This window comes from Pyrgilauda ruficollis, unplaced genomic scaffold (assembly GCF_017590135.1).
Source record: "Pyrgilauda ruficollis isolate IOZ18807 unplaced genomic scaffold, ASM1759013v1 scaffold50, whole genome shotgun sequence".
Taxonomy (NCBI): Eukaryota; Metazoa; Chordata; class Aves; order Passeriformes; family Passeridae; genus Pyrgilauda; species Pyrgilauda ruficollis.
In genome coordinates, this window is record NW_024526600.1 from 6,750,279 (window position 1) to 6,894,131 (window position 143,853).

Here is a 143,853-nt window from a genome sequence, read left to right on the forward strand (position 1 = left end):
CACGGGCAGACAGCCACGTGTGACACACTGGTGCCACATGTTCCCTGGAAAGGGCCCTGCCTCTTGCTCCAGGCAGAGAAACAACACATCCTATCCAATTTTATGGCCATTTTTGAGTGCCAGCCATGGAGCAGTGGTGCAAGGGAAAGGCTGCAGCAGGGCCAAACTGGTGTCCAACTTCTAGAATTCCTCATGTGTCACCTGCAGGGTTGTGAGGGGGGGAGCTGAGCTGCAGAGAGTCTGCCTGCTACTATTAGTGTTGCTGCTCTCCACCTGCACTTGAGACCAAAAACTCTGGGCTGCTCTGCTGCTTGTTCTGCTCCCGTGCTTTGGGCTTCTCAGGCAGACACAAGATGGGCAAGTCAGTGTGGAGCTGCAGAAGGGAAGCCTCTCAGGCAGCTGTGGCTGGAGCACAGGCAAGGGGAGGCTTTACAAAGCATTAAAAACATGTGTTAAAGCCTGTCGGGTCTGTGGCCATTTGGATCAGCTTGTGACCCGCTGGCATTGTCCTCCAGCTGCTGCAAGCAAAAGCAGGAGGGAGGTGCCAAGCCCTGGAGCGCTGCAGTCCCCTGTGCCAGGAGGCTGAGGTGACAAAAGCCAGCTCAGGACAGAGTCATTAGTTAAATTTCCTGCTGGCATTCCCTGCCACGGGTGGCTCACAGCACAGTCAGCTCTTCCCTGGCTCCCCTCTCCCAGGGGCACACGTCCCAGGGCCATGAGGAGCACAGCCCCTAGCAGTGCTGTGCGTGCAAGAAAAGGGCTTTGCCCTCCCTCTGTCCCTGCAGGGACCACAGCTGCTAAACTCGCAGACAGAATAGGATAAAACCTGCCTGAAATGCTCCCAAACCACACAGACATTCTTTCCTGTCTCTTAGGTTCTACAGTAGCAGCTGTAGCTCCAGATTTCCATACATGGCTCTAGCCAAAGCCAGACCTCCAGACTCTTTCCTTGAATGGTTAGCAAGTAGAGACACTTCTCAGAAACGCATTGCAAGTGTTAAGTTCCTCCACAGTGGACTCTGTCATGTTGGGGACCTCTTTCCCATCAAGGTTTGAGTGATCCTTGTTTTCTCACCCCGGGCAGAGCCTGAGCACAGCAGCAGGGGATCTCTCCTGCCTCTCCCAGGTGCCCCAGAAGGTCTGGGCTCCACCTGCCCCTGGCTGCCAGGGGCTCCCTTGTGTGTCCTTGAACAAAAGATGGCAACTCCCAACCTTGACATCAGCCCAGGGATCTCTCCAATTTTGGTGTGATTCAGGAGGTTGATGCCAGCCAAGGGACTGCCGTGTTGGACGTGCCAGTGCTAGGAAGGCAATGCCTTTCTTTCACTGCCAAATGGATGAGCCTGTTCTAAGGCTGCCACCAGAGAGGCTGGTGCTAGAAAAAAACCTCCTTCAGCCAAATAATCCCACTCCTCTGTCTGTCAGGAGAGGAAAGAAAGCAGCAAAACACTTTGGGATGTCAGCCAGGCAACTGTCATAGAGCAAACAGCTGCCTGGCTCTCCCCCAGTGACAAAAACACAGCAGCCCTGGCACAGGGACTAGGAGGATGCAGTGTGAGCCAAGCAACAAGCAAGCATTGCTTGGCCCTTGGTGTCTGAGGGCAGCACTGTGCTCTTCCAGGCGCTGCTGTACCCCCAGGTCAATGTCCAAGAGCAGAGTCACATCAGTGCCAAGGCAAATCCCTCCCTCCCTTCCTCCCTCCTGCCCTGCCAGGGCTCTGAGGAGCCATGCAGAGAGGAAGGCAGCCTTTGTGAGGCTCCTTGTCTCTCCCAGCCAGGAGAGACAGGCAGCAATCCCAGGGGTCACACCTCCTGAGGAGAGAGCGAGCCTGGCCATCAGCTCCTCTACTGAAAAACAAGAGTGGAAACAGCAGAGCAGCCCCAGTGCTTCCTGCACCAATGCCTCCTCAAGGCTGAGGGCCTCCTGCAGCATCTGCAGGTGCTGAGGAACCAGGAGGCAAGGGGCAAGCACCTCTGAGGCAAGCAAGTCCCAGCAACTTAGAGGATCATGCCCTCTAGGACACGCTGTTGCACAGGGAATGGGGTGGAGGAAAGGTGGCCAACCCAAACCAGCTGCCATCCCTGTGTCTTCCTGGAGGCTGGTTGCCTCCTTTCCATGGGGAAGAGGCAGGAGCAGCCAAGAGTTCTTCACGTGCCTCCCAAGTAAGTGCTTTACTAGAACTCAGAAAACAAAGAATCACTGCTCCTGGAGGCAAGGCAGTAGCAAGGCACTCATCTTTCATCAGCCTCTGATCTCCCACAGCTCTAATTGACCTCAGCAGCAAACACAGATGCTGTGCTCTTTAAAGAAAATAATCGCCTCTGTGCTATCCCAGCTATTCCCAGGAGAGGTTATAGCCACAGAAATGTGGTTTTTCACACATATCCACAGGAGGTTTGCGCCCACAAAGACAATTCTGTTGGGTTTCTGGCTGATACCAAATGCATCCTCTTTGATGCGCACTTTTGGGTCGATGCACACCAACATCCTCCAGGTCCCCTTTCATCCTGCAGGAGCCAGGGAACCACTTCTGATGGGAGAACTCATTTTAAAATGACTCCAGAAAGCTGATGTGTGTCTGCACTCTGCACCCCTGCGAAAATGGGACCCAGCAGACATTCCCAGGAGGTTTGCTGCTGCTCCTGGCTTTTACTCCTTGCTTGGCATTTCTTCCCATTGCCTCAGACCTCCCTGTCACAGAGGAGGTTTGAAGCCCTTCAGCTTTGAGCAATGCCAGCTGAATATTGAGGCTGATTTTCTTTATATAGATGCTGTTTTTCTCTTTCTATTAGTGGTCTCTGGAAGCTCCCAGGCCAATTGTTTGAGAGCAGATTTTATAGCTGCATGTGACAGTAAGGAGAGAAAATATGCTAATACATTCCCAACACGGGAAGAGAAATGCCAGGTTGTGGGAAAGGCAGCAGCCCTGCAAGGAGAAGCAGCTTTGCACAGGCAAGGAGAGCAGGTCACCATCATGTCATGCTGGTGGCACACCTGGCTAGGAAGGGGCCAGGCTTGCTGAGCTTTCAAGAAAAGTGTGGCTTTCCCTGGTGCAAAGAGTGGATTTATGATGGAATGAGTGTGGAGGTGTGAGGGAACAACAACAGATCCTCCTGGTGAGCTTGCTTGGTCTCCATCCCTCGTGGCTGTAGGCACTGGAGGGAGGCACAGCTGGTGATAGTGGTAATGCCTCACGTGCACAGCTGGGGATGGCACCTGACATCATTTCGGACTCAAAGGAGAGAAATGCTTATTCCCTGCACCTCAGAAAGGCAGCACTGAGGTGGAGATTAGCTGCTGGGGGAGGGTGAAAGCAGACAAGAACTTTCTGGACAGCTTTGGGGGTCGGATGGCTGTTGGGAGAAGGAAAATTGTAGGCTGAACTTTTCCCACACCTCCTTGGCTGCATGTAATTCAGAGAAACCTGAATCTTCACAGACTTCCCAATCGGATAATCCACGGGTTACATGCATGGAAGCACACCAACTTCTTCTCTGGTTTCAAGGAATTCAAAAGGTGAAATTGATTCTGCATTTGTTGGGGAGTACTGAGTGCAGGATGTCGTGTTTTCAATCCCTGCTTACGTCTTGTTCACCATTCCAGCCCTGGGAAGCACTCCTCACTGAAAAGCTCTTCTTCCCTCACATCTTCATTCATCAAGCCAGCTGTCGACAGAAGCCTGTAAGCACAAAGCTCAAGCACAGCAGTGGGCTTGGGAGACTGCTTTATTTTTAGAAAAAAAAGACCCTAAAAACTTAAAACAACCATATTCCTCTGGAGAACTGACTCTAGAACCATTACGAGTAAAAGCTGCCTTGAAATAAAACCGTTTCTAATGACGGCATTTAGCAGCAGTTTCAAGAGCCCAGTACTCTCGCAATTTAATCACAGGGGAATGCATTTTTGGGGAAGGCATTCAGGGCCAATGCAGGGCTCCAGGGTAAGCAGCATAACTGGCCTTAGCTTGCCCACAGCAATCTGTGATGCCTTTGCTCACAGGACCCAGCATTTCCCCTCTGGCTCCGCATAATGCACCGAGATCTCCGATTCCTAAGTGGTTTGCAGTGCACAGTTCTTTTTTCTCAGTAACTCTCTCATTATAGGCCAATTTCAACTTATAAATTCATTTATAAGCCAGTCCATTTGTGCAGACCGTCTTGCTGGAGGCAGACTTCTGCCTTTCCCCATCTCCCTCCCTCCCTGCTTCACTGGAGCCTCTAATAAGGACAAGTGTGTGTGTGAATCTGGGACATCTCTTGTCTGCTGAGGCTGGGGCCTCATCCAGCAGATGTGGACAAATTCGGCAAGGGGCAGTGCAGCTGTGACTGGGGGGTGTTCTTGCTGCCCAGCTAGGGTACAGGCAGTAGAGAGGATGGTGGTTTTTGCAAACTCAGCCATGCCCAGCCCCTGCTGCCAAATCACGAGTCAGGGATGTGCTCCTCAATGTGTGCTCACCTTGCTGCTGCTCCTTCCTTCCCAGAGCTCCCTGAGGGAGCAATGCCAACCCCAGGGCACCCCCCCAGCATGGGGGGGCCCATCTGGCAGAGGAAGAACTTGCTTAAGTACACTCCATCATTCCCAGCACTCTCCCTATCCCAGTGGCCCTGGGATGCCTTCCCATTGTTAAGGCAGCTTCAGAGCACAGATCAAGAGTGCTTGGACAGCAAATCAGGGACTGGGAGAGGAGTGGCCACCACCTTTGGGCAAGGAAAGACAAGAGAAAGGGAAAGGATATGAAGGAAACCCAGCAGCAGGAAAGTTGACCTTGCCAGGCCCAAGAAAAAGCAGGCACCTTCTCCAAATGTGAATGTGAATGGCCCAGCCCCTTGGCTAAACCCAGTGAACCAGTGAGGGGTCACCAGGCTGACCCTAGCTGGAAGCTGACTCCAGATCCATAAAAATGGGCCATCATTCACCTTTGCCACTGTGCTACTGATGACACACTGGCTGCAAGGCAGTGACCAGGAGGAGGAGGAGGAGGAGAGGGTGAAGTAACAAGCAACAGGAAAAAAGGAAATGGCCTCACGTTGCATGGGGGGGGGCGGGGGGGCGGGGGGCAGCTTTAATGACAGAATCAGGAAGACTGAAAAGACTTACCTGGGTGGTGAGGAAAAGCTTGGTTAAGAGGGGTGAATTCATTCCATGGACAAAACATGGCGAGTGCCAGGGAAGGCGGCTGTGCCAGGCCAATCTCACAACTGTTGGGAACTTCCCATGTGTGGAGACGCGAGCCTTGACTCCATGTTTCAGAAGGCTGGTTTATTATATTATGATATATATTATATTAAAATACTACATAAAAACTATACTAAAATAACAGAGAGAAAAGATCATCAGAAGGCTTGAAAGAACAAGAATAGAATGCATAACAAAATCTTGTGACTCTCAGAGTCCGATGCAGCTGCATCTGTGATTGGCCATTAATTAGAAATAACCAACATGCACCAAGCACAGATGCACCTGTTGCATTCCACAGCAGCACACAGTTATTGTTTGCATTTCTTTCCTGAGGCACTCAGCTCCTCAGGAGGGGAAAAATCCTAGCAAAGGATTTTTCATAAAATATCATGGTGACACACAACCATCACATGGTGATCATATGGTGATCACGCACTAATCAAGAACTTATCAAGCCCCAATCATCTGAGATCGTGGGTCGATCACGGGATGATCACAATCCAGTCCTGTGCAGAGCAGGTGCCCCCCACGCGCTGATCAGGTGAGATCATTCACCCATCATGTGTCAGCCGTGAGCCACTCACGTGAGGATCACAAGAAGACCATGTGAAATCATGCAAGGATCATGCAGCGATGGTGCGACCATGGCATCGATCATGCATTACTGCCCGATCCTCACACGGCTGTCACCGTCCATCACGCCGTGACCACACACCCATCAAGTGCCCACCAGGCGTTGATCCCGTGCCAGTCGCAGGTGATCCCACGTGTCCTGTCCCATCCCATGACATCCCTGTCACCATGGCTGGGTTTTCCAGTGGCTCTGGGGCCCGTCCCAGAACCGAGCGGGCGGAGCCGGGTCCGGCCCGGAGAGCAGCCCCCGAGCCCCGACAGCGGCAGCGGGGCTGTGCCCGGCCTCCTGCAGCGATCCCACCACGAGTGGGTACCAGGAGAGCCCCTTCCCTGGAAGGTGGTTAGGCACTGGAACGGGCTGTCCCGAGAATCGCCATCCCTGGATGCCGCACCCGGTTTAGCGCTGGTCGGCGGCTGGGCTCCGTGACCTTATCGCTCCTTTCCAGCCGAAAAGACTCCGTGATTTTGGGATCTCCGGCTCCAGCCCGGGCTCTCCGTGTCCCGGGAAGCCCCAGCAGATGGTGCCAGATTGTCAGGAACCCTCCGGGAGCCCGCCCGGCTCTGCCGGGAGCTGCCGTCCCTCCCTGCCGGCGGGGCTGCGAGGGGCAAGGAGGGGAGCCAGGTTTTGGGAGGCCCTGCACCGAGCGGTAGTAATTCCTCTGAGGATGTGAGAAGGGCATCCACCTCCCTCACTTCAGCCAGCACTCCTTGGCCAGCGTCTCGTTGTTTCCAGCGTTTTTATTTTCCACCGCGGTGTTTGCTCCTAGGAATGGCTAGAGCGATGCAATTCCCCCCTCCCTTCTCTTGGCTGACTTTGCTTTGGGCAATTTGTCTCGATCCTCAGTGTAAAATTTTCCTTTGCGCCATTTCATCCTATTATTCCAGAATAAATCAGGATCATTTCCATGTCAAATGCCAGCAGAGGAGGGAGAGTTTCGTTGCTGAGGCACTTCAGAGACTTTCCCCTGTGCTCAGGCATGGGGACAACAGGCCCTTCCTGCTGACCACAGGGCTCCCCAGGCTTTTTAGAGGTACCTTGGACTCCCACAGCAGTGATGCTCTCCCAAACCTCTCTGTGAGCAGGACTGCGCCAGAGGCTGGTGAAGATCAGGAAGCAGTGCCATCTCAAGGACCAGCCGCCTGGGAAGCCACACAGGAGTGTTTCAGGGACAGCCAGGGGACAACCAGCTACCTCAATAGCCAGCACTGGACTGGCAGGACTGCCAGCAGACAGCAAACTCGTGGGCCTCAGACCCCAAAAATCAGGAGGCGTCCCCAGGGAACTGCGCACCAGGGATGGAAAATGCTGACCTCAAGCACCCACATGGGCTTTGGTGCTCCCAGCTGGTGGTGACGCAGTCACAGCTAAACAAAAGTCAGCTTTTAAATTACAGAGCAGAGAGCCCACCCATTCCTCATGTACACCCGACAGCTAAGCTCACCCACGTGTTGTTAAAACCATGACACCATGCTCCAGGCACGCCCCTGTGAGCAGGAGTTTGGCACAGCTGAGTGAGCAGAGCCCCTTGGAAAGCAGGCTTGGGACCAAGAGCCAATGCTCCAGGAGGAGACTTAGTGCTGGAGCCTGAATATGGGAACTGTCAGGCAGAGAGCTGCCTGCCCAGCTTTGCTTTGCCTGGCAAGTGCCCTCACCTTCCCCTCCACTCCAGGTCCTCATGTAGGAATTGTATCACCCAACCCTGCTCTCTGCTCTGAGAGCTTGTCCCAAACCTGCTGGAGCAGCTGCCTTTGCATGCTGAGGAGCTTTCCCAGACTGACAACCAAGCTGCTGCTGCTGGAATGGCCAAGGAGCACAAGACCCCCAGCCCTGTCACACACAGGAGGCTCTCTTCTCTCTGTGCACTCTCCCAAGCATCACCATCCCAACCCTCTCCTCCAGCAGGAATTCAGCTCTGTGTCTCCAGCCCCTCCAGCCTTCACCTCAGGATGCAGCTACCTCACCTCTCCCCTGCCTTGCACTCTTCAGGCACGAGCATCCATAATGCTTTCTTGCTTTTTGGGGCAATGCAGGTGCTTCAGCCTTGCTTTATAAACATCCCTGTCTCTTCACCAGTTGGGCCAGTGTGCCTCTGGCTGCCAGGGTCTCTGCCCCACGCCTGGGGGTCTCTCCCTCCCCTCCAGCCCCTCCTGGCTGACACATCTGGTCAGGTCTCAGCAGCTGCAGCCTGTGCACGTTTGTGTGTCAGTGCAGGCACCAGCCTGGCTGGCAGCAGGCAGGCAGTGCCCCCCCAGCAGTGCTGTGAGGTGTTTGCTGCCAGCCTCAAAAGCAGCCCTGGATGAAGCCTCTCCCAGACAAGGTTTATTTCCAGGCTGGTTTCATCAGTAAGGAGGCCTGAGAGAGCATTTCCCCCCGCCCCCTGCCCCCCTTTGATGTGTTCTCACTGTCCTTTCTTCAAGTTGCAATGAAATTTGATAGAAAGGGTTGCAGTCTCAGCTATATTAAGGTCCCTCTGACTTACATCCTATATTTCCACAAATGTGAGTAAGCAGATCGAGGATTGACACCCCCACCATCACCCTGGCCTTTGCTCAGCTGCCACCAGGCAGCTACAGCTCTCCAGGGCACAGTTAAGCATGTCCTCCCTCCCCACAGGGGCATTTTTAATCAGAGGCTCCAGCTTGTTCATTTCTCTCTGGGTCAGTGCCACCAGTGGGGCCCTCAACCACAAACCATGACCTCCGTGTTGCAGTGAGAAAAGGTGAGACATCACCCAGCAGGAAAACACTCAAGCTTGAACGTTGCCACAGCAGAGGAATGAGGAGCAGAAAAATTGAGGACACCAGTGTGATTTCACATATTTAACCTCCTGATAATTCCCTCTGTCTGTATTACCTCTCAGCTTCCAAATCCTCAGTTTTGTTCAGAGAGAGGGAGATTTCGCTCAAGGCTTTAAATCTTGGGATTAGGTTCCTAAGAAATGCCTGTCCAGGTCACACTGATAGGCTGTCTAGTCTGATCTCCCACTGTAGCCATGGGAAAGAGCACACAGGGTCGACCTCTCCTGGGTTCTGTCCCACCATCCTCTCAAAGCTACAGGTGTGAGAGGGCACTTCCCATCCCCTGCAGTACCCAGTCCTGAGCCTGTTGTTCCCAAATGCCTATCACCCTTCCCAGACCTGCTGGGGCTGCCTGCCTCCAAGGGGCAGAGGGCCAGGTGTCCAGGACCTGCTGCCTGAAGATGTGCTTCCTCTTGTAGCTTCTTCCAAAGAAGTGTGGGAGTTTCTGTGGGTGTCTCACAGTGTCTGTGCTGCAGGGTTGGGTGAACAACTCCCTGTTTGCTGCCTGTGGGCTTAGCAAACCTCATTTGTATTCCTAGACAGCCTCCTCCTCTTCAAAAACTGAAGTATTTTCACATCCTTCAGCTTTCAAAGGACACAGTTAGGGTCACATGAGCCTAAACTGCATCCCTGAAAGTGCCAATATAACCATATCTAATTCCCTACCCTTGCCTTAGTATTCAGGTAGTGGCCCCAGCTTGAAGGCAAAGAACATATCCAAGGTGACCAACGAGAAACATCTGTGGAGATGTGAGAGGACTCAGCCTGAAAATCCCTGTAGAAACTGGTGCAGGTCTGGCATGCACCCATCAGCGTTAACCAGGAGACAGCTCTAGGTCTAGCACATGATCTTTGACTGTGAGGACATAGAAGGTTTTAAAAGAAGTGAGATAAAGCCATTCTGAACACTGCTGCTAGACTGGAAGTGTGGCATGAACAGTCTGTGCTGGTGCAATGTGGTTTCAGCTGCTTGCAGTTTGTGTCAAGGCTTCACATCGCACCGCAGGGCTCTCTCATCACGTGTGGCATGACACTTCTAGAGCAGGCAAAGGCAGCAGTGAGCATTAGTGCATACAGAACATGCTGGAGATATTGTCTGGATCTCCAGATGGGTTGCACAAAGCAATTATGAAACTCTGAGCTGGCTAGACTTCTATGACAATGACAAGCAAGAAAAAAAATTCAGTAGCTTGTTGGCTTTTCCCTGCACCTCAGGCCTTTGAAGGGACAGAGGTCACTTCACAGCGGTTCTTTCCTGGACAATCTTCAAAAGTTTTTGTCCTTCCTTGATGGGTTCAGCCCTGCTGCAGTGATATCCTTGGTAAGGAGAAAACTCTATCACCAGGAAACCTCTTTTTCCAGGCTGATATTTAAACAAAGGTGTTTCATGTGTATGCAGGGTGTGGAAGAGAAGCAGAGGGGTCAAGGAGAGGTGTTTGTGCAGGGCTGGTAAGAGAGATTTACCCTGGCAGTGAAAAGTAAATGTGCATGACGCAGCTGAAGGCAAGCCTGTGTGTTAACAAAGAGGAGCACAAAATGAGATGAAAAGTGAGCTAAGGAATATAAACACCAGGGAGTTGACAGCACTCAAAGTCGTGGTGTGATCCCACAGCAGCCGCTCCGCCATCTGTGGCCACGCTGTGTGCTGCTGTGCCCGGCCTTGCTGGGACAAACCTGCCTTGACAGGGAACACCCTGCATCCCCTTGCTTCTTGCAGTGCTTTATCTGTGTGACATGAAGGTGCTGGGACTCAGCACCAGGCTCCAGGAGTTGTGGCCAGCAGAATCCCCCTACACCTGCTGGCACCGCCCTGGGGGATTCAGGCTTCCCTGGGAATTCATGAGCCCTGAGGATCTGAGTGGCTCCAACAGTGAAAGGTTTTTAAAACACTTGCAGCCAGAACTATGGCCAGAGTCCTGCACTTGGGAAACCTTTGGGAAAAAAACCATCCCAGAGTCATGTCAAAATTATATTAAGAACCCCCAAACTTTTGTAACTTGTCAAGCTCCAAATTAGCCATCTCTCCGGCTCAAAGCATTTGAAATCCTCTCCTGTCCTTGGAAGGGGAGCACCCCAGGGGGAAGCAGATCAAGAAATCCTTAGAAGCACTAAGGAAGCCTCAGCAGGGATCTACCTTCAAGGGTAGGGGATAAACCAGCAGGTCTCAGCCTGGGGGCAGTGGTGAAAATGAGCGATGTGCTCTGAAGCCCAGAAGAGGGACCTGAGCTGTCAGTGTGTGCTGTGCTTGCCTTGACCATCAGCCTGCCCAGGATGAGCCCAGCTCCTCTCAGGTTCCACATGAAGGGCACCACTGAGCTGCTGAGCACCTCATCACTGCTGGCCCAGCTACCAATATCTTCAGTGGAGAGAGGTTTTCTGTACAGACACGCAGCTTTCCCAGTTCACAACCACAGACATTCATCCCTTTCCTTGAAACAGACTTGTGTGCTGAAGCTGAGGAGGTTTGCAAACCAAAACAAGCAGGGCACCTCTGGCCTTGGTGCGGCACATGGCTGATGGCCAGAAGTGTCAGACTGGCAGAGAGGTGAAGGCTGTCATTACCTGATACTCATAATTTAACTTGCTTGTGCTCGCCTGAGTTCAGGCTGCTGCAAATCATAAACCCACAACCTCAGCCAAAATTGAGGGATTTGAAGGAACCTGGGAAACTCAGGAGCAGCAGAAAACCTGGGGCCAGACCAGAAACATTACATAGAGTTCACCCTGCCCACGTGTAAGTCAGCCATAGCCCAAGTGCAGAAGCCCAGGGGTCCCGATGAGCAGCTCAGGGTGGGGAGAACCCCACATCCACATGCTCCCCCCATTCACAAGAGTGACAACACCACCACAGCAGAAATAAGGTGGAAAAAACATTTTTCATGGCCTTGACAGTGACCCAGAGTCCCACCACAAGAGGAATTGCTTTGGAAAGCACTCTCGCTGGGGATTTATGGGCGAACATGACTGTATATTTTACAGTACATTCTTATGGCCTCATCGGTCAATAATCTGCATTTAACTCAGTCCCTTCAGAGCGTGATGGGCCATAACGCTTGTGAAGCAGCTGCTACATGCTGAAATAATAATCAAGGAAGCAGAGGGCAGAGCTGATAATTGACTCTGCTAATGTGCAAGTCGGGACTTTGAGTTATTGATCAGCTGTGCTTCAGTGGCTCAGCAAGAGCCCAGTCCTCTGTGCTTGGAGGTTATCAACTCAGATGTTACCAGGAAGGGGGTACTCTCTCTCCCTACATACTGTTTTTTTGGGTTGTCTCCTCTTCTGGACTTTTTTCAGCGTTTCCCCTGGGACTGGTTTAGCACAGACCCCTGAAATTGCCTGGCAAAGCAGTCTTGTCCCCACATCCAGCCTGCTGGTGTCCTGCACACTCAGATCTTCAGCATCAGGGACATAAACACACAATGCTGAGGAGACAACAACTTTCATCCCTCAACACCTCTTTACAGCACCATCCTGGGCACAGGTGCCCCTTTGAATCCACTGCTCCCTCCTTCAGGTCTTCCACCTCTCCTCTTTCTGGAGTGACCTTCTTGAGCTTCGCCGCAGCTTTGGCATGTTTTATCCCTGTCCCCGGAGGTTGCCATGGCTGATCAAGGCATATCACTGACACCTCATCCCACACCAGCACTGACCACCTGCTCTCCCACGTCCAGGCCAGTGTCAGAGCCACAGTGATGAGATGCTTCCTCTGATGCTGGTGAGATGTCTGCAGCCGCATCTCTAATGTGTACTTGCAAAAGGCCTGCCAAAAAAGGTAACTAAGTCATGTCAGGCAGTTCTTCTTTTCAGCTGGTTCACTGGTTTGTTCAAAGACTTGCATGAATGCTGGAAATGTGGTTTCCTTTTGCAGAATCTCTGCAGGTTGCACCTCCGAGCAGTCTTACCCATGTAAGCCTCATGGCCAATCCTCCTAATTTGCTAGGCATTGCATTCATTTGCATGCATGTCAAAGAGACCTGTAATTCTCCAGGTCAGCCCAAGAGCTGATAAAAATGTGAGTAAAACATTCTCCATCTTTTTTTCCTTACTATTTTTTTTAAGTGTGTGTGGGGCTCTTTTTTAAATTCAATGAGAGAAATATTTCTTTTTGAGATATGGCTCTTTCATCCTCAAGTTCCCCAAGACCTCTTGGCTGTACACCATCATGACCTGAATCTTAGTGATACTTAGTGGTTGCTCCAGCTCCTCTTCTCTCAGTCTCTGATGCTATTTGCTCCTAGTGCAGAAAAGGGCAAGATCTGAGTAAGCACCTCCAGAGCCATCTTCATAGTGGATACAGATGTGAAGGAATTATTCAGCTCTTGAAGAACATATTTAGTTTCCTAAGTTGCTCTATTTTAAGTACAGGTGACTCAATCTTCAAATATTTAAGCAGACTTCCCAATATATGGGTTACTTGGGAAATCAATGTTCTTACACCTCTAGGTTTCTGCATGCTTAAACTCATTTTGATCTTCTAAGACTGGTAAAAAATGTTGTCCAGTGAAGAGCATGAAAAGCTTAGTCTGAGTTGTCCAAAACCAGTTGTGAGATGCTTTGAGCAAGTGCTTTCAGAGCAGTCTAAGGACTGGGTGGAGAAAAGTAAAAGAAGATTCAGTGACTGAAAGTTAGAGTCAGAAAAGCCATGTGCTCTCAGCTGGGGAAGGTAATTATCCACTGTAGTTCACTCCAAGAGGAGGGCTGGAGACTCTCCATCTTAACTTCTCCATCATTACTGAGACCTAACAGGAGGTATCCGAGTGAAAAGCCAAAACATTCTGCAGCTTTGCAAGGCTAACCAAACCCCAAAAGCTGCAGGCTCCCAGTACAAGCTTTTAACAGGTGACCGAGAGAGATGTGACATGTGGCCTGGTAACGGGGTGGGGAAACAACCACGATGCTGAGCTGCCTGTCAGGTGGCAGCTGCGAGTCCCCCCACAAGTGACAGCTGGTGGCGGTGGCAGTCGGTGGCACTGGGTGCGAGTCTGAGCTGCTCTGCAGCTCCTGGCACACACAGCTGCCAAGGCTGCTCAGCCCCAGCTGGGTGACGAGCCCCTGAGCAGCACTGTGGTGCCCAGACATGTCCAGGGGTGAGAGGTGTTGGTCACCAGCCCAGGGGACACAGGACTTCTGCCTGGCAGGGCAATGAACATGTGTGTTGTGAGCCCAGCCACAGTGAGAGCCAGGGGCTGCCCTGCAGGATGGAGACTGTGCCTCACACTGTGCTCCCCCTGACCCAGAGGAACTTTCTCTGAGCTCTGGGTTGAGCAGATGCTCTTCCAGGCCTAGACAGAGCCCTGCTCAAGGCCAACAAAGTACTTCACTCTTGTGATTGCTCATGAGGCTGGAGGTAACACTGATTTTCAGATATGAACCCCTTCAGCCTGTCAGGTTCCTGCTGACAATAATGTTGGTTTTGACCATCAGACCAAAATCACCATTCTTTCAGATGGTGATTTCTTCTACTTCTGCCATGGTTTGGCAATTCTCAGCATCTTGAAGCAACAAACCATGGTTTTAATTTGAGTTTCCTGTAGATTACCCTGCAGCCTTCCTCTCCATTTCTCAATCAGACACCACAAAAAGGCTCTCATTTCCTTGGATGTCTCCTTACTGCTCTGTGGGTCATGGCTCTGGGGCCACTGTCACAGGTCCCCAAGCCACCCTTTTTCACTTCCTCTTGAATAAGATTCAAAAACAGAGGCTCATCCTCTTTCATTTCAAAGGAAAAGATGGAATTCAAGAGCCAATTGAGCTGGTAGCAGCTCTTGGACTTCAGGGGGAAGTCTGCCACTCCTCCCTGCCCACCATCCTACCTCTTTGAGGGGAGGATGGCACAGGTTGCATTCCCCAAAATCTCACTGCAGAGTCCAAGCATTGCTTCCATCAGGTGATAGGTGTCCAGTGGACTCTGCTTCCCCTCTGTCTGCAGAAGAGGAGCAGGACAGCTCCCAGTTCAACCACAGCATATTGGATGCTGTGGGATGTGCCTGTATCCAACAGCATTTCTCACTTTCCATGTTGTCTGTGCAGCCAAATTTATCTCTTGCCAGATGTTGCTTACCTTGCTGATTCTGCAGCTCATGCAGGTGCCAGATTTTCATATGGATTTGTAGCAAAAAGGTGACAAGCCTCTTGCAGGTTTGCTGTCGCTGGCAGGGTGCTGATTTGCAGCAAGGGAAACAGGAAGGCTCTTGTTCCCCTCGCTCCCATGATGCATGAAAATCTAAGAAAAAGCCAGGCAGGCAGGAAAGTGATGGCTCCATATGGAGGTTTAGGATGCCAGGGGTCAGCTCTGCCACTCAGAGACGTAGAAGATGGGGATTTTGGAAAAGAAAAATGGCATTTTACAAGCATCAGGAAAATGCTTTCCAAATGCCCATGCCAGCTGGACAGATCCTTGCCTGGAAGATGTGTAGATACAGGGCCTGCAGCAGCAGGCAGCAGATTTGCAAGGCAGAAGCCACAGCGTGCGTGTTGTTGGCCTGCCCCAGCCCCTCACTTCCCATGGGAAAGGAGAAGCTGCTTCTCTGCAGGGCTGGGAGGTGACACATCATGGTGCCTTGGGTTCCTGTTGCATCAAAATCTTCCTGAGCCGTGCTGCAATTGCTCTGCCCACCTTCAGTGTGCAAACAAGCCCTGGCACCCACGGCCAGCTCCCCTCTCTGCAGGGGGATCTCAAGGCCAGCAGCGTGGCAGTGTCCCTGCAGTGACAAACCCTGCAGTGACACCAATTCTGCAGTGACACCGACCCTGCAGTGACAAACCCTGCAGTGACACCAACCCTGCAGTGACACCGACCCTGCAGTGACAAACCCTGCAGTGACAGAAACCCTGCAGTGACACCGACCCTGCAGTGACACCAAACCTGCAGTGACCAACCCTGCAGTGACACCAACCCTGCAGTGACACCAACCCTGCAGTGACACCAAACCTGCAGTGACACCAACCCTGCAGTGACACCAAACCTACAGTGACACAAACCCTGCAGTGACACCGACCCTGCAGTGACACCGACCCTGCAGTGACACCAGCCAGCTGCTCCCTGGGTGTCTCCTGGCTCTGGCTGCCCAGGGGCACTCAGAGGGCCGGGGGTCCCGGTGGACAGGCTGAACACGAGTTTGGAGTGCAGCGCTGCAGTGACACGGGCAAATTGCACCACGGATGCACCCACGGGGACACTGCCAGCAGAAATACAGGTGTGGTCGTCCCACTCTCCTCAGTGCTTTTTCAGATCACACCTGTCATCCTGTATCCTCTTCTGGTCCCCACGACACAAAAAAAGATATTGATAGAGTGGAAAGGGGCCAAAGGAAGGCCACTAAGATGATCAAAGGGCTGCAGATCCTTCAGTATGAGGAAAAAAGTGAAGTAATTAGGTCTTTTCTTCCTGGAGAAGGCTTGGGGAGGAACCTCATCACAGTTTTCCAGGACCTAAAGGGTGACTACAATTTAGACAGAGGTTCTCTCTTCCCAAGGAGCCACATGGAGAGGGTACAAGTTGGGTACAAGTTGTAGGAGGAGAGATTTCATCTTGATATAACAAACATTTTTTTTTTACAGTGAGAACAATCAATCACTAGAAGGACTCCCCAGGGATGTGGTGGAGCCTCATCACTGGAAGTTTTCAAGATGTGACTGGACAGGGTGCCAGAGAATCTCATCTACACTCTCTCTTTCCCATGAAAGGTTGAACCAGATGATCTTTCGAGGTCTCTTCCAGCCTGGAATGTTCTGTGCTTCTGACACTGGTCCCATCTCCAGACCCCAGCTTCCCTCCAGGTCCTTGCCCCTCCTGATCCCTGTGCAGGTCCCCTCCCAGGCACTTTTCCTGCTACTCAGGGACACTGCCTCCATCCATCCCTCCTGGAATTCTCTCCCTTGCCTCCTACTAGAGGGAATCATGGCTGTGCCCTGACCAGACAGCACATGCCCTTGACAGGAGAAGCATTGCCTCTGCTTGCAGACCTCTTTTCTGCTTCAGAAGAATTTGGTCCTTTGCTTCTCCTTTCACCTCCTCCTGAGAAAGCAGAGAATGAAAGTGGAGACAAACCTGCCACTTTGTTGTCCCTAATCAGAAGAGTGCAGGGAGTGGAAGAGCATGTATTTAAGAATGCACCTGAAGGATTTTAGATATCCCACCCACATCCCCATTCAGCTCTTGGATCCAGAGTGTCCTTTATCCCAATCTGTGCCTTTGCACTTGGCAGCAATCACCCTTCACATGAGATCACACAACTCCTACACCCACAGCAGCACACAAATCACCAGTCCCAGGCCTGTCCCAAATAAATCACAGCTAATCTGCTTATTGTAGAGGAAGGGGCACAAATCACCCATAGACCAAAGGGAACAGGGAAGTGTAAAACATGCCCAACATGGAAACACAGACTCAGGGCAGCTCCCAGGATTGGAGGGACGGTCATGGTGGTTACCAAATGGTTTTCCCATATCTGTGTGTACACATTCCCACTGCCCAAAATGCCCTGCCTGAATTTGGAAACGGCTCTCGTCCAGCTCAGCAAGAAACATTTCTGCACTGGAGCCTCTGGCCTCTGTCATATCAACAGGCACCAGATCCGGGGATATTGTTCCAGATGCTTCATCCCACACTATGGCATCTGCAAATGGGATGGAGACAGAAATGCCTGATCCAAACCTGAGCCAACTGCCTCAATGGTTCAGAACGAGTTTTTGGTCTTAACCCATTACTAAAAGCTGGACAGTCCAGAGTGCCTTACCAGCCTGCTAACAAGTGCACCAAGGAGAGAAACATGAATCCCGTTTCATTGCCAAAAGTGAATTCAATTTTGTAGAGAAACTGCATATTCAGTACAGCACATCCAGTGATCTCTCAGCTCCAGTCTGCTCTTTTCCTTCCCTAACAGGATTTTCCCAGCACTATTTACCTCATCAGCCTTTCATTGGGACTAAGCCAGGAGCAGCCACAGGGCAGCTCCTAGGATTGGAGGGACGGTCATGGTGGTTACCAAATGGTTTTCCCATATCTGTGTGTACACATTCCCACTGCCCAAAATGCCCTGCCTGAATTTGGAAACGGCTCTCGTCCAGCTCAGCAAGAAACATTTCTGCACTGGAGCCTCTGGCCTCTGTCATATCAACAGGCACCAGATCCGGGGATATTGTTCCAGATGCTTCATCCCACACTATGGCATCTGCAAATGGGATGGAGACAGAAATGCCTGATCCAAACCTGAGCCAACTGCCTCAATGGTTCAGAACGAGTTTTTGGTCTTAACCCATTACTAAAAGCTGGACAGTCCAGAGTGCCTTACCAGCCTGCTAACAAGTGCACCAAGGAGAGAAACATGAATCCCGTTTCAGTGCCAAAAGTGAATTCAATTTTGTAGAGAAACTGCATATTCAGTACAGCACATCCAGTGATCTCTCAGCTCCAGTCTGCTCTTTTCCTTCCCTAACAGGATTTTCCCAGCACTATTTACCTCATCAGCCTTTCATTGGGACTAAGCCAGGAATCCCAGACAATCTGTCCTGTTGCCTCCAAACAACTTTCTGTCTGTCACTAACAGGTCTGCAGCATCCATATGTCCTGCAGCCTTCAGTGCTAAAAACAGTCTTAATCTCCTTCCTCAACACCAGTTATCAAAATATCTGAGGCAGAAATAGATGCTAAATTTCAGATCATTAGCAGAAAACAGAACCAATTATGAAAAAAATAGCCAAGAGTAAGAGATCTTGCACTGGTTTAAAAATAGATTGGTTTTATCCATTCTCATTGCTTCAACCGAGCATGCAAACTGCAGGCTTTGCAAGTTCAAAGGGGAGATGTATCTGCCTTGGGGGCCAGCAGAGCTGGTCTGTGTGGGGCTGTACTCACCTGGCTCAGGTCTGAAGCACTGAGGAAGGTGTGTGCAGCTCCACAGTTTGTGTTCTGAGCCTGGGATGCCTGGCAGGGGGCACCTGGGCAAGCCTGGCAGGGCTGGCTTCTGCACTGGCTGCCTGTCTCTGCTGGGCATGTGGGGCCAGAGGTCTGAGGAGGCAGCAAAAAGGGAGCAAAAGGTGCTTTTCCCATGCAAATCTGTTAAACATTTTGGTCGACGGAGGTCATGGCCTCCCCAGGGATTTGAAATCATCTGAGAAGAAGAGCTGTCCATTAGGCTCCCCTCAGTGGTTTTGCTGCAGGAATGTAATATCCTTTGACAGCATCCTTTCCTCACACCTTGAAAAGCTTGGAGCTGAAAACCACCAAACCAAAGGAGAGGCATAACTTCTGCCACCACTGATGTGCCCTTTTGATGGTAGGCTCTGACGAAACAAAAAATCTGTCCCAAAGCAGGGAGGAGGAGGAGGAGGAGGGGAGGATGCCAGCAAAGCAAGCGTGGCTCTCAGCAAGCAGGAGGAACAACCGAGTCTCTGGGAGATAAAGTGTGCCTTCCCTCTCCCTGTCAGGGGAAATTTTGAGAAAGAATACTTTCCAGCTGTGAGGGAACACTGAAGCTCAGTAGTGCTAGGGGACAGTTTCAGCTGCTGCTTTTCCCCATCTAAGGATTTGGGCTCCAGCACCATCTGTGACCATCACCACCCCAGGGCAGGCAAGAACCCCCTGCAGCCACAGCTGGCCTGGTGGGTGACAAGCAGGGGGAAATAGTTCATCTGGACCCAAGCAAGTCAAGAGCTTCCACGTTAAGATGGAACATTGACATGAACATTACATGAAGATGGATTGTTTGAATGCCCTGAGAGTTTATTTTGGCTGGGACGAGCACAAGGGCTCAGAGAAGGGAACAAAAAAAATTAGATACAATTTCCATGAGGATTATTTGTTCTGCATCATCTCAACAGAGTCCCAAAGCACTATTAGCACTAGGCTTCAGTTCATTTTTTGAGCTCTGTAGTGCTGCTGGGAAATGCTTGGAAGGGGGCTACAAATATACGCCTCCCCAAATAAAAAGCTGGAAGATGTGAAATAAAGAGGAATATGTGAAATAAAGAGGGAATAAGAACGTGGAAAGTTTGCATGAAGAAGAGTAGCTGCAGTTTGGCTACGCAACAGCTTCATCTATTCCAAATAGAGTAAATGGAAATAAAACTCTGAGTCAAACCTTATTTGTCCTGTTAATTCAGCTACGAATAAAGTCACAACAGAGAGGGGAGAAAAAAATATACAAAACCGCCTTAAATAGCTTAAACTAAACCAAATCATTTAACAGAACACACTTACAATAAAAGCAATTAGCATGCAAAATATTAAGAACCTATCCTGCCTTTAAAATATCTACGGGCCACAAATAGAGGTGCACAAAAGACAGATTATGAGCAAATCTCAACCTCTTATACCATCACTTCTCAAATTAATTCTCTGATAATCACCATGGCATTCATTTACAGAATAAGTATCCCATTTAAAATTAAACCTGCACATAAATATAAAAAAAAGGTTAATTAAGAAAACAATAAAGTACCCAACAAAGTAAAAACTCTGCTGACTCCACTCCCCAGCAGTGGCAGGAATCTGATGGAACTTTGTGCTGAACTCTCAAATGGAGACACTGGGGCCTACACTTCTGGCAGCAAAGCAACACATGCTGTCATAAAAAATAAGTTGCAACTTTGTCAGTGACAAGAAAGCACAAGAAAACCTGGATCCCACTTCAGTGCTGCTTATCCTTATTTCTACCTCCATCAAATAAAGCACATAAGCCTCCATGGAAATCACACACTTGCATCTTGAACTGAATAGGGATAAGCAAAGAACATGCTTAAATATTTTGCAGAATTAGATCCACAATCTTAATTTCATACTGCAGTAATTCATTCTCTGAAAAATCTGTTTCTATGGAAACTTATTTTGAATCCAGCAGAGAGATTTTTCCCTTTGATTCTCACTATTAGAGTCAGTCTTTTCTCTTGTCTCTTTCTCTAGAGATATTCTAAAAAAACAGATTTCCTATTTCTTTGCCTGTTTCACAGCAAACCACTATCTCTAAGTTCGCTCATTTATTAAGCAGAAAAAATTCTCAACTATCTTATTGTGATAGTGTGAAGTCCTTGAATGCTGTAGAAAAAGAAAGGATAATAGATAATCTAAAAGCTGCATCTTGCCTAGTGGCCTACAGATTAACACGATTTACTCTACTGAAAAGGGAGTCTAATGCTTTTAAAAGAGTATTTAGGAAAAAACCCAAAACTGTTTGCTAGCCCTCCCTGTGCCCTGGCTAGGTGTGCTGTCCTTTGTGGGGAAGGAGGAACAGCCCTTCATTGAAGGTGTGAATGCTGCCCAGGTGTACACAGCAGCAAAATTATGTTTTTGTCTTTATTTCCTGATAACTCACTCCTCTTTTTGCTGTTTTGGCTGCTCTGATCATCGTGCAGCTGTTACATACACCTGGCTATTCTCACATGAAGGTTTTTCTTCTGAATGACAGTGGTCAGCTCCATACGTGAAGCTAAGGCTGGTTAATTTTTGCCACCACGTCTCACTTCACAGCCACCTACACAAAAGTCATCTCCTGTTTCGTTACCCAGCCACTCAGTCTCATAGCACCCTGTGAATTTCATCAGAGTCAGCCCTTGCTGCTAATGCCTTGATTAACTTAATATTATCTTTCTTTGTTTAGCAATCATCCTCTTTTCCAGCCCATTTCTGCGTTTGTTGAGCAGCACAGGTCCCATCGCTGGTGACCTCCCTTTTCTGTCAGAACCACTTACTTTCTTTTCTGCCTGGTATTTTTAACAAATAGCTTAGCCCTGCGAGGAGCTGCCAGTTTTGTCCTATCGTTACTTAGTTTCTGTAATAACCATGGACATTGTGGAGCCTCTTTTGGCTCCACACAGACCACAGCCACGAGATTTTCCCATCCGCATGCTGACTCCTTCAAAGAACCTAAGAGATTTGTGAGCCTTTTTCAATAGCCAGACCATTTCTTTGCTTAGTGCAGAGGTCAATCCTCCCTGCAGGTCCCTCAGATTTCTCATGTCTGCCTGTTCAAGTGCAGCATCTTGCAGAGACATCCAAACCTCTGAATAACCCTAGGAAGCATATAACAAACTCCAGGACCCACATATAACAAAACTCCCATCCCAGGACCCAAAAGCCTTGTGTTAGTGAAGAGTATAATAAATATCCCTTTAGACATTCCTTCTTCAAGACAATTCAGATCTTTCCCCAAAAGAATCTCAAGAGGATGCCATTGTCCAGTATCAGCTCCCAGGCTCCCGGGTCACTGCTTCTGGATTAACAACTCCATCCCCAGGAGCCTCTGGATCTATCCTAGAATATCTTTGTCAGTTGTCTTGCTCGAGTTCAATTAAATGCCCAAATGATAGCACAAAATGAACAACACCTAAGCTCCCAAGCCTTTGCCTCACCTGGAGAACGCCCCAAACTGACATTCATGCTCTGAGACCAAAGAGCAGGATGACCTTGCATTGCCTGCACTGGATGCGTGCCTTAAAACGTGGGCATGTGACACCAGGACAGCCTCCCAGGGACAGAAAGCAGGGGACACTGTGCCACACGGAGTTAGCCTGTGACATCCCCCCTATCCTTGCTCCCTGTCTCTTTAGACCTTCAGTAATTCCCCTGGGAATTGCCTGCCTCTCCTAACACTACCAGGCAGCAGCGTACGTCCCACTTCATTAAGCCTGTAAGCCACTGGCTGGATGATATCTGACTCGCATCCGCTTGCGATTTAGAACGGGCATTTGCTCCAGATCAAAGCAGCAGCGGCAGCAGGAGCAGAAATTAGCATCTCGCAGCCTCTCTCTCCCTGGTTTCATTGCCCCAGTGTGTCTCCCTCATTACCAGGGAAATGAAATGTCTTTACAGTTCAGGCTGCCTCTGCCTTTTTATCCCGCGGCCACCGCGCGAGGCATTGCCGCCACATTTAACATCGATTGGTCATGGCCCTGCTCTTTCAAATGGGACAGTGGACCTCTCCTCCCTATTAGCATCCCACGAGGGGGCTGGGAGGAGTCACAGCCCCTCCTGGTATGCCATGCTGCTTCCAGCATTCACCCATTAATTCCCTCATGCTTAAAATAATGATAAAACCAGCGTTCTCCCCCCAGCAGGTCAATTTTCACACTTAGTCGGCAGCCCTAGAAATGAATGTTCCTCTCACCCCTACAAGGAGTAGGTACAGCACAGGTACACACATTAATCTTGTCAGTCCCACACCACCACAACCAGAATCTTTTCTGGGGGTTGCAGCCGGCTAAAAGGACACTGAGCTGGTTCCTCCTGCCTGCTGTGGCAGCAAACTGAGCCAGATTCCACCCTACCACCTCTCATCCATCCTTCACACCTCGAGCCCGACAGCTCTGCTGCTTCTGCCCTGCGAGGCATCACTCCTTTCCTGCCCTGTGCAACTGCAACTATAACAATAATTACACAATGCCATATTACCCTCTGGAAGAAAAGAGGGAGGAGCGGGTGATTTGAGAAGGACCAAAAAATCCCAAAATCCAGCAGCAGGCAGATCCAGTGCAGCAGTTTCTTAATAGCTAAGGAAGGTTCAGAGTTCTGTGAGTGGTTCTGCTTTGTCTAAGTTGCCAAAGACCAAGGCCAGAGGATACACAAAACAGGCAGGGGCTGCAGGAACCAGCTGGAATGCAAAATGGCCTCAAGTGAGACCAAAGCACATAATAAACTGAATGTCAGATTTCAAAACCAACTCAGAGTTAATAGGAAGTAATGAAGAGACGCTGCTTGAGAGGGGGCATCCCAGGAAAACTCCAGGTCATTTCTTTGCAATAATTTTTCACAAGTTTGGCAATGTTCCTCAGCGGCCTTGCCCTGGCAGTCCAGGACAGCACGATGCTCTTGTGCCCTCTGCTGCAGGGCAGCAGGGCAGGCCAGGAAACCCTGAGCCATCAGCCACAAACTATCTCCTTGCTTGAAAACCACTTCCCTCCACTCCTGCACAGCAACCAGCTCATCACCCACGCTCTCTCTTGCCAAAAAAGGTCCTCAGTGCAGGTGAGTCACTGGTATGATCCTTTGTCCCACTGCATGTTGGATAAATCACTGAGCACGGGCTTTTTCCCTGCCCAAAGGCAAAGCACCATAAGAGCATTCCAGGAAGGACACACAGTGCAGGGGTTATTCCTGTCCATCCCACCCTCACACCATCCATCCAAGCTGCAGGAGTGTGCTGCTCTTCTCTTGCCTTACAGTTTCCATACCTTCCTCTGAAAACCTTCCACACACAGCACAACACTTCTGCTTTTACAGCTCCATGCAACCACTTCTCAGTGGATTAATTCCTCACGGACCAAGCCCTGCATTGCTCTGTAACCCTTTTAAACTGCTTTACTACCTGTGAAAGGACCCAGGATCTCCCTGCCATGTGCTGTCCTCACACGGGACATTCATTCCCTGGGCAAGGGCACATGGGGAGACAGGGTGCAGCACGGGCACTGCTGTGCTGCTGCACTGTTTTCTCCCCTTCAGGTGGGGAATGTAACAGCTAAATATATATTTTATCAGCTGTTCTAATTTATATTACAAGCTGAATTTGAACAAAAGGTGTTGATGGGGGTGGGTGAAGGTGGTCAAGAGCCTTAGCAGCAAAATTGACATCCTCTCCCTGTCCCACCAAGCACACACACCTCTCTCCCTTCTCATGCATTTACCACAAGTGACAGAACTGCTCTCTTTAAAAACAGGACAGTTTTGGAGCTTTTGCTAAGTTACAACTCTAAGTTCACTCATGGAAAAAAACACATCTTAAACATTTAGCTGAAAGGTTTGGCAGCGACCCAGCAAAGCCAGAAGAAAAAATAGGGGAAAAATCCCACTGCTGCAAAAATGCACATTCTCCTTGCAGACCCTTTCATCAAGGCACTAGGCACACTTACAAACTTAAGTTAAGACCTCTACACCTGTATGAATAGAAAGCTGCTACTTGTGGGGCTCTGGTTAACTGAGCAAAAATGGCACAGAAGAAGAAAGTGCCCTGTTGGTGGAGAAGCCTCCCTCTCTCTGCCCACCTTTTCCTCCCAGTCCATCAGACACAAAAATCTCGTGTCACAGCAGCGTGCAGCTTTTTGTGTGCAGATCAGATGGCAGGAAAGATGCCTCCACAGACCTGCCATGGGCTCCTGAGGTGGCTGAGTGAGGGGGATGCACAATTCTGGGGGGTGCACCAAACCCAGGTCATTCAGAGAGCTCACACAGCTTTTGGAGATTGACCCACAAATGTGACTGCTACAGTAGGGTAGGGGCTGTCTCCAGCACTCTGGTAATGAGTAGCAACCTAAATAATTCAGATTTTTGCCTAGAAAGATGGCCTTGATGAGGTTCATCCTAAGGCAAATAAAGAATGGGCTGTCAAGCCACTATTAGTAGTTTGCTGTGGTAATATCTGAGGCGGTGTGAGACACCAAGTGAGGTGAACAGAGCAAAATTATATTTAAAAATAAGTGGAAACTGAGCACCATCTTTTTAACTATAATCCCTAGGGAGATACAGGGACAAAGTACTTAATAGTACAAAAAAGAATGCAGGGGAAAAAACCCAACCCACTACTATTTCTTTGTTTTGAACAAAACCAAAGCAGATCTACCCATCTCCCTTGTAATAAGACTGAAAACCTGGTGGGAAGGGATAAGCAGCAGGCATCATATATTCTTGACTTTACCAAGGTTTGTGGAGTAGGCTCCCAAGGTATTCTTGGGCAAACTAAGGAAACAATCCAAACGAAAACCTGGATAAACAGCACAAAATTAGCAGATAAGCTACGTGCACAGATTTATTGTTAACAGTTGATAGAGAAAAGCAGTTCTGTCTTTCGTTTCCCGTGCCCTTACACATCTACACCTCCTTTCCATATCCCCTAAACACAAACCAGGCACCAAGTGGCCAGCTCACACTGCAGCCTTCCCTCGGTGGCCTGCCTCCTCTTCTTCATCCACCTACCACTTTCCATGAAACCTGTAGGAGTTCAATATCCCAGGAGCATTCTGCTTCTCTGTCAGACAGAAACCAGCTCATGAGTTAAAGCTTTACCGAGACAGGGCGAAGACAGACAGCAGGATCTTCCACAAACTGGTGCCGAAAGCTGCTCAACACCCCCACGAAAATGGGGCCTCAGTTAGATAGGAAAAGTTAACAGCCTGAACACAGAGTGGAGACACAACTTGCTAGACAGCAAATCTGCAGGAGAGGAGCCTGATGGTCAGGAGCCAAGCACAAACAGCGTCGCGCCGTCACACGCAAAGAGGAAATCAAACGTCCTGCTGGGATGTGTAAACGGGACATAACCCACAAGGCAGGGGGGAAAACCTCTGCAGAGAGCCCCACGTGCAGCTCTGAGCACTCACGCTGTGGGAGAGGCAGCTGGGGTCAGGGCAGCAAAGGGAAAAGCTGCACGGGGTCCAGAAAACATCCTGCAGGGAAAGACTGAGCAAGCTGGAACCAGCCAGCGTTCCAGGAACAGGGAAACGGGAGCAGATATGTGCAAAAACTGCATTTTCAAGGGACTGAAGCACCTGCAAGTTCTTCAGGATAAAGGCAGACAGCTTTCCTAACTGCAAAGAAAGTGAAGGAACAGATCATCTAGAGGGGCTGTGGTGTCTCCAGATCTCTCTGTGGTCACAGGAAGCAGGTCTGGGAGTGTCTGCTGTGGTTTCCATAGAGCTACTTTGGTCTGAGGACAGTGCTTAGAGTATTGCCCTGATACCTGACCCCACAGCTCCCTGGGACCACATCCCATTTTGCACAGTTAGGGGTGGAATATCCCTTGGCTTCTCAGGACTGGAGAGAAATCTGCTTTCTTCTATGCATCAGCCAGACACTCTTCAGGTAGCAGAGCTCCTCAGCCTTGAAAACGTGAGCCTGAGCTGGATTCCAGGGTATAGAGAAGCTGCCCCACAAGCACACACATGACTTTTTTTATTACATGGGACAACCTGGATGTGCCTAATACCAGGTCCCAGCTGTGCAGCTTCCTGACCCACAGACAGCCCAGGTACCAGGGGCTGGATGCTGTCTTTTCCTACAGCAGAAGCAAAGGAAGGAGATGGAACTTTGTAGGCTCATCTCCAAGATGGTTTGATGTCCACATCTTCCTTCTGGGATCCAAGACTCCATGCCAGTCCTTCACTGGGTCAACAGGACTTGGTTTTTTGTGGATGGCTGCGATTCCTCTGCTCTGGACTTTCTTCAGGCCCAGCCAGCCCTGCTCAGTCCTCATGTTCCTGTGACAGGTTTTGTGATGAAGACCCGTTTCATTTTGGAGAGGTGATGCTCTTTGGGCACAGGCACTCTCAGGATGTGAAAACAGAGGTGTCCAAGAGCTTCTCCAGCAAAGAGTGGGCAAAGGCAAGGGCAATGACTTAAATGGGACATCAATATTCCCTTTCCAGTTCTACCACTGGTTTTTAGCCTGGATACCACATAGATTTTGTCAAGACACATAAAATTAGTAGAAATATGGTACTTTTTGTGTCACAGCACAGAAATAGCTGGTTTTTTTCCCTTATTCCTGCAGAGGAATAACACCACTTCCATCCACAGTGGGAGATGCATACTGCAAGGACCTCCAAATGTACCACAACAACCAGAGCAGGAAATGGGTGAGTACCTAACCTAAAAGACAGAAACACTTGTTATGAAAACCCTATTTGCTTAGCAATTCCAAAGCCGCTTCATTCCACCAAAAGCAAACCCACAATTTCAAGGATTTATTGCAAGAGCTACTACAAAACAATAAAAAGGCCCTCTGCAAGTACTCAGTCCTCCTCAGCTGTGCAGCTCTGCTCCTCCAAGTTACATCTGCCTCCACAAACCAGCTAAATGTTCTTGGCCTCTTCATTCCCTCCCAGTTCCATCATCCATCCAGTGCTGTTGCTCTTCTTGCTTTTCCTGAATTTGCAGTACCAGCAGAAGACAGCAAGGGCCAGCAGAAGGATGAGAACCAGTGGTAAGTATAAGATGAAGTTCAGCAGTGGTGGGGATGAGCAGATCCTAGACAAAACAGTTGACTCTGAAGGAAAAAAGAAAGAAAAAGTGAGGCCCCAAGCTAGTTTGAGTTTCTCTCTCCTACTGTTATCTCTAAGTGCTATTTTCCTAACACTTTTCCTTCAATCTTCAACAGCTACCAATTTGTAAGAATTCATACAGGCTACCTGAGGAGAAGGGGGGGGAGAAACCAGGTAATTTGCCTCAATTTCTTGTCTGGGGAGGTCAGATAAGGCCCTGTCTTGTTCACCTGAAACATCCCAACAGAAACAGCCCAGTTCTTCTGCTAACCCATTCCAGACTGGGCTCAGTAAGGAAAAGCAACACACCCTACCTGACACCAGTGGGATGAGGCAGAAGTCTGTCAGAGGCTGCACCACTGAGCAAGATGGGATAAGAGGAAAGCAAAGGAAACCAGATCAAGGGGTACCTGTTCCCCTCAGACACCTGCCCCTCCTTGTTACTGCTGATCTGCTACCGTATTTCATCCCCACTGAGCTGCAGGCAGCTGTGAGCACCATCCCCATCCCTGGCAGCTCCTGCAGAACAGCTCCCCAGCTGAGGTGGAGGCTGCTGGAGGCTGCTACTTCAAAGAAACCTGCATCACTGGAGGAACACGTATGCACACACATGGCCACCCCTCCAAAAAAAAAAACAAACCCCAAAAAAATTTCAAAAGAGAGGGAGAAAGAAAAAAAAACGCCTAGCTAATCTTTTGCATCTTGTGAAAACCATGAAAACCACTTGGCAAAAACACTTATTCAAAAATTGGAGGAGAATTTACTACCAGTTACTGAGCAATTTTAGCAATGCTTTTTCCACCAGTAATGGGTAACAAGAGATAGAGGGAGCTGATGAAGAAGAAATCTTGCGTGCTAGAGAGCTGTGATGGATAACAGCAGTAACACAACAGCAGGGGGGATGAAGTGCTGTCAGTCCCTCTCTGTGCAATTAAACCCAGATTAGCTCTGCTGTAGGTGCAAAGTCGTGAGAGCAGGCCCCATGCCCAGCTGTGGGAGCAGCAGGCAGAGGGGAGGGCTCTGCAGGGTCACTCTTTCCATGCTGGTCAGCTCTGGGAATTGCTGCAGAAGCCGTAACTTGTGTAGGCAGCCAGGCTGGCTTCAGGCGTGGCAGCTCCAGAGCTGAAGGCGAGTACAAGGGCAAGATCCTCTCAGCTGGGTGCATCGTGATTGATTTCACAGTTTATATTTTTTCCTCCACTTGGGTCATCTGAGCCTCGTATTTTCCCAAGGCAGCAACAACTCCTGCCTATTACCTTCCTAAAAAACACCGCGTGCACGTGACTAAAACCTTTGCTTTTATCTACTTAAACTTCTGCGAGCAGAATCCAGTCCTACCTTTGCACACAGCGGGCACCTCCACTCATCCCAAAGCGAACAGAGGCTGTTTTTGGAGACCTCAGTCTAGACAGACTTGCTAGAGAAATCACACCAAGAATTTTCCCCCAAAAACATTTAGGTTCTGGAGGGAAAGGCTACGGTGAGAGGAGCCACGCAGGGCGGTCAGCCCCTGGCACCCAGCAGCGTTACCTGGCGGGATGGTGCTGAGCTGGGTGTACCCCGAGCACGCCAAGGCTTGCACAGCCCAGTCCTTCCCCTCGCCCTGCTGCTGCCACTCCTGCAGCTGGCAGTAATACACCCCAGCATCTCCCCTCTCCACGCTGCTCAGCGTCAGGCTGAAGTCGCCGGCGGAGGGACGGCGGAGGAGCAGCCTGGCTGCCCGGCGCTCCTCGGGGTACTCCACGCTGCCATCGTGCCGGAGGGCCAGCAGGGCACTGTCACGGCCACTGCCCGTCACCTGGAACCAGGTGGCCGAGAGGCGTGAGCCGGGCGGGAGGGCGGCCTGCAGCCGGCAGGGCAGCGTGGCCTCCTCGCCCTCCCTCGCGGAGATGCTGCGGTTGGTTTTCTCCATCGGCAGCTCGCGCTCTGCGGGGGAGAGTGCAAGCAGAAAGAGGTGTTGTGGTGGTGTACAGCTGTAAAAACACTTCTGCCTGCACCCACAGGCTGACAGGAACCTTCTGGAGCAAAGTGTGAGGGATTGGAATGGCCTCTCGCAGGCCCCTTGCTCCTGTGAACTCATTCTCCCATCGTGTCCCCACCTTGCCCATCATCTCTGCCCCTTGTGCAGTAATACTTCCTAGCCCCTCCAAATAAGTGATAAAGGCATCTTTTGGACCAAAAGCTATTTAGGAAGCTGGAATTCTCTGACCCACTTTATTTAGGGCTGGAGTGATGCTGAGAGAGGGAAGAACTGAGTCAGGGAGACCCACCACGCACCCCAGAGGTGTAGTGATTAAGGTGAGAGCAGCTGAACCTCCAGCCTTGTTCCTTAGCAGCAAAGTGCTGCAGGGTAAGGAAAACCAAGTGCTTTCCTTTGGGATGCTCACAAGCACAAGGTAAGGGCAGCTTCTCTATTCACAGCGTTGCACAACCACCCAAGTGCACCAGGTGTTGGAGGGAAAAGAAGAAGGCCACAATTCACTTTGTTACGAAGCATTCGACTACATCTGCCAGTAGCAAAAATAGCTGCTCAGTTGGCTTGGGAGGATGTGGTAAATCTTCCTAATTCCCTATTTCCCTTTGAGAGGCACTGACAACTCCTGCATCCCTAAGCCTCTGATCCAACACAGGAGCTGCTGCTTTTCCTAAGCCCTGTCAGCTTAGGAGAGGCCTGGCAGGAGCCTGTCACAAGTTGATCCAGCCTCCTCCAGCAGCACCTATACAAGGGATCACACCTGCTCACCTGTGAGCTTGAACTTCAGCGTGGTCCTTCCCGACGTTCCCTCTCCGAGCTTGTACCAGCCATCCACCAGCCAGAGCCATTCCTCTACCACACAGTAGTAGCTGCCCCGGTCCCCCAGGTTTGCAGACAGAATCTGCAGCTGGAAAATGTTGCTGGACACCCTCTGGCTCAGGAACCGGGACTTTTGTGCAGGAGAGCTGAATTCAGACCCATATTCCGGTATGCTGCTGTAGTTGGCCCTGACGATTTGCAGGGGTTCTGTGTCTGCCAGAGGAGGCAGGAGGTACCAGGTAACAGCAAACTGTGAATTATTCCGGGCAAACACAATCCTGCACTCAATGGCTGCGTTACCGCTGGCAATTTCCACAGAGCTGTCTTTCGTAGCAACCTGAAGCTTGCTTTCTAAAATGGAGAAACAAAACAGTCATGCCAGATGCAGCTGCCACTGCAAGGATACTGACAAGGAGAGGAATAAAGCTGTCCTGAGAGAAACACACTGGAAGAGGAGTAAGGAAGAGAGTGCACGGAGGACAAAGGTTCATTAGGGGATGCTGGAGCAGAGGGTGGAGGGAGGAGGGAAAGAGCAAATCCACACACCCTTGTTCAAACAACAGCAGGGAATCACTGGGTGTCACTGGGCAGGAGAGCAGCAGAGGAGGTGCCTTGGAGACCACGAAGCAGGAATGGGGATGGAGGCTGCCACTGTGCTGGAGCTGGGAGGCAAAGCCTCTGTCTGAAGCAAATGTGTCTGTCTGCCACTGCTCCCATCAGCAGGCTCACACATATGTAACAAACCAGCCCTCGGCTTTGGAGACTGTGAACAAGTGTCTTTTATCACAGAGACACTAGAGAGCCTCTGCGGGTGTCACTAACAGTTGCCATCTCAGGTGTTTGCTGTGGTTATCGATCCAAAACCACAACGGCAGAGTCCTGCACACCCTCTGTGCTCACACCCAGGGACTGCTCAATGCTGTGCAGTTGAGGAGAGCAGAGGGATGGTGCTGCCTGCAGCTCTGCCCTCGGCAGAGGGAATTTCTGATCCTGATGTGTCTGTGCTGCTCCTGCTGTGAGGGAACCTCTTCCCACAGCGCATCACCTGTTGCTGGAACCTCTCCTCCAGCAGTGAAAAGGCTGCAAATCCATATCTTTAAAGATCCTCCAACCACCTGCATTTCCCCTCCACCCTCCCCTCCATGCTCAGCAGTCAGGGGAAGGAATACACACAGGTATTACCCTCAGGTAGGAAGAAATTACTCAGCAGGAGACACCATCAGGGTTTGAAGGGACTGTAGGCTGAGTTTCCATTCTTAGCACTTTCCTTGCATATGAGCTGAGCAGCAGGACACCCTCTGCCACAGAGGCTGAGGACAACTGAGCTCCCTTAAGGCTCAGCCCCTGGGTGCTGGTCTGGGGACAGGCACCAGAGGACACGCTGAGATGGTCCCTCAGAATGTCTCCACCATCTGTGTTCCTGTGACAGGTGAACTGACCACACTGGAAAAAAATAAGACACTTAATCCTTAACTTCATCTGCTCAGCACCAAGGATACCACTCAGTGCAGTGCCAGGAGATGAGGGGGCAGGCAGGGTCTGCTTGAGTATGGCCTAGCCTGACACGTGCTGGGGCAGAGAATGCTCCAGAGAAGGAAAAGCTACTAGATCTCAGAGAGGAGGCACAGGAACCACTGCCTTGAGTGCTTGATTTTGATGGGGAAAATTGCTGTTACACTCTTGCAGATCACCTCAAGAGGAAGCAGAGCACTTGCTGCAAAGCCCTTTGTTTTATTTCAGGTCTCCTCTCTCTCTGCTGCCAAAGATCATTTACCAAAAGGGCAGAGGAGCTGCCTGCCTCTTCCTTTCTCACATGAAGCCATGGTGCTGTTTTCCCTTTCATTTTCAATTTAATTAACGAAGCTGAGCAGCTCACTGCCCATCTCCCTGTGAGCCTTGCCTGCTGACTCTTGGCTTGCTCCTGGCCCGGGAGCAGCGGAGCTGGCAGAGGGACACAGCCCATGTCAGCTGGCCTGAGGGACACGAGGTGAAAGAGCCCACTCCAGAGTGGGGGAAGCAGCTGCACTGAGAGGCTCATGGAATTATGAGATCCCACCTCAAATATTGGAAATGGAAAAGAGCTGTCCTCCTTCCCTGTCTGTTATAATCTTTGATGGATGTCCCTCCCATCTGAAGATGGTCTGTAGACCACAGCAACATGTAAACTCCTAAAGCACCGACTGACATCAAATACTAAACAAAGTGCTGAAGCAAAAAGTCAAGAACTCCAGTATCTCTGCAGGCTCCAGCTATAAGGTCTTATATGAGGAGAAGCAGGCTGGTGATTTTCATGATTTGCAGCTTAATTTTCTGCAGCTTCCCCTCAACCCTGTTGCTGCCTAAGCCAGCTTCCTCCCCAGACTTCCCTACCTTCCCAAATATCCTCCACTGGCTCGTGCTGCCTTTCCAAGAGAGGTGGCACTAGAGCCAGCAGGAACCTCCCATAGTGCACCACCCTCTCCCAGTTCCCATCATCTTTTACCGTGTTGCAGTCTCCAGCAGCAGCTGCAACACGTTTGGAGCCAAATGCTGCAGCCTCATGCTGCTACCATCTCCTCTGTGTAGATGCTCTGCAATTACACCTGCTCATCTTAATGCCATCTGCACTAGAGAAGTGCACTCAAAGATGCTGATTATTGTCACCCCTCGCCTCCCTGCCACCCTGCCCCAGCTGTTTGTGGCCCCAGTGTTCAACAGAGCATCCCAGCAGTCAGCTTCACAGGGGTGAGGAATCACTAGGAGTGGAACAGAGGAGAGCACCAGAGAAAAGAGCCCAGACAAGGTAGGAAATGTATTAGCTTACACCACAGCAAACCCATCAGTTAAAATACATGAAAAATGCATAATTTCAGTTCACTGGGTTGTGATTCTGAAAATCCAAGGATTTTAGAGGAAAGAACACTTAATGCACCAAAAAAAAAAAAAAAAAAAAAAAAAGAAGCAAGAACTCTCCTTTGCTAGCAGAACAGACACGAGGGCAAAAAACCAAACCAGCCCATATTGTCACGCCTGCCTCCAGAGGCTCGGGGCTTTGGCCAGGACAAACCCCGCAGTTCCTGCAGCAGCCCCAGCTGTGAGCAGGGCACGCTGGCACCGCGCTGCTGCCAGGGGTGCCAGCAAGCAGGCTGGCTGGGGGGCTGGGGTCTGCTTCCAACATCTCTCTTCCATAAGAGGATGAAGCTCCCGGCGGGATGCTGGCAGGAGGGATGGCAGCGCAGACCCTGCCTGCAGGGCTGGCCATAAAAGGGAAGCCTGGGCAGGGCTCTGGCTGCTCAGCCCAGCTGTGCCCCGCAGGAGATACCTCCCCACGGAGTTCCTGAGGCTCCGTGCTGGCTCCCAGCCCGGCAGAGAGGCCTGCTGCTTTCCCAGCATACCTTCAATATTCTGGTCAGGGAGCACAGACATAGCCCAGCATCAGCTTCAGGGGCTGCTCTCTCTCCACTGCCCCCCAGAAGCCCACACCATGGCGTGTACCTCTCACCCCAAACATTCTGCTGGGCTTCTTGGGGGGGCACTGCTTCTTTCCAGAAACCAGGCTTAAAATCCTAGTGGCAAGGCTGATCCCTATATGCTTGGTGTGATCTGCAAATAAATAGATACTCCCACTTGCCAACACCAAATTTGCCTCCAAGGTTTTGCCAGGTGCTGAGGAAGCACCAGAACAGGCAGCACCATCTCCTGCAGCCCTGGGAGGCAACCCTGCTGGGGACACCCCAGACACCAGTGGCCCTGATTGCCCCTGGTCACATTTGATGGATTTAAAGTTGCAGGAGAGACCTCTGCTGAAGGCTCTGCTTACCTGGCAGCACCACTTTTATTCCCACGGCATTGGAGCTGGTGCTGGCTGCGGGCTCCCCCAGGGGCAGGACGTTCCTCCTCCAGACCTTCACCTCACACTGGTACATCCCCTCATTGGCAGGCAAGGCACTGTGGATGTGCAGCCTGAAGGAGGTGTCAGTCTTTGCCAGCTGGGCTTTCCCCTGGAAGCGTGGCTGTGCTGTCCCCCAGACCACAGTGCCATTGGGAAGGACCTGGACCAGCTGGTGTAAGGGACCCGTGGGTGGGCTGGGCTGGAAAAGCCACTGCACAGACTGTGGCACCTCCTCCAGGGCGTAGCTGGCATCCACTTGGCAGAAGAGTTCAAAACTCTGCCCGTAAGTGACGGTGGCAATTCGGCTCCTCAGCGTGGCGTGCAGACCCAGACCTGCCCGGGAGGAGAGAGCCCTTGGCGTGGGGACACAAATCCTGTGACAGTGCCACTCTCCACTTAGTTGCACTGTGCTCTGCCAACCCCATGCAGCCCCTGGCCCTCTCCTACCTGCCACTTTCCCACCCCCCATTTCCCAGAAAACTCTGAGTACCCTTTTCCAAGGTCCCCAGACCCACACTAGAGGAGCCAGGGATTCTCTGCTGATGGTGCTGTCCTGTTTGCTGCTTCCCTCCACCCTCCACAAAAGCCTAACAATTCCTGTGGCCTCACTGGTGCTCTCAGGCACCCAGACCAGCAACAAGAAAGGAAAATGACCCTAAATCACAGCCAAAAGCTGCCTCTCCATAAAGGAACCCAAGAAGGAAGGACATGGTCACTGCACACCATGGAGGTGAGCTTCTCTGCTCTCAGAGAAGATGGCAGAAGAAGCAATCAGAGGCCAGCACCCGGGGTGTATCTCTGATAAATACCACCACTACTCAGCAAGCAGCTTTGTGGAACTTAATTGCTGCAAGTAATTATACTGCTAGAATAGATATTTTGTATTCCAGCTTAAGGAGACAGGCCTGCTGAGCAAGATACTGCTCTTCAGGTCTCCGAGCATTTTAGCTGTTGTCTCCCACTGGTCTCTCCCAAAACACACCACGGGGGAATGGAGAAACTGAAGCACTGCAGGGCCAAGCGATCAGCCCTGTGTCACCCTGCAGCAGAGCTCAGAGCACGGCAGGCCTACATCCCACTTCTCCAGCACTGCCTCCAACCCAGAAACAGGGATGGCCGAACTCACCCATGGAGCTGACCGTCACCGCTGCCTCCCCCTTCGCCGTCCAGCTCCGGCCTCGGGCCGACTGCGTCGCTTCACACCGGTACTGCCCGCCGTCCTCCTCGTCCAGCGTGCTGGGGATCACCAGGGTGAAGGTGCCAGAGCTCTCTTTGTGCACGCGGAGGCTGCCCCGAGCCCTCCCATCCTGGTAGGCACTGCCCAGGCTCAGGGCGCCGTCCCGCTCCATGGCGGCCACCAGCTCCCTGCGCCCCGGGTGCCGCGGTGGCAGGTGCCACCAGCGCAGGGACACGGGGCCGGTGGCTCCCTGCACCTCACAGTGCAGGACCAGGGCGTCTCCTGCCGTCACCCGGGGAGTGCTGGTGGACACAGACAGGCGCATGTGGCTCTCTGCAAACGACAGTGACCGCGTTGGGATGCTGCGCTCCTTAGGAAAAGCCAGTACTGCAGCGTTAAATGGAAAGGCTAGGTAAATCTTGGTGTTGGAAGAGGAAAGGAGTTGGGGAATTGCCTGAAATTTTCAACCAGCCTTTTCATATAAATTTGGAGAAAGCTTTGTGGTTGTAGTTTTTTGTTTTGTTGTTGTGTTTTGGCTTTTTTTTCTTTCTTTCTGTTTTATGTCTTTCTTGGGACACGGATACATAAAGAATGAGTCAAGAAACAGAGTCCCAGCAGACAGCTCCTGCTACTAATGTTATCAGAATAACATAGCTCCTCCTGCTAATGTTATCAGAATAACCATTATCTAGCTATGACAAGGAACCCAAGAGCCTCCTACACACTTTTCTTAGAGTGGTTTCTCACAAATCATCCATCCAAAACAGTGAGAGTACCCTGATGGAAATGGCAATGATCCCCCCTCCCCAGACGCACCTGTTCTGCTGGGTTTTCCTGTGATTTTCAGGAGCAGCAGCAGATGTTGCTCACAGTTTTCAGTACCAAAGACACAGGAGGACCCAGACTCCTCAGAATTCTACCTATTTGCCCCAAAACTTACTGAGAAGAGACTGGACTAAAGGTTTTCACTTTGTTGACAGCTACTGTGTCTGTCATGCTAATATGTGCTAAAGCAAGTGCTTTTCCCATTATCTATCAAAAACTATGGCACATTTGCACTCTTGCTGCCCTTGTCAAGATGAGGCCAGACCTAAAGCATTTCCCAGTCAAGAATCCTGCAGACTTTACCCAGAAGAGCAGCTGTTAGGATTTACTAACCTATTGGCTTCACGTCGACTTGGATGCCTGATGACACAACGGTCTGGATGCTGTGCAAGTCTCCAGGAGTCTTCATTTCCGACACGGAGCACTGGTATGTACCCTTGTCCTCCAGCCCCACCTCAGAGATGGTGAGGACATAAACTGTGTTGCTTGGCTTGAATGCTCGGAGCTGCCCCAGCTTGGCTCTCTCCTCATATTCTTCCTCCCAAATCAATACCCCATGGGGGTCAACCCCAGCCACTTCCATGTCATTGAGGAGCCAGATCACTTTGAAGTTGCTGCTCTTTGGGGCTCCCACCACACAGCTGAGCTGCAAGGTGTCCCCTTCAGAAAGGGAGGGCTCAGCAGCAGTGATGTCCACGGAGAGGTTTCTGCCTGTGGGAAACCAAAAACAAGGAGAGTGGTGGGTGGTGGGCGGCCCTGCCCATTTCGCCCTCCCGCCTGGCAGCACCAGTGGCCTTGCAGAGGGCAACAGGAGGGAATTCTCTGTTAAAACGTGGGTTTTTTTCATAAGAAAAGTGATCAGGATGGAAAACTTTGGCCCTGGGGAGAGGGTTGCCAGCTCTGGGCACTAAGCAGCAGTGCAGGCAGAAGAAGAGCCAGAGCCCTGGGGAGCTGAGCTCCCCCCTCAAGAGCAGATAAACCCAACAGAGCAGAGCTTTCACTGGGACAGCCCTTGGCCACAGCCTCCCCCTGCTCAGCTCAGGCATCCAAACTGAGGGCTGCCCTAACTCAGAGGCATCAGCTTTTGCAGGTGCTGCTCTGCCTCACCTCCTGGGGCTGTTTTACCTCATGGAACACCTATCCTGTGAGCCAAAAAGGGGCACAAGGGGGTTTTATCACAGTGGTGGTTTTAACTCTGCTGCTTGTGGTAGAAAGAGGTGCACAAAGGGCTGGCATTCAAGTGGCTTGTCTGAATCTACTGTGGCTGTTCCTGCATGCTGAAATCACCAATGGCTACTGTGGGTTGTGGGCAAGAGATGCTCTCCAAGCTGGAGAGGATTTGGCTTAAGTTCCTACAGAAAGCAGAAATGTCAAGACTTGTCCCAGCACGGGGAGGTAGGAGGGAAGAAAGAGAAGGTGGATCCTGCTCCCCATACCAGTTAGCAGGAGGTGCTGAGCAAAGAAGGCAGGGACAGGGGGAACCCAAAGTCATCTTCCCCTTGGCAGACCCTCTTGGGCAGTCAGTCAGCTGTGTCTGAGGTAGGGACCCCACCTCTGGGTCTTATGCTACCATTCACCTTCCTTGCTGGGCATTCAACACCCCTGGTTCCTGGCATTATCCTGGCTGGACAGTGGCTGCAAGCAGGAAACCCACTGGGTACCCCAAAACCCTGAGCCATGACCCCACAAAGCACTGGCTTGGCCAAAAACCTGGAGAAAGGACTGAGCCCTCATTCCCTGGCTCACACCACTGTGTCCCTGGGTCACTGTGGTGTCCCCTGATTCTCAAAACAAGGGAAAGGTTACGGGCTGTAGTTTGGAAGTAAAACAGAGCAGCTCCCAGACCACAACTGGAAGGGCTCAAATAATTTACCAAAAGCACAGTACCCTGTGAATTTAAACACTGGTTCATAAACAGTTTGTGAACAGGAATCCCAGCTGCTGCAGATATGTTTGGCATTCCTAAATATTTGCTGCAGAGTTTATAGAAACTGCTGGAGCAGCTAGCCATGGTCAGAGTGGTCGATGGCTCTCGGAGTGACGGGGTGCTCAGCCCTGGGTTCCCCCTGGGTGCTGGAGGAAGAAACTAGCCCTGAAAATTTGATGGAGGGCTTGCACACCCACTGCTGCCCCACCATGGCAATACCAGGAGCACCAAGGCTGCCACCATAATGTCCTCTCACCACCATCACCTCCCTTCTACCTTTAACAGTTACCGCAGGACAAATATCAAGCTCTGACCAGGTTTCTAAACGATCCCATGGCACTGATGCCTGAATCCTCACACTGCCAGTCATGACAAGTCCTCCTCAACAAAAGGATGCACAGAAGCGCACTGACTGCCATTGCCGGCTTGGAAAGCCTTTGCTGCAAACACTGCAAAATGAGGGGAATAAAGCTTAGCCAGTCAGACAAAAAGTGACAAAGTGACAAGAGACCACGCTTCCCTCCCCCTTCTCCTGATACCTTGCTCCCCTGAGCCACGTAGGGAGTGCTTCGTTCTCACCCGTCTGTTTCTTTGGTTTCCTGCTCTGACTCACCACCCTCCCACGAGACATCAGTTCCCCTCGCTGCCCCAGCTCCGCTCTGTAGCCTCCTCCATCCACCCTGAGCTACGGGGACAGGGTACACCACCCCCACAGGCAGGGTTTCAGTGGGAGACTTGCTCCAATTTTACTGCACCCTGTGGTAAAGGACACCAATAGCCACAGCCTTGTCTTGGCAGCTTTGAGCTAAAGCTGACTGGTGAGAGAGAGAGAGAGATTCGCCCTTTCCCTGGGCACAGCTACTCACACGCATCTGGGGGAAGAGCAGAGTGAGGGATAGCAGCCAGCAAAGGCTTGTGGCAGGAGGGATGGCAGACAGGGTGCTCAGAGGAAAGGCTAATAAACAGCAGCCCCAGTTGCTCTGGAAACGAGCGGGCTGGTGGCAGCAGGCACAGACAAGCCACCCCCAAGGAGAGCCAGGCCATCCCTGTGTCCCTCCGTGCCTGTGCCGAGGCACAGTGACGAGCAGCTGACTGGGGTGCACTTTTTTAAGGCCACGAGAGCCTCGAGGCAGTGTAACAACCCTGTTTTCCACACTCTGGAGTTTAGCACTGCCAAGGATCCGGGCTGCCGTGGGCACACGCTGCGCCCTCTGCTAACACCTCGCGTGGCTCTGAGGCTGTGGGCTTGCTGCTGGCATCGGGGATTGGGCTGCATGAACAGCCAAAGTACCAACAGCTCCTGAGCCAGGGCTGCCAGGACCCTGAGCTCAGCCCAGCCCAGCCCCTCCGTGCCCAGCCGACCCACCAGTGTGTCCCTGGGCTGCGGCAGAGGCAGGTGGAGGGGCACTGAAATCTGCTGCTGTAGAGCCTGGAATGCACGAGGGAGTTGGAGCCAACACGTGAGTTTGCAAAAGCCTTACCCCGGCTCAAAACTGCCAGCTGAGTCCTCTGTGTTTGCTTGCAGGAGATGTCCTTCCATGTCCCGTCAGGATCCTCAATCCACTCGGCTGCCTCACAGTACAGCTGCCCCTGGTCAGATTGCTTCACTCCCCTGATGACGAGCTTGTACGTGGTGTTCCCAACCTTGTTCAGCTGCACATCCCCCTCCAGAAACCTCTGCTCATAAGAGGGCCCTGGCTTCAAGATGAAGTCCTTGGAGAGGGTGAGGATCTCCTTGGCACGGTGCTCTTCTGCTCCCTGAAGAAGGTACCAGCCAACTGAGAGATGGGTGTGCTGGGCAGTGGACTTGGACACCTCACAGGTCAGCTCCACCACATCCCCTTCCATGTGGCTGAGGGCCTGGGCTGCCATGGAAGCCGAGAGTGTGTCTGGAATCACTGAGCATGGGGAGAAACACAGAATCATAGAATATCCTGAGTTGAAAGGGACCCATGAGAATCACTGAGTCCAGCTCCCGGTCCTGCATAGGACAACTCCCAAGAATCTGCAACCAGGGCCTAAGGGATCTGACAGGACAGGAGAAAAATCTTCTGTAGGTGACTGACAAGGCTTCCATCACCTTGTGTTGAGGTGTGAAGTGACTAAAACCTCAGCAAACAAGAAAAACAGTGATTCCCTTCACAGTGCCCTATTCAGTCAAACCACAGTCAGTATTAATCAGGCAACCCCAAGGAGATTAGAATCCATCCCTTCACTATCCCAAATATAGACTGGTGCAACACCAAGATAAAGGAGAAAACAGGGCTGAACACCAAGTGGAAGCACCATACTATGACGTAGACTCAGTGGGCTCACAGCTGGGCCTTTCCCTCTGTATCTCTACCCCATTGCCTTCCCTCCCCAGTGGTCTACAAGGTCTGCTACCTGCCTCCATCTGTGGGTATCCCACTTGGGTCAATTCCCACACCCGCAGAACCTGGGAACTCCTGCCTTCCTAAGTGCTCAGCTGCAGCATGCTGTGTCTGTGTCAGGAGCTGAAGTCAGGCCATGGGAGAGCAGAGGCTTCCTTTCCCTCTCCTTGCTCCGACAAGAGAACATGCATGGGGATATCTGGATACACCTCAGCCCTACTCATCACCCCTTTCCCCAGCTGTCCCTCTGATAGATGAGACGTCCCTGTGGGAACAGCAGAGACGGGGGGCAGGGCTCTCCTTCAGGACCCACCTGTGAGGTTGGTCTTGGCGCTGTAGCTGCCGAAGTACCTCTCGTCGGTGTTGGGCGTGTGGCACTCGTACTGGCCGGCGTCGCGCTCCTGCAGCTCGGTGATGTGCAGCAGCACGGCGTCCCCCTGCAGCCGCTCCACGAAGATGCCGCGGCCGCGCACGCGCTGGGTGTAGATGGCGTAGGGGAACGAGGGGTCCACGGTGCTGACGATCTGCACCTCCCGCTCGGGGGCCGAGGGCAGGTAGATGGACCACTGGAAGTTCTGCTCCGCCGGGCCCTGGTAGCCGCTCACCTTGCACCACAGGGTGACGTGGGACCCCTCCGTGCGGTACAGGGGGCCCTGCTGGACAGTCACCAGCCGCTGGCCAGTGGTCAGACCTGTCAGCACACACGGTGTTTGCAGGGGTGCAGTTACCAGAACAAGCCCTGTGGTAACAGAGCTCTGAACTTTCTTGTCTCCTGCCACGCTGGGGGTCACGCGACAGGGACCAGAGCAACGTGCTGAGCCCGTTCTTGCCTGAAGAGCCTCTCGCAGGCAGCGTTGCAGGGGAAGCAGCAACCAGGCTGAGATCACTGGAGGAAGCTTGTGGTGTGTTAAAATGAAGAGGGCCAAGCTCTCAGGGAGCAGGGGTGCAGAGCTGATCACTGCCAGAGCAGGAGATGCAACGCAGAAGCTGAGGGACATGGGACAGTGGCTGCTGCAGAGGTGCTCCATAGGCAGAAAAGGAGGAGAGCACAGGAGAGGGGGTCAGCAAGAACTCATCTGAAGGCAGGGGGCACAAGGAAGCATCAAGAGCTCCCTCCATTTCTGCTTGCAGAGGGTCTGGGGATTGCCACCCACAGACCCTCCCCTTCCATATAGCTCCCAGCAGTGACACTCACTCTGTCTGGAGCTCAGCATGCACACCAAGCAGAATGCCCACAGGACATGGGTCCTGAGTCAAAAAACAACCGTGGTGGCCAGGGAGGAGAGCTGGTGACAGGGCTGCCTAGGAAACCTTCAGAAATTCCTTCCCAGTGGGAGAGGGAGTGAGGTAACACCCTCCACACTGCAATCAGCCACTCAACAGGGATGTGTATGTACCCTCACTGAAACCCTCTAAGGGTTTGGGCTCTCATTTTGGAGTACAAACACAGTGCAAAAGGAGCACATGCTGATGCACCTCTTCCCATGGCAACTGAGCCAGAGCAGCGCTGGCTGAGCCCCCCATGCCCTGCTTTCCCCACAACTCTTCCAAGAAAGCTCCGGCCACTGGGCAGGGCACTCACCCAGGAGGAGGAGGAAGAGGAAGGCAGCTGCCAGGCACTGTGCCAGCCCCATGGGAATCCTCTCTGCTTGGATCCTCTCCCAGAGGGGCGGCGGTGGGTTCTCATGGGCGACGGCGACAGCCACGCCGCTCTTTAGAAAGAGGCTGGGAGGAAACTGTCTGTCAGTTGTGGTTTCCTCTGCTGAGAACGGCAGGGAGAAGTTACAGAGCGGGGTGCATCAGCAGAGTAACACCCTCTGGGAGGTGACAGCCTGCATCCTGTCCCCAGGCCACCTGGGCAAGTGTGGCGATGCCCAAAGCCCTTTGTGCCACTGTGCCCATGCCAGATGCCCACCTGTGGGCACCCACTGGCTGTGGCTTTGCTGTCCAACAGCAGCTCATGGGCTAAACCTCTGTCTCACTCCTTCCCCTTTATTGCATGGAGCAGCTTGCTCCCTGCTGACAGTGAGGAGGGGACAAGGGGCTGGATTCCAGGGAGGGATGGAAGCAGATTTCTAGGGATGAAGGTTCCTCCAGCTATTTATTTCCCATAGCTGCAGACAGGGAACGCAGACAGGCATGATGCCTTAAGCAGAGGCTAGGGTGGCACAGTGCTCCTTGAAGATGGCTGATTGAGCTCTCTCCACTCCAGTGCCCCCAGTGGGACATCCCTCCCAAGCACCCCCACCAGCCCAGCCCATCCACTACATGGTCAGGACAATCATAGCAGCCAGTCCAGACGGCTTGTTGGTTCTTGAGGGATCGCCACAGAGTCAGGAATTGCCCAGGAATTCTATCCTGTATGCACATCCCATGGGCAGGTGCCTGGATGTGGAAGATGCTGGCCCAACACTTCTGGCAGAAGCAATGGGACTACAGGGAGTGCTGAGGGAGGTCAGGAGGCTCCAGCACAGTCCCAGGGGCTCTGGCACATTCCCAGAGATAAGTGCTCTGGCTGCATTGACTGGGACATGCTGCTGGCTCCTGAAGGGTGTTCTGGGATATGGTGGGTCATCCAGGGCCACATCCTGGGCAGGGAAAACCCAGTCTCTGAGGCATGTAGCCCAAACACTACAGATGGGCTCAGAGGCACTGCTGAAATTATTTGCTTGGGGTTTTTTGTTTGGTGGGGCGTTTTTTTTGGTTGTTTTGGGGATTTTTGCGGTGAGGTTGTTTTCTTTGTTTTGGAGTTCTTGGGCTTTTTCCCCCAGGTGGCACAAAGCATTTATCCCTGAGCCATGCTGCTCCCACTGCTGCCAGAGGGATTGACTGAATGACTTAATTAGCTCAGGGATTCACAAGCAAAAACCAGCCATAAAACAACTCCTCTTGCTAGATCCCAGGGGGCTTCCAGAGGGAATGAGATTCATGTAACGACCCAAAACAAACACGAGGTCCCTCCTTTCTCCATTTATAAAACCAACTCATGTGACAGGCTGGGAGGTGGAGGCAGAGGCCTCTTGCTGCAAGGCTCAACCCTCCCTCAGCCAGCTCCTCATCAGCTCCTCAGAAAACCAAATCCGGACCAGAGGGTGGGCTGTGGCAGCAGGCAGAGGTCCCTGCAGGATCCCACCTGTACCCCGAGGAGGGTCTGTGCCCTGTGGCAGCAGGACACAGCCATAACTGTGTGGTAGGCTTACATTCCATGCTGTAGGATTAAGCCTTCCCATTTCAGAAGGAAAGGGATGGAGAGTTTGCTTTCCAAGAGCAACCCACTGCCAGCACTGCCCTGGGGGATCATCCTGTTGACAGAAAGCCTACCCACTTACCACTCTGGAGGAGGGAAAAGCATCAAAAGCATCTCTGCTACAGTGACAGAGTAAATGGAAAGGAAACTTGGAGTTCAACCTCAGTGAGCTTCCGACAGGCAGTGTGCAGATAAACACACACTTGGGGACAGTTTAACTCCAAGCTTGCAACTCTAATGATGCATGAGTCGCAGTTTACATTTGCAGCAGAGAAACTGGGGAGAATAGGATTGCCTGGCCCAGCCCTATCCCTGGCAATAATGATGCTCTGTGGACAAAACCAACAGTTCCCTCTTCCTGGGACTGCACAGTCTAAAACTCACTCTCTTCCTCCCTGGGAAATCAGTGCAACCAGACATACAGCAGGGCAGAGTGAAGGGAGGGGATCAGAGAATTCTTTACAAAGACACCATTGCCATTAGAAGCCACATCAGTGAGCCCAAATCCATGGGGAGAAAGATTCCCTCTCCCTATTTTCCCAGGCAGGAAATGACAGGGAAGTATGCTTCTTGGATAGCACAGAGGGTCACCACAGCAGGGCCACCTCTCAGTACACCTCAGCAGGGTACAACTACCTCCCACTCCAGAGCATAAAGCTGGAGATCGGGTTGCGCAGACCACAGGCTTTGTCTTTCATGCTGGTGATGACCATCTTTAATTGCATGCCTCCATTCTCCTTCCTCCTGCCTCTCCCTGGATCCCTTTGAAGGTGCCCTCTTTGGATGTTGCTCAGCCACTGCCTAAAAGAGCAGAGCAGCCACCAGCAGCATCCAGAGTGACTTGGAAACCTCTTGGCTAGACAAGTGCTGACACTGACCTTACACAATGCAGTGAGCCGGGGAGAGATGGAAATAAGGCAGGCTCAGCCCCACATCAGGGTAGAAAGGCTGTGGAGGAAGCTGTTGAGGATGAAGGAGGTGACCCAGTAATCAGTGTTTGTTTTTAGGGGGAGGAGTCTGTTGGGACCCAGAAGCGATTAGGCAAGCACAGGGGAAAGGCTGTAACCCAGATCCCACTCTGGCTGTACGGCTCCCATGAGTTCCCTCATCCCATTTGGGCGCCTGGGGTTAGGGAAGCTGTGGTTTCCTGTGCCTGCAGCCACCACATTCATTGGTGGCTTCCACTGAAAAGTCACAACAAACGCCCCCATCCAAAGGAAATCAGACCTCAAACCATGTCATAGGCAAATCCAGCTTTGCACAGGAAGGGCTTTCAGCCTGTGTGGCTGTAAACACCTCTGTGCCTCGCAAAGAGCAGCTGCAGAGAGCTCCCCACATTTCAGGCTGCTCTTGTGGCCAAATGGGGAGGAGGAATACAGCCCAGGGGTGCAGGCTGTAGGCAAGCTCTCCAAAAATGCTGCCTCTGCCTCACAGGTCTCAGGAGCTCTGTCTCCCACCCAGAAATGCCACCGCCACATGCCCACAGTGATGTGGAGAGGCAGGAGGACAGGGAGGGATGGAAGCTGCAGCCTTGGAAGCAAGAGGCTGGCGCCAGGCAGGGTGGGGGGACAGTGGGAAGAGCACAGCATTAGCTGGGATAATCTGGCAGTCTTGGGGGACGCGCCAGAAGCCTGCAGATAATCAGGGGAGCCGGCGCAACAGACTTTGAAGTCTGCCATCAGGTTTTCTCAGCCCGGCTCAGACATCAAAGGCAGCTGGTTACTGCCCCCAATTACAGAGCGAGCCGGCCTGCTGCCTGCCTTCCCCAAGGCCGGCGGCTCAGCCGCGCTCCCCCGGGCACACTCTCACGGCCAGAAAGCTCCTGACGAAGCATAAATGCCCAAATTCCCTCCAGCTCCTGCTGGAGCCAGGCTCACTTTGCTGGGAGCTCGCCTGGCTGCCACGTGGCTTTCACCTTGGGCTGTGGGAGCCAAGCGAGATCTCGGTGGATACAGATGTCCCCGCTGACGTGCTGTGGGGCCTGTCAGTCCCAGGAAAACCAGACAGCCACAAAACAAAAAGGGGAAGACTAACAAAAGAGAAAAAAATAACAACCTTTTCTCATGGGGTGGGAAGGGTTGCATCCTTTAGTCAAATCTTGCACGGCACTCATGGGACATGGCTCCAGCGCAGGGCAAGGTCAGGGTCTTCATGAGCAAAACCCCGCAGCAGCACAGAGAGGTTGTTGGGGTCGGTTTGCACTGAAAAAGCACAACACAGTACAGCAAGTGAAAGCAAATAATTAAAACCACAAACAAAACAAGAGAAATTGAAATCTAAGAGCAGAAGTGGCTGAGAAGCAGAGAAATACCTGTCTTGTACCAGGTGCAGCTTCTAAGAACTCTGGCCATGCTGAGTAGCAAACAGCCAAGAACATGCACAGCTCTTTTTCAATGATCTGGTGTTTGCTCTTATTTGCACCATCATTTTTCTTAAAAAATAAAAAATAAAAAAAACAAATCAAAGAAGAGAGCATCCTGCCCTCCATAAATCCTGGTGATCCCCTCTGCAGCACAGCAGGGCCTGATCACGTCACGGTGGGGTTTCCAAGTGTAGCCCCCCTGCCCAGCCTGGCTTTGTGCAGCACCAGGAGCTGCTCCGCGCCGCCCCCGGCCCGCTCCGCGCTGGCATTCGGAGCAGCATCAGCATCTTTTACGCAAGCAGCATCATGAAAGGCTCTTTGAAGCAGAGCAGCAGAGGGATGAGCCTGGTTGTTTCAGTTCCCGATGGATACAGCCCGGGCAGAGGCCGGGGAAGAGAGGAGGGAGGTTAACAGAGGGATAGGAGAGCAGCCGCAGTGGGCTGTTGTTCAGGAGGAATTTCTTGGGGGGAATACAGGACGGTGTTATGTGTTGGGAGAGAAACTAGGTTTTCATATTAAGCTGCTTATTTAGGTCTCTAAGTTATGGAGATTCTGCACTTCAAAACTAATTAGATTGACAGAGCTTGGATTCGATTACAGGATTTCCAGAAGCAAGAGGGTTTGAAAAAAAATAAAATTAAATAGCTGACCTGGAAATGCTAGCAAGAGAATTAAACACCCATCTCTGCAACCAATTGTTAAATACATCTAGGCTGGGAAAAAGACAACTCCAGTTCCCAAAACTCACTGCACCAGTGGCTGCAGCAGGGAGGTTCTCTCCTAACAAACCCAATTGGAATATGCACAAAACCATGTTTCTCAGTCCTAGAGGTAGGCAGAGGGTTCCATGGCACTTCAGGAAGCACATGCTTTTCCAGTGGCAGTGTGTGAACTGGGAAGTGCATGGATTTTTCCCTGCCCTAAGGCCACTGCAGTGAGCAGAGCATCCAGGAGCTGTAGGCAGGAACTGCAGGGCTGGGGCTGAAGAGGGAGGAGCTGGAGGTCCCACGGAGCAGCACCAGGGCTGGCAGGGGAAATCTCACCACATAAAACCCCACCACCTACATAGACACAAAGTCCCATCCTTACCAGCCAGGACACAAAAGTGTTTTCTACACCAGAGGAGTGGGGCTGGCCCAGCACTGCCAACAACGCGGGACCATCTCACAGCTGTGCTCCTGAAATGACAAAGTGAGGGAGCAATGGCAGAACTACACTTACACCTCACCTACCATCAAAGGCTTTGCTCATCTGCCTGAAAGAACTCCCTCTTTCCCACTCCTCTGAGATCACAGGAATAGCAGTGGCTTTTCAAGGCCCAACAGCAGAGGCAGAGTGGTCCTTTTTAAAATCCCAGAACTGCCAGCTTCAGCTCCTCTTGAACTTCCAAAAGCATATTTTCTCTCTTCTCTTCAAGCATCCACATGCAGGTGTCCAAAGAAAGTCAGCTTGGGGCCTGAGGGGTTGCCAGGGGAACCTTGACTCCCAAGGTAGTATCAGCATGATGGGCTGGGTGTTTTTGGCTACCAGAGAGCTGTACCTGGCCATGCAGCAGATGCTCTGGATCCTATATATCACTTTTTTACCCTCCTTAGGTTTGAGTAGAGCACTCTGGACAGCACCATCCCTCATTGCCCTCACTGTCACACCAGCACCACAAGAGCAGAGCACATTGTAGGCTACGCTAACGCTGAGGCTGCTGCTCTCCCCCATTTGCACTACAGAACGGTGTCTTGGCTATCATCACGGAAAGGCTAAGCTGTATTTACTCTGAGCCAAACAAATTCCCTTCAAACAAAAGGCAGGAGCTGCAGTGAACTCCAGGGAAAGCCTGCAGGGTACACTGCTTTGATTAAACAGAGATGGCAGGAAGAGTTGCAAATGTACACAGTACATCTCACTTGTTTGTGCTCGGGTTGTCAGTCTCGGTGTGAAAGCAACTCCCCCTTCAATGGTGCCACTGAAGGGCTTGACAAAGGATGTGCTCAGGACTGCAGCACAGCAGCAGCAGCTATCTTCCTTTTGCCTGACACCTTCCACACAAGACAGCCTGCAGAACTCCCCTGCTCCTCGCAGGGACTCGGAGAACACCTCTCACCACTGAAATGTGTGTCTCAGTCGGGCTGGGAAGAGCTGACACTCTGGCAACACGCTGCTGCCACCACTAACACGAGGTAAAGGAGGGTTTAAAGACAGCAGTGCCATGCCCAAGGGTCCTGAGAGCTGTCTTGTTAACACTGTACACAGTCAGGTCGAGAAAAGGGAATTTAATGAATAGCAACTCACAAAAGACCTTTATAGACCTTTTCTGAAAAGACCTTTTCTGCATTCATCCATGCAGGGAACTGTAGGAGACAGAAAGAAGAGAGAGGGAAAAAAAAGATAATGGAACAAGGCAAAGACATCTCAGCACGGACCTGAAAGGCTACAGGAAAAGCCATCAACTTCAAAAGGACCTTAACATCTTATTTCTAATGAAATGGATAATTCTACCAGTCTGAACGCTCTGAGCTGAAGGGGCTCTCCCTGGAAAACCAGAGATGGACATTCCTGAGCTAGAGGAAGAGGCCATGCTTTTGTCAGCCTACAGTGATGGGGGCAGGGGAGAGAGTGGGCAGTGACAAAAAACCAGCTAGTAAGGTCTGTCCCTGCAGAAGAAAGCCAAAACTAGAAAGACATTATATCCTGCTTTTTTTTTTTTTAATTTGCTTTGTTGTTGTTGTTATTTTTTGTGGGGTTTTTTTTGTTTGTTTGTTTGGGGTTTTTTTGTTTTGTTGTTTTTTTTTACTGGAAGACTCACCTTATGGCAATTATTTTGCTCTAAATACTCCAAGAAGCCTGGTGACTCACTGTTGGTACAGCCGCTAGGAAAGACACCTGCAGAGGGACTGGACTCTGTGGATAACACACCAGGGACCTCAGTATGAGGCATGGTTGACTCCCAGTTGCCACACAGCAGAAAAGCTGCCTGGCTGAAGCCTCACAATAAAGTAGAAAGACATTATATCCTGCTTTTTTTTTTTTTAATTTGCTTTGTTGTTGTTGTTAGTTTTTGTGGGGTTTTTTTGTTTGTTTATTTGGGTTTTTTTGTGTGTGTGTGGGAGCCTGCAAAAAGATAAAAAACACAGATTAGACTAGATTCATCCTGATAACCATCATCCAAGGCCTGTTGCACATAGGCAGAATAACAATACAAGTAACAAAACAGAGATCAGAATCCATCCTGGGAGTGTTTTCATGGAAACATAAGCTATGTTTGGAGAGAAACTGAGGACCCATCACCTGTCTGTGGGTTGAATAATGGCCACTGCTCCCTGCTGGGACTTCCTCCCTTCTCTCCAGTCCATCACTAGATGGAGCTGCCTTTACCTCATTTCTCTCAGCCCCTACCTGTCTGCCCAATTCTTTTATACAAGTATCTTGCCTAATTCTTGTGTCTTAGGTGAGCTGTGCTTTCCTCTACAGCAATAGTGAGAAACAAGTACCTTCAGTTCTTATTCTGATATGTGTATCTTGAGTAGCTCAGATAAATTACCTTCTTTAATTAGCTGTTTCTCAAGTCCAGGGTAGCTATCCGGGGTGTTAACAATGAATCACATCGTTGTTATCCTGGAAAATAAAAATGTTCAGCACAGTGGTCGCTTGTCTGGAGCTCCTAGACACTGAGCAGAATTTGTGTTATGACAGCAAGCAGATGGAGAAAAAAGGCTAAACCATCTTTCTTAGAAAGAATAACTGTCCCTTCTGCTTTGGCAAAAGGAATATAAATGCCTCTTTGGAGTCATTTCCCCAGCAGAAATGCTTACTTTCCTTGCATATTGCCTGGAGTTCTAATGAGGAAAGCGGCTACAAAACATTTGTGTGTACATGCACAGGGTGCCAGCCTCGCAGGTGATTCTGCAGTGGGCACTGGGCTGGAGTTCTGCAGCCTGAGCTCTCAGCAGATGATTCAAGAACACACTGTGACAATGTACCCTGCTCTCCTCCAGAGAGAGAAGCACAAAAGGCCATAGTCCTTCAGATGCAGAGAGACAAAGGCAAGAAAAGGCTCCTGAAATGAAGCATGAAGAACAAAAGAGATAAGGCAGAGGGAAGAAAACACAGATTAAATCAGCAAACAAGTTTCAGGACACTAAAAGGATGTACCTGAACACTGAAGGTGAGGTTACAACTACTGCACCTGCATTCAGAACATGCATTTGGCTGTAACCACACACAGCTTTCATACATCCAGGCAGAATCTAAGCAGCGTGGATATTTTCTCTTTTTACCACAGTCCTAGCATCCCAGCAACTGCACATTATGCCAGGGCCTTTGTAGAGCTGAAGTCAGCACAGAGGCAACAAGAACTACAAAGGCAACACCAGTCCTATCCTCTCAGACATCTCTGGGCTCTCAGAAGCCCAGGTGTGTTTATATTGCCAGCTTTGCTGCAGGAGCTCTGGAAGTTCATCCTCCCTTCTCTCTAGCTCCACCCTTTAGGAAAACTTTAGGAACTTAGTGTCTTTGGCACTCCTTACTATCCATTAAGTATGTCAAACTATTGCCAGGATCACGGAAGCAAGGAACTAGAGGGCATAAGCCAGGTTAAGTTGCTAAGAAGAAACAGAACTTTGTGCCCATTTGTCTTGCAGCTTCATCACTCACCTCTGACGACAACAGACTAAGTCTGTGGTCTGGTCTAAGGCCCAGCACATCTGGGTTTATAAAATCTCAGATGAACAAAGTATAATATAATGCTAGCTTGCTTTCCCAAAGCCTGTATTGCAAAGTCCTGCCTCTCTACCCCCTTGGCAGAGGTGGAAGCAGACATGCTCTTACGCTTCTGGCACTCCATGGAATGCAACTCTGCTGCCAGGGAGAGGAGAACAGCTTGTGTCTATGGCAGCTCTCCCGAGGGACCTGGAAATCCACAGGGCCTGGTTTCCTCCATAACCCAGGATCAGTCATCTGCTGGCTACAGCACAATGCCATTTTCCTCAGCAGCAGAAGGAGGCCCCTGGCAAAAGGCTGTCTGACTGAAGGCTACACATGGCATTTAAGGTGTATTTGGCACAAGAATGAGAAATGGCTTTTCCTTCAGTTAGCACATCCCACAGCTTCAATCAGTCACTAAAGACTCTCTCTTGAAACACCATTTGTCCTGATACCTGCTGTGCAGACCTCAGCCCCTGCAGTCACAGAAGTTTGGGAAGTCCCACAGGAAAGGCTAAAGCCACACATTCCCTTGGAAGATCTGCATGACTGGGCTTCAGCTTCACATGACAAAGAGGGGGCAGGTCTTCTCATGCATCCTGCTTGACACCACTCAGCTCCAGCCCAGAGAGGGTTTTTGGACTGGCCCTGACCCGAGCAGGGCAGTCAGCCAGAGCCACAGCAGCACCACTAGGGTCTGTCAGAGAAAAAGGACAGCCAAGCATGTTGCCTGAGCCTGCTGTTATGCAAGCAACTAAACTCTCAGGCTCTGGCACAAAAGTGCTTTTCAGACGGCCCCTATGGCAGCAGGCCATACCTCCATCAGAAGCTGGCAGAGCTGACCCAGGGCAGGTACAAGGCAGTGTTAGAGATTTGACACCTTCCATCACTCACTGCAACACCCAGGCACTTGCAGTACCCCCTTGTATCTCCAGACTTATTTTCAGCTTTCTTTCTTATGACAAAATCCAAGCACGTTCACAAGAGCAGTATTAAGACCCAGGTCTTCCCAGGGGGTGGGGAAGGCAAGTGAATTTCATAAAAACTAATCCAAGCTTACCTGTGAGCTGTAATCTGCACAGCTGGAGGCCAAGGACTGCTGTCCCACAAGCACACCACCCCTGTCTGAGTACCTGTGTGTGCTGGGCACCTACAGCTGGCAGAGGCTCTGCTGAGGGACCATTTGTGACATTCCTGGATCATGGCTCATGGCTCCTGCTGCTCCTTAAGGATTTAGAGCTTGGTGTCACTCCCAGCTTCCCGCAAGCAGACTCTGCAGAGCACCTTTCCATCCATCTAGAAAGAAGCCAAAGGTACACACTTTGCTGTCACCTGGCCTGCACTGCAGCCTGCTCAGACACAGCACGCACCACTCTGAACACAAACTCACCTTGCCAAAGCCCGCCTTGGCCTCCCAAAACCGCTGCTGCCTCAAACAACTTCCTGCTGGAAAGCAAGTGTGCTGGTTTTGGCTGGAATAAAGTTCATTTTCTTCACAGTAGCTAGCATGGGGCAGTGTTTAGGATTTGTGCTGGAAGCAGTGCTGATAATGCAGGGATGTTTTCCTTCCTGCTGGGCACAGCTTGCACAGAGCCAAAGCCTCTTCTGCTCTCACCCCACACCAGCAGTGAGTGGGAGCTCAAGGAGGTGGGAGGTGATACAGCCAGGACAGGTGACCCCAAGTGACCCCAGGGATACCCCAGAGCAGACAGTGCCATGCCGGGCATGTGAAAGTGGTGGGAAGAGGAGCAAGGGGGAACATTCAGAGTGAAGGTGTTTGTCCTCCCGAGTCACCACTACATGTGACAGAGCCCTGCTCTCCTGGGGATGGCTGAACACCTGCCTGCCCATGGGGAGCAGGGAATGAATTCCTTGGTTTCCATCTATGGCTTTTTCTTTCCCTGTTAAACTGTCTTTATCTCAACACAGGTATTTTTTTCACTTTTACCCTCCCAATTCTCTCCTCCATCCCATTGGTGTGGGAGTGAGCAAGTGGTTGTGTGGGGCTTGGCTGCCAGCTGGGATCAAACCATGGCAGCAAGTCACCTCCTTGCTGTATTATTTCAGTGTCTTTGCATGGTTGCTGGGGTAAAAAAACACCCTAAATTCAGCCATTGGCAAAGAAAGCAGGAAGTTTTCTTCCAACACTATTGATTTTCCTCCTGGTACCTTGGAAATGAGAAGCCTCACGAAGGGGTCAAGGAAGACTCAACATCTGACAGCAGGTTTTACAGCAGATATTAAAAATACACTCCCAACTGTGACTCCTGTCCTTAGCTAATCAAAATAAAACTCTCCCAACAAAAAGGACGACTTACAGTGGGGTAGAAACACAATAGACTCAGAAAATAATTATGCTTCCCAATTCATCCCAGAAATGTAGGCAAATATTTAAAACTTCCTGTAAAAATAAGGTTCATGCTTATTTTACAGGGCAAACAGTGCTGGAAACAGGACTGTGAGGTTTACATTTTATACCTTCAACAATAGTGTCTGCACACATGCAGGGAACAAGGAAAGAACTGCCCCTAGCTCAAACATCCAGACCCACAGCACAGACATAATCAAAAAGGCTCGCTCTTTATTTTAAACATAAAAAGAAACATTTTACACAGAATTGTTAGAACTATTCAGTACCTGCATTCCAGAATTGTGCCCAAAACTTTATTTTATAACTTTGAAATTAAAACAAAAGAAAGAAAACATCTTGCCCTTCTGCTGTATGATGTTCAAGGTTGCCCTGGATCGAAATTCCAAGTGCCTGGAGGAATTTACCAGCTTAACCAGGAGACGTGGCAATGCAAACAGAGAAAGATCAATGTGAGCCCTTAGGATACTTTGACAATACCACAGGTTGCAGCAGGGAGGATATGGATGCTTGTACTGCACCACAGGCAGCTTACTCTTCTGATACTCTGCAGGTTTAATACACAACCAGATGCACACACACCTCCACTCACACAAACCCTGGTCACACACAAAATAATAATAACAATAATAACAAAAAACATGAAAAGTGACCTAGACTTTTTTTTTTTTTCCCTTAGAGAGAAGATTCACACTCTATTTTTAAAAAAGGGGATAATACAAAATTGGCACAAGTAGAAGGAAACCTGGGGGCTAGGTCTAGCCCATCAGCTTCTAGCCTTCCAACTACAGCAAATACAGGGTGGGATGGGATGCAGCATTGCCTTCCCAGGGGCTGTCAGCAGTACAAGCTAGTGGCAAACTTCCTTCACTTGGAGTGACAAAGATGGTTTTTTATGGGCTGTGGAGGAAGGTCAGCATTAGATAAGGACATGGGGACCTTTCACGAGAGAAGAAGGGAGCCCTGACCAAAAGAACCCTGAGTTTTTTTCCAGCAGGGAGGAAGTGTGCTATATTATGTGTTTGGGAAGAGCTGGCTCATCCATTCCCTAATTATTGCCCTGCTCATCCATTCCCTAATTATTGCATTACAGTCATGATCCTCTCCCCCTAAAACTTAACCAAGGGCATAGATAGACAAGGAGTCAGTCTGCCAGGACAAAAAGTGACTGATGCTGTGCTTAGAACTTCACCACCACTTCCACCCCTCCCAAGATGCCCCAGTGCCACAAGCCTTCTGAGAAGAAAGAAGATGTTAATGCAGGAAAGAAGCTGCTAGAACAGCCAGCATCCCAAACATCAGAATAGTGTTTCATAACATCCCAGGAAAAAGCAGGATTTCACTACAGTAGAGACAGGAGAGGAAGAAAAATTGTTGGTGTCAAAGTAGTATCTGAGCGAATCTTTTCCTGAACTCCCTTCCTTTGGAAAGCATTGCTACAGATTTCTGGGCTTTCACAGTGGAAGCTGGAGACTGCTTCTGCCCTGTTCTTCAGGAAAGGCAGCTAAGTCTGCCTGCAACAGAGGCCTTTTCAGAGCTCTTCCAGAAAGAAAAACATCAGGCCAGAAAGAAAACTTGCTTTTGCTCCTTCAGGCCAAAGTCTTTCAGAGGTTCATAGGTCTGGGGGTCCCAGTTTTGGAATATTATATGAAATGTCTTAAATAAAAACTTGCAAGCCCCAACTCGGCGAATTAAGCCCATTCTGAGGATGTTTCATACTAATCTTTCAAAAATCCCTGGACACCTCTATGCAGAGAGAGGTGACTGCATGCATGTTCACACTCAGGACACAGAGCAGCCTTCTGGAAAACCCCTTCACATTGCCCTCAGAACAAAGGTCACAATGCAAGGCAGAAAAAAACAATCCACACTAAGACAAAAAACCTTCATAGGCCAGATACCAGACCTGCAGCTCCCCTGGAATATGCAGTGGGATGAGCTATTAGAGAAGCAGATTGTCTAGGACATAACTAATGTCTAATCAGGCAACAACACACCACAGCCACCACCTTCCATGGATGCTCTTTACCATCTTTTAAAAGCCATGGTAAGGATTGAGCCCTGGCCTCATCTCTGCATTTCTCATCCTTCTTGATGCAAACCAAACCACGGCTGCAACATCAGACTGTGGTGAAGTCCTACTTCCTCGTTGGTTTGTACACAGTATCTTTATTCTGACCTTTATTGCTTAGAACACCAGCCATGCTGGGAAGACAGAACTGCCTGGCAAAGATGCTTCTCCCTCTCAGGAGCCAGGTCAGTGTACTTGGAAGACCAAAGCAGGAGTTCCGTGCTATAGCACCAAGGAATAGGTCTCAAGCCCATAGGAAAGCCCCGCTGCAAGCCCATGCTCAAGACCAGGGCCCTTGGAACCTGAAGGATTCTTGCTGCCCTCTTGGGCTTGCTCTTATTCCTACCCTGAGCTGCACTGCAGCTACTGCAGATCTCAGATTCTGCTCACAGGTTTGAGGGTTACCAGTGAGTGACTGGCAGAAGCAGCACTGAAGTCTGCACTGTGCATTTGGTAACACATAGTTTATGAGTCTCTAAACGTGATCACTTGGCCAACTGCAGATGAAGATCCATCTCTCATTATTTTCACCGGTCACACCATCACCTGGGGAGCAAGGTCTCCAGCCTCCCTGATGAGGCCAGCAGAAGGCTGAGCCTTGTCCCTAGACACCACGTGCCCCCCTGCCACAAGCAGAACAGGGTCTCAGGCACGATGTGAGCAGCTGTAGTGGGGAGAAGAGAAGGTGAAAGGGTGTGGGAGAAGGTGGCCACAGGCAGTCATCCCTCAAATGCTTTTCTGAGAATTGACTCTTCAGGGTTGCTAAGTTAGTCTCTACTCACCACAGCTAAGAGATTTGAGCACTGAAGATAAAAGGTTTTTAAAAAGTGCTTCAAAGACCTCCATCAGGCAAGTTATGTGTCAGGATTAACTGCAATCTCTTGGAAAGCCAGGGAAGAGAAGGCATGCTGACAACCATAAAACAATTCTTTTCCAGAACAGCCTCATGATGGCTCCAGCACAGGAACCTTCCCCAGCCTTCAACACAGCACAGAGAAGTCTCTGAGATACCAAGGTGGAAAGAGAAAGGGAACACGATGGTGTGAAGGGGACAGAGGGGAAAGGCAGATTGGTTAATACAGTGGAAGTCTAACACTTTTACCAGCCTCTTTCCCATTCACCATCCTGCCCACCTTGCTTTCATACAGGGACATCTTTCCAAAACCACAAGGAGGAGGGGAAAAAATCCAATGAACAAATAAACAAAACATTGATGAATTTTGTCACAGGGCCCTGCTGAAAGAAGGCTCAACAGTTTGCACATTAGAAGGACATGATCCCTATGCAGAAAGTGCTGCTGAAAAAGGGGAACTCCCAAGTTGCTAAATATGGCCTGATTGTTCTCAGGACATGATGTGTAACGAGGAGAAGCTTGAGGTCCAGGCTGAAATCAGAGAGCAAACGCACTGTCTTGTCTGGGCCTGTGAGCAAGTGTCTCAACACAATCCAAGAGCCCCGTGAGTCTCTCCTGAAATGCAAGTGTGTCCAGCTCAGCGCTCAGTCCATCTCCATCGACATCAGCCGGCGACGCTCTCGTCTCGTTTCCTGCACTTCCTTCTTGCAGCACCAACGGGAGCTGCAGTAGCCAATAAGGCAGGACAGGAGTCCAATGGCAGTGGCCAGACCGATGCCAATCAACAGGGGGTACTTGAAAGCATTCAGAACTGAAAAAGGAAGGCAGAGTCATTAGATATCACTGAGAAATTCAGACATCCCCTTTATTTCTTCTTGCCTGAAAAAGGAGAAAATTCCACATTACTCAATCAGGGGCAGATTAATTATTTCAGAAAGAAATTACTCTAATTTTCCTTCTTGATTTTCATCTTCCCAGGTTTGAAAAATTGGTCTTTTAGTCTCTCCCTTTCCTCTTCACCCTAATTCTTCCTCTATAATTTCAAGGCCTTGAAGAGGCTGGAAGCACCAGAAGAACCTTGGAGTGAGATAGCAAAGTGGAGTTTATTTCAAGAGTCATCCTCTCACACATTTATCCAAACAAAATATTGGATAGTTTCCCCGTCAGAGTGTGGCTGCATTCTTTGTAATGCTTTTCCAAAAAGCAAGGAGTGGACTCCTTTGTGTTCTGAATTATTAGAATTACTATATATTTACCCTATCTAATCAACCTTCAAAGCTTGTTCCTAAACAAAAAAAAAAAAAAAAAAAAAAAAAAAAAAATTTTTGAAGTACCTACTGCTCAGTTAAAAGGCAGTAAGTACTGAAAGGGGTTTGGAAAGTACAATTGTAATAGTTATCAGCACAGTGGGGAGAACAAAAGCTTCTTGTTCATTTCAAGTTCATGGAACTTCCAAAAACGACCTCTCCTGGAAATATCAAGAAAGCAACTAGTTCAAAACCCCTCCTGTATTCATTTTACTCCTTAGTTGATTTCTGAATGCAGTATCTAGTGTGCAACTTCCTGCTCATGAAGTCTAGCAACTTGCAACTCGCAACTCTGGGTGGAAAGGAGACAAGGCACAAAGTGCAGGGAGCAACATGTCTTGTCATTAGAGAGGGAGGAAGGAGTCAGAGCTCTGATTTGTCTCTTCTCAGCTTTGACACTAACCACAGTGTGACTAATTCACACACCCCATCTGCAAACCAAGGCTTCCTCCAGCAGGCAGCAGAAGGGTTAACACTTGGAGAGAATGCTCTGCCCTTGACTGAAAGATGCCTCAGCTATGGAAAACATCACCAAGAGGTGATCAGGAAAGAAAATGCTCCAATCTTATATCTATCAATTGTTTAGGCAGAACAGATTCTTCTACTCTGAAGAATCTTCAATCAGAAATTGCTAACCATAAAAAAAGATGACAAAATCTAATGAGATTACCAGAGGCACCTTTAAAAGCAGTTATGGGGAATGTTTGCCACAAAAAGACATAATAAGGTGTTAAAACCCAAACTGAGTAACACATGTTTCAGTCTCTCACCATCCATTTTCACAGACAGAAAGATGGGCTTGGCTTTGATGTCAGGCTCCCGCTGCCACACGCCCGTGGCAGACCGCACCCACGGGGTCACCACGCAGTAGTGGTTCCCGAAGTCGTGGTCCTCGCAGCCGTGCACACGGAGCCGGAACTCCAGAGGGCTGATCCTCTCCAGGCTGAGCTCGCTGCTCCCGTTCCTCCTGCTCTGTGTCACAATGCCCCTGCGGTCCAGCGAGGCCAGCAAGATGGGCTCTCTGTCCAGGGCAAAGGAGCGCACGGCAAACCAGGAGACATCAAAGGACATATCATCTGTGTTTGGGGACAAAGAAGAATTCAGACGTGTTGGTGAGTCCTGAAAAGCATTCACAGTGCCATTGCTCAGCAGAAAGGTTAATCTGTAAGCAACACAATGGTCTGACAACAGAGGGGGAAAAAAAAAGAAGAAAACAGAAAGAAAAAGAGAGAGTCTCCTGAACATGTCCTTTCTAGGAAGATTCAAGCAGTGAACTGCAATGAAATGCACTGCCAGGAAGAATGGAGTTATACGGAAAGGGTGACTTACCACAGGGATAACACAGAAGCGATTTCTTGCCTTTCTGCCTGCTATTCTGAAATTTGTATTTAACTCTAAGTTTTTACCAAGCAGGCTTAGTTTCATAAGAAGTTCTAGAGTTATGCTGCACCTTTAGTGAAGGGAGTGCTAGACACTGGCTAGCAGAGTGATTTGCAGTCACTGCCTTCATGAGGGCCTACACAACCACAAGATCAGAAGGCTCTATCCTGAAGGCCCCTTCCTTAGAGTTTGCCTAAATTAACACATATTCTGCACAGCACACAAAAGATTACCTGCAACACTACAAAACATTCAGGAGCAAAGCCTGACCATGCTGCTTTTGTACATTTTTCCCAGAGTTGTGGGTTACTGTGACACATCAGAATGATGCCTTGTACAAGTTTCACCACCCAAAGACACAGTCTATAATATGGATTTGCAGGAACTTACACTTTTAACACAGCTGACAGGTAGTCAGAGTCCATCAGCACATCCAGCTCGCTGTGTGCTCATGCAAGGTCCTATTGATCTCATTAGCAGATCTCAGTCCTAAGCCTATTAGGCAGATGTAGCTGAGTATCTAGTTTCAAAATCACCGCTATTCTTTGCTATCATGAGCCCAGCCACACCTGTCAGAATCTGAAACCTGGCATGACCCACAGCACAGGTAGGAAAGCCTGCTCACTTGTTTCCTCACAGGTCTTCCTTCTGGCACATCACAAACCAATGGGCCTGAAGTGGAAACAGTAGTTACTATTTCTGTCCTGAGTCTGGAGTACTGGTACAGTGTGTGCACACCTAAGGCAGTCCCAGTGATTCTTGGCAATGTATCAAATCTCCATTTTCTAGTATTGAGAGCTCTGAAAAATACAGTACTAGCAATCTGCTTTGAAACTGATCCTTTGGCTAACTGAGTTTGCTTTTCTCTTAAACTTTCACATTTGACCTCCAGGCTAATGGAATAACTGAAGCCCTAAGGCTGCTGTTGTACTGAAATTGTTTACTGATCTAAGTGAAGATGATTTTTATGTCTACCAGGCAAGCTAGCACTTTGGAAAAGGAGGGAACCTCCACATTTTAAAGTAAAGGGACAGCCTCAGCTCTTTTACTTGAAGTATATTATCAGCTGGCCATCTGAGACATTCCTCCTTACTGCAGAAAAAAAAGCCAAACAAACCAGTGTTTGGGGTATAATTAACTCCTTCCTAAGGTGCACTGGTTTTACACACATCTACAGAAACAAAACAAAAATATGAGAAAGCACATGTTCCTACCAGAGACAGCGTATGACCAAACTGTTTTGGGACACCAGCCAGTTTTCTGCCCTGCCTGCCACAGCCTGGTGTTCTGGGCAATGCAAGAACCTCGGGAGAGCACCTGGCCTGCTTTGCAGCCCTACAGCAGGAGCAAGTGTCCCAGTCCTACATGGGGTTCAGCATAGGTCACATGGACCAGCAGCCCTCAGAGCAATCCCTCGTGCCTCTCATCCTACAAATGCTACTACGAGTTACTTGGCAAAGCACTCGGACCACTTCCCTTGAAACCAAAGTTAATAAAAATTACCATAAACACATGTTCAGTCAAAGAGACCAAACTTTGACCTCTGCTTTGTGCACTCATCCAAATGTCTATGGGAAACAGGGCCTCTGCTGGAGAGAGCTCTGTTTATAGAAACCACTCTTCATCCCTGCTGTCTGTTTATGCCAAATATAGTAATAGCACTGGTCCACAGGCAGTCACGTTGGGAATGACCAATTCCTTCCAAAGATCCAAGACTGACGCTTGCTCTTGTGCTTCCAGGTGCTGTAGGAGCATATGGACACCTTATAGGCTAAGTCAAATTATACTTAACACACCACTGACCTTGCTTAAGCAATAAATTTAGATATTATAAGATAATAATAATCTAGTCTTCAGATCCTCACGCAGCTTTGAAGAATTCCTTCTTTTGCCTCTCAGATAATTTGAAGTTCCCATCCCTTCACATGAGTAGAGGCACTTGCTGTCATTTTGAAATATCTGAATCTATCTTCTGTAATTACAACGTGGGACAACATTATTATGCCAACATATTTTATTAGCCAGTATACAGTTTGCAATTAGTGACTCACTACAGACAGTCAGAGGGAGGATTTGGCTCCGAGCACTCTGCCACTATCCTCCTTGAAATAGCTTAATACAGCAAAGTCATCTGATTCATTTCTATATATCTCTGGGTTTCATGCAATAAAAACACAGACAAATTTAGTAAAGCCAGGACATAAATCAGGTACTCTCCAAATATGAGAGATGAACATGCCTAGCAGCTCCCAAGTGCTAATAAATATGTAGATTCACTGACATAAAACAGGTCACACACTAGGCATCTGCCTCATTCCACACACCTTGCATCAACGCTGACAAGTCACTCTCAAGTTTTGACCCAAATCTATAAAAATTCCACTTCAAGAACCACACTCACACTCAACAAAGGTTTGTTTTCCTGGTTCTTTCTGTGCCACAGTCAGTAGTGTGGGACACCCGGCCAAGGTGCCCCACAGCGAAGCGCAACATCCCAGTGCCCACAAGGGCATCAAGGACCTCAGTGCCACCAGGACACGCAACCCTAAAGGAGCAGAGAGCACTGGGAGCTGGCCACTCCAGAGCTCTGGGAGCAGAGTTAGCAGTGCTGCTGTGCTTCCTCCCCTCCTCAGCCAGCGAGGATCATCAACATGTAAAGCACATCTTTACGCACTTTTCGATTTGACACACAGGGCTAAGCTGTCTGGGTCTTAGCTACTTCCCTGACCAATCACTCCTCAAAAGAGGGAATCCTATTTCTAGACCAGCTCCTTAGGAACTATACACTTCCACTGCTTAGAATGGAACTCTCTCAGCATCCTGTTACAGTGCTGAATCACAATTTTGAGACCCTTTTTGTTTACTACATTTAAATGAGGTTGAATAGGGCTTCCTAGAGAGCTGAGCAAACCACTTCAAGCCATATAAGGGGTAAACAAGCTGGTTTTGTTAAATTCTCCAGAGTGCCCATTGGGTCTGGCTGGAGCAGATAAAAAAACCCCACATCTCCTTTCAGACACAGCAAGTAATACTTTTAAATCCCTAAGCACACAGCCCAAGAATGGGTGAACTGGGAAGTCTAGAGAGATCATTTGTGAAAATGTGTATTCAACAGAAGTATCAGAAGCAGCTTTTATATCTTCAGGGCACAGAAGAACTACTATTCCCCACTGACACACACACATATTCCCCTCGTATCAATTCAGAACACCAACCACAGCTGCCAAACCAAAGGAGCACTTCTTTAGATGGAGCAGTAGCTGCCATGTACTGGGCTTAGTAACACACACTCGATTTCAGCGGGGTCTCAAAGAAGCAGAGGAAATTAAAGCATGTAGCAGTCACGCCAAAACCTTTTCTACCCTTTTGAAAATTTCCCACAGGGTGGATACACACAAACACACACTGAAAGCATTGTGAGCTGCCTCCATCAGAAAAAGGTTCAAACCATAAGTGATGCCTCTAGAATAAAAATAAATAAAATAACAAAAAAGGATCAATCTAACTAACAAATGGCACTGACAAAGATAAACTGGTCATTTAACTTTTCTTCAGCTCCTTGGAAGTACTTTATTTTTCTGATTGTGCATACGAAGAGGGACAAGAGGTGGCACCTGACACCAAGGTACTACAGGAGGCATACATACTAATGCACATGCCTGCCTGCAAAGTTGAGTGTCTGTGTGCACAAGAGAAGAGCTGCCTGGCATACCAAACACATTCAAAGGATGGGCATCTAACAGGATATCTTAGGAAGCATCCTGCTCCTCCTCTGCTCACGGGGGATCCCACACGACAGCCCTGCAGCAAATCTGACACAAGTACAGATGGCCTTGAAAGCCACCACACCACTCAGAAGGGAGTCAAATGCATTTGCTCTTTTCTCCTTTCTCATCACATTCCCAAATGGAATGACCATGTCTGTACTGCAGTCATCTGTTTTCTTCCAGAAGATGCTGATAACTCTTGCCTTGCTTCTCTAAATGCCAGGTGTAGGCTTTCCCTAACAGCGTGCCTCATGTCCCCAGTGAGATGAGACAGTCCTGTTATTTTCACAGTCTGTCTAACATTTGGCACTAATTTAAAAAGCAAGTCCTCCATTCCAATTGTGAATTAAATTGTGATACTGACACAGCATAAAGACAGATCAGAGATGGGATACAGAGGAGTAAGATTACCAGTGAGGTTACTACTACATGTTTGCTACCATACAAGCCCTTCAGCCCTTCCTCTGACCTGCTCCATCAGCCCCCTCCAGCTCCCAAGGCCAAGAAGGCAGATGGATGAGGGGTCTGCACACCCTGCATCAATTCCAGCTGTTCCCTGCAGCTCTTCTGCCAGTCTCATCCAGAGGACTAGCAAGGACTAGCAAGGACTGTATCTGGTCCCACAGCATGACTGGTTAGGCCCCAAATTCTGCTCATCCTGCAACTGGGGGCTCAGAGCATGGACTGAGAAGCCCCCTCAAAGCCTGCCACAATGCCACATTTTACTCCTCTCTAGGTTTACTTGTCTGTGCCTCATCTGCCCCATTATAAACTGAAAAAGAAAGAAACCAAACAAACCACCAACATGAAAGAAACAAGATTAAAAAACACCACAGAGGTCTGCCATGTCCAAGATGACATTACCCAGCTATGGAACAGATTACAGTGCTGACATTTAAGACTCTGCTCTGGTTGCCCATGACTGCTGGAAACAGCATCATCTCCAGCTCCAGGGATAATCTATCAATTCAACAGACACCCACAAACCCTTGTGAAGTTGCCAAGTTAAAACTTAACTGTGCTGTGATGAGCAGCTCCTCAAAAGGCAACACCTTTTTACTTCAACCTTTTTGATTATCTTTATATTGTCCGTGTTCCTCCCAGACTCAAGGTACCAAATACACACAAACCCATCCCAAACCCGACTGCAGTGAAGCCCTGACAGGAGAGCCCCACTGCTACTAAGTGGCCTCTTTTCACAGCATGGTTAAGGCTGGAAGGGACCACTGGAGGTCATCTGGTCCAACCTCCCTGCTCAAGAGTTATCCCAGAGCACATGACACAGGATTCTGTCCAGAGGGCTTTTGAATCTCTCCAGAGGAGCCTCCACAACATCTCTGGGCAACCTGTTCCAGTGTGTGGTCACCCTCACAGTAAAGAAGTTCCTCCTCATATTCAGGTGAAACTTGTGTTCCAGTTTTCAAGTTTTAAGTGAGTCAGGGATGCTGAGGCCTCTTTCACAAGGCAACGCCGAGCTTATTTAGGCTGTCGAGCACCCGCAGAAGCAGCAGCTGCTCCCTGTCAGCAATTATTGCTTTGGAAAGGAAGGCAGCTGCTCTGGGTACTGCCTCACCACAATACCTGTAAGAGCTTGAGCACACCTCAACGTGGAAGAGGCTTCCTGCTGAGCAGAAGCCACAGGACAGGCTGAGGTAGATGCACAGGCACACGCTGCTGCTTGCTGTGCCCAATATCCCAGGCTATGAGTCTTTTGACAGCAATAAAGTTTACTCAGCTTTTCCTCCCTACCAAGCATTTCAATAATACAATCTACAGACTTCTATCATTTTTTCACAGGCAGCACACGACTGTAATCTAGCAAATTGCTTCCCTGCCACGCTCAGATTTAATGTAGAACAGACTTCTTGTAATTTCAAAGTGATGGGCCTTTACTAAGCCTGGTACCTCATCTCATCAGCCTCTACATCATAAGTAATATTTTCTGCACAGCACCTCTTTTGTAGTGGTTTATGTGTAGGCTTTTAAGTTTGGCATAAATCATGATAACTTTAGATATATTCAAATATATTTATATTTACATATATATTAGTAGATTTATTTTCAAGAGATGCTTATATCCATATACATAATGATTCAACTGACTCCAAACCCAAATTCTGGGTATAAGAAAGAGAGTTACTCTCACAGCATTTTGATGAAAAGCAGCTCAGACAATGCTTGGCAAGCAGCTAGGTTTTGAGCAAATCTCTGAACTTTTCAGCTCCCCATAAAAATTTGCTTTTGTGTCTCCTACCCTTCTCACAGGAATGAGGTACTGTATTTCTTTCTTCCACATAAAAAAAGGATGCTCAACTCTGAAGGCAATGAACATTCATTTTGGCATTTAAACTGCAGCAGTCAATTATTACGATTTTTAGATTTACCTCAAGCATTAAATTCACTCTGAAGTGAGAAGCTGACTGGCCAGGTGTCTAGGATTTCTTTACAGATGACCATTTTCTTCTAAATGGTTTAGCCAATGGATCTCCTTACCATTTAAAGGGAATAGGAGTAGTTTTCATGGCCCATCTGATGATTGTAGGTTGAGATTACCTGCAGTGGGGTCAGTTGGTGGGGACAGCAGAGGGGGATTTGATGGTAAGAACATTTTTTTCCCTCTCCCCTTAGGAGGTGAAAAAAAACAAAACTTGCTTTAAATTGAGCTGTGTAAAAGCAAGCACACTGTCCTGCTTTTATCTAGTTCTACAGAATTGTTGGTTCTCAGCTCTCCAGCCTCACTCAAAGGACACAGGGCTGTAACTTCTGAAGGCAAATGAGTTACAGGTGAAATAATTTTGCTGAAATACCTGGCTCAAGTGGCATTCCTTCCGTTGTGACGATGCACAGCAAATCTGCCACCTCACCCTGGTAAATCGTTGGGCTGTCAGAATGCACCGAGACATTGAACACAGGACCTAGAAAAGAGTAACCACAGTTATTCATGATGGGCTTTATTTCACTGTCAAACACCTTTCTTGCACATTTTTGAAGCATCCTCTCCTAGTTTGTGGAGACAGAGTTCTGAAGTAGGGATAAGCAGCAATTTAAGTTTGTTGTAAAATAGTTGTTCATTGTTAGCCATTTAATCCTGTACTAAGACAAAGTACCCAAACCATCAGACCTTTCACCCAACACAGAGGCTGCTGCCCAAATCTGCCTTCTGCTCTCCAGCACAAGAGGAGCTGGTCTTCCACTGGTGACTCCTTTAAGAGCATGGGAGTTCAGATCTTCAGGCTAATCCAGAATGGATCTTTTTGTTGAGGCTGTTAATAGGAATTCAAGTTAAAGCAAAACAGTATCTTAACAATACCAATGGCTCTATACTGGAACAGACAATACAAGTAGTGCATCTGATAATACTTTTCTGTGGTTTTTCCTTCAGGCTCTGCCACAGATAGCTTCTTCTGAAGATGTCTGAAAGCCCAAGGGTACAGTAACTCCTTCAGCTGCAAAGTGCTGATGATATCAGTGAAAACCATTAGGCTGTTTTGAAATACTCAGATACCATGACAACACTGTGATGTTTTAAAAGACTTCTGACATGCATAGGTTAAAAAACCAAAACTTCCCAGAATTTTGACAACAGCTGCCTCTCTAGTGCAAAAGTACCAAAATCACAACTCTTCAGATATGCCAGCATTGTTAATACTCTCTATTTCACAGGGAAGAAACTCAAGAATGTACCAAAATACCTCTGTGATTTCTCTTACTAATCAAGGTAAAGGAGACAAGTAGAAGGAAAGCTGATCCCAACGGTGACCTCCAGGATGACTTTGGGGGAAAGAGCCAGGGAAGCCAAGAAGAAACTTGGGACTCAGATTAAAAACACTCCCCAGACTCCCATTATTACCTGGCTCACCTACTTCTGGCACAGCAGCAGCAGCAACAACAAGCAGAGAAGGGTGGCTTAGGAGGAAAGAAAAAGCTGTTTATTTGCTCTCCTCCACTCTCAACTGCTACTACTTTAATACAAGAACCCTACATTTCAAATCCACTGAAGATCAGTAGCAAACAATGCTTTTAATGAAGAACACTTTAGGAAATCATCCAAAACAACCACTTGTACCTTGCCCTCTCAACAGGTTTCTACACTGATAGCTCACTACATGGCACACAGTTACCACACCATTCCCAAACTGAGATTCTGAAAAGAAACTTGGATGTATCATGAAGCTAGAGCTACAATTTTTGGTGCAAATTTTCTAGAGTCAAGGGCCTGGCTTGTTTTGGCCAACAGAAAATACACAGCACACTAAGAAATTAATTCCAACTACAGTGCAATAATTACTTCTCCAACTTGTAAAATCACCCCTCCCCCAAATTTCACCAGCCCTCTGCTCTGCCCCAGAAGCAGCTGTACTTTTGTACACAAGGGTAGTATGCAGACATGCAATCTGAGAGTTTGACACCCTTTTTGACACTAGAAGATCTTTCTTAAAATTAACACTGCAAATTACCCTCCCCAAACAAGGATAAAAGGGTGGTGGAGATGCAATAGAGGTTATAATGGATCACCAACCAAGACTCCTACATGTTTATGCTAGAACACATTTAAGGAAACAAGAGACACAGAACCCTGAGATCAGCTGCTCAGGTAGTGACTGCACAAGCAGGCTGCAGCCCTAACTTAAGCTCAGCATGATGGGATCCTTTTCCTAGGAGATGAACAGAGATTAATCTGAATGCTTCCTCATCATCTGTCTAAACTGGTTTTGTTTGAATTCAGTCTGTTTCCTGACATTCACTCACACACACACTAAACTATATTCCCCTTGCAGACTATTTGATTATTTGTCCTCAGATAAATCAAGACATTTTCCATCTTCTTGTTCAGAGTTGGGCAGACAGAAGTTCAAGGTCCTAGGGGATTAAAGGCAACATAGACCAGGGCACTCAAGCCAACTAGAAGCAGAAAAATCTCAAGCTGTGTGTGAACTGTCAGAGAAAAGAAATAAAGAGACTGTCAAAATCTGCTAGGAACGTCCCTGCATTCCCAGCACAGTCCCTCTGCTGCCCTGATCAAAGGCAGAACAGCACCATACTAATCCTGATACTGCCCATAGCTCAGAGTCTATCCTAAGTCTATCCTGCAGCAAGAGAGGTGATATCACATCAGGAATACAGGACATGCCCTGCTCCAGCAGGCAACCTGGATGCTGGGAGGAGTTGAGCAAGAGAGATGCACTGCATGATACCAGCTCTGTCAGGCTAAGGATGGGCTACCTTACCCCTGCCCTGGCAGGTTAAGCAAGAGGGCACATGGGGTTTTTCAGGCCTTATTTCTAGGCTGAAAGTCCAGGTACCTGCTGCATTGAACAGAAACTGCCTTCAAACCCTGGCAAACCAACAAACCACTGATGTGGAGCGGAGTCAGAGCATTCCTGGCCACTGGATGTCACAAGGGTAAAAGCTGAGCTTGGCAGGTCACTCAGCCAGGAAAGGCTGTGCATCATGGAAATGCAGCACTCCCAACACACTCCTCAGTTTGGGTCACCAAGCACTTCTCCACTGGGCCTCCTACATGAAGAGCCAAAACTTCCCAGGCAGGAAGGCTCCAAGGCATCAGCTGCACTGGCATTTCAGGATTGTGCTTTCCCTTGGTAAAGCACAAACAGTTCTTTCCCTTTAGGTATTTCCCTAGCAGGTAACATTTCTTTCAAATTACCTTTTCTACCTCCAGGGAGAAATCACTGTCCTGTGGTAGAACTGGATATCAATAGTCAAGAGGTGTGTTGGGGGTTGTGTTCTTCCCTCTTCAGCGGAAGAGGGAAAACAACATTTAATTGTTTTTTAAAACCTAAGCAAGATTAATTACAGTGAAAGTTCCTCAGTTCAGTCTCAAAAACTGTGTGGCTGCAACTTCCTACGGTTATATGTCTTCTTTGGGGGTATCTCAGGCTTTCTGCCCACATGACCCATGCCCTGGGCCTCAGGCATGAAAGGACAGAATAAAGCACCTTCAGAGATTTATTGCCCCCCTTAAAAAACCTGAAAAGGCAGGAGGCTGAGTGCCCCATTCCCCCACCCAGTGTTCAAGAAGCCATGGATCTGGACCACACCAAGCAAGGCTCAGAACACAAAACCCAACACAAAACCCAAGCACTTTTCTCAAGTTTTTGCCCTCCAAGACAAAACCAAAAAAAAAAAAAACACCAAAAAAAAAAAAAAAAAAAAAAAAAACCAAAACAACAACAACAAAAAAAACCCAAACAAACAAAAAACCCACACAAAAAAGAGGGTTCTCACTGCCAAGGTTACAGACACAGGCATGTGGTAAAACAGGCAGCTCCCAGCAGACACTGATGACACGGGCTCAGGGTCTCAGCACCGTCACGCTCAAGCACTTTCAGTGTCACTGGAAGGGCTGGGGAGGTGACAGGAGCTCTCTCCCTCAGTGAGATATGAGTTCATGCTACATTAACACCGAGAAAAACAGAACTCTGCAGATAACAGATGAGGTGGCTTTGGCCATCTTGCCACCTGCATTTAACAGTTTGAAATACTGTAATTGGCACCTAGTGGTCACTCGGGAGAATAAACAAACCAGAGCTTAGTTTCAATTGCAGGGCTGACAGATCAAGCATGACCTGTAAAACTCATCAAGAACAAAGCAAAGTTAAATGCTGAAAAGCTGTTCATGAGCTTGAAAGCTGAGAAATAACTGGATTTTAGTAACATCAGATTTGAAGTTAAGTGTCATTCGCTCAGATAATTTGGAAGCTAAAGAGCACAGATTTACAAAACAAACCAGCACTCCCAATTCTAAGAGCTAAGCATCCTAAATTGCTATGTTCTGCTGAGAACTTGGATTTAAAATAAGCCAGAATATCTATTCCTCACTATAAATAAGGCCTTATGTAAGCTTAGATAAAGCCCCTAAAAGAAGTTTTCTTCTTTATTAAAGTAATAACAATTTTATATTAAAAAGCATCTGCAGTCAGGATGGTAAGAGTTCTCAGAGCATTTCTTGACTCCTGAACATTTGAAAAATACTACACAACTTTAAACTGAAAGTGAAGAAATTGAGATTAGAGGTTTACTAGTACAAATCTAGAAGTGCTTAAAGAAAAACCAGGTTCCAGAATCAGGATTTGTTCAGTGTACTCTTCTCTGAATGTTCCCTTTTATAACAGATCTCAATGCTCAAACTGTTGATTTCATGTCACCAGGAAGGTAACTCCAGGAGCCAGACCCTACAGTGATACAGTTTTCAGCTATAAAGTGCTATGCTAATTCTTCTACACATAAAAATGAAAGGGAAAAGTGTTTGTAAGCTGAACCAAGATTTGTTTATTACTTTGTGCTCAGTCAGATTCACACTGAAGGGGCATCAGGGTGGAAAAGAGGAGTTCAAGCTGATTAATTTACTCAACTCAAGGATTTACAAATTGGAGACAAATTCTGAGCTCTCTTCACCTGATATCACCTCATTTTCTCCCTGTTTAGTAATCCAAACACTTTATATCTGCAAGAAAAATGGGAAAAGGAAAGAGAATAACCATGAGCCAGTTAAAATCTAGTTCTGTAGCAGAAGAGGTCCTAATTATCTAGGGTCCTAGATGGCGTTTTGTCTTCTCTGATTATCATTTTACCCTGCACTTCTCTGCAAAAACAAGGTCTAGTCTCCCCACGGACATGAGCTACCTTTATTTCCCAGCCAAGTAGAGAAGAGAAAAGTCAAGTAATCTGATGACAGCAGAGACCTGGGGCAGGCTGTTCCCCCCCAAGGAGCCCGTGCCCAGGCCTTGATCAGGGGGCTGGAATTCCTGCACGCAGCTTCCCTGCTTCCAATCACACTGCACCACAGACCACAACGGGGAAAACAACTGATGCAACCCACGAGTTCTGCATCGTCCAAAATATTACTCATCTCTGCCCTGGCACCAAATCATTCACTCTTCAACTGAGAATTCCATGACCTGCTTTTCTCCAGATAATAAGTTTCTTCAACTTCACTTTTCCAGACCCCTGCCCTTTCCCAGTTTCTTCGTGAAGCTGTTCCCTAACAAGCTTCACCCCAAGCCTCATAATGGCTGTTACTGGAAGAAGCCCTCAGTAGTTAGGTCCGTGGTTTCTACTTCCAGCTACAAATTAATGCACACAGGCACAAAGGCACACAATGACAAAGCATGTTCCTGCCCATTAACAGTGGCTGGAAAATACCAGCCTTTCTTGCCAAAGAGTTTCTGCTGCACTGCTTTTCATTCATTTCCGTGATTAAGCTTTCTTTCCTTTAAGAATCTTTCTATTCGCCCTTCTTGAAATTGAGTATCTCTCGGGGTCATTGCAGGGCATCATTTAATTTTAATTGCAAGTTCAACATCAATACTCAGCTCATATTTCAGCAGCTCTTGGTTTATCTCAGCTTCTTCCAAAGTGAACGATAATACATTGATGTGCAATGAGCTCACATGCAGATGTAATCCAGAGTTGAAGATTTCATTGAGATATTTCCCTTACAAGTTCTCTTTTATTTTTGCCTCTCCAGAACTTTCTACCCTCTGCTGAATGGCACAGAGCAGAGACAGCTCAGAGCACAGCCAAGCTCCAAATGGATCTCTCTCATAACACACTTCTCAACGTGAGATTAAAAGCTTCCTTCTCCCTGCTTCCTTTAAGGGAAAGGAAAATAAGTCACTTCTGTAGAAATCCTTGAGAGTGTGTAGTGGGCAAATACATTCTAAACACTAACCTGGTTTGTCCAGTTCATGGTGAAAGGATTTGAAGATTAAAGAACATATGCCAAAACAGAGTTTATGAAGCTGTCTTCATACACTGGCTTGAGAAGAACACAAGAAGACTGGTGTGTTCCAGGCTGAAAGAAAGGATCTGTACACATGCATCAGCAAATAGCTCGGGAGGAGAGACGATGTACTGGAGTAGAAAATGTGCAGTGAAATTAAGAGAATATTTCAAGACAGGCACTGGCAGCTGCTCTTGCTCCTCACATCACTGGGCAACCTTTTAAAAAAGACATGGCAGAACCTCTCTGTCCTACACTGGGAAGACAAAAAAGCACTGAGGAATATTAAATTCTTCACATGGGACTGCTTTGCCTGCCCCCCAGATAAGCTTATTTTGCTTACAACAGCTGGACATACAGAAGGCATTCATTTTATGAAACTGGTCTAGCGATCCATGTTATCCATGAGGTCATACCAGAAGATTCACAAGATCCTCTCTGGTTCTTAAATATATCCAGCAGAGAACAATCTGCCATTGATTGAATATTTGAAAACTAATGGCCTAGTAGTTTCCTCCTCACCACACTCCCCCACCCTCACTTCCAGTTCATATGGTCCAGTGGACAAAATCCACATTTCCTTTTTTATTAGTTCACGGTGTTTCAAACAAATGCCTTTACACCAGCATTTCAGATCATTACCAAATTGAATAAATACATCCCTCTGCAACAGTAAGTGGAGAAAGAAGAGAGGAGATCTCTGCTTGCAGCCAGCAAGTTCTGCCCTGAATGGAAAGAATCCGAGCAAGACATTTTCCACAGATGTTCATGGAAAAACATTTCAGAGCACTGCCACATTTCAAGCCTATTGTGGCAGGAAACACTGAAGTTTCACATGTGCCGTCCCCAGCTCATATATGAAAAGCTCACAGGCCCCTGCCACTCAGAGAGATCACATTGCACAATGTGTATGCATGCTTAAGAATTCCTCTTTGAAACATCACTGAGCTCGGAGAGATCTGGGAGAGAGTCAAATGAGAGAGAAGGATTTCCAGTCCCAGCAAGCCTCACCATCCCCCATCAAAGGGGAATCAATAAAAACAACTGAGAAAGAAATTCCTCCTAGGAGCAAAAGCTTCACGTAAAACCCTTTAAGGGCTTCCTTTTGCTGAAAATGCTGCTTCCTTATTGATCCCTTCCCCACTCCAACAGCCATGATGGAAGCTGAAAATGCTGCCCAAGCCCAAGATTTCAAAGTTCGGAGGAGACTGGAATACATCCAATTTTTCAAAATTACACTGCTGTATATATTCCCTCCAGCAGTTATAGATAAGTTGTCTCTCTGTTACACTTTGAGAAATCAGTGCAATTGACTCCTTAACAGTTTTTCTATCAGGGACAAATACTCATAAGACACCACACCCCACCCTCCCTACAGCTCAGGATTTAGCACACTGGTACTCCCCAGGTTTTGGGGTTTTTTTTCCAGTTGCCTGGAAAGCTGCATGCCCCTCTTTTTTCCTGCACCTTTCCTGTTAGTGCCTTCCCTCCAATTTTGAGGAAATTCTCCCTACAAATAATTAGCTCCCTCAGCAGTTCTGCCTTTCACTATGCCCATTAGGGAAATTCTGGCACCAACTTATTTTTCTGAAGAACAAGTTTGACAGCTGCTTGTGCCACAGGATGCAAGAGAAGGGTGTGATATCTGAGCTGTGCTTTCATAGCTGCTCCACAACTTTGCCATTTACCTCTGGCTCCCTGACTCAGTCTGCATCAAAGACAGGAGGCTTCAGCAAACAAAACCAAAGTAACACACCCAGAAAACATCTTCTGTCTGGTATACTTAATTCCAGATGATTTCCCAAATAATAATTCCACAGTTAGTCCATTCTAACTGTGCTCATCACATGTTCTCATCATGCCCAGAGGTGAATATCCAGCAGGGATATCTGAGTAACAACTGAAGGACACAAAGTTCATCCATCAATTAAATAAAATTGCAGGTATTTCAAAACAGATTTTGCTACATGCCAAGATTATTTCGGGAAATAGCACTGCAGCAAATTGTGCCTGGGATCTCATTTCTTTCTTCATTCATTTGTAAAGAATGAAAGGCTGACAGGGCTTCAGGACCATCCCCTCCCCTGCTCCAGCCCTGCTACTGGAATTCACACATTCCCAGGGCACTTCTACATGCTGCCTCCCTTTCTTCACTCCACGCTCCAGAAATCCTATCTGGGTGGAGGGGCTGGGAGGAGAGGCTGACAGCAAAAAGAAGTCAAGACTACAACACGCACGCTTCCCTCCCTCGCATTGCTCGCAGGGTTCCCTCTGAACCCTGGGTGTCAAAGCATCCCAACAAACTTTTTGGATGGGAGTTCAAAGTGACACGAGACCAGCAATATTGGGAGAGGCACAAACCACCACTTTTGTGCAGGAAAGCCTCCGCATAGGAGCTTGGAGGGGCAGGGTGGGGTTTTGTGCAGATTTCATTTTTGCTGGTTTCTTTTATCATCCCCTTTGCAAATACTACTCTCCCACTGTGTCTGACCCAGATATGAAAAATAATAAGGCTAAACTGCAGCCCACTAAACCATCTTGAGAAATTACCTAAAACTGAAAGAAGCTGAGTCAATGTCCTCTGTCTGGCCAGCTTAGATCAAATCTACATCTCAAGAGCTTCTTGTGAAGTGATGTCCTCATTGTCAGGTTGTCCTCCTACGATCAGCCCTTGTCCTTTTCCCAGTGTGCCATATAAGCAAGTTCAGATCTTAGGAACCACATCATCCAGAATAATTACTTTAGATGTGGATGCAGCCAGAAGTCAGCCTGCTCTTGCCTAGACACAGACACATCTCCTAAATATGCTACAGCCTGTTACTACCAGCAGAATATGAGCATGAAAGGCCTACCAGCTCAAAACCCCACCAGCTTGGTTTATCAAATCACCAGAGGAGCCCTTCACTCATATGTGCACCAGTGTTATAAAAACAGCTCCCACTGCACTTCCCAACAATGTAACATGACAGAAGTCAGAGTGAATATGCATCTCTGATGATCCAAATCAATGCCATCCATCTCTCCCTCCCTCCAACACAGTATCAGGACAGGCACATTTCTATAGAAAAATCTCAACAGGCAGGCTTAGTTACAGCTGAAGGTAAGGGTTTCAGCAAGCAATTGAGGAACAGGATGTCCTTCTGGGTACTGAAATTCCTCCCAATTTGTGGAGCTTTGTAGTTCAGCCACGAGGGACCTCTAAGGTCTTGCAGTGGCAGGATACACTTACTGAGATGGCTGGAATGTTACCCTGACCTGACCATTTTCTGCAATTACTTTGACAGTGAGGTGTGCTCAGGGAATTTAATGCTATGCTAATAGAGTCTGTTTTGGAACAGAAATCCAGTTTATATTAATGTTCTTCCAGAGCAGCCGCTACTAACAATCTAGTGATACAGCTGGCAAATGCAGCAGCAGTTGCTCCATACTGAGAATGAGCTCTGAGCCTGCAGGACCATAAAAGCTGCATTAGTAGAGAAAAACCCAGGGGTTATGATTACAGCCAATTCATTAAACATCTTTCTGTAAACAATCAATAGCACAAAGGACACAAGTACCACCAAAGAAGACAGCACAGCTCTCAGCCATCATACCATTTGTTTCAAATAGTAAGTATTTCTGAGACACAGAGAAATCAATGGGAAGTGTCACAGAATTCTCTCCCTCTCTGGCTTAGACACACGGCTGCCAGGTTCTGTACCAACCTGATGTCTGGAAGTCTATCTGGATAGGGTTGGATAAGCCATTCACTGCTTCACGCCACATGCCCCCACCACCCGGAGACCAGGCGGTCACCACGCAGCGGTAGAGCCCAGCATCAGAGATCTGGGTCTGATACATCCTGTAGCGGAACTCGTTCTCCTGGACCTTCTCCAGGACCACCCCATCCACGCGGGTCTGGTCCGTCCAGTCTTCCAGCCGCACCACGGAATCCTGGTTCAAGGAGATGATGCGAGTGGTTCCGTTGGGGTTCGACTGGTCCGCGAGGGGCTTCTCAGCTGTGATGAGGACGGAGTAGCGCGGCGTCTTGATGTTCTTGGAGGACACCTTGCACGTCATCTCAAAGGTGTGGCCTGCTACAAAGAATGGCTTCAATTTCACCGCCTCCACTGTAAGCGTGTAATCTGAAGAGGGAAGGAAATAAAGCAGCGAGAGAGGGTTAACAAACAGGCACGGGTATTTCTGCAGCACCATTCGACCTAGAAGATGACAGACAGGCAAAGCTTCTTTTTTGGAGGAACAAATCCCAGCACATTTATCTAAACATGTGGACAGCCCAGAACGCTACTCAACAGTGCGCGCACACACATGCACTCAACAGTTTGGGTCAAGATGCACAAATTCAAACAAACACCAAATAATGAAAGGATAATAGAATACACAGCTTGTTAACAAGACAGGATCCCCAGGATTGCTTTATTCAGGAATAAAGATATTAGACAAGATTCAGAGTCCCAGTTTCATACTGGATCTGGAAGAGCACCCTCAATGATGGGGTAGTAAGAGCACTGCTGAAATACTCATGACTAATGACAAAAGCTGCCACTCGCTGAATTGGCAGCACTTAGTGTAGCATCTTTTATTTCCCTTGAAAATCCCCCCTAACAGCAATCCAGATACACTCAGCTGAAAACACATGACAAAAGTTGGTGGTAACAGAAGTCTCCACCCCAGGCATCCTCATACAGATTTACACACACCTCTGCCTCCGTGTCAGTCTTTCCACCCCTTGCTTCTCACACATTTACTTGCATACAAGCCTACCAGAAGTCTTGACGTTTCCCATTTGACATCAAGAATTCCAGCAACACTTACTGCTTAGTTTCCTTCCATTCTTTACTGTCTCCTCAATCCCAAGAATCCCTTAATTACAGGGTTTAGGAAAATTATACATCTCGGAGCACAGCTCCAAGACACACAAAATACAAGCTCACAGTGAGAAACTGAGAAAATGAGGAGTGACTGAAATCAGAATCAGATAAAAAGAAAGGGAATTGCTAGTTTCCTGGCATTGTGATGAAAAGACACCCTGTACATCAAGGTTTTTCTTAAGGAAGGGGGGGCTGGGGCAGAATACATAGAAGTGACAGTATTGCAAAAATAGAGCCAATCCAACTCTCTGGACTTTGCTGCACCATATTCTCCCTGCCCTCCTTTATTAAAAAAAAAAATAAAAGAGTGTAGACCTGTTAAAAAGCTCCACAGAACTTCTTTATGCAGACAAAACTTCTCAGGAAAAGGGAAATAAGCAATGGTGAGATTGAAACACATTCCCCAAAACTGAACTTAAATGCAGTAATATTTATGTCCTCCCCACAAGAGCAACAAGATACTTGTCAAGATTACATTTTGCAGTGTTTTGCCTTCAAGCAGCAGTTTTCACAATGAGTAAACACAGCCCACAAGATGAGAAACCCGGTATGACAACTTTAAATCAGTACTGTATAAAGCAGATCACAGTACAAAGCTATATAAAGAAACAGCAGGAGCAGTGAAGGCTGAGATGCTTCTAGTGGTCTAGCTGAGCACAGAATTATTTGATACTCCACACCAAACCCCCCTCACACTTCCACCCACTAAGCAAGTGACAACACAAGAGTTGCACATTTAGGCACTCAGGGTACAATCACAAATGAAGTTGTATGGCATCAGAGTCATTCTCCTCTCCCTTGTGAAAAGACTCATCAGATATCAGATTCCAGACTTTAAATCCATTTTTTTTTGTCCTCATTCTGTGTCTGTGAGACTCTGATATTTCCTTTTTCATACGACTGCAGTATTTAGGAGCCCAGCACAGATCAGCTTTTCACATATTTTTAGGAATATAGTAGGCAATTATATTTTGTCCCAAAAGCAGACGCACAAACAGCTAGTTATACTTTTCTGGCACATATTGTTGCTTTCTAGGCCATATGAGGAGGCTCTGGGCAAAAATCCCTCCTTATTTAAATGTTCTTTACATCGTTGATCTTCACATCAGAACACTGGGTCCTAGGCACCAGAAAGGAAATCTTACATTTGGTCTCTGGTATATGTGCTTAAGATTAAACACCCTCACATGTTCAGAGCAGTTCAGCTACAGCTGAGATAACTCCCCCTACTACCTGGGCTTCAAACACCTTAACTTCCACTACTCCCTGAGCCACAGGTCGGGCAGCAGCAGAAAGGGCAGTGTCTTGTCCCCAACAAGTTCAGAGCAAATTTTGTTCCTAGACATCCTTTATTGCTTTTCCATTTGAGGGCAATAGCAAATGCTTTTTATTAAGTATTTCTGCTAAAGGAAAAGAAGAAAGGAGTGGTGGTAGCATGGAACAACAGCAAAAATGCCATTTGTAGAATGTGGAAGAGAACAAATGAAGCCCAGAGATGCAGCTGGAGAACAGTGATAGCATTCAGAAGGGTTAGAAATTAGGATGCTGAATGGAGAACAAGGAGATATGTTCTTATGAAAGTTCTTTTAAAGCATTTTTCTACCTTTAAAAACCCCTGAGATCCTTAGTTTGGATGAACACACAAGACAGAGCCACCCCCCTCTTTTGTCAGACCATAAGAAATCTAGAACAGAATAGAGAAGGGGACACACAACCCATCACCTACAGGTGCTGAATATTTCCTTTTGCAACAAAGGCAAAAAAAGATCAAAGGGATGTTTCTGTATGTGCCATAATATTAGAGACCTGCATATGTAGCAAAGTAAAACAACAACAACAAAAAGGCTCCATATCCTATCAACTAGAAAAACCTGGATCACTATTCTTAATATGCTGGTTCTGTGCCAATATTGTTCTCCTTCAGTAGCAGCAGATGAAATGTAATTAGCACTCCTTCACCCCACCTATAAAAGCATGTAGCTGTCTGTGTGTGTAAGAGTCCACATTATGAAAAAGAGGGCAGCCCAAAGATCTGGCACTTATCTTAGAAATAACAGTAATCTGCACAGAAAATTAAGAGGGAATGGAAGGTCTCTTCATGTTTCCTGTGTTAGCAGAAATTACTCATCAGATCTTGCAGCATAAGATGAGCCAGAGAGGTCAAATGAATGTTTTCTTCCAAGAACTGCAGGCTAAGGTCTCATTTCTAATCTTTTGGGAATTGCCAAGGAAGCAGTGTGCATCTTGACCACTATTCCACACACTTGCCTGTCTGCATACACGGCTGCAGTCCCATGTGGAGTCTCATCTCCTTCTTGTAAAGCTCCGTGAATGAAAAGCACAATAAAACACACCTTGCTTGGTCATATACAGGAGGCTGCAATCTGCAGTTTATTCTGGAAAGCAGTAGGGGAAGAGTTCCTAAGTAAACCATACCCAAAGCCTGGGCACTACTCCAAGACAGAGGGCTAGCAACAGAAGAAATCCTAGCCAAATCACTCAAATAAAATTTGAGTAAACTGTACTTTGGAGCCTGGCAGTGCAAGCTTCTGCCTTCCATCACTGGCCAGTCCAAGTGGTTAAGCCACACTGTAATTCTCCCAGTGCTCTTCTACCACAAAGTGTGTGCTCAGCTTCAAGAGCACTTCCCAGGTAGTGACCAAAACCAGTTTCCACCTAATCTACAGCAGGCAAATTTCTAGAGAAGCCCAACAGCTACAAGGTCAAGGAGACCTTAGAATAAACAGCAAACACCTTCCCTGCACTGCTTTGACTGCAGCTGGAAAAGCAGCACACTGGCCAGGGCTGACAGCAATGCTGGAGCCTCACAGTGCTGCTTGAGGCTGCTGATACGAATCTTGGTGTTCAAAAAGGCCCCTTCATCCCCCAGTGCACTGACAAGGCTGCAAGTGCAGGGAATGCAGCAGGCATTAAGGCAGTGACAGCTCTGCCGTGGCAGGAGGTGGCTGTACAACACCCCGGGGTACAAGTGCAGCCCCAGCAGCTCTGGAAGCACAGCAGGCACACCAAAGCCTGCACTGCAGCTTACACCTGAACACAGAACACACACCTGGCTGCAGGAACTCCTGTCCCTACAGCCACACTGGCACATGCATGCTCCAGCTTAGTGCCACGGGGACTTCTGTGCCCGGGGGGAACTGTGTGTCTGTGATACATCAGCAATGATAAAGAAAAGTAGGTGGCAGAAATATTATCTGTTCTCTATTTGCAGGACTGTCTGAAAGATTAAGGCACCCTTGCTCCCAATTAAGCGTGATGGGAGGGCCTAGGCAAACATTTAGGACAAGTAATATTATGTTAAATATAATTATTTTGTAAATTAAAGGCAGAAGTATTAACAAAACCCCAAATAATAGTACCTTTGGGATTTGGAATTTCAATTAAAAGATAATGTTTTCTTCTGCTAAGTACTCCATGCAGATCCGAAGCTGACAACACTGGTTTAGGAAAAAAGCATTGATTTTTTTTTTTTTTCAATGCAAACAGTAACTGTGTTCAAAATGTAACTCATATTCAAATAAATAAAGAAAAATATCTTTTAGAAAACCAAACTTTTTTCTGGGTTCAAAATCATTTACAGAGCTAGTAAAAAAAGGTTTCACTCCTTTTCACTGACTGGAATTTGTATTCTAAATAAGCAAAAAATAATACAACTGATGTTTTTAATTTCTGAGATGAGACAGAGATGCCTTCTTTGTCACCTTGGCAGGGGAAGAAGTAGAAGAGGGGAAGAAATATATCAGGCAGACTATGTCAAAAACAACGGTGATCTATGATAGCAATTGGCTGCATTTGCAAAGCTGAGTAAGCAGAAAGATGTGTGAGCATTATTGGCCCCTGTAGAATAAAATACAAAACAGAGACAATAAAACCCCAAGTTCAAATGGGCAAACACACAACTTATTATACAATGCACAAAAAAGGGTTTTTTACATGTTTACACGATGTTTACATTTTGAATAAAGGCTCTGAACACCCCTCTTTGCTGAGAGACCCACAGACACAATATAAACCCATTTCTCCTTTCTCAAAAACTCAGAACAATTGTTTTCAAAGTGAGATTTCTCCAACATCCTCCCCCAAAGCAGCACTCTAAAAATCAACAAAGAAGATGTAAGCAATGAAATAGATGGAAGAAAAGTCTCTGTATAGGCATAAGCTATGCAAGGAAGAGGCAAATTTCTGTTCTCTCCTTAGGCAAACACGTGGGAGCCTGGCTGCTGGCTTTTATAAGCACTGGGAGCAGTTAGGGACTCAAATCACCAGAGATACTTGTCAAAACAGCAGTCAGAGAGCACAGGCAGCAGCAGATTAACTCCTTCATAGCTGCTGGCTACAGCACTGGGCTCCCAGCAGCCGAGTCTGGAGCTCACAGGAATAGGATAAGGCAGGGGACAGAGCACACAGGGAGAGGCATCTGGGGCTGCACTGCTGAACGGGAAATCAAACCTATATTTCGCCCTCCCCATCTCATATACATACAACATCCTTTTTCAGGAGGGGAAGGTTTTTGTAGGAGACCTCACTTTCACATAATAAATCCCCCAACCCCAAGGTTTGCCAACAGAACGTACTTTTCAGCACAGGGACTATAACATTTACATTTGTGCTGCAAAATTAGCAGAGTTTCTGGAACAAAACCAGAAACGAGGGAATGTTCACACCTGTCACGGTTTGTTTTCCCTCAGAAATGTCAACACAGGCTGAGACTTTTCAACTCCAGCTGGTCTCTGTAGCTGCTCCGAAGGCGACGATCCATTACACTGGCATGCACATGCACACACTCCGTGTTGTGGCATAACACTGAACTAATTGTGACCAACATCCAGCATTAATGAGACTTCTCAGTCCTGCTGGAGAAGTCAGCTTCAGGGGTAAAAAAAATTACAAACGAACAAACACAAAAAAACCCCCAAACCTTTCCAACCCCAAACCTTTCCCTGTACTGAGCAAGCAGCCCACCACTTCTCTCTCCACTGAAGCAGAGTCACAGCAGAAGATTTCCAATTTGCTGCTCAGGGATTATCCCTAAACAACTTCAAAATTATTTCAAATGGCTTGTCTCTGGAATATAGTTCTCTGCCTGTGGATGCCTAAGCTAGACTGTTAAACTAGTCTATCAAGATAAATGCAGCTTAGCTAAGCACAGATTTTTGACAAAGACATTGCATCTTAGGTTATCCTAACCTTTCTGCTGCTCTCCAACAGACCCTCTTGCATAACTTTACCCTGAGCCAAAACAGTATCACTCTACAGCAAATCCAGAAAACACAGATCCCATTTTAAATCAGAGTTAAGCAACTTCAGGTAACTATTAAGCTTCTAAAAATGCCCCAAAATAAGTTAAATACTGACTAGAGCTAGTTCACTTTTCCCTAAAAAAGGTCAAGATCTAAGCAAACCACTGAATTACTGTGTTTGACTACACACTTATTTTTTGATCCTCTGGTAGTACTATGCCCATGAACTTCCTCAGAACTGCTTTTTAAACACGTGATTATAGAAGACAAAAATAAAACCACAACTCCCAGACTGTCAGACAGAGAAGACAAAGTGACATTCCTCTTTTCACCTCTGTACAACCCTGCTGTTAGCAGCAAGATGCACCCTAAAGAGACCACAATACTCCAAGCCCCAAAAGTGGGCAATGACCACAGCAACACTGCTGGATGCCACCCCTGCCACTTCCAGCCCAGCTCCTGGAAGTCTCAGCAGCTTGATGGAATCTCTCCTTTGATGGTGTCTCTTCTTTTGCACTCCAAACTGTTGCATAAAAGGGGTAAAGTGGTGATGTAAAATAAAGGAGTGATGTAAAGCAGTTACTCCCCTCCACAGATATAGGAGGCCTTTACACAAGTTGACAGTGCTTTTAAACCTTCATCGACACAGAACCCCATTTCCAAAGCCCATTAGCAGGCCTTCTGGCTGACAAGCCTATTCTCAGCCACCCAGGTGTAAAGTTCCTACCTTGTGTAGCCCAGAAAACGTTGACAGATGCAGAAGTCACATCTTTGCTCTTCACCCAGCTGTTGTTGCGGTGCCTACTCCACGCCGAGATGACACAGAAATAATCCCCTCGGTCACTCTCTGAAGTCCACTGGATTCTCAAACTGAAGGTGTCAGCAGACTTTTTAGACAAGATGATTTCCCCATTCTGAATCCTCTCTCTGCCCCTGTCCCCAAGCAGCAGAGTCCAGTCTGCATCCATCGAAGCCAGCAGCTCCTCTGCCACCACGTCGTCCCCGGGCAGGCGCTGCCTGTAGTACCAGGAAACAGTGAAGCGGATGTTTGCTTCTGTGTCCTGGACGTTTGTGATCCTGCAGTTGAGCTCTGTGGGGTCGTCTGAAAACTTGGGTGTTTTAGAGGCATTCAGGAACACGTCATAGTCTGGCTCTGCAGGAGAGGAAACGCAGAAGAAACAGGTTAGGAGCTGCAAGAAGGCAGAAAATGTCAGACTTAAAAGATACACTAACTTCTAACATCCAGTTTTAGCATCCCAGCTAAGTGCCACAATATGCATTTTTCTTACAAGACCTTGGAAGTTGGAATCTGGTTCTCAAGACTTGCACCACTCTGACACAGGTACCCCTAAACCCACATTTCCAAACAAGACACTCCATTTCATAGGTCTAGTCAGACCATTTCAGAAAAATCAGGACTAATAGATCTTGTTGAGCAAAATAACTCCCTCCTTTAGGCCTGCCCCCAAGAACCCACCTGTGGGTCAATTTCAACCCAGCCAGCCCCTTTTTGCACCTGTCAAATGCCTGGGGCAGCCTGCAGTACGACACTGGTTATCCTCTAGCTTTGGACTGACCAGAGACATCCCATTTTCCCAGTATCTCTCCAGGATAAGAGGCCATCTCCAATCTTGAAAAGCCTTCTTTTCCACACTTCACCATCCCACTGTGTCTCTACAACAGTTTAAGAATGATAAAATCCAGCCAAACAGTTCACCCACCCAGACACCCAAACCAAGGGATACAGAACACCACTGGCACTGGCCAGAGGCAGCACCAAGAGCTGAGCACAGTAAATTTCAGAGGGCAGCAGTTTAAATACTACCTAGGTCAATAAATACTAAGTAGGATAAGAGGTGAAGATGTGTAGATCAGAAAAAAAACTTCACAGTCTGAATACAGAAGTGTGTACTGTGCAGCTGGGAGGCAGGGATATCTCAGGCTGGAAAATCAGTACCTGAGTTTCACGGGTTAAGAATGGGGCTGCCGTATTTAAATCTGAAATAGCTGGCTGCCCAAAGCCTAAAAGCGATAAGGGAGCCGCATGACTATTTTCTCTCAGACTACAGAGATAGTAAAGGAAAAAGATTACAGCAAGAACCTCACACCACAAAGGAAATACATATTTATTTACTAGTATTAGAATATTTTTGTCTTGCTGTCTACTATAATTCAGAAAAATGACCAGCTTCCCAACTGTTCGGCCAATACTCATCACGCGGCTTTTACAGCCTAACTGTATTCAGCATTACATATTTATTTCCTGCTTTATGTTTTGCTTGGCATTTTGCCCTCCTAGAAACAATTAACTGAAGCTATAATTGGGACAAAGAAGGCAATCCAAGGCTAAAACTTAGGCTTAGCTCACCAACAAGCCAAGATAATAAAGCATCTTAATAGAACTGCTGTGGAAACTCTGTGTGCATATGCACTTTTGGACTTGAGATGCAAAGGATAAAAACAATTGTAGCAAACAAGCTGGGCTGCTTCTATGTCAGCCTGCAGAAAAGATCTCTCACCAGTGTCCTTGCATCTAGCAAGAACAAGGGCAGTAATACACACCAGACCCCAGAGAATCTGGTAATACTGTCGGTGAGTTTCTGTGACATTAGGCAACATAAAATCATAAAAGCACCACTTACAAAGTCTGTGGTACCTACTACCAGTGAGCATGTGGAGATTTCTGCACATTTTCAGGGCAAGACAAAATAAAAAGAAAATGCACAGAATTTTGGTACAACCAAAGCACAGATTATTAATGATGGCCAAATGCCAATTTTGGTATAAGGCCCCTTAGATTCTACAGCTACATTGCTCTTCCTTTCTCATTCACAAAAGAGTAGTTTACTCCATGGCCTCATGATGTATTGCTCACACTCTACAACTCTCTTACTATTCTCCCTTTGCCATGCCTTCCCCTCAAAAAGAAGGCATTGAAGACCAACTAATATTTTCACAGCAACAAAGAATATGAAAGCAGATGCACTTCTCTAGACAGGAGCACAAGAAGGAAAAAGCCACAAGAATCCCAAGTTCTCAGAAAATCGCTTGTGGTTTATTTGTGGGCAGGAGAAGGACCCTAAGAAGAGAGTTTCTCTTTGATAGCACCACTCCAGATAGGCGCTTCACCCTGACAGACACTCAAACAGAGGATTTAGAAAGAATAAAAGGCTGGCTGGATAAACCTCATTCCTCCACTCTGTCAGCTGTCAAAGAACAGCCTCACTGACAATTCAATGACTTAATACTCCAGGAGCTCTTAACTTCCATTAAGGAGGAGGAGTTGGTGAATTCTGGATGCAGTTGAAAACCTCAAACGCTGAAAATTTATTCTGCTTTCCCTCTCCCTAGCAACCAAGCATCTGCATCTGCTGAAAAGCAGATTTTATTTTCTCCTGTTCCCAAATAATGCTAAATTAGAACGGAAAGAGTAAAGAGAAGTCCTACAGGTACAGGCATGACAAGGGAGCACACAAGCATGCAAGTGCATCTGTACACACATGAACACACGTGCATGACTGCACATGCACACAAGTGGGGAAAGGAGGGAACACACACAAGTTAAATGTGCAATGTGAATGGCTGAATGAGGACAGGAAATGAAGACATTAATCACTTGTGCACTTTAGTACACATTACAAGTGTACTTGGAGACGGCCACGGCTCAGCTGCTCTGCACAATGCTAAAATGCAACATTTAAAGTCATTGTTGATGGGATTTAACCTTATGGCACAGCCATTTATTGCTGAAAAACAGGCTCTCTATATGCTAGCCTCATTCAGCACTTTCATGTTGGAGGAGCTCTGCCTTTGTAACTGGGTAGTACCACCAGTTTCTCATGACAAGAGGATCTGAAAGGGTACATTGAAAGGGCTTGGGCCTGGATGCTTGCCTCCAGTCAGAGCTGGGAACAGGCACCAAGCACTACAGCTCTGCCAGTTCACATCCGTCTTCATTCATGCTTCCAATACCATCAACATCTTGTGCAATTTAGCAGGTGCGCATACCTTACCTACACCATTCTGCAACAACATCCTGAGTTTCACTGCCACTAAATTGGAGCTATTATCTCCTCAAGAATAAACTAGAGAACAGATTGGGTAGGCTGACATATCTAGACCTATCTGTAAAACAATAGGCTTTTTAAGAAGTTTTACTGGAGTTTCATTTTTAGTAATTCTCCCAGGTAACTTTACTTCTAAGGATATTTGCATAAAGAGAAATATATGTGAGAGAGATCCCTACACGTAGATAATAGATGCAAACAAGAGAAACATTTGTGCAGAAGAGATTCTGCAAGGTACTCTCCCTTTTCTGACGGGGCCAAGCACTGAGGGATACGTTACCCATGAAGTCTGACAGCACAATCACTCACCCAGTGCTGTCACCACCACACTGACTGGTGCAGAGGTCCTCTCCACCACCTTATGCCAGCTCCCATTGTGCAGTGGCACCCAGATAGCAGCTTCACAGAAGTAGTAGCCGGAGTCCTCCACATCCACATCACGCACCAAGAGGCGATAGGAGTTTCTGTCCACATGGCTGAGGCTGATGAGAGTTGAATCACTGACAACGGAATCGTGGTCCATGCTCAGCAGGAGCTGAGCATCTGACAAGGTGTCATCAGGTGATGCAGAAAAATACCACATCACCTCTGCTTGGAAAATACCACTTCTGTCTGTTGTGATGTTGCATGTAAGATCCAGGGAGTCTCTTTCGGTCACAGACACATTGCTGGTTGAGATGACCACATCTAGAGCTTGGAAAGAGAGACACAAAAATTCAAACAAAAAAATATTTTTTTATTTGTTACTTTAATAAACGTAGTTCACTCTAAGTTATCCAGGACTTCACATTCTATAACAGGAGCTTCTGAACAGGCTCAGTAGCCCAACCTTCAAATGCCTATTGGATATTGAGCCGAGTGATCTATTACAAGGGCAGTTCACATTATCAGTCAAGCAAGGGATGTGTGATGAGGGCAGAGGGGAGAAAGGGAGGGAGAACAGCATTTTTATAACCCAACAGCAACTGGTCCATGAAGGCTTTGTCTCGTCCACAGACTGCACATCACCTTTGCACAGCAGAAAAATGTGTACAGAATTTTTCAGTCTCACAGAAGGGCCAAAATATTTTGGAACTATGCCTCAGAAGACCAAGCATCCACAGAAATCACTAGGAACTACATTGGAGCTCAACATGGCTTCTGCTGACATTTTTGAGCTCCTCAAACAGGGCAGATTTAGATGAGAAGCAGCCATGGCCACACACTGGAGTCCTGACTGACCTCAGGTGTGCTGCAAAAACATGAAATGGAAGCAAACAGAAGGCAGCAGTAACTCCCTATACTGCTGATTTCTCCGCTTACTGCTCAGAACAACACACACTGGGGACTTCAAAGCAACACCAACAACCACTCCAAACACACTTAGCAACCACTGGTCTGTGAATATTTTTAATATACATATCACATATGGTCACAGCCAGCATTCAAATAGGACTAGATACAGAATATTAAAAAGAAAACCATGGAAGCACAGTGTCAAGACCAGGCTACCACATGTCTTCACTTGTTCATTCACTTGTTCTACACTGTCTGAAGATTAGATCTGGGTCTCAGTGCAGCACCATTCCCACAGCGTGTATACTTACACATTCTTACAGTGGGTAATGCAGCTGCTCTTAAAGTCTCCACTGAGTCCAGTGGACAAGGCTACTACAGCAGTGACTCTTCTCAGCACAAGCAAGAATAGAGATACCTGCTTTAAGCCAGCAGCTGTGTCTCTGCTGAGATTAGTGACTTGTATGTAAAACCATGTTCTACTACATAATAGTTCCCCATCTGCATAAACTTCCTCGGACTATCATCTGGAATGAGACTCAACACATGAAGGCTAGAGCCAAACTGAGTAGTCAGAACTATTGCCAGTAAAACCAAGCAAGGCTCATTCTCACCCCTCACCACCTGATAACACAGAGCAGTCAAAGTGGACAGAGGGAAGCAGGCCCCGTCTGAGGGCTGAAACCAAGCCCAGATGAATCTCTCACTGGGACTTGCCTCACTGTCTTATCATGAGATTAAAATCAGTAGGAAAGCCTAGCTAATTTAACAGACTAATACCAGAATACAAACTAAGACTCATCTGCAAGGTTAAGAGCATCAATTCTCTAAGCAACATTTCTGTCTTCATGAAAGTGATGGGCATTCACAATCTGGCAATATATGCACATAGAGGGACTTGGAGAGAGTTTACCCATAGGCATATAACCATTTACATCTCAAGTTCTTTTAGCATGCAAGTGCAGAGATTTCAGATGTCAGCACAAGATGCTCTTCTATAGGATGTGTATACAGCATTTTGGTGGAGAATAATCTATCCCCTTTAGCATAACTTTAAAAAAGCCTTCATGCCCCTGATACAGTGCCAGTGCTGCTAATGACTGAGTTTAAAATGAAGGCGAAAAACCCAAGGAAAAACAAATAAAATCCCCCACAAGAAACAAACCACGCACCCAAACCACATCAAAAAACTGTACCACTGCTGGTCTTGGCCAGCCTCATGCTGTTTTCAGCCAGTGATTAAACCCCACCTACTTAAACCAAACACTGCAAAAGTGTGACAAAATCCAGAATTACAGATCTTAATTAGGTAAGTCCTCTGTCAGCAGAGAACACCTGCAAACTTAGCCGTGCAAAAGACACCCTGAAAAAGAGGGGGCAGATTGATCCTGTAAAATTTCACAGGCTAAGTACCACCAAGACACTAAAACTACATCCAAATGAGCTAATCAGACTTTTGGGTTCTCCCTATAGTGATTAAAGGATCACAAAAATGAAAGATACCCTTCCTGTCTGAACAGTTCTAAAATACTGTGATAATCTCATGTTTCTGAAGCACCATCACTGTCTGTTTTTCCACCTATTGAGCGATAAGGTGCATCACTCACTCCCTTTCTCCCTCCTCCAACCAGCAGTGATAATGCTAATGCAATCAAGTGCTTAGTGCATCTAGTCCTGGAATCTGTATGGGCAGGGATATCTGGATATCCTCAGCACAGCGCCGCATGTATTTTTGTCTCCTTAGCCAAGCATGCAATGATGTGTTTAACAGAACCATTACTGTCCTAGACCCCTGCCAACAGAGCACAGCAATCAGACCAGTGATAAAAATCATTGGGTAATTTGCCCTGTTAAATTATCACTGCCTTCCTCCTTTCTCTTGATCTTTCCACACTATTTTAATAAACAGCATACAGAAAAGCTCCACATATATCTGATGCATAGATGCATACAGAAAAGCTCCACATCTACTGAATCACAAGCCACTTTCACAGGGGAAGTGCAGTTGTTTAGTGCTATGGAACCTTGTGTTAATAAGGGAGCAGAGGGAAGGCTTTGGGGGACCAGGTGTTAAATATAATGTTTATTTAAGAAATATAAAAACCATGAGTCCTCTGAAGTGAATAAAGGATGAGATAAAATCTGCATCTAGGCATCTAAGAGGTTCCGGGCAATCCTTCTGTGGTGTTTGTGAGGTCCCAGGATGAGGAAAGAGATTAATCTGACCCCATGTCCTCAGAAGGCTGATTTATTATATTATGATGTTATATTATATTAAAATAATTCTATACTAAAACTATACTAAACTATAGAGAAAGGATACATCAGAAGGCTTAACAAGAATGGATAATAAAAACCCATGACTGACTCCTCCGAGTCCGACACAGCTGGCTGTGATTGGTCATTAAGAAAACACAATTCACATGGAACCAATCAAACATGCACCTGTTGGTAAACAATGTCCAGTCCACATTCCAAGGCAGCAAAACAGGGAGAAGTGAATCAAATAATTGTTGTTTACATTACTCTCTGAGGCTTCTCAGCTTCCCAGGAGAAGAAATCCTGGCGAAGGGATTTTTCAGAAAATATCACGGTGACATCCTTCCATGCCACCAACCCCCAAAATAAAGCTAGAAAAATTATGTTGTGGATGTAAACAGGCCAGCTATCCAAACAGCACTCCAGGTTCTGCTGGAATGCAGGCTGGCTTCGTTCAGCTGACCCCAAAGCAGCAGAGCCTGGGGACAGCCCAGCGCCGTGACCGCAGCCCACCAGGAGCACTCACCGGTCCTCTGGATGGACACGGTGGCGATCTCCACGCTCTTCTCCTGGATCTTCTGCCACGAGCCATCCGCCCCTCTCACCCACTCGCTCACGAGGCACCGGTAGGCCCCGCCGTCCGCGGAGGAAGCCTGGGACACGGACAGCCGGTACGTGTCGTTGGCTCCCGTGTCCAGGCGGATGTCCCCGCTGCGGTAGCGCTCCTCGTAGCCGGGGCCCGGCTGGAACTTGCCCTCGTGAGTCAAGGAGAGGATGTCCCGCCAGGAGGACCCGCTCTTGATCTGCCAGGTCACGTGCAGGTGAGTGTGCTCCGGTGAGGTGGTGGTCGCCGAGCAGCGCAGCTTGAAGGAGTCGCCCTCGGAGAGCCGGAGAGACGTCGAGGAACGAGCTTTGGAACCGCTCACGGACAAGCCGTCGGAAATCACTATTAGGGAAAAAAAAAAAAAAAAACCCAAACGATAAAAGCATCATAAAACAGAATCAAGTAGAGAACACCCACAGTGAGCTGTTCAGATGTGAGGCAATAAAACCACCACAGAGCAACACCTTGCCAATCATTCCTTCTCCCACATGCAAATATAATCCAGGAAGAAGGAAATTCAGCTGAAAAAGCACTAAAGGAAGCGCTCTGCTTTAAACAAGCCAAGACAAGAATTAATTTATCCTTCCAGTCACTTTAGTTTCTCATCCAAACATCATCATTTTGACTATTCCCATACAAAACTAATCTTCATATGATATTCATGTGAGTAAAATATAAGATATGGGAAAAGAAATAGTGTCCAAATTTAATACTGAAAAATGCTAAGTGATAGAGCAAACCTAGGACAAGACTGTAGTATCAACATTCTATAAAGGAGAAAAGGAAGATTACCTCCTTCATACAGAAGGATCCCTAAATGACACTAAAACTGAGTGAGAAGGCAGCCTGTGGTTTTTACCTGAACGTAGCTTCTCTACCAAGAGGATTAGGGACATGAAATATTTGCAGACATCTTCAGAAAACCCACCACTTAGTGTTTTATTTACATATTTACTAGACAGAAAAAAAGAAAAGTGGTGTTTATAGTAAACAGCCTCTCTTCACTTCTTCACCTCACTTGCCTTTGCTATCACATTTCCCAATTTTAAATTATGGCTTTAGGAGAATTAAAGAATAAGAAGAAGAAGAAAAGAAACAAAAAATCACAATGATCATAAACGACAGAAAATCAACATTCTTAAGGGTACATCTATAATCAATATCAAAAACAAATTTAAAGCACACCTCACTCTTCAGAAATACCTTTCACTTGGACCTCTGCATCATAATTTCCCTGAACGGTGGCATCAGTGCTGGGCGTGGAACATTTGTATCTCCCTTGGTCAGCTGGCTGGATGTTCCTAATCACAAGTTCCACAGCATCGTTGCTGCTCCGTCTCAGTTTGATATCCCCGCGGCCCACGCGTTTTTGGTACTCCTCAGAGGTGAAGGTAGAATCCCAGGTACTCACTATCCGCACGAAGTCAGTGTCCCGGGAGAACTCCCAGTCAAAGTTCTGCTCACTGGGTCCATCATAGTCACTCACGCTGCACGGGATCGCCACCTCCGTGCCCACCACTCGAATGAGGGGACCTTTGGGCACTCTCACAATGCGCCCTCTGCAGAAAGCTAGGCAGGAGAGTGAAGAACAGTGCGCAGTTAAGGCAGGCTTCAACCAGGAAAACACCAAAAATTAAACATTCCAAGGTCGGGCAGACTTTTCCCACTCTGTTGAAAGCAAGGCTAGTAAGAGCAATATTTCCCATTAACATTTAATCTCACTGAAGCAGGAGCCTCTAAAAACATCATTTTTAGTGTGGGCAATCATTTTTTTCACTGCTTATCTAATACCACATGAGGTAACAAAATACTGACTGAGAGAAAACTGTAAAGAGAGGAAAAAAAAAAGAGAATTAAGCATAGATCCAATAGATAACAGTTTCTCTACTACAAGGCAAGTGCTACGTAAGATGTTTAAACAACATTAATAAGGGTTTTCATTACTACAATGGGGGAATAATCTAATCAGGAATTTTTATAAGACTTCTGCTGACACCACTAGAGAGTCTGAAGTAGGAAATTAATTCTCCCTTAGACTGAGGGCCATGAGAATTTTAAGTTGACGTTCTCCAGAAATGAGTATAGTCACAGATGCCCTAAAGGGTCATGGCTTCTCAAACACAGGTGAGATTCCTTGCCCTCCAAACTGATTTAAAAGGAAGAACTGATAATAACTGACACAGTTTGCTCGAGTGGATTTCTGCAACCACAAGTTTGCTCTTTGGGGAAGGCCCAGAACCTGGGAGTGTGAGCAGAGCAGGCTCACTCCAAAGCACAGGAATGCACAGTGCTCAGACTGTGTTTTCTGGGACTGTCTCACCAGAAGGAAAGGACAACAGCAGTTTTCTCCAGAACATGGCAAAGCAGAATGTTATGCTCCAGGCAGAAGTGTGAACAACTTAAACAAGCCAGAGGACCTGGCAGAGACATAGCAAGAGACTCTTCTGGTTGATTTGGCTCTGTAGTCCAGAGAATAACCCCAGCAGCTGCACATGGATTTTGGGAGGTCCCCACTTCTCCAATGAGCAAACCGCTTTGATTCATAGTTCCAACCAGAGAAATCTCTTAAGATATGAGTACTACCTAAACTCAGCCTCCAAACATTAACAGCTTACTGCATGCCACCACCTCCACATCCATAGCAAAATGTTTTAACAGCCAGGTAGAACAGAAACCAGAACACTGAAAGACAGATCTTGATACAACCAAGAAGACATCTAACAACAACAAAAGCAATTGGACCAAAAAACTGATCTGAGATACCACAGAGGAAAAGACATTTAAGCAAACAACCCCCAACACAAAAAGTACAGCGTTCCACATCTGCCACAATTCACCAAGTCCATTAGAAAAGCCACTAGCTAGTGACATGAACACCAATATATTTGCTGAGCCTTTTCCTTCTATCACTGTGCACATCTTCTTGCTTTAGGATTTAGATTAGGACTCCACTTGCTGGTTTAGGCCCATCATGCCAATAGTGTCCAAGTGTGGGCAAAAGAGTCTTGTGAACACAAACTCCCCACTGGGGAACCTGGTATAATGTACAGCTTGTCCACTCCAGAGCAGTGTGGAGAAGGATGTGTTAAAGAATAAGATTTCTGTGGGCATTTAAAAACTACACAAGCAGCTGTACACACTAAGCATAACTGCAAGAGAAAAAGCATAATTTTATTTGCAGTTGCAGTTCAGCAAACAGTTGAACCAAGGACTAAAACTGCCTTTACCTCCCCAGTTCAGAACTCCTACCATGCTCTTCACTTTGCAGGCTGTTCACGTGTACAGGCTCAGTCATAACAGTCCAATTTCCTCACTGCCACGACCTTCTGTATTCAACATTAGTACTTCATTAAACTTATTTGTAATGCAGACTGGGGTTAATCTCCTACCCCTTCTATCCCTCCCAGAAGGCTGTTATTATATATCTGATCAAGCGATTGACTAGTCTTAATAAGGAAGCTGGACTTTGCTGCACCATTCACATGTGCATTGGAGAGGAAAACCTCCTCTGACAATGTACTGTTCCACAGACAGATGTCTTCAAGGACACATCTCCTAACCCAAGCACCACGGTAAAATCATAAAATCATCCATACAGAAAAACAATCAACAAAAAATAAAGCAAGCTACAGGGCTCTGATAGATTTCCTCACAAAGTTTTAAGTTGCATTCAATCCTTCAACTTATCCTCTTACAGAAAGCGGTAACAGCAGCAGGTAAGCTTTAAAGCCTGACAGTCAAACCAGCAAACCACTGTGAGAAGTCAGCTCAGGATCCTGACTGAGGGCACTCTTCAAGCACTCTCATGTCTCTAGAAAATACTCTCTGGTGACACTAAAACAAGCAGACAACACTGTTCTGCATGTGTCCTCAGCTGTAGACCCACATACCGTGCACTGTGCTAATCCAATCTAGAGGTGACAAAGCCATGACTAATGTGGCAAGGGCTGCACATTTGTGTTTGAGATTAGCACCGACAGCTCAGTTTCTCTCCTTCCAAGGTCACTAAAGACCCTTTGACACTAAATGAAGGTAGGGGGTGATTAGCACCTTCCTACAAAAAGGCAAACCAAAGTGAAAGATAGGAGCACAGGGAGTCCTCACCAGATGTGTAAAGCCATGACTATCCCCCTCCCCACACCAAAATCCCACAAGCAATTCCTGCTTAACCCAGGGCTGGAAGGAAGGCATGCAGGAGAGAAGGGGGATGAGGTGTAACAGAATTTTATACTTTTCAAACAATAGTATTTGTTATTGCTAAGATAAATCAGGATTCTGGTAAGGCTGGAGCAGTATCACCAAATAAGAGATTGAGAACTTCCAGCAGAGCAGCTGCTCTGCCCTCCCCACAAGCGAGGAGGAGTGTGCACAGGGCAGGCACTCCAAGGGTAAGCTGCATTTCTAAATGACCCAGCAGGCTGTGAATTCAAGGTTCTGCCTTTGGTCCTGCAGCAAGGCTATCCCTAGAGACTAAACAAGGTGTCCTTTGCCGTGCATTAGGGATTAACATTTCGTGCAACTGTGGCAGAAGTAGCTACAGACATCAATCTTGGCAAAAGGTGAGCTCCATATAACTCTGGCAGACAAGTGAGGAGCTTTTGCAAATATTTTATTCTTCCAGAGCCCTGTGTTACTTGCATACACCCCCTCACCTTCCCAGAGCAATCATGATACAAGAGCTTAAAACTATGTAAATTTGTTGGAAACATTTCTTTTTCATGACACTCAATACATTTCACTGTTAATATAAGGTGACGGGTTCTTAACGAATTCATCTGAATCCCATTTAACTATAGAAACAGATGGAGGAGGACAAAACAATGTATACACTAGTGACAGAAAACAACAAGAACTTTGACAATTCTGTATTTCTCAGTATCACTGATCCTAACAAAGATGTGTATTTAGTGAGAACTCAATAACTGGATCTGAGTTAGTGTTGGACATCAAATTTTCCTAAGCCCAAGGTTAACTGTTAAATACAAAATTTTATTTTTATTGAGTTACCAGACCACCAGATTAAATTGGAAGGAACTATTTTCCAAAACAAAAGGCAATGGAGCCCCTGGAAAGAAGGACAGCACACAAACACAAGGCATGGGGTACATTCCTTGTGTTCATGAAACAGTGACAGCACCACCAAGCAACACTGGTCCTTTTGCAGGGCTGGGCCAGAAACACACAAATTAAAACAACTACAGAGCCCACGTGGGTATTTGCCAAGCACTTGATTAGAGGATTCTCCCATGGGAATGCATGAAATACTTCACCAGAAACATGGACAAAGTGTGGCACAAGGCAGAATAATAATACACTGGGGTCTGCCATGTTAGTAAGACAGGAGCAAGACAGTTCAGACAGAGCCAAGGCAGCTTTGAGCTAGTGTTTTTTTCCCTAGCAATGGCTTATAAATTTGTCCCACCACCCAGGTGCACCATCACATTGCTGGCATTAAATGAAATCCTTCCAAAATGGAGAACAAGGAAAGCAGATGATTGAATAGATGGGTTGTGAAATTAATCCAAGTATAAATAGTAACCTGTCATTTTTAGGATAACCAAGAAAACAAGGCAGCAAAATCGTGCAGGACCTACACAACAGGTAGTCTGTTTAAACTCTCAACAAGCTACAAAACCCCTCAAGGAAAGGGTTGGTTAAGGATGTCCCTTTGCACTGGGGACATGTGGAAAGCCTTCTAGGAGCTTTATTTTCATATACATTTTGCATCTACGTATCACTTATGAAAGAACAAGATGAAAAGTAACCTGTGGAGTCATCCAAAAGGCTGAGAAGGTATTGTAAATAACACACTTGTGCTTCAGCACTCTTTCACAAGGTGCTTCCTCCAGCCTGCACTAGACAGCTCTCTCTAATAAGAAAACATGTTCTCGTGGCAGCCCAGAGAAGGAGGTCGCCTCCACATCCGCCAGCTGAAGGAAAATGCAATCTGACATGCAGTAGGAAGCCAATTAAAGTCAAAAAAGTAAGAGCTAACGAATGAGTAAATTGGCTCAGACTAAGCACTCAAGCCTCTGCATCAGAAAGACTTAGAACACACAGTCCAGCTCCTCAACCAAGGCAGTCACAGGAGACACAGCGACAACTTTGCTGACGCCTTTCATCTCAAAAGAGCTTTCCGAACAAAAGGTTGTTTCATTTGCCAACTGAACATTACCATGTCTGGGAAGGAAATACCCAGCAGCCCTTTCAAATTCACAACAGTTTATGACAGGAAAAAAATACCGCAGCCAACTTTGCAAATGGTGGTAATAATCCTCCCTCCCTGAACTCTTCCATCTATTTCCAGTCGAAGCAACACTTGCTGCAGCACTGTGGGAGTGGGCTGAGCAGGGGCAACCCTTCTTGTGCCACACTGGAGTGTGAGCAATGCATCCCCTACCATTAAAGCTATTTCTAGCAAAATCACAAAAAAACCTCTCACTTCTGTACTGAACTGCCTAACTACGGTGTTTGTGATGTGTAAAGCCATTCTCCAAATTGAAGAAAAAAGGGTTTTTTGCCTTTTTTTTTTTTTTAGCCCACCAGAGTCATATCCACTCAAATACTCTTCCTCCACTTTCAGAAAAGAAATTATCAGGCTCCTGGTGGAAAGCATTCAGCAACGTTCCCTAGTGAACAGGCAGGTGAAGGGACAGGCAGCATGCCACACATTCACAGGCTCTCCTCCTGGGAATGAGAGCCAAAGCACATCAGCACAGGAGATTATAATCCTTATCTCCAATCTACCCCTATTCCCCTTGCCTATCCTCCCAGCTTCAATTATGATCAGGCAGCTACACATCAAGAACGTCATCAGTGACTATCTGGGAGAGAAAGAACAAGTTATACCAAACACACCCACAATGTTTGAAAATCTTTCAATACTGTTACACCAATTCTTTTTTTAATATATAAATAATACAATTTTCTGAGAAGAGGCACATTTAAAGAAACATTTTACTTTTGTATTTCCTCCACTTTTTAAATGCAGTCAATTACATTTTCTATGCTACACTGTGTAGTCTGAGAGGAAAAAAATCAGTGATTAAGCAGAAAAGGAAAGTTCTTGAAGAACTAGAAAGGCAGCTAACTATCAAAATTTCCATATTAATCTTAAAAAGAGAAGGAAAAAACCAAAACTAAGTAAGTGGGATCCCTTACCATTCCTGCTAAACACATGAACATCATCATACCCTTCTTTCCAGTGCAGACACGCCCACAGCAGGGATTGGGATGTATGCTAAATTATGTGGTAGGCTATTCCTACTCTTTCCAAATTACCAAATTCAGATTGTCTTAACCAGCAGAAGCAACCCAGACTTTACAACCTGCCAGCCTTCACAGGAAAGAAACAAGGGGTTCCTTTAAAAGAGACCAAATTTGATTCTTTATGTCAAAGCTGCAATCACCACAGTAGCCTGGGACCATCTGAGGCACACAGGGTTCCCTCCATACCTTGTAAGAAGAGTTGTGTTACACCTCTCCGACTGTAATACACCCTTAACTAAAAAAAGCCTGATAGATTTTTATGGCTTGAAAGATCTGCAGCCTATCATCTGAAGATTTCAGAGAAGAGCAAATGAAAAGAGTCCGTGAGAGAGACATTTACATTGTTCTTTCCCAGGCGGCTAGGATTCTTTTTTTAGATAATGTAGAGCTCTTATCAAAAGGAATTAGCCTGGGTGTAATTGCTTAAAACCCATTATCTCTATCAGGATGAAGAAACGCATACTGCATCTTAAGTGGAGCCTCAGAAAAGCTATCAAACTGCAAGGCTGCTGGATTGCTCTTATCTCCATACCATCTGAGATCTCAGAAAAGCCACATCTCCAGCACAGGGTGAAAAAGCAAGTACCTTCTGAGCTGAACTCCATGTACACCATGTGGACTAAGACCCACGTGAAAGCACATGAGTGTTAATTTTGCAGCACAGGAACAACCTGCTTTCTTCATCACTCATCCCCTCACCCACTGCCACCAAGCCATGGGATTACAAAAGCACCTGAACAAACCATGAGGCTTTCACGAGGGCACAGCTCTCAATTGTCACAGAACCACAGAATGGTTTGGGTTGGAATTGACTTTTAAAGATCACTTAGTTCCAACACCCTGCCATGGGCATGTTGCACTAGAACAAGGTGCTGAACGTTTCAGCCAACCTGACCTTGAACCATTCAAATAATGAGGCATCCACAGCTTTTTTGGGAAACCTGCTCCAGTGTCTTTCCACCCTCATCATAAAGAATTTCTTCTTAATACCCAGTCAAAACCTGCCCTCTTTCAGTTTAAAGCTATTATCCATTGTCCTATCACTACATGCCTTGGTCAAATGTATCTCTCCACCTTTCTTACAAGCCCCCTTTAAGTACTGAAAGGCCACAAGATGATCTCCCTGGAGTCTCCTATTCTCCAGACTTAACATCCCCGATTCTCTCAGCCTTTCTCCACAGGAAACAAGTTCCAGCCCTGCCAGCAGATCTCACTGTCTAAAAAACCAGGGACAGTAAGAGAACAACACCTCACCACATGAATTACACTGCACATAGAAGCCCCCTTTAAGTACTGAAAGGCCACAAGATGATCTCCCTGGAGTCTCCTATTCTCCAGACTTAACATCCCCGATTCTCTCAGTCATCCTCTCTACAAAAGAAATAAGAGCCCTCCCAGCAGGCAGATCTCACTGTCTAAAAAACCAGGGACAGTAAGAGAACAACACCTCACCACATGAATTACACTGCACATAGTCAGCAGTTCATCTGATCACTGCCCAAAAGGATTCATTTTGGAAAAACATCACCAAACCATCTCACAAAAATGAAAGCCACCTGCTGTCTCTCTGCTAAGGCAGCTGCAACAGGCAGCATTGCCTCTCCTGCCATCTCAGACTTTTGGGAATGAAGCACGGGTCACCTGTACAGCTCCTCTCTTTTGAAGGCAAGCTGACTAGCATCTTTCACTCCAGCACATCACCCATCTCAATCCTGTGCCAAAACAGCTACAGGTATTTGCTGCAAGTGCTTCTGTGGATTACTCATGCTACAATGCAAGGAGAAGAGACCAGTAAACTGCAGTGCAAACTGTAAGGCAGAAACCAGGTTGCATGTGCAGGTAGAGTTTAGAACATTACCACTGGCTGCAGACAGCACAGATCCCTCTGTACATCACTGATTCCTGGCCATGGGGAGAGGTTTGCTACTGGAAGGTAGACCAAAGCATATGGCAAGCAGAAGGGAAAGGAGAAGCCATACAGACCTTTACCAAGTTTGCAAAACAAGAGGTTACCTTGTAAAACAGAGCAGCTCTTGGCAGGCAGAGAACTTGAGGTACCACACGCCCAAAAAAAAAAAAAAAAAAAACGAACCAAAAAAAAAAAAAACGAACCAAAAAAAAAAAAAACGAACCAAAAAAAAAAAAAACCCACCACCAAACCACCTAGCAGGCAAAGATAACACTAAAGATCATGTTTTAGATTCCCTGGATGTCAAACAATTCCATCACACATAATCTCTATTCCCTTTCCCTATCATGACTGACAGCTGAAGATAAAAAACCGTATCTAAGAACTGCTTCTGACAAGTCTCTAAAATGCACCTGGGAGCGAAAAAGAAAGGAAAAAAACCCCACGAAAAGCCAGAATTAACATGCCACTTATTCCCGGGTCTCACCTGACAAACCTGCCCCTGCTAATGGCCTTCATTTATTGTCCTCCAAATTGTCTCACAGATCTCCATTTTTATCCTACTCTGACAGAGCAGCCAATTTAGGTTACCTGGAGACATCTGACCCAAAAAGTCCAGGGATTCTGGAAGTGGTATTTAGACTGCCACACAAGACAGGTGATTTTCTGTTGTTCTTCCTCAGAAGCAATTTGTGTTGCAGAGGAGAGGTTCAATATGTTGCATTCTGAAGAAAACAGTTGACAAAGCAGTAAAGCTCACAAGTCAAGGCTTAAGAGCATAGATGGAAACCAGGCTGCAAATATTTCCAGAAATGCTGTATCTACAGTATCTTCACATTTCCTCTAGTGGGGAGGAAGGACACAGGTTAAAAAATCCCTACTATTAATGAAAAAAAAAAAAAATCCCTACTATTAAAACTTGAGCAAGAGCAGTATTTTTTAAAAGTCCCCAAACTGGAATATACAGAATTAAAATCAGTGCTGTTCTGCAACATCATTAACTTGTACTTATCTCTTATCTTAAATCTTTCCCAAAGCAGTTGGAACTGAGCAGAGCAGTCCAAATCCATTTGTTCTATACTGCAATTTCCTCTGGGCAGAGACAAACCATTTTCTTTGCTCTGTGTGGAATGCAGCACACCACTAGGATTAAACTAAACTTTTGGAAGATTTAACAGGCGTAAACAATTGGAATAGATAATTTCTAAATCTGCATCTACATTAAGTAAAAATCATACACTGAGTGAAAATCCAAGACAAAAATATCTAAATCCTAGAAAGACCACATTAAAATGTTCTAAGCCACTGTGTTTTTTACCAACATGTCTTTCAACAGGACATAGCTCATAACAGAGCTGATAAAGCTGGAAAGCTAAGAAAAAGCATTTGTCAAAAGACTTTTTAAAAAGCTGCATGAATAGCAATATCCATGTGTTTCAGAAGTCTGTAATTCATATAATATATATACATCTTTTAGAAAGGAAATCCTGAAACACTCCCTTCTCTCCCCAAAATAATTTCCATTATCATCACCCTCTTTTTCTCCCAAAGCAGAAAGCATTGATTTTTATTAGTGTGAAGTAATAATTTGTTTTCCAAGTAATCTTTAATGCTAGGCAGTATATAATAAAAAATCCTTTAAAAATGCTAACAAATACAAACAAGAAATGCTGAAACCAGTGCAAAGTCTTTTACTTTTTGTTAACAATTATACTAAAAAAAAAACCAAAAAGCAAAGCAAGAAAAAGCACAAACAGGTTTCTGGAGGTTTTTTGTGGGGAGTTGCTTGAGTGATTGTTTTGCCTTGCTTTCAGATGTGAGCTTTTTATTTGGTGTTTGGGATGAAGGGGGAGCAGGCTGCAGGCAGTTTTTGTTGTTGGTGTTTTGTGTTCTTTACCTGCTTAAATTTGGTGGAATTTGTCCACTGCAGTTTCACCCAACACCCCACTCATACCAGACAAGGTCCTGTCTAAAGCCAAGTTAAATCTAAAGGGGACTTGGAAATGAAATTTAAAAAGCCAAATACCTTCATAATCCATATATTACCAATCTTTACCTCCCCAAGAATTATTTTAGGTTCACCTCAAATCTCCACACACAGGCACTCGTTTCCTAACAAGCACTTCACCGGATGAGCAAAGGCATCCTGGAGGCCTCAGCAAAAGCAGCACCAGAGCCCATCACAGAAGCCAGCAGCCACAACACCAAGTGACACAACACACACACACACTCTTGAGCTCCCAGCCTCTCCAGTTGGGATCCTGAAGGGCAGCTTCGCTCTGCCTGCCTCTGCTGTTGTGAGAGACTATGGAACGAGGTGGCTGGGCAGCCAGGCTGCTGGAAGTGCTGAACATGGCAGCATATGGCACTGGCCCACCTTGGCTCCACGCTTGACAACTGATTTGCAGCCACAGGAGCCAGTGGGGGGATGGAGCTCATTGTTTTAGAGCAATCCTTTCTGCCTGTAATTTAATTTTCTAACGGTCTCATCTTCACCGTAAATAATCTCCAAGCAAGCAGCCACATTAAAAATGCCAACAGCAGATGCACACAGAATGGGTGTTATGGCATGGAAATGAGTGCCTGTGCCTTGCAGGACCGTGCAGGTAAGTGCAGTAGCACAGCTTTTGCCAGGTCCTTTTGCAGCAGATCTACTTGGACAGATTAACCAACTAGACCAAGTTAAAAAACAGGAACATTTAGGAACAGACAACAGGAATTCCCGGTTTCAGGCTTAGTGCTCGCTGTATCACAGTCTCTTTACATAAAGATGAATGCAAAGAGCCAGGCAAAGATGACATAAGCCAACAGTTACCTAACTTGTGCTCCAGCAACTGGTGCCCCTGAGGACTTCACTTGGGCCCCTACACACCAATCACATCCATACTGCTGCCTGAAACCTGGAAAACTGGAGGCCAGTGTTTTCCAAGCCCTTCTCTCAAAGCCTACAGATCCAATTAGCACCCAAAAGCCAATTTCAGGTCATGCAGAGCAACAGTGTTTAGTATGTTAATCTCTGTGGAGCCTGCATGGTATTTCTCTCCTGGACAACAAGGAATTGCACGCATGCGTGCACACAGAGTATGATTTAAGAGACATCAGGGCTCTTCCTCCTTTAAGACAAGATTTACATAACTAATTCTGTAATTGAGAACAGGACTGCAAGGTATTTACAGTACTTAATGCTGCTGAGCTTTTATTATTTGCTATGGGAGAGACAATGAGAGACTCTCTTGCCCCAGAAAAGATAGGTAGTCTCATCTATAGCATTAAAAAAAAAAAAAAAAGAGGAGACACATGAAATCACCCATTTCAGGAAGAGATATTTTCCATTACAGAATCATTTCTCTTTTCCAAAGCAGAGGGTCAGCGGTTCAGCGGGAGCAAGGGAAGAAAAGAGGTCTGGAGAGGAAAAAAGATGAGAGGTCAGGGACATAAAACAACATCTAGAAGGCACACAGGAATTCCAGTCAAGGTCTCTGTGCAACCCCCACGCAGACTGTTAAATAAAATTGCCCCCAGATGGGTCTGCAAAACAGCTGGCTTTGAAAACAGGCATGCCACAGCACTCTTCATTATTTGAAAGGGACAAATACCAACACAAGACACTTCTGGAAACACAAGAAAAAGCCTCACAAAAAGCAGTCAAATCAATATTGCTGGTTTCATTAAGACTCCTGAAAATTCAGAATAAAGTTTTAGGTTAAGGGATGGAACTCAAGATAGCCTCCTAATTTACTTCACTAATATTTAAACAGGAAAAAAAAAATCTGCATCACAAAGAAAATTAAGACTACCACAACTGTCTACTTTGGCACTAGCACAGTCTTAAAAAACAGAACAGGCTACCGAGGGCAGCTGGTGCTAAGCCCTAAAAATCACACTGCATCTTTGGGGGATTGCAGTGTACCAAAGATCCAAGACACCTGAAGCACGGCAGATATGCTCCTGGAGTGACACTTCTGGGTCAGTTACATCCCAAGGAATACTAACTGCACACTCAGACTGCTTCCCAGGAAAAAGCAAAGTGCAGAAACTGGGACTCAGCTCAAAAATTCAGTCCTCGACAACCAAAATGATAATGAAGATGCAACCTGTGTGCTCATAAAGGATGCTTAAAGGACTGTTCACATTTGAACTTCAGAGTGGAAATAGAAGCTCTTCCCTAAATCACAAATGTGAGCTAAAGCCATGAACACATGTGTGGCCAGGATTCGAAATCCACCCACACTTCACAGCATCACTTATGCCTGCTCAACAAATTTAACAGCCAAAATTTCCAAAAAAAAGCATGCAAGAGTCAAAAATTTCCTGGCATTCAGTGCCTCCAAGAGCTTGAAGGCAAATTAGCTGTGTAATTAGCTGTCTGTGGCCCTGAATCCTACCTCTAGAAAGCTGTTCTCACACGTGAAAGGAAACAGTACTGCAAGTGGCTGCTGTTTAATTTCCTGGAAGATTAATTTTACTGGACAGAAGAAAAGGATTTCTGGAACAGGTGGGCAGGTATGTGCATGTGGGCAACACAAAGAAGATCCAGAAACCAGCAAAGCATTGAGCAAGCACCTGGTGAAATTCCACTCCAAATTACCCAATCCTGGAGAAAAACAAACATTTCTACTTGTGACTTACAGAGTAAGCAAAAAAAAAAAAAAAAAAAAAAAAAAAAAAAAAAAAAAGAAAAAAAAGAAAAAAGAAGCACTCTGCTCTTGTGTGACCAAAGTTAGGTAGTTCTTGAAATGAAGAGGTTCAATTATCAAAAATGCCTGAGCATTAATCTCCTGGGGAACCAAGCCTCCTTTCTAAAGTTCCAAGCTCACAGTCCCAAGCCTTCCATCACCTCTGAAAACCCTGCCCTGAATTCAATGCAGGTATTTTGTTACCTCCAGCAGCAGAATAGCAAGGCTCATCAATTCAGCACCTGGCCAAAGAAGACCAGCAGTCTTTTCATGTTCCCCATCACAAATTTAAAGTCTTTTCTCCCTTTAGATTATATGCCAGCAAGTTATCACTGTTATCTGCTTTGATTAACTTGCAGCATTTGCCGCAGTATCTGCTTTTGCCTCACCAATCAATCCTGAACAGCCTCGCTGGTACACACAGGAACAGGTAGCACTGCAGAATGTCACACTCATTTAAGCTTCTGGGGAGAATTTGATGCCATTAGACATGAGAAAACCCCCATGTAATAAAAGACTATCACAGCATAGCACCACTTGGAGCCTTAGCAAAGTTTGGGATTCAGCCTTTAGCTACTCACTTTCAACTAAGCATGCCCAAATACACATCTTAAAATGTTTCCTGTTATTCCTGCTTTCAAGAAATGTATCTCTCCTAGGTAGATACTTTGCTGCTGTCATTGGCATGCTATGCGTTGGACAGTCAACATCAGAGGCGATAAAAGAAAGGTAAAACAACAGGATTAGCTAATAGGTGCCAACACCCAGAACATCTCAGAAACAACTTCAGATGTAGCCAAATACAACACCCATGAGCCAGCAAATACTTGGGGGAATTAGACAAAGTTAAGCACATTAAGGCCAGGTTGGATGGAGCTCTGAGAGACTGGTCCAGTGGGAAGTGTTCCTCTCCATGGCAGGTGTCTTGGTTTTGCACGGGACCAAAACCACTACAGCAGAGGGGCTGGAACTAGATGATCTGTAAGGTCCCTTCCCATCCTATGATTCTATGAGGATACCACCTCTAATTTAGGAAGCTTCCAAGCTACATATGATCATAAAACGATGCATTAGGATAGTAATGTGTTCACTCTTCCCTAGGCTTCCACTCATGGCCACTGTCAGAGGCAAGACCTGAGGCTAAATACATCTTTGGTGTCAGCCTTCCCCTCGCTTCCACAGCCTCAGGAAGCAGGAGTTTGGAGGCACTACCCTTTTATCCCTGCTGCTCCTCAGTGGAGCCCACGTGGGTGACGAGGCTGGGCCCAGCAGTGAGAACAGAGACAAAAAAAGGAGTGAAAGAACACAGAATTTTCAAGTAACTCCAAAATCAGAAGCGAGGGAATCCTTTTGAGCATGAAACAAGAGTGAAAGGCGGGTAGAGAACCAACATGACATTAAAATAGCAGGAGGAGGAGAATACAATTTTTGAAAGACACCCAGAGGGAAAACGCTTAATTGTTTCTTTTCTGCTCCAGTCTCCATGCAGAACTATTCTAGGTTACACTATTTAACAAGACAACCTACGCACAAAATAAGTAGCTGTTAATATTTGGGTGAAACTTGGGATATGCTGAAATTATTCGGTAACTAACACTTATAATCAGCTCACATTGAAACAGACAGCAGATTGCATGCACCCCAGGCATCCTCACATTTGCTGCGCTGGAAAGAAGAGATATATCCCACAGTACATTGTTCAGCAGAACAAAAGACTCTGCATCCCAATGGACAGCACACCAGCCATTTTGAGGATCCTGCACTGGTGTGTAGCACAACAACTACAGACAACACCTCGAGTACACACTCCAAAAGCAACAGTGCAGAGCTGACTAAGCCTCAGAAGTCTCCACCAACCCCTGTGTTGATGCAAACAAAATTTTAACATCACTTGAAATTATGTCTAGTGCAAACACAGTAGCTGTCTAACTCTGTAAGAACAGAAGGGGAAAGCACATCACAAATTTAGAAAATCAAGGTGCTAAAATTCACCTGGAGAGCTGTAGATTAAAAAAAAAAAAATGAACTGAAAGCCTGATCTCACAAGCATCAACAAAAAACCCAAACAACCAACCAACAAACAAACAAAAAAAACCCAAACAAATAAAAAGATAAGCAAGTAAGAGACAGAATTCTGTGCAGCACCAAGAATTTTTCCTTGCTCACATACTTCATGATAACATCTGAAAAGATAGCATTGTTTAAAAAGCCAGTGCTATATCTAAGCCCCCTTGGGCAAAAGAAAAGGAGTTATGCCTTCATTAATGTTCAGGTATACATGTACTCAGATTTCTCAGTGGATGATTTAAAAATAAAGTATCCTCCTCCCAGGTCTGCACCTAGCCATGTCCAATGTCAGCAATACATAACAATAAGCCTGACAAGCCTTTCATAAATAAATACAACAAAACTGTTTATTTCCCTTTTAATTTCTTCACTGTTTATAAATTCACACTTTAAACCTTCTAAGTACTACTTACACGCCCTGCTCAATTTTTATTTTACTATACCACATAACCAAGTGGGTTTCTGTCTTGCTGGAATGGCAGTCATAAGTCATGCTAACAGCACCACTATCCTATAGAAAACTTGTTTATTATTAGAGAGCAATCAGTATAACTACTGTTACAAGAAAATAACTAAGTGCCTAAAAGGCACTCCTGCTGCTAGTGAAGATGTAAATAGAAGATACACACCGAATAGGGCTCTAGTTATCTATACAAATCTGCTCTCACCTCCTGCCTCCCCACTTAATTTTTCAGAAAAAATAACAGTTTTTTTAGAGATTAATAATCTGAAGAGCATTTCCCAGAAGCTTAAACCTGTCCAAATCCACAACACCAAATTATGACGTTTCAAAGAATTCAAGCAGAAGAGCACCTGCCTTAATGGAATGTAAGAGCAGCCTACAAATGCCTCCACTGTTTGTAGTTTTATAGCCTAAGCCTACCTGGAGTCAAAAGCACACAGCTAGATCATGTTTTGCCTTTCCCCAGACAAAACACAGATTATTTCAAGATCTTTATTCCTTTCACGAAGAATAAGCAAGCCTTGGACAAGGGATTGCCAACAAGTTTTAAAGTAAAGAAGTCCAGTCTGTCCCTAGATGGAAAAACAGCACTCTGCCTTTATTGTAAAAGGATATCCTCTTTACCAAAGAGAATTGTGTTAAAAAAAAAAAAAAAAAAAAAACCAAAAAAACCCAAAACAAACAAAAAAAAAAAACAAACCAAAAACAAACAAACAAAAAACAGTTTAATATTTGAGTAATTATCTTCCCTGGGCAGTTTTAAGGTATTCATATTTCTGCCTACCCTGCTCAAACTTCACTTTCATCTCTTAGCAATTCAATGCAAGAAATTCACTACCTGTCCATCACCTACAATTGCTCAGTACAATCAGTGAGTTCTCCCAGAATTCTCCGAGATCCTATTGAAAAAATCTCTCTACTGATGAAAAGAACCATCTTCATTAATCCACCTGGCAGATGCATTCTTCCCTTCTAATCATTATGTGAGTTTACAAATCTAACAAAGCTGTACTCACATCACATTATTCAGATTACAAATTCTCTGGGAAAAGAAAGCTGTTGGGCATGGTGCTGTAAATCATCAAAACCACTTCTTACTCCTAGCTGATACCCACTTTAAGAAAAGATATATACACACTGACTGCTAGGGAAGAGTCACAGGCACGGTCAGTCAACTGGTTATCCCTGAAACAAGCATCTGTTGAGCAGCAGAACTCAATAATCAGAACCCTATTTTCTGCAGGCAGGACACACATTTACACAGGGCAGCTCAAACTCTGACTGAAGCCTACCCAGAGTATTGTAAGCCAAGGCTGTTAAGTTATCTGCAGAGAGACTGAAACTGGGGCAGAGGCAAAAGCTGTATCCTTGAATGTCAACACTAGAAGCCAATAACAAATTTAACATCACTACTGTGGATTGTTTCAGGATTTATGTATTTTTATGGAAATGCACAAGAGTTGAATGTTCAATTGCCATTATCACAGTCAGGTTAAGTCCATGAGGCAGTACTGGGGTTACAAGAAATATCCTGCAGGAAAAGCTGAAAATGAGGCTCCCTAGTTTCTGTCAGTGAAAGAGAAGAGAACACACTTTAACAACCTAACTTCACAAGCTCCTGCTAAGCCTGGATGTCAGTCAGTTAAATATTTGTCCCTATTTCATCCTTAAATGACAGAAATGTTAAAGGACAAGGAAAGAAAATATTCACAGAATCGCAGAGTATCCCAGGTTGGAAGGGACACATGAGGATCACCAAGTCCAACTCCTGGCCCTGGGCAGGACACCCCAGGAGTCACACCATGTACCTGAGAGCAGTGTCCAAACACTTGTTGAACTCTGTGAGTCTTGGTGCTGTGACCACTGCCCTGGGGACCCTGTTCAGTGCCTAACCATCTGGGTGAAGAGCCTATTCCCAATATCCAGCCTAAACCTCCCCTGACACCTTCAGGCCGATCCTTTGGGTCCTGTCCCTGGTCACCACAGGGCAGAGATCAGTGCTGCCCCTCTGCTTCCCCTCATGAGGATGTTGAAGACCACCTCAGTCTCCTCTTCTCCAGACTGAACAAAACAAGTGACCTCAGCCACCCTTGTACAGCTTCCCCATCAGTCCCTTCACCATCTTCATAGCCCTAATTCCAATTAGTTTCTATCTCAACATAAAAAATTTCTGTAATAATCGGAGGTAGATGGTGCTAAGGAGGGGGAATACAGAAATGGACAGTGGAATTTCTGTATGACCCCCACCATAAGTTCAAAAAATTTCTGCCAACTAATTCATTTTTAGAGCTCACTCGGTTTTAAACTCCAGTTTTATTATTACTTGGGACTTGTGACAGGAGCTTCCATGCAATGCATAATTCAGCATTCATGTGGCAAAACTCATCAAAATTACAAGTCACAGAATAACTGTATAGCAGAGTAGCAGTATTTATGTAACCACAGTAATATAAGGCAATATTCTTTAGAGATCTTTCATTAGACCAGCTGTCACAGTAAGAAGAGATGGCATACATGTCCTTTTTTGAAACAGTTACAATAAGAAACTTCTGTAAAGTTTCACAAGCAGCAAGATCCTATGGGAAAAAATCCTCTACTGCTATACCTTTGCTACCATTCTGCCTCAATGAGCTCAAACACAGCTCAGCTCACGTCCCACAGCCTCTCACAGTTCTGCCCATCACAAGTGTACACTCCAGTGCTTCTGCTCACAGTGACTTTCCTGCAGAACGAAACACCCAAGACGACCTGACAAAATCCTTGCTGGCATTCACACTTCTGATGCTGCAAAGAAGACTATTTAGGTAGAAGTGGATTCAAATGGAAGAAAAAAAGGCAGGCAAAAGATGACTTCATGCACAGAAACAGATGTTCTGAAAGAGGGCACGAAAGAGATTTTACTCCCCTAAGAATGCCAACAATATATACCACCAGATGAGCAGAATTCTGTCCAAGTGCTATTCAGGTTTCCCAGCAGGTACTCACTGCCCTTCACCTACTTCAATACAAAGCACACATGCCATCTTTTCCAAGGGAAAGCAGAACCTCCTCAGCACAGGCAGGCTAGTTAGGACACAGTCTGAGGCTCCTGTGGCAGAGGCTGCTGAAGCAGACCCACAGGTCCCTTGAAGCTCCCACCAACCTTCCAAGCTATGCTTAGTGCATGAACCAGGCTTCACCAAGAAATGCCACAGCAGAACAACAACACAGGCAAAGCCATGCTTGCTCCCCTTTGCACATCTTTAAAGAGTGTCCAAACCCAGCCTGACTTACCCAGACACATCACTGCCTCTGAAGAGGTACTGAAGATCTGTCTGAAACATGGTAAATGTACCAAGAGGAAAATTTCTATCAAATTACAAGAGAAGGGTACATGAAATTGCCTGTGAGGAACTTAGAGATCCCGCAAAGACACAGAAACAACCATCAGACCATTTCCTGTCATCATCTGGTGACATACATCCAGGACAATATAGAGGTCTTACAGGTAGGGCATTAATTACCACAAATTAAAAATCTCCTTGGCTTCATGCATTGAAAACAATTGTCATTTCATGTCAAGTTTCTAATGCATACGAAAACAGCAGTTGCTGGGGAAGTGCAGAAGGAGGTGCTGGTGTTAACTAGTGCCAAGAAGCATTCAAATAACTTTGAAGGTCGAAGTTCTTCACTCACTCACACAAACAAAGCAGTCACAACCAGGGCAGACAGGGCTGTCCCAGGGCAGACAGGGCTGTCACTCCTTGTGCATTGGCTGTGGCTGACACATGCACATCTGGCTGTTTTGTACCAGAAACTGGGTTCCGAGCTCACTCAGGAGCCAACCTCAGCTGCAGAGTTTTAATTCCAAGAAACATCTGTGTACTCGTGAGAGTCACCTGACCAAAGCCCCGCTCTGGACTGCAATCAAGATCCCACAGCAACAAGGCAGCCCTGACACCAGAGGATTAGTGCTGAGCCCGGACTGCCACCCGTGTGAAAGCAGAACTCACGCTGGACTTGGGCCAAACCCACATGTGCTAAGCGTGTTCTCACCCCAATGCGCCAACACCAGAAGTGCAACCAAAAAAGAAAATACAGAAGAAAGCCAGCACATTACTTTGATGACAAACGCATGTTCTGTCAAAGTCCAGGTAAGGGGACTCATTTCTTATTCTGGGGTAGGAATTGTTAAAGCAAGGAAAGGACCCACCTTACAAGTTTGAGTACAGAAGTGCCCCATGCACTGCCCTGCACCCACCTGCAGGTTACTACCCTTGCCCACATACACAACGAGATTTAAGTGTCTCTACAGCATCAGACAGGGAGAAAAATCTCTCTACATACACACAAACTAAAAGCTGACAGCTCACATCAAGAGGAGGGTCAGTGAAAAATACTTCAAACTACCTTTAACAGCTACTTTCTCAGTAGCTTTGGGCTGTCTCTGTTGATCCTTAGAGGTTCATAAGGCAAAGTCCAGAACAGGCACACGCCCTGCGGCCTCTGGTTCTAAGCAGGAACAAGGGTACCATGTGAAATCTCATTTGTTCTTCAGCTATTTTGGAAGGACATCCCCACCCAGTAACTCTATTCACAGTACTGCAGCCTCCCCCTCAACCCGCCCTTTCAGACTTTAAAGGCAGACACCAGCAACTACTCAGATGCCACAGCATAGCCTGCAGCCACATGCACCACACTTCAGTCCTTGTTTTAAACTCTGCAGGAGTCTGCAATTAGATATTCCATTTACCTGCCAGTGGTGAGCAGAAAACTTTGCTTAGAAAACCAGGGTATTTCAACATTCAACTGCAGAGCTTTGAGAAACCAGTAGGTTTTTATCAATGCTGTTTTGTGTGATAACTGCCCCAGCACCACCATCTCATGCAGACATACCTTTAACTAATTCTTCCATTTTAAACAAGCTATTCCCCCACTTCCCTTTCTCTGTGGAAAGCATGCCTTGCTCCAGTTCTCTCCCCTCCCCTCCCCTTCCTTCTCCCACTTCTAATTTCAAGCAACAGCCATACTTCTATACCCAGTGACCCCAGAGTACACATGCTATTTTCTCGACCTTTTTTTTACTATATAAACCTACAGACCTAGGGATATCAGCAGCTCTACAACTATTGACAGGTGCCCATCAATAGAGTTGCCAGCAGACAGGGCTCAGTCAATAGCTTTAGTGACCATTCAACTCAGCTTTGTGATAAGACAGGGAAGACCCAGCCTCGCGTTACTTCCCACTTCCAATTACTGAGTGATTTTTTTCTCCAATAAGCTGTCATGTTCTTTATTTTCTCACTGATGAGGCCACCTCCAAGCACTTAAGCTCTCTTTGCCAAAAGATACAGCATGCCTTGTCTAGAACCAAGCCCTGAGATCAAACAGAAACAAGGCTGATGCGATACACTTCTTACTTGGCATTAATTGAAACCTCTGTATAAACTGGATGGGAGCAAGAACACTGCACATACACCATAAAGGCTCTTTACACAAACACCATCCACAGACATCCACCTCCCCAACACACAGTATGTTGCTGGGCTTCCAAACAACATAACATCTCTTCTGGGGGAAGGTGGATATTATCTGGGTAAATATTATGGGTAGTGAAAGCACAAAATAGTCTGGTGGCAAAGGCAAAAGGCAAAGGAAGATACATCACCTCTCCCACCCCCTAGGAAGAGGATTAGAGCACACACAGAAAGACTAACACCTCGCTGCTCATTCTAACAGTTTCCATTAACAAATAATTGCCTATTTTCACCTCAGTATTACTAGCCACATTCAAGCACAAATACATGTACTGATTAGACATGCATTTCTGAGGGGGGGAAAATGGGCATTGAAACTTAAATTACCATTCACAAATCAAGCAAATTCTGAATTCTTGCTCAAAATGAATATGTTTGGTACCCTGAAAATCTAGGAAGCATCCTCCATCAGTTCAGCATCTGTTTCACATTTAGAAGCTATTCTTTGCAAATGCAGGGGTCACACTGCTTTTAAGGCAGCCTCTGCCAATTCTCTTTCGCGGGGCAGATTTAATAGCGAATTCCACTGCCACAGGATCCACTGTGTAATAATGAAGGGTAGCGTGTCAATAGATGAAACTGCACACATCAATAAGGAGCTGGCAGAGGTCCCCACGGATGCCTCTCTCGCAACAATCACTCTAGTGCGTGTAGGAGAACAATGCGTTACAGCCCGCTCAAAGATTCCCCACAGCCGCGCCGCATCAAAGGCCCACTGAAACTCCACGCTAAATCTCTGCACTCGGAGCCAGCGGTGCAACATGCACGGAAACAAAGTCCTTTACACTGGCAATTATTCTTTCTAGGACTGGCAAACCTAAGCAGAGCCAGCTTTTTGTTGGAACTGGACTCTTGCTAACCAACACGACCCCCAGCAAATGGTTCCACCGAACTCTTTTCGGAGGCTACTGATATGGCCAGAAGAGAGAGACTCAAAGAGCATGAGAGCACACAAATTGCAGTCACAAAGCAAGCACTGAGCAGCACAGCTAAACCACGTCTTTAAGAAAGGCAGAAAGGCAAGTCCAGACTAATCAAGCCTGTTAAACAGAAAGAGTGGAATAAGAGCAGCTACAGCAACAGGAGCTGTTTTACAGCCAGTGTGAAGTAAAGAATGGTAATGGATATCTGGGAAAAAAGCTTGAGAGATGAACTGAAGCCAGAGAACAAAAGTTAAAAGCAACACAAAGTTTACATTGATTTTTTTTCCAAGCTACACATAAGAAAGATGATATATATACTTTGTGTGTTACAAGCAGCAGACTCTCACAGCAGCTCTGATCAGTGATTCACACAGACCAGTACATCAATCCAGCACTGGCCAATTTGGCAAAGGGAGAGAAAAAAAGAACAGAAGTGTGGGGCAGGGGAGCGGGGAGAAAGGCCTTCACACACATTTACAGAAGTCTGAAACTGGAATAAAAAGGAGGGCTCCATTTCTCCACCCCCAACTGCAGTTGTAATCCTTTCACACCTTACAAGCAATGACAGAATGCTTTCTCTAGGGACCTGAGACTAATTCCCTATTAAGCTTTTACAAACTGATATTTTTCCAAGTCTATAATGTGGCCAAATTTGGACATTTTCCTAGGAACAGCAAAAGCCACATTCTTGATGTAGAGTTAACACTCCAGCCAAATTTCCAGTTCTTGTTCTAAACCACGGCACGGTTGTGCTAGAACTTCCAAACTTGGCAGCTGAGATTATTAGTGGTTCAAGAGTGACAAGGAAGAAATATCTGGAACCTGCAAGAATCAAAAAGGAAAAAAAGAACTCGCCCTGCTGCCTTCCCAAGTGTAACTATTGGAAATACTGGAGCACTTTAAGGAAAGAGAGAGTGAGGGTAGCAGTGTTTCCTCAGAGGGGAAAAAAAGTCAACCTGTGGTCCCAGAAAATTTCAGCATGAATGCCTGAAATCCTGCAGAATAATAAACAATTTAAGAGATGGCACTCATAACAAACAGTAACAAGCAGATATACTACAGGCATTGCTGCCAGCTCTGCTTATTGGCAGCTGTGACAGATTGCCTGGGAGCTCCAGTCTTTAATTAGTTCTCATTCCTGAAGTTCACAAGTCAATTAATTCTAAAAACCACCCTCAGATTCTTTTTTAAAGGAAATCCTGTCCAGAATTCTCTGCCTTTCTTACCTCTTCTTCCCATAGCTCAGCTAACAGTTCATATCCTTTAGAGCATCCATGCAAATTCCATCTGGCTGTGGAGATTATCACTAGTCAAATACTTCAGCTTGCTGCAGCAATTCTTCATATTTCTGCAGCAGTATTTGCCTCTGCTGCACACAGATACTGTTCCCCAGGCTGCTTCAGCCCCTCTTTCCCCACAACTTGCCTTCTCCAGGGTAATGAACAGGAGCACCAAGTGCAATACTCCAGTGCCAGTTTCAAGCAGTCCCCATTGTAGTCACATCGACCCAAATCTACAAGCATTACCACATTGCTTTATAACTTTTCCAAGACTCAGCAAAGGCATTTAGCAACACCAGTTCTACCTTCTACCTAACTCACTTTAAACTTGGTCAGAATGCCAAAGATGATTACATCTTTGTAATTCTGGAAAGCCAGAATTGGAAAGCCAGTCCAATATCCTCTGGAAAGCCAGCTTTGACACCACTTTCAACTCTGGAAATAATGGGGGTAAAAAAAAAACAAAAACAAACCACCATCCTTTTATCTGTCTCAGACTTCATTAAGAAGAAATCAGTTATGTTTCACAATTCAATTTCACATGAAATCTTACATGTATATGAATAAGCCAGCTTCTGATATGAGACTCAAAAAACCTAAGAAACTTTAAGTTCCTTAATTCCTGTCTTCCTTCTTATCCTATTTTGTATATGCTGATCATCTGGAAAGACATTATTCAAGACTTTTGGCACCTTAGCAGCTACCTGTCAGTTTATCCAAAAGCAGTTTGGTCTGAAACTGATTTTACACCTTTGCCCCTTGCAAAACACAAGGTGTATTAAAAGTTTCTCATTATTTTTAAAGCCTCTTCTCAGTAGATATTTGAGTCTTTCTAGAGAATCAACTGACAAAAAAAAAAAAAAAAAAAAAAAGAAAAATTGAGAACCATTGAGAAACTAGTATCTCCTTGTAAGCTCACTTGTTCTTTAGAACAGGAAATTCTAACAGCTTCAAACCTGCTTATGACACATTCTCTCCCTGCCTTGCTCAATCCCATTTTGAGGTACCTTGTGCAGGTTAGGAACTGGGGTCATGCTGGAAACTGCTTATTATTCTTGGACAGAAATGGAAACATCGGTATGCCTAGACAATTTCACCTCACAGGTCTCTATAAAACTTTAAAGTCTATAAGACTTTATCACTTACTATCACAGATCTGAGAAAGCAGAACAAATACCAGAGGCCTGGTAACATCTCCAATAAAAGTAAAAAAAAAGAAAAAGTATTAAACAGATATTTTTATTTGCATTACAATATACAGACTGATTCTATACTCCCATCTAATATCTTTCTTTTGAAAGTACTAAAGACTTATAGACACTGACATAACCACTACTTTGACCTAGCTCCTTGTCTTCCTCAAGTTCTTTCCAACTTAACTTTCAATTGACTTCTATACATAATCTGAAAATTTTCAGACAATGTGTCCCCTTTCCCGTCCTTCTAAAACACAGAACTTCACACACCATAAAATATATCACTGAAAGGCATCTAAAACCAGACAATTGAAATGCTCTCTTTCTAAAAATACCTTATTCAGATATGTACCCATTTCCCTTCTAAAAAAAAATACACATTTCTGTTTTGCAGGTTAGTGTTTGACAAGGATTATGGAAATGGGGAAAAAAAACCCCAACCCACAAGAAGAAGAAACAACCACGCAGAAACAAATCAACCCATGAATACATTAGATGTGAAAGCTGAAATCTCAAATGTCCCTGAATGTTTGTTTATATAACTAGACGGATGGATATATATTATTTCTTAAGCACATTCCCCTCTAATCAAGCATGTGGCTGCATTTTTAAATGACCCCTACTGCTTACTTCAAATCTTGTTCAGGCAGGTTTATACCTCAGTTCGGGGATTAGAGCCAAATACAACAGAGGCTACCTAAAGAGAGCAAGCTGTTGCTACGCTGAAATGTAGCCATCGAGAAACCTGGGGAACAAGGTCAAAGAATTTCAGAAAAAGCACCTAGACTCCCTAAAAAGCAGCCCCAGACAGGCGAGAGAGCCAGAGAAGGTGACTAAGCTATCATCTGCCAACCCTAAAGAAGACAGGATGCAAAGAACAAACACTCACTACACTGCTCACCCCTCGATTCCCACATGTTCCCACAGCCTACACACCAAGAAAATACATCAGCATGACAAAGCCACAGGGAAAGAGCTTCCTCCTCGGCAACACCACCTGCCCTTCAGTGCCTCACCAACACAGTTCCAACACTCACTACGTGCTTCTAGTGCATTAGCAGTCTGCAATTCCCTTTTGGAAGCCTTTTCTAGCCACCTCCTAAGTCACAAAGAGATAGGCTGGTCTAGCTGTAAGCCTTCTCTGAGTACCAGTGAGGATCTGAGCCTGCCTCCTTCCAAAAACAGGCAGGCAAAAGCCACCAGGGCCAGCCCTGGGCTCACCTGCAGGTGAGCAGGCACCAGCAAGGGAAGAGGGAGCAGATTCCACTCCAACATACCTTGAACACTCCTTAGGCAGTCATCCTTTCATTGCCTCCCTGCCCTAAACCTTGAGGCTCTCCTTTTCTCTAATGCTCCCACTTTAGCTGCAAATGCAGGAAAAGATTAAAGCATGCTTTTCCTTGAAGTGCATGATCACAATAACTTACACTAATTACCAAAAGCCTTCTATTGCAGAGCTTGAATTAAACCTCGATTCAAATGACTAATTGTTGTAGCTTCTGAGGAAAAGAAACAAAAAATAATTTCAGACATGAGATGCAGGAAACAACTCCATCCATCTAAACACACAGCTCCTGGGGTTCTGGCATGCTGGAACTGACTTTCATCATTGTGGACAGTGAGTGCCACTCAGGTCTAAAAGGTGAGTAAGAAAAAGGCCATCTCTGGGAAACCCATTATCAGCGGTTTTCCCCTAGGATCTGCTGAGTACATGCTCTCCTCATGCCCCATAGCATTTAAACAAAAACCTTTTTTTATCAGATCCACTGAAATTATTACCTTGGACCTCAAACAAGAACCAGGAAAAAAATCCAGGAGGTGGAATGCTTATTGTTTACTTTACTGTCTGAGCCCTGGTCACAATCAGATACTTGTTTTGTTTTTTGGCTGTCTTGTCCTAGGAGAGACGTTTTGGTTTCCAGAGCATTTCACAGGTTGATTAGGTAGATTGGCTACAGAGTGAAATCACACATGAAACAGACAGAGCAAAATGCTCTTACAGTGCCCTCCTTTCTCAGGATCTAACCACACCAGAGGAGGGAAGAAAAGAGAGACTAGATGAAGCCTTAATATCAGGATCCCACAATCTCCTTACCAAACAGATTATAACTGTACTGGATCAAAAAAAAAAAAAAAAAAAAAAAAAAGGATGATAAAACATTCTCATTTGTCACAGCCAAATACTTCAGCCATTTGCATCCTTTTGCTGGATTATTTTGTAAATATCTGAAGAAAACAGTCAAGTCTAAGTACTCACAATGGATAAACTTGTGTATGCTTCAGCTCCTTCCCTCCCTTACACAAGAATTCCTCAATACTTGCAGCAAAAGCTCCAACCCATCTCTCCATTAAAGAGCTGCTAGAAATGGTTCACAGAAGCAAACTTCTCCCATCCAGAGTGAGAAAATGACTACTTTCCAAACCTCTTAACCTTTGGAATATTTCATATAAGTGACCAAGCAATGGTATCAAAAGATAGGCACTCTACAACACACACTACAAATAAGACTACAGTTCAGAGATTTTTCTGCACACAAAAACACTTTCAGTTTTAAAAGCACCATTCCAATTACCAAAAAAATATATCCCCAAGAGACAACTCAGAACATCTAGACAAACCAGATCATGAACAATGGCCATATATCTCTGCATGAACACTTTAAGTTCTTCAAATTATTTCATCTTGAATTAAGAAGGAAACAACTTTCCTGTTGTGCATCATCCTTAATAGTTTTTACTTTCTGCTGCATGACCTTGAGCATCTGAGAGTCTTGATTTTCCGCTTGTCCCATTAAACCATCCTCTTGAAAAATCTTATTCCCTTTCTGTTTCTAAACAAAAATACTGAAGGTGAGCTCTCCAGCTCATGACTGTTTCCCCAGCTGGCAGCACGCCTATATTGTAAAGATAAACGATAAAGATGACTAACGTCAGCTGCAAGTAAGAGAAAGCACAGTGAACACTTCTGTCTGGTAGGATCTTGTAGACAGAACACCCTCTGCCCCAAGAGCCTGCAAGCAGCCTCAGGAAAAAGGCTGGGACAAGACCAGGTTTAGGAAGCTGACTTTTCAACTGCAACTCTCAGCTCTGCACACCTGGCTATGAAAGATTCAGCATCCAAACTATGAGGAAAGTGCTCCGGCAGACTTAAGGAAAAAAAAAGTCACAGCAAAGTCAAAAGTACAAGCACAAACTAAGTCAGCGAGTAGAGTTTTGTTTAAAGAAGAGTGTTGGCAAGTGTGGGGCTGGGGCACTGTTTAGTTATTCCCTCCACCTGAAATCTGGAAAAGGCTCCCACTTACTACCTGCAATTAATCAAGTGTTCTGAATCATGAACTACATAGAGTAACTTGTGGGACATGCTTGCTCACCAGCACCTGGTGTCCTTCTGGCTGCCCAGAGCTGACACAAAGCCACTCAAACACTACGAGACAGAGCTATCTCACCCGAATGGTCTCCTAGTTCTCTGCTTTTACATTCACTGCTACTTCTGTAACAGGGTTAGCAACAACGCTACAAGTACAGCGTTCGGGGTGGGGAGGGGGGGAGGAAAAAAAGAAAAAAGAAAAGGAAAAAAAAATACCCCACGACAACTCACCACCCACCCTTTTGTGTACAGCTTGCTTGTCTTTATTCCTGCACGCTGCCTGGCTGGCACTGACACCCGTAAGGAACAATGCCACATGTCACGCTAACGACAGCTTCACAATTACCTGAACACAGCGTAAACCATCACCTACACAATCACACGCTATCTCCTAGCGGGAGAACTTCCCGGCAGAGGCAGCAAACGCCGGCAGCCCGGCGGGGAGGGCGCCAGGGAAGCGCTGCTTCCCCCGCACCCCGTGTGCCCGGAGAACCCGAGCAGGGTGCGGGCCCCTCCGCAGCCCCCCGGGGGACAGGCAGAAGGAGGGTGCCCACCTCAATAAGCGGCTTCACGTCCGCCAGGTGAGGTCTCGGAGCGAAGGAGCGCTCTCACCTCACCGCGACCACAGCCCCCGCACGGCTCCTTTACGAGCAACTACGGCTCCCCCGCCACGATCCGCGGCGCCGCGGGACCCCGGAGCCTGCGGGAGCCCCTCACGGCGGGGAGCCCCCGGGCAGCACCCCGCCACCCACCCCCGCTGCGGGGAGCCCCATAAAGTTCCGGGGAAATGCCCGGCAGCGATTCCCTGGAGGGAGCAGCGGGGACCGGGGGATCTGGGCCGGCCCGTTCCGCCCGCTCCCGGGGCCGGCACAGCCCGGCGGGCAGGCGGCACAGCCCGGCCCCGCCGAGGGCAGCGCACCCCCGGCCGCCCTCCCCGCCGCCCCCGGCCGCGCACCCCCGGCTCACCGAGCAGCAGCAGGACGAGGAGGAGGAGAGGCAGGCAGGACGCCCTCTCCCCGCGGTGCCCCATGCTGGCAGGGCTGCGCGGCGCCTCTCCCTAGGCGAGCGGGACGGCGGGCTCGCAGGCTGGGCTGGCCCGGGGGGACCGGCGGCGGCAGCGCTCCTCGGCCGGCCGCTCGCTGCCCTGCGAGCGCACGGAGCCGCCCGCCCGCCCCGACCGGCCGCGCCGCGCGGCGCAGCCAACCACAGAGACAAACTTTCCCAGCGCCCGCCCCCGCCCGCAGGTAGCGGGGGCGGCGCGGGGTCCGGCCCGGCCCGGCCCCTTCCCCTCAGGCGGGAGAGGGAGGGAGGAGAGCGGGGCCGCCGGCCCAGGGGCGAGCGCCTCGCCGAGCAGGGCCCCGCCGAGGACGGCGCTGCCCTCGCCGCCTCCTTCCCTTCTTCCCTCCCGGGGCCGCCGCCGCGCACACGTGGCTTGGGAAAGCCCCGGTGCGGGGAGGGCGGGCTCGCCCGGCCGGGAGTGTGCCCTGGACCCCCGGGAGCGGCCCTTGGGCAGCGTGGGGCCGGGACACGCTTTGGTCTCTCGTTCCTGCCCCGGCTGCGGAGCCCGTCCGGCCCCGCCTCGCGGGGTGGGGTCCCCCCGTGTCCGCTCCCGCGGGCGGGGGTCGCCCGTGCCCCCTGTCCTCACATCCCTGCGCACGGAGCCGCCGGACGCGTGTGGAGCCACCGCCGGCCCTGTCCCCACGCACAGCCCCAGCCGGGGGCTGCCTGCTGGGCTGTCGACTCCTGACCCCTTCCATGCGTGTGTAACCTCAAAAACCAGTGCCGGCTGTGCCCACCGTGTCCCCTACCCTTCCACGGGCAGCAGCGGGCCTGCCCGTGCTCCTGCGGTTCCACCCTGCTCATGGCCCGGGTTAGGAGCAGGAGGGCACGGACACTTCCAAGTGTGTCTGTGCCCCAAGCACTTCGTGGGCAAGGCCATCGCTCCCTCGCCCGCCGGTGCCAGACAGCCCCACAAGCAGCATTGCACTTTTTTGAGACTCGGTTTCTTTTGCCCTGCCTGAGATCCCAGTTTACTCAATAAGGGGCTGCTGCAGCATGGCATTCGTGCCACCAACTCCACCACCTTCCTTCCCAGCCTGCTGGGAAAAAAAAATATCAGAGATTTTTGTTTGCTCGGGGATTTAATTTCCTGTTTGTTTGTAAAACAAAGAGCGGAGGCACTGGGCGGCTCTCTGGTAACTCGGACAGTTTTCTGCTCTTTCAGTCCCCTTGCCACATCCTCTGTGAAATCGTGCTCTCCTTGGGCATGTCTTGCTGTCTGTTGTCCAGGCTCCTGGTAGAGAGGGGAAAATGTTTTACATTTTCCAGCAGGGAATCTCTGGAGCCCGTGCATGTTTCAGGGCAGCTACTCCTGCACAAATTGGCTGGTTTAGGTTTTATTCTGGCGTCTCCAGTGCACCTTGCTCTTGAGCATGACTTGGCTTGGGCGAGGTTCAGGAAGTGTCTGCTGTGTTCTTGACTGAGCATGATTATCAGACTGGATTTTAGGCTGGACTTTGTTATTCCTTCCGTTATGCTTTACAGGAAAGAGGGTGTTGCCTGATAGGAATGAAATGAGACCCTCCTAAAACTGATGAGGAGAACTTTCACCCTCCAACCACAGTTACCTGTGCTCCTGCAAGGAGTAGATCGACCTCTTTGCAGAGCTGCAGCCACGAGCTGTCTGGAGGACACTTGGTCCTGTGCACAACTGAAGTTGTCCCAGCTCCCAGACAGCAAATGAGGCTGAATCCACAAATGTGACTGAGAAGAAAATGCCTGATCAAAACAAGGCTGTCTTCAAATATGTTCAAAATGCCCTCATATCCCTGCTTGTTCTTGCTGCCTGTTTCCAGTCATTCTGCTCTCCTCCTTTAGCCAGCATTTAAACACACTTTTTCTTCACTGGAAGATATCACTTCCATAAACCAAGACGTGTCCCTTAATCAAATTCAGAAAGCAGGTTAGATTCCACCACACTGGTTAAACTCCTGATCCTTCATCAAGCTTTAGTCCTGAAGCCCTGCTGTCGTGAGCCCTGGGTTGTGTTCTCAACAAGCACCTCTCACTCTTTTAATTCAGTAAAAACCACATACAGTCAGACTTCCAGACTGAAGGGCCACTATAACCCATTAATCTGACCCATATACAAAAGCCATACATTTTTTTCCTCAGCAGCTGGATCAAAATGAGTTGGAAATACAACACGTCTTAAAGACTCCAAGTAATGGCACAACTGCCTTCTTCCACCTACTAATTTATTCCAGTGTTTAATTATCCTTGCTGCTAGGAAATTGCTTCTTTCAAGGTTGAATTTGTCTAACTTCAACATCAGAAGTTGATTTGAGACATCAGAACTTGTTATGCCTTTGCCTACAAAACTGCACACCCATCCCATTTTCATGGATAAGTAACTATACATGGTGCTTCCATCACTTCTTGTTTAACTGAATAGATTGTTTTCTTTGAAGCCTCACATTGTAAGATTTCATTTTGGTTACTGCAGATTTTTTGGACTCCAGTGTTTCTAAGAGTTATTTTGACTTGCAGGCACCCAGCATGGGTACAATGTCATTGTGGTCTATACACACATGCTGTGCACAGAGTAAAAGTAATTTCTCATTGTTTTCCCCCTTCTCTCATAACTAAAAATGGAAGTAAACCATTTCCTGTGCTGTACAAAAAGCTTGTGGAGTTCATTACCCGTGTTGAGTCCCCAAATCTCTTTCTGCATCTGTGTTTTTCCTGAAAGCATCTTTATCCTGCCATTCATCACTATGCTCTTCCCTTCTCAGTACATAGCCTTGCAGCAGGGTGTGTTAAAATACATTCTGTAACATTGTGACAATTTTAGCAGGTGTCTGAGATTCTCATTCAACTCGAGAGCTGTTTCTCCAAGGCTGGTAAATTGCCAGCACAGATGCCAGAAAGAGCAGGTCTGAAGCTGACCGCTGTGTTAGTCTACCTTCTCCTTCAAGCCTGTTTTCTTCTCCTTTTTGTGTGTCCTACTTTCAATGGATTGTTACATGTATGTGATTATGTCATTTTTCCCCCTTGCCAATTCCATTTTGTATCGTTCAGCTATGAGAGCCAGTCTGAGCCAGAAGCTTTCTCCAAGTTGAGACAAATATCTTCCTCTGTTTTTGTGCGTTTTCAATGTTTATTCATGAGCTGCAGAGTAAATACATGGTCAGTTGTTTGTTTCTCAGGAAGACATCCCATTTGACTTCCACTGTTTAGCATGTTGTTGATCTGAGAAGATAGCACGTATTTATTTATTGATGATGCTGTAAAAATGCTTGCTTACGTTTCTTCATACCTACATTTCTGCATAATGTATAGGCTGAAAGTGTCTCTCATTTGGGGCTAACTAGGTTAGCCAGTAGAATTTCGGGGAAGGATCAAGATTGGAGTGTTATATTAAACACACTATTATGCATGCACATGTTCATGAAACATGAACACACCCTGATCCTAAAGAAGCCCACACGCAACCACTCCCTGCTTGCACCACTCCCCCAACATACACTTGCTAGCTTTTGCAGTTTCTCTCTTGGCAAACATGGATAAACAACTTTTGTTCTCCCCACCTTGTTGCCTGAGCAGCAGAGGACAGGGTGAAATGTCTGTGTACAAGACCCACATCCAACATGGAGTGGAAGAATAAAGAACATTTAGAAGGGCTGATCAACAGCAGAAGGACCCGGCCTGATGAGGACCCAGCACCCTGCTTAGGGGCAGAGGTGCAAAAGTGCTCCTCACATGCAGTGCAGATTGCAGGCTGCAAACCTTAACCAGGGGAGAAATCTTTTGGTGCCATTGCCTGGCGTGTGGCATCCAGGAGCTCTCCACAACAAACGAGAGGTGTAGGCAGACAGACAGGTAAGGCCTTGCTCCACTGCCCCGTCAGCAGCACAGCAGCCTCTAAGGCAGGAACAGGGCTCTCAGTGGCTTCCAAGCTGTTTGCATGAGAAGCCTGGGGAAAGGGAGCCACACCACAAACGTTGTCCTGGAGACATCTCTGCAGGGATGTGCCATCTCATTTAAGGACCCTTTTCTCAAGAGCTAGGGACTTCATCCCCAGCACGCTGGCGAAATTCCACGTTGCTTGATTTCATTCCGCCCCTAGGTTCCCTTTGTGTTTCCAAGCAGGCACAATACTCGTCTTCATTTCCTCTTCTCAACTCTTGTTAAATTTCGCCTTGCTCCAGTGAACAGAGTGCGTGTTCCAGCCAACGGGCTGCCCCATCACGGCTGTGGCTGACGTGAGCCCCACGCTCGGCTTTGTGAAATGTTTCTGAGCGTACCTGGATGGAAAATATATGCCCCCCTGTCATTCCCCTTTAGCAGTTGAACAGAAATATGGGCAATAGTAGAGAGCTCACAAAGAACTGTGAAAAACTCAGCTTAGCCATTTATGTATTATGCATAAAAACCTGTCTCTATTGAGCTGTCCAAGATAAAGTCCTACTGGCATGTGATCAAAAGCGTAAGAAATTACCTTGATTTGTCCTGGCTAGAGCTGGCTGCCTCATGTAAAAATATTTGGGAATAAATTATTTGCAGATTGATGAGGAAAATGTGAGTAATTTATTTGATGAATATTGTTCAGCTGGCTCTTGAACTAACCAAACCATGAGGAAAAAATATTGGTGAATGATTTATTTGAAAATCTAGTTGAAATCTGACAGGAGAAAATGGTCAAACAATCTGCCACAATTATTCAAATTCCGGTAGACCTGGATAATGTTCACACGCTGCTAAAGCACACCCCAATGCTTCAAGGCATGGCAGTAAAGAAGATATTGAAATCTGAATTCAAATCTTCAAATCTATACTCTAATCTATACCTTCTCCTTAAAAGAAATTCTCCTCAACCACAGACCCAAAGGTACCTATTAATGAGCATAGAACAGATTCTCCATTTGCAGTTATTTATTCTTATTTATTATTAAGACACCCTGGAAACTCTCTTGCTTGACAGAACAGCAATGAAAATTAAGTATCTTTTACTCCTCTACAGCTTCCCTTCAGTGGATTTCTAAGCACTTTACAAATTTCAATGGGTTTAATGTTACAGCTGTTCTGTGAGGCAGGAAGGCATAATGAAATCCAGGAAAAGTAGAAAGCACACCACATGCTACAGGTTTCTTTACAACATAAACTCAAGCTCCATGAACATCTTTAGACTAGATTCCTTTCAACAGAGCACATCTTTCTAAGACTGACTAGATTTTTCAAATCTGACTGCCTGAGCTTGGGTTCCTAATTACTTAGGCACTCATAAACACGCTATGTGCTGAGCTCTTGTTGAAATTTGTTGGCGCTTTTGAGCACTAAACACACAAGGAAAACCCCCACGTGTCGTGATATTTCCATGCATATGCACAGATTTACCAGAATCTCTCCAGATGACTGATGGTCTCACGGGTTAGAGCCATAATAGCTGCAAACAGGCAGGTTGCAAAAAGCTGCCTGTGGCTGTGGGTTGCACATCATGTCGCTGTCGCCACATGAGCAAACCACATGCAAAAAGGTTATCCAACCTGTTAAGCAATAAATGACACATCCTCCTACCTCCTGCCTCCCTCTTGCACTTCCAGCAGCAGGGCTGCAGTCCCTCTGTTTCTTCTTGGTTGAAATGGTGAATGAAATATGAGGGGCTGCACTTCAAAGCGCTGGAGAGATGTTAAAGATCTGATGTTAGATGTTATGGCAGCTCCCACTAGGGCAGGAACAGTAAGGATAAAATCAACACCCTATTCAAACTACTGGACATCTTCTTGTCAACTTGAGTGCAGACAGGATGTGATCTGTAGTACCTAAGCAAGCAAAGAATTAGGGAGCAGAAAATACATTCTAAAGCAGTACATGACAAAATTATCCCCCCAACAACTTACACTCTGAACTCCTACAGAAGTAAATAATTAAATAACCAATGGAAAAGATGCAATTTTTTTTATAAGGAAGACTGAATATCAAATTAAAAATCTGCTTCAGCCTTAACACAAATAAACTATAAAACCAGAAATAAATATTTGTATAATTGCTGTTGATCATTAGAGGCAGTTTAAAATCCCGATTTACTCAGTGTGATTTTTATTCTCCTTCCCACTGGCATGTCTCCTCTCTTGAACTAGGAGAAATCAAAAGAAGTCAATTTTGCTTTCAGGTTTTCTCTCTTTCTGCGATGTGACTGCAAAAAATCATAGGGGAGGATATTGCTCTGTTTTAAAGGAACAGATTTCATTAGATACAGAGAAGGAAAACAATAGAAACATTTCTCTTGGCATTTATTTGTTTTTATATGGATTCTCCTAGGCAAAATTGAAGTCACGAGAGAGGGGAGTCTCTGCTTATAACATGGGCAGGTGCAATTCTGCAATTCTACATTTCTTACCCTGGTCCAGATTCACTCTCATGATATTGACCAGTTGCACTCCATTTTGGGAGCTTGCTTTTTTTTCAGTAAGGTCAATCTGAACTTAGCTCTTCTTTGTGTTTTTTACTTGTGGGATTGATGTCTTCCTCCATCAGAAACAGGCTCAAATCCTTTTCTGACCTTGATTGCAGGACATCCACGTAATGAGAATAAATCAGATTAAATCAGAAGCAGGAATAGTGCATTTCTTTGGCAGGTCCCAGAACTTCACATATTGTTGCCTTCTATTACACAAGGTGTGTAACCCAACCTTGACTTTAGGCTGTTCTGAGGCACAGAAATTATGGAAGCAGGAGGCCAGGAGGTCTCTGCCTATGCTAGACTGAAATGCTACACGTAATATACACTGAGCTGTCACCTATTATCCTGAGTTGATTTAAAATAATCTATAATCCAGGGATGAGAAGTGAGCACCATAGGATGTGGGAAATCCTTCTCATACAGCATGACAGTGCTGTCATTATACCAGACCGTGAAAGAAGAAACACACTGTCTCTTCAAAAAAGGACTTCTAATTTCTTGAACACTACGGCTAAAAGAATCTTTTCGAGTCCATTTACATTAACAGGAATTAATTAAGAGATTAAGCTAAGGCTGTTGATTGGGGCCCTGTCTGAGAATGTGGGCACACTCTTATTATTAACAAGAGCCTAGAAACAGGAAGGAGGCTCCACACCCCCCATGCATATAAGCTAGTGCAGTCACTGCATTCCAAGGAACTGAGATCTCAGTACAAAGGATGATCCAGAAGTCAGTCTTCTGGGGATCTTCCTTCCCCTTGATGGGACTAGAGGAGATGCTATGAAGAGAGCTTTGTGTTCTCAGACCAAAAAAAAAGTCTGGGAAAGTCAGTGAAGTCTCAACGTGTGTTTTTCAGGTTAATTTCTAACTTGCAGTGCGAAGCAAAGAGAATAGAGATGCAAAATACATGCAAAATAAAACCAACATAAAAGTTCGGTGACAACTGGCATATTGAAAATCCTGCTTTTAACAGAGTTCCAAAAACCAACTCAGAGAGCTTAATGCACAATTAATAAAGGAGAGCAAAGCAACCTCTGTACTTATATATTACCAGTCCTTTTGGCTTCCCAATAGTTCAGCATCTTCTGCCTATTGCAATTTGCTCTCCTTTCCTCTGTTTTGTTTTCACATCGAATGACCAGCTAACTAGCAATTGAGCCAGCAGAGACAAAAAAAAAAAAGGTCAAAAACTGCAGATGTCTCAGTGTTTGTGCCCAGGGGACATCAGATAACAAGCTGTTACAGTCTGCCTGCAAATCCACTAGTTGACTTGTTATTCTTGAGTGTCCGCGTAAGGCCTCATTGATTCTAGTTTGGCACTGTGCTGTTGACCCTGCAGCGTTTTGAGGAGATCTGCAGTACAAAAGGCTCATCAGCTCATCCAGCACATCTTCTGTGAGTCTTGGATAATGGTCAGAGAAGTAACTCAGAGAAGCTGTATCTCACCCCAGACCTCCAGCTGAGCTGGCAGCTGAGGGCTCCTGCTCTCTGCTGGGATGCTCCATACACCTGAGCCTTGGCAAATCTTGCATCCTGGGAGATGGGCACTGTTAGAAGGTTCTCCTGTGTTGGCAGAACAGGGAATGTGTCTGCTGATCCTGTGGTTCTTCAGGACACTCCAAAAGCCCCAGAAGTCACAAGGTAAACCACAGCAAAGTCCCCTTGCCTACTCTGTGACCGCAGGGACTGCAAGCAAGGAAACACATTCAGATTCAAATCACGATATATGAAAGTCTCACTAATTTAGGCCCAAGGGACTTCAGAAGAGGGCAGATTTTGGCTCTCTGTAAGAGCACAGTGTGTGCATATAAAGTCACTGGAAAATGTTCAGTGAGGCTACACACACTGTGTCCCTCAAAATGCACTTCTGTGACTGGGGAGTAGTGGCTGTTATTCATGAACTGCATGTCTTACAGCAGAATAAGAAGGGTTGATAAAAACAGCATGAATATATCCTATTAACATTGTTTTAAGGAGACCTCCACTCCAGCCCTTGCACAGATGAGTGAGCATAGCTGGGCAAGTCTGCACGGGGGCTCTGGCTATTTTCTTGTATCCCTGAGGGAAACAGCATTTCTCTGTTGGTGGAAGGGATAAGAGCCTGTACATTCCCTGCCACTCAGACTTCCCATGGGCTTTGAGGCCAGCTCCTCACCCACCACCATGCTGTGGAGTGGTGTTTCGTGCAAGCAAGATGACTTCAGAGCAGGGGGGATTGAGGAGCAGGGAAGGACTAGTGGAAAAGGAAGTATCACTGCATTTCCAGAGCTTGTCATGGAGGATCAGGACAGCTGGGTAGCCTTGGAGACAGAAATTGAAGGTGTGTTACGGGGATTTACATGCTGGTTTTGGAAGTCCTGTTTCAATTTAAGATGATTAGCAATATCTGTGAAAGCCCTCAGGAAGCTGACTCCTTTACACTTACATAAAGGAATCAGACAAGGCATAGCCCCTTTCTTTTAGCAAGAATTTCCTAGCCAGTGGCTGGAGAAATGTGCTGCTTTTCTCCTTGCTGCGAATAGGCAGCTGCTGTGCTCACTAGATTATAACCCAGGCTGCATGGGAAGATTTGATTTAAGGCAAGCCTGGCTGATGACTATCTGCATGCAAAACTTCCAAACAAGGAGGAGGGAGCAGCTGCAATTACAGTTTTCAATTGGGAAGTGAGAAAATAGAGATAATTTCCGTTTCTACAGCAATGTGAATAATTATCAAAAAGAAAATGGTCGACTGGCAGCTAGAAGCCTTGCTCCTGCTACCTAGAGCAAAGGGCCAGTAGCAGCAGCACATGAGAAATCCTTGGACAGAGGAGTCCACTTCTAAATTTTAAATCTCCTTTCCCCATTCTCATGTTTGTTTGTTTTTCATTTACACGTACTTGGAATTTACATTCCCCCACCCTGCCCTGAGAACACTGTGTATTACAAGGTTTGCATGTGAATATCGCTTCTGAGATTTCACCTTGCCTCTGCTTACATCTCAGCACCAATCAAAGACTGCAAGGCATTCAGGCTTCTCCATAAAGCATCCCTTTCTAGATTAAAATCAACACTGTTTATTCTCAAGAACGTTTGAAAACCTGCCATGTTTAGCAGGTGATGGGCACTCCCCACAAAGTTGCTTTGACACAGCACTAGTTTTCAGGTGCTCTCCTGTCTCAGACAGGAACTCCTAGCAAATTTCATTAATCCAGAGACTGGCAAATCCATGGCAATAGCCTTCTGAAGTGCTAATAAAATGCCAAGCTAATTCTGGAATCATACTCTGGCATACGAATGTGGGCTTATTTGTCAAATGTTGTGATGCTTCTGCTGCCAGCTCAAAGAAGGTGGTGCTCCCTGTGAATAACACTGGCTCAGCTGAGCTACCTGGCCACTGCACGACAAGAAGTCCAGTGGTACTCAGCTGGTATAACTGCAAATGCACTGAAATTCACTTAGCTAGCAACACTGAAAATCCACAGGATCCTAATTAGAATGATCAAGTAGTCAACTTTAAAACATCGCTATACAATCTGCTATGGAGCCCACAGGCTCTCAGAAATAATGAGCATTAAAGGAAAAAAACCTCTTCAGAAAGGAAGGTCTCACAGATACCTTAGATAGCAGGTCATGCTTTTTGCATTTCTTGATGAGCTTCTGTAGCTAGTCTTCTCTGACTGCTCCTGCCAGCACATGTTGGAGCACATCTCATGCCTATTCAAACAAACAAAAGAGGATGTCTCGTCTTTCTCCTTCCTCCATACTGTGGGGAATTACTGCTCTTCTCCATTCTGCTTCTCGTGTGGAGAGAGTAATTTTTAGTTTTTTTATTGCAGTAAAAATAATACAAAGCTTCATGAATGAAGCTGGCAAAATACAGAATTGGGCTTTACTCTTCATGCACAAAGATAAAATAGTAACATAATATTTAATCAGGGAGTGAAAGAAAGAGAAGTGAGTTCATTAACTTTTCCCTTGAGTGAAAACTCCTGTTTTCATTCTTCTTTTATTTTTATTCAAATAATTTCCAAGAGAACACCATCCATATGCAAATGCATATGTGTTCTCAGAATGCAGCTTTCTTTTATATACATGATCATGAACTCACTTCAATAAAGGGAAAAATGTCAGGATTTTTTCATAGAAATAATTGGCCAGGCAGCCAGTAGTAAAAGCTCTATTAACCTCCAATTATCTCTCCCACATTCCCAAGAGCTTCTATACTTCAGTGGACAGTGTTTTACAGTGCTGGACATCACAGAACCAAACTGCTTTTACTTAGTCCTTCTGTGGGAAGAATCATATGGTACTTTTGGGGGTTTGTAGGGGTTTTTTTCCCCCCCTAGTTGCTAATGACAGCAGAAGAAGGAGCAACTTTTTCATTGAGTTTTCCATGAAGCAAGATCCATGCTCTTTGGAGGCTCCATAATGCTCTGTGAAGATCCATGTCTCCACTTCTGGATGCTGACAGGAGGTTTGGATTTTTGCCAGGAGTGAGCTCAGAGGCAGAGCTGCCTGTGACACAGAAGGACAGGGGAAGGGCAAAGGCGCTTTGATGTTGAATGATGGGCAAACATCACTCAAAAGATGACATTTGAATTGTGCCCTCATGCACCAGAGAACAGGCAATGGGAATGTGATTTGTCCTGTGTGTATCCAGGGTAATGGCAGGGAAAAAGCTCAGGGTGACAGCTTCCAGCAAGATTTTGAGAGAATGCTGAGCCTTGACACGATTGCCCATCTCTATCCCTTGAACTGTTTAACAGGCACCAGTTGCCAGATCCCTGAATGGGGTCAGACACCAGCTCTGCCTCTCCTGTGGCATCCACTTTAGGGGAGGAACATTCTTCTCGAGGAGACATCCCAGCTAAAAGAAGCCACACAAGAAAGAAAAGGGAAGGTTGAGCCCTGGGAGTGCCTGCTCAGAGCCCCTGATCTGGACTGTGCCACTGAGCTCCACCCCAGCAGCTTCCCCATCCAGACTCTGGTGGCTGCACGCTCCAGTCCTAAAGCACAGAGCACGGCAGCGCCAAATAACTCCAGAGTTAATATGTCCTGAAGGTCTCCTACTTTCACAGGAGGATGTGTTATGTCTCTTCCAAAGGGTCCCTCTTATGGGTGTTGCCCCTGGATACGCCCATTTGGGACGCAGTTGGGTTGTGCAAAAGTTTTTGAAGAGATGCAAACACAACCATTAAAATAATCTAAGCAATTCCCACACCCTTCTGTGACATAAAAAACCTACTTGTCTCCCATCACCAAGACATGTGATTTCTTTATTTTTCCTCCTGTTATTTCCTTTTAGATAATCACATTATCACTAATTTAATTATGAGGAGCAGGCAAAGACCAGGAGAGTTATTCCCTTCCTTGAAGATGTTACTTCTGTCAGATTAATATGTGAAAAACAGCCAGGAACTTCTCAATGAATCTTTCTGGAATATTTCCTAAGCAGCTGCTGATTCTTTCTGGGTAATAACAGAAAAGAAATCTGAGAGGAGAAACTGCAGCTGCTGCCACAACAGAAAGAGCTTATTATGAGCCATTGCGCTCTTTTGTTTTTTCACTTCATTTGTTTGGGTTTTGTTGAGGTTTTTATTTTTGCCGAAGTGAAAAATTGCTATGGAAAATCCACACCAGGAAATTTTTATATATACATATATGTATATATATACGCCTACCAACATGCAGGTTCCCATACAACCACGGATGATGTCAGCTATTTTGGTTAGTAATGATTTCATCCCCTGTGGTGTTTTGATTCCCTTTCTACAGGACTCAAATTCTGTGCTGGAGGCACTGGGCTGGGATTTGAATGATTTGCCACCAGTGCCTGTCTCTTTCCAGTGCACTCTGGCTCAGGTTACTTCCATTTACAGTGCCACAGTGCACCACAATCCCAGTTATCTTATCTGCCTCCATGGTTATTGTGTTCCAGTACTAAACCTTTCCAAGAGAGGATCATATCTGCATTGGATTTTTTGGCCCTATTGCAATGCAATAACTGATAAGAGGGAACACCATCTGCAGAAAAAATACAATTCCCAAAGCTGCACTTAAGGCAACCTTTCAGTCCTTAATTACCCAACACTGAATCAGAGAGGAAAGAAAGAAAACCAGCTCCAGGCATCTGCTCCCTCAGTCCCTGAGGAGGAAACCTGAGCTGCCAGCACGGAGTCCACCACCATGCAACATTCCTCCTGCTCGGAGAGCTCGGGGGTCCTATGTTTGCCTTATACCCAGAACTGGTAGGAAGCAAGAGATTATGAAATGTGATGTTGTCAGGGCAGACTTAGCCCAGCACTGCCGAGAAAGGACATTCAGAAAAGCTCAGCATTTTGAAAAGAATCACCAAAGCTTTTTGAGTTCCACAAAATGCTACTTTACATTCACGTTACAAAACTGCATGACATTGAGGCCGAGAACCAAAACGAGAGGGAATACTTCATATTGTAATATAGTCAGAATTCAGGTGGCTGTGGCCATGCTACCTGCATGCTAACAGAAAGTGAAGAGATTTCTAGTCAGCAGCAGTTTTTTCTGAAGCACCTCTGACATCCTCCAACACCCTTCTTTACTGCCAAGCATCTAAATAAAATAAAATAAATGTTATCATTGAGCAAGTAGGTTATTTACCCTCTTAGGTACTCCATGCCCTCCTCTGGAGGCTGCACACTCTTTTCTCCACCACAGTTCACTTGCTGTGCAAGTTCATTTTGGCATTTGTCAAATCCTTTCCAAATCTGGAAACACTTATGTGTCACGAAAGTGTTTCTTTGTTCGGGGGTTACTGGGTGGATTAATTGCAGTGGCTTCTCAAAGGACAACTTAATCTGCATTAGCAACTCACCTGCTTCTCAGTGCAGCTACTGTGCACGTGTTGGGAAGGATGGATACGAAATTAGGACATTGAAATAATTTTTGCTTTGTGTTTCTTGATGTGTCTTAAGCTACTTGCCTAAATGGCTGGCAAGCATTTGCCACAGTACTTAAATGTCTTATGAAAATGAGTCAACAGAGAACCTCAGGCTGGTTGGGAAATTTTTTAACTTTCTCAGGCAATCAACTAGATCATATCCTCCTAAGCAGCTGAGTCCCTATATTATTTATCCATTAAAAAAAAATGTAGTTTTAACCAGCAGTGTGACTTTGCAAACAGTCCATTGTATGTCTTGGAATCAAAACTGCTCTGTGACACAGACATGTTTCATTATTGATTCAACAAGTTTCAATTCCATATGGCTTCAGTTACAGAAAAACTAACTGGAGCCTTTCCTTCCTTGCACAAAAGCATCGTCAGCTAAACTTCACTAACAGAAGCTTTATTTCAGACATGTGCAAGGGGTGGAAAGAGGCTAATTGAATCTGATCTGATAGTTTTTCCAGTTTTAAAAATTAGTGAGGATTGCCATTTCTTCTAGATGAAGGAGGGGGAAAAAATCTAAAAGAGACCAGATTCTGAGCTGGTGCCCCTGTTGATGACCTGGTCCCATTTTACAAGTAGGAAAAGAGTAGTTCTAGAAGGATGACTCCCTAAAAATGGGACAGGATGGTGTGGGTAAGTGTGAGGGTTATGGACTAGCATGCAACTCCTCTGCAGATCAGAAATTAATGGGAACACCACAGCATGGGGGTTTTGCTAAATCCATGCTTCTGATTTGGCAGCCATGGGCTCACAGTTCTGCTGGCTCTGACACAAGTGGCTTCTCAAGGAGGCAAAGCCATTCCTTAACAGAGTCCTGTATGGGACCACAGTGATTCAGACTTCCTCCTGCAGTTTGTGGTCCTCAGCCACTGCCCACTCAAGTCAACAGAAATCTTTGTGTTGAGTTCGAAGGATATTTACTTACCCTTTATTTGTCAGCCTAGCCTTTGAGTGCAATTAAAGCCATATTGTGTACAAATGCATGGTGGACAACATTCCTTGGATGATGCTTTTCTTCCATCATTGCTTGTTTGGTAGGACTGGTGATGATAATACCAGTAAAACTGGAATAATTTTGCCTATGCTGCGAGCCTGCCAGTAGCTTCCAGGTGTTGGGTGATTTGAGGAATCAGGGCTTTGCCTCAGTTCCAGCTTTACAAACATTCACAAGGAGAGGAGTTTAAATCTTCCCTGCCTCTGCTATCCCTTGACTTGATTGCACTGTCCCTTTCTTTTCTTTAGATTGTCCCACTGTTGCTTGAGCCCTGTAAAGTAGGACATTACAAAAAGCTTGGTGCTAGAAGCCAGTTTTGCTGAGGTTGATGTGATTAGTCAGGGTGGCAGTGGGGTCCTGAGGGAGGGAACTGGGACCCAGATCACTGTGAGAGCCAAACAAAATCTTTCTGTGGGCAGAAGTGAGCTCTGAAGAGCTCTCTGCCTATAAGCCCAGTGTCTGCAAGGTTTCACTGCAGCTCTTTTCCTGGTGACTCTTACTGCTTTCGACAAGTCACCAGGCAATTGCAGATCAAAATCACAAGCTCAGCCCCAACTCCATCTGGCAGTGCCTTAACTGAGACTAGCAGTGGCTGACTTTCAAACCAGTGAAAAGGTATAAGAACCTCACCAACATATTGCTGGAGGGACAGGGCTGTGCTTGAGGCTCTGGGCAGCCAGGAAGCATCACAGCTGTACTGCACTGCAGATGCAAGTGTAGACACACTCTTGGCCAAGTCCTGCTTTGAGGTACTCCTTCAGTACAGAGGAAACCCTGTGGCAGCTCCTGTCTTCTAACCAAGAGCAAGTGACAGTGTCCTGCTTTTCTCCATCAGCCTGCAGAATGGGGTGACAGCCAATCTATGCACACTGCCTCTTGCTGTCTCGTGGCAGAGGTTGCAGGATGCTGTTCCCACCCAGGGTGCCCATTCCCATGGAAGGACTTCTGGTGATGTGTTGTGTGCACTGTGTTCATTGCAGGGACTAAATGTTTAGCTATCTCACAGGGTGCATACATTCAGAGCTGAGCTAAAAATGGACTGGATGTGTTTGCTGCATCTTGAACTGCCTGGGTGCAACAAAACATGATAGGCTGTTCCAGTTGTTCAAACTTGTATCTGTGTTTAATCAGCCCAGGTGCCCAGCTGTCTGCTAAAGGAAATCCTTCTGGAAGCCACTGAGATGGGCTTTTCTTTATGAAATCTCATTACTGTGATAGGTGGCAGCAGTGTCTGTTATGTAGGTTGGCATTACCTTCAGTTTCTTCTAACGCTGCCTGACTTTAACTGGCTGGGCTGACATCTTCTGTGAGAGGTCTTGCCTAGGGCTGATGCATTCCTCAGCCTTTTCTAATGTTATTCAAATCTGGTTACTCTGGTCTTATTAATTTCCTCTTTGGTTCTTCTATGATACCATTGTAATGCTGAAGTGCTTACAGCAACTCCTGCATTTATAATCACCTGGTGAGAAAAAGCAGCTATTTCTGACACCCCCTTTGAGCTGCCCAGGGACCAGCATATTGGCACAGTGCATAGAGCTTCAGAGCAGGACTCTCGCTGATTTCTGTCACTGCACCCCTTTGATTTCAAGATGGGCACTGGGCTATGAGAGCACACAGAGGCAGTGATTACCTACAAACGCTTAATGAAGTGACGTCCATGTTATCCCACAGGTACACAGCACCACAGGCAGGGAGAAAGTCCAGTTCTCTGGACAGAACCTTGGTGTCTTCTCAGTGAGACAGGGCCTTCTTTCAGCTTCTTTCAACTGTTACACACTTTCCATCTCCTCCAAAGAAAGGAGCAGAGGTCAGCTGGCAACAGCCTCCTCTGTCCTCATGCTTTGCTGTTCAGCCCCTCCACAGCTGCAGTCTGTGCACTAAGAGAGGCAGGGCTCCAGGGGCTAAAGGAGCAGGCAGGTTGGACACCCATGGGGCCCAAAATCAGATTGCACAAGGCCACCATCATTCTGGCTCTCCTCCACCATCTTCCTCCTTGTGGAGGGCTTGCTTTTGCAATCTTTAGCATCGTGCTTTTAACATCTTTTTCCTTGCAGGGCTGGTGGTGGTTAGAAAGATGTCTAACAGAAGCTGACCAGCTTACCAATCCTTTGTAAAGATTTCTCAGTGGTAGCTCAGGAGATGACAGGGCAAAGCTCCAGGGACACGTACCAGTCCCTTGGGAGGCCTGTCCCTCCTTGGGAAAGCAGGGTGAGGAAATCTCAGCTCTTGTTCCTGTGAAACTCCAGATGAGGTCAGGCTGCAGCTCCCAGGTGCCTGGGAGAGGTGTTGCATGCCTTGGATGTGTGCTTTGGCTCTCCTCAGGATCCTGGCCACCCAAATGAGCTCCCACCCACGGATCTGACCTGGAGCTAGCATGTCCTCCTGCATGGAAACCAGGTGTAAGGAGGTGGAGACCACTAATCTTTTCTGATTGAGCAGGTGATACACAGCCAGGATGGGCACCTAAATTCAGGAGCCAAAAAGGTCATTGGCTGACATAACACAGATTTAGCTTCTGGCACCAGAGATTACATGCCCAGGAGCACTACCATTTATCCATCCTGGCATCAGCTCCTGCTGGTTTTAGTATTTAAAACAATGTTTCAAGCCTAAATTCTTCTTGCAGCCATGAAATGCCATAAATGGAGGCTGCTGGCTCACATGCAATCCCTTCCTCCTCTTTCATTTGTGCCATGGCTGGTCCTACTTTATCAAGCCTAGCACTTCCCACTCGGAAATGCCAGTCGAGATTTTACATTTATAAAAACGCACCGTAGCGGATCTCGCAGTCTATCAGAGCATGTGGTACTCTGTATGCTGTGAGCCCATCTTCACTGCTGCGCTGAGCAAAATGGGCAATTCTCCTTCTGCAAGGCAGCTATTCAGATCCCAAACAGGGCTGGGTTATTTTTTTTTTTTTTTTCCTGACTTGCAGTTATTAAAAGCTCTGTCTTTTGCAGGCGTGTTGTTGTGCTGGATCAGAAATAGCGATGCAGGGGCACTGAAGGTTGAGCCCTGTGTTTTGCTAACACTTTGGAAGACGATGCCATCTGTGACATGATTCAGATCAGTGGTTTAGTGAAATTTTTTTGGCAGGGAGTTATTCACCAGATTAATGTTTCAGAAGTTCTCATGCTTCCAAAATGATGCTTTGCCTTCCATCTCCCTCTGCTATTTTCTTTGACATCTCCAAAGGTAAGCCCTGTCAGAGTGCCTCATTAGCATGTCTGGACAAGGCAAGAAATACAGTCTTTGCTGGCACAAACCCATGATGCACAGCTTGAAAGGGTGCACAGAGGTCCTGATGCTTTGAGCAGGTGATGCAGATGCCATCAAAGCCTGTATCACGGGCACACAGTGAGAGTCCCCCCCAGACACCTCTTCCCCACAGCATCCCAACACAGGAGGCATCCCCAGAGCACAGGCAGAACACAGTGTGGAAAGGAAATTTGGTTCTTTCAAGAGAAATTAATTTTGACCTCCATGGCAAATCATCATGTCCCTCTGGAATGCACCTCATTTGTGTGAAAAGAAATTAATTTTGGCCATCTGAAGACCTCCATGGCAAATCATCATGTCCCTCTGGAATGTGCCTCATTTGTGTGAAAAGAACAAATTGAAAATGCCTTTGATTTCGATACCAGACCAGTATTCTCGATACTCACTTGCAGAGATGGACTTTGCAGAGGTCCCCTCAGGCCAGGAAGCCCCATGGCTTTGGGTGCTGCTCAAACACTTCCAAAGCCATCAAAGAACTCACAGCCTGGTGAAACACCTCACAAACATCCAGCAGACAACCTAGGCGTGGGAAATAAAATTCTGCAGTACCTCTGTGGGCACCTCTCCCCAGCTATTTTCTGAAATACATTTTTCCATAAAGCACCAGCCGTGTCAGACACTTCAGAGTGGCTGCAGCATCCTAAGGATGTGGGGGGTGTTTTGAATTGCACCAGACCTTCTCTGGGTAAAATGATCTCCACACAGCATTATTTGTAATTGAAAATGAGAGGTTAGAGTAAATGAATTCTCATCACCATCACAGATCTTCATAAACTGCCCACTGCCACAGTAATTAGGCGCAAAAATTAGGCAATAACAGCAGTTGTTTCTGAAGTATTTTGAACATCATAAAAATAGTTTTAATGGTTAAAACCCAAAGTGCTGGGAGCCATCACTGTGACAGCTCTGTAGATGAGAGCTGCATCCCAGCAGCGAGATGCAGTAAATTTACTCACAGTAAATCTGGATCACTGGAAAAATAGTTAGATAAAACAGAACATTTTCATACCTGTTAGTTTCTGGTTTGCTGTTGATTGGACAGTGTGTCTGATCATTTTGTGCAGCAGAGTGACAAATAACTTACAAAATTATTTCTTTGAAATTGTTTGGAAATATAGCTTTTCTTGCCACATATTTCATCTGGAAGGCAATTTTTTCCTGCCCTTCTGCACATCAGCCTGGAGTTTCTGTTAGAGAGAAGTGGTAATACAGAGAGACATCAGCATCATTCATTGAATGAAAATACTGAAACAGCAAACAGTTTCTAAAAATAAAAATATAGTGAATATGTCTTTAGGTCTCTAAGGCATTATATGGTGACTAATCAGAGCTGCTTTCCTACGAAAAAGGGACAGAAGCAATAGAGATGGCATCAGATTTAATAGTACAAAATGCAAGGTCATGCCCCGAGGGAGTAATAATGAGAATTTCTGCTACCAGCTGGGAGCTCATCAGTTGGAAGTGACAGAGGAGGAGAAAGACCTGAGCGCACGAGCTGATCAAATGTCTGTAAGCTGGCAGTAGCATGCAGATGTGAGAAAGACAAATGTGAGCCTAAGACATGTCAGATGAGGGATTTCTAATAGAAATAGCAAGATTTTAATGCCATCACAGAAGTACAGAATATTGTATGTCCATATAAAAGATGAATTAATTTAAAATTGCCTTTTTTTGTGCCTTTCTCTCTTGTCATGACCTGGGAGGAGAGAGCTTTCTTCCATAAGAAGAGACTAAATGAGCTTGGTTTCTTGAGTCTAGCAAAATGCAGGCTGAAAAAAGATATATTTGTTGCTTACAAATACCCTGGAGGGAAGTACCAGGAAGAGAGAAGAGCTATTTGAGTGAAAGGGCAGTGCTGGCAGAAAAACAAGTGCCTATAAATTTGCCAGGAATACATTTCAGCTGGAAATTAGAAGAAGGACCTGACTGTCCAAGAAGTGCATCTCTGGGATTGACTTGCAGGAGGTTTTATGGCGACAAAAAACCCAACTTGTTTTAATGCAGAAGTGAGGCAGTTCCTTACCACAGCTACCCCAAGCAGCAGGGGATTGGACAATATGGTCCAAAAGGTCCCTTTTGGTCCCTGTTTTCCACTGTCTTCATGTGCCTATCTTGTTCAACAACCTAAGGTTTCACACTGATGGTATTCAGCTACCTCTGAGTAGCTGAATAACCAAAAAAATTGGTTTTCCTTATTTTGCTGACTAGAAGAACTCACAGCCAAGGTCGGGTGCTGTTCCCCCTGGGTACTTTCTGGCCCATTTTATTGAAAATATTGCTGAGGACAATCCCAAGCCTGTTTCTAATGGACACATGCCACATGAGTCAGACCATCCAGCATGTCTGTGGAGAAATGGGCCAAAGGCTCCAAGCTGCCCTTTGCACTGAGATCAGCTCTGCTCCTGCCCGGGGTGGAGACAGATCACACATTATCCAAATGTTTTAATGCAGAAGTGAGGCATTGCACTTCTGTAATGCAAAGTGCTGCATGGGCACATCACAAATTACTTTTTTGGTGTCTTTTTGTGACTCTTCTCTGTGTTGAAGAGCTAGAGATGAAGCTTGGGCTTGGAGAAGGGTGGAAAACCATGATGTGCAAGTTCAGGTAGGTGATGAGCAGCAGCTCAGGGCAGCTTGCTTGCTAACTGCCCAGCACTTCATGCAGCACTCACTTTTGTAAGGTCATCTGAAATATGAAAAAGCCCAGCCCAGAAGCAAAAATTAAATTGAGCAGGTATGGCAGAGGATCAGCTGGGTGAGTTTAGGCATGTGACATTGAAGTCCCCACTTAAAGCAGCTTAAATAGAACCATGGGTAGAATTGGCAGGTGGGAACCTCAGCCTCAACCTGGAGAAAGTTTGCTAGGTATTTCTTACCATCAGTATGCTCTGAGCACCCCTGAGGGACAAGGAAGTTTGTCCTTCCTCTGCCTGTAACAGGAGACTCTGGGCAGATGATCTCAGAAAGCATCTGGATGCAAAGCATTAGATAAAGACATCCTTTATGTACATTTCTTTGCTTTCAGACTTAATAAAATGCCACTGACCTTTGTTTTCTTTACCTCTTCTCCTTGGCATATTATGTCTCCCAGATTGCAGTACCATTAGGGTGGTTGTTCTCTTCTTGTCGCACTGTAACTTTACACAGCAATTTGTCACCGTAGATAAAACATCTTTGCTGTCCCAGGCTGCCTGCAAGTTAGGACAGGCACGGCATGCAAATCCAACCAATATTCAAGAGTTCAAGTTCAGAGGAGTCTGGAGGAGAGGAAAGAAGGGGGAGTGCTTTAGGAGGACAGCTTTGCAGAGGACTGCCAAGGCAGAGAGATAGTGAACTCACAGATGAGAGGAGGGAGGGCTGCCCAGGAACAGGAAACGCAGCACAGAAGGGCAAGAATGGGAGCAAGGGATGCAAGGAGGGATGTGGAGGAGAAACGCAGGGGAAGGAGGTTGGAGGAGAAAATCAGAGAGCTAACAACACTGCTGTTGTGTGCTCAGAAATGAGAAGGAGCCCAAGGGCACTGTAGATAACAGAGTATGGCTGCTACATCCCACAGCACAGCCTCCCCTTCATTGCTGGGCAAACGATCAAATGTACACACAGACCCACAAAGCCTTTGTAGAGGCTTCAAGGTGAAAGGCACCTATAACAGGAATTATTATTGTTGACATTAAGTAGCTGTGGAAGTTTTCACTTGGAAATGCACCTGGGTTTTGTCTCTTCTCAGCACAGTTGTTATTCAACTGCAAACCTGCACAGGAATTTCTTAAGTGCATATCTTTGTATTTAATTCAGCCAATTGGTTTGGGTTTGCAGCAGCAGAGAACCTCCTGTGTGTTTGAACAGCATACACATAAAGCCCTTACTCTTAGCACAGCAACTGAATGTATATGTTTTGTTCAGTTTTATATTCCAAGCACTGAGTAAACCCTCAACAAATGCTGACTTCAAAAACTGGCCACACACCCACACCAGTCAAACTTTCCATGGAGTCAGAACCTCAGAAATCCTTCACCAAGAAGGAAGCACTGGTCTGGTCTGAATTCATTTTAGGAGAGGAGGGAACAAAGAGAACACATTCATCAAATTTTGTCTAGGCTAATGATACTGGCCTGAAATTCAACCCTCTACTTTTGTTAGATTTTATAGCCTTGACAACCGGCAACATCTTACTCCTAAAGCCTACATGGAAGCAAACTTGGAAGACTAAAAGGAATCATAGTCTTACTCCATCTTTTTGGGCACAAATGCATCCCTCTACAATGAGCTTTCTGTGCCCCTGAGGAACTGGGGTCTCCGGGGAACCCAGTTTGTGAAACAAACTGAGATGAGGCAGCCCTTCTCCATAGGGCCTCAGGTTGTGCAAAACAGCTCTCCTCCTCCTTCTTCTCCCATGAGAAGGGAATTCATCACAAAAGTTGTGCTGCCCTGCAGCAGGGCAGGCGATGAGGAAAGAGAGGCAGGCAGAGCGTGCTGAGCGAGGCACGTTCCCGACATGGGTGCAAGAGTAGCGAGGGAGCCATGGGGCAGCAATGCAAGCAGGTCTCTGGCTGCACATGGCTTTTCACACCCAATGAGCTCAGAAATCCTTTAACTGGGTACCCAGGGACAGCCTGGTGAGCACAGCGGGAGCTTGTGCTGCTCCATCCCTCTCCTGCACTTGCAACTCCAGGCTGGTTGGGAAATAAAGTTATCTTTAGGCTAAGGAGAGGACTGTACTAATGCCTAGTTGTTGATGCTATCCACTGGAGAGCCCACTGTGCTCTTGGAGAGGCCTCAGCTCTCCAGGGAAGGCAAATTTCTGCTGCCAAGGGGCTGTGTGAGGGCACAGAGCAGTGTCGGCAGGCAGGCTGCGTTTGAATGATGCAGTGCACAGCAGATGTCCAAGAGACAGCCAAGAGGTGGGACTGAGGCAAGGCACAGGGAATGAGTCACCCACAGCTGAAGCCAAGCAAGGCCTGAGCGTTGAGACAAATTGTCTAAGATGAGAACAGGGCCAGAGCCAAGTGGGAAAGAGAAGAAGTCTTCCTATCAGGGAAACAGCCAGAGAGATGGAATAAGGAGGACAAACTAACTCAGAGAATTACAGAAGTGCAGGGTGTAATAAGAACCACCCTTCACCAGACTGGTGGGCATCCAGCTTGGTACACTGTCTGCAGCAGTGGCCACGAGCAGATGTCCAAGGAAAAAGTGCAGAAAAGCCACAACAGGCGTGGAGTGTGATGCTCCCCAGAGGACCCTCCCAGCCTCTGGCACTCCACAGTGTAGCAAATCCCCGAGCCAGAGGCTGTGCCTGCAACGCTCACAGCCTTCAGGGAGTTTTCTCCTCTGAACCTGATTGCTTTGCAATCCCCTCTGTGCTTTTGGCCTCTGTCAGAATTGGCAGGAGTGAGATCCACAGCCTGAGGGTGCACGGGGAAAACACAGGGGAGGGGGGGAGGGATGGAGGAGAGCTGCTGAGAAGTGAGGGAGGATGAAGGGGAACCTTCTGGGAAAGGACCCATTGCATCAGCCTGTCCAGCCATTTGCAGAAACCTCCTAAAATGGCAAATTAAGGTCACATCATTGTGGTGCACTCCTAAAGCTCTCGTGTCAGCCCCTTGGAGGGTCCAAGACATCAGCAGTGCGTTTGAGTGGACTGCCCCAAGCATAGCTCTGTCAAAAGGGAAACTGTTTCTGAGAAAGAAAATGCCAAAACCAATGACTTCAGCACCAAGAAGTTTGTTTTCCCTCCCAAGGAGCCTGCAGTCCCCACGAGGCCAGTTCCTCTTCCAGAGAAGAGCTCCAGGCAATTGGACAGCCTGCACTGGTGCTCCTTTCTGGACACCTCTGTGCCAATCTGTGTTAGAGAGACAAACTTGCTCTGGGCACAGTAAGAGGATAGGACAAAGGCTTTTTTTTTCCCCCAAATAGTAGAGCATTTCTTTTTTCCTCTAGGAAAGGGGCAGCAAACAAAGGTATTATGCCGATTAAAAGAGAGGAGGGGGCAGGATTTGAGTTACAAAAGAAACCAGCACATTACAGCAAGGGAAGCTGCAAGGTACAAGGCCACAGTGTAAAAGAAAAAAAAAGAAAAGGCATTCAAACCCTCTCCAGCATCCATCAAAGCGATAACGTTATTGCATGGTGCCTTTATAGTTCCCTTGCAGCTGCGGCAGCAGCTTTTCGGTGGGGCTGGGCTTAAAACGAGACCAGAGCCAGTTCTCTGCTGCTCCAGCACCAGCAGACAGGCCTTTTCCACCCCCTCCTCCATGCACAGACATGCACAGCCTGTAGCAGTGACTCCAAAATTCATTTCACCCTTTAATTGGATTTCATGGAGGAGAGCGAGGCGCAGAGGGGGAATGGCCGGGGCTGGGGGGGGTCCCTGGTGCCTGGTGGGACAGTGACAGTGCAGAGAAGGACAGGGTTGGGACAGGGCTGCTGTGGCAGGGTCCTGCCCCGTGCAGGACCCACCAAACAGGGTGTGGGCTCGGTGCTCCGCCGGCCAGGCGAGCAGCAAGCGCTCTATTTCTGGTGTCAATTTTCAGCGCGCGCAAGTCGCTTCCATTTCATCGCACTCAAAAACGTCTGGGCTTAACTAGGTCACATTTCCTAACTGTATCAGAGGCAGAGGCTTGTCTTGCTTGAGTGATTTAACTAAACATCCTAGAAGAATTTTACTGAGTGGTGCCACGAGTGCCCATGATGAGAGATGACTCCCCCTGCCTTGCTCTGGAGGAGTGAAGACAACCTGTGCAAGGGACCAAATGCTCTTTACAGTCCCACTGCTTTAAGATCCTAGGTGAGAAGCATCTCCTTTCCAGCAGTATGAATATGTGTGTCTCTGAGACAAGCTATTTCCACCTTGCATTTTTACCCCATTAGTTGCCAAG

The 143,853-nt window shown here is 46.7% G+C and overlaps 2 protein-coding genes across 5 annotated transcripts; both read right to left on the bottom strand.

Moving 5' to 3' along the window:
- Nucleotides 1-27,129: 27,129 nt before the first annotated feature.
- Nucleotides 27,130-42,236, bottom strand: CD101 (CD101 molecule). Of its 2 annotated transcripts, none has more exons than XM_041480244.1 (9): nt 42,124-42,236; nt 40,855-41,232; nt 39,651-40,067; nt 36,576-36,953; nt 35,367-35,750; nt 34,169-34,573; nt 30,319-30,720; nt 29,106-29,501; nt 27,130-27,580 (listed from the first exon to the last, which is right to left on the bottom strand). In XM_041480244.1, exons 1-9 carry the CDS (start codon nt 42,173-42,175, stop codon nt 27,387-27,389), a joined length of 3,006 nt encoding a protein of 1,001 aa, XP_041336178.1. In that variant the 5' UTR covers nt 42,176-42,236; the 3' UTR covers nt 27,130-27,386. The 2 variants fall into 2 exon arrangements, 1 of the variants encoding a protein (XP_041336178.1); XR_005956201.1 differs by having other exon boundaries at nt 27,486-27,580; nt 28,914-29,501.
- An 11,170-nt stretch (nt 42,237-53,406) lies between these two features.
- PTGFRN (prostaglandin F2 receptor inhibitor) lies at nt 53,407-119,600 on the bottom strand. 3 transcript variants are annotated; one of them, XM_041480285.1, is made up of 9 exons: nt 119,304-119,600; nt 90,875-91,240; nt 89,594-90,013; nt 85,843-86,220; nt 82,194-82,619; nt 75,039-75,458; nt 65,399-65,506; nt 58,215-58,520; nt 53,407-56,948 (listed from the first exon to the last, which is right to left on the bottom strand). In XM_041480285.1, the coding sequence occupies exons 1-9, from the start codon at nt 119,365-119,367 to the stop codon at nt 56,782-56,784; spliced, it is 2,655 nt and encodes an 884-aa protein (XP_041336219.1). In that variant the 5' UTR covers nt 119,368-119,600; the 3' UTR covers nt 53,407-56,781. The 3 variants fall into 3 exon arrangements, with proteins under 3 accessions (XP_041336219.1, XP_041336218.1, XP_041336220.1); XM_041480284.1 differs by having other exon boundaries at nt 85,843-86,226; XM_041480286.1 differs by lacking the exon at nt 75,039-75,458 and having other exon boundaries at nt 85,843-86,226.
- Nucleotides 119,601-143,853: the final 24,253 nt, after the last annotated feature.

What these genes read in the sequence shown, in the direction of transcription:
- PTGFRN (XM_041480284.1), bottom strand. Translation starts at nt 119,367, where the DNA reads ATGGGGCACCGCGGGGAGAGGGCGTCCTGCCTGCCTCTCCTCCTCCTC. An exon ending in CGTTTTCTGGGCTACACAAG is followed by an intron (nt 75,459 to 82,193) that starts GTAGGAACTTTA and finishes TTCCCTCTTCAG; the next exon opens with ATTACACGCTTACAGTGGAG. An exon ending in TCTGTCTGTGAAAATGGATG is followed by an intron (nt 56,949 to 58,214) that starts GTGAGAGACTGA and finishes TTCCTTTTTCAG; the next exon opens with TTCTGAATGCTTTCAAGTAC.
- CD101 (XM_041480244.1), bottom strand. Translation starts at nt 42,175, where the DNA reads ATGGGGCTGGCACAGTGCCTGGCAGCTGCCTTCCTCTTCCTCCTCCTC. An exon ending in GCTGGCAGTTTTGAGCCGGG is followed by an intron (nt 36,954 to 39,650) that starts GTAAGGCTTTTG and finishes GGTTTCCCACAG; the next exon opens with GCAGAAACCTCTCCGTGGAC. An exon ending in GGTGACGGTCAGCTCCATGG is followed by an intron (nt 34,574 to 35,366) that starts GTGAGTTCGGCC and finishes CCTCCCGGGCAG; the next exon opens with GTCTGGGTCTGCACGCCACG.